Source organism: Notothenia rossii (assembly GCF_949606895.1).
Source record: "Notothenia rossii genome assembly, chromosome: 10".
Taxonomy (NCBI): Eukaryota; Metazoa; Chordata; class Actinopteri; order Perciformes; family Nototheniidae; genus Notothenia; species Notothenia rossii.
This window is the reverse complement of record NC_136908.1, coordinates 37,394,052-37,538,230: the sequence shown is the minus strand read 5'-3', so window position 1 is coordinate 37,538,230 and position 144,179 is coordinate 37,394,052. Positions and strand designations below refer to the sequence as shown.

The 144,179-nt window shown below is 42.5% G+C and overlaps 4 protein-coding genes and 5 long non-coding RNA genes across 19 annotated transcripts; 5 read left to right on the top strand and 4 right to left on the bottom strand.

Annotated features, from left to right (window-relative positions):
• Nucleotides 1-70,548: 70,548 nt before the first annotated feature.
• LOC307021474 lies at nucleotides 70,549-71,594 on the top strand. The gene is made up of 3 exons (XR_013803162.1): nucleotides 70,549-70,621; nucleotides 70,921-71,307; nucleotides 71,534-71,594. It is a non-coding gene; the product is annotated as an uncharacterized lncRNA (long non-coding RNA).
• Nucleotides 71,595-71,793: 199 nt separating this feature from the next.
• On the top strand, nucleotides 71,794-74,191 carry LOC307021472. The gene is made up of 2 exons (XR_013803160.1): nucleotides 71,794-72,152; nucleotides 72,486-74,191. It is a non-coding gene; the product is annotated as an uncharacterized lncRNA (long non-coding RNA).
• Nucleotides 73,577-78,390, bottom strand: LOC307021471 (uncharacterized protein). Of its 2 annotated transcripts, XM_079653617.1 has the most exons (6): nucleotides 77,982-78,390; nucleotides 76,898-76,943; nucleotides 76,625-76,716; nucleotides 75,623-75,733; nucleotides 75,087-75,363; nucleotides 73,577-74,246 (listed from the first exon to the last, which is right to left on the bottom strand). In XM_079653617.1, the coding sequence occupies exons 2-6, from the start codon at nucleotides 76,934-76,936 to the stop codon at nucleotides 74,037-74,039; spliced, it is 729 nt and encodes a 242-aa protein (XP_079509743.1). In that variant the 5' UTR covers nucleotides 76,937-76,943; nucleotides 77,982-78,390; the 3' UTR covers nucleotides 73,577-74,036. The 2 variants fall into 2 exon arrangements, with proteins under 2 accessions (XP_079509743.1, XP_079509742.1); XM_079653616.1 differs by lacking the exon at nucleotides 77,982-78,390 and having other exon boundaries at nucleotides 76,898-77,591.
• A 155-nt stretch (nucleotides 78,391-78,545) lies between these two features.
• Nucleotides 78,546-79,733, top strand: LOC307021473. Its single transcript, XR_013803161.1, has 4 exons — nucleotides 78,546-78,585; nucleotides 78,818-79,044; nucleotides 79,169-79,347; nucleotides 79,512-79,733. It is a non-coding gene; the product is annotated as an uncharacterized lncRNA (long non-coding RNA).
• LOC307021470 (uncharacterized protein) lies at nucleotides 78,958-100,068 on the bottom strand. 7 transcript variants are annotated; one of them, XM_079653610.1, is made up of 7 exons: nucleotides 100,023-100,068; nucleotides 98,754-99,291; nucleotides 97,851-98,021; nucleotides 94,572-95,311; nucleotides 93,896-93,960; nucleotides 93,563-93,606; nucleotides 78,958-79,054 (listed from the first exon to the last, which is right to left on the bottom strand). In XM_079653610.1, the coding sequence occupies exons 2-4, from the start codon at nucleotides 98,802-98,804 to the stop codon at nucleotides 94,592-94,594; spliced, it is 942 nt and encodes a 313-aa protein (XP_079509736.1). In that variant the 5' UTR covers nucleotides 98,805-99,291; nucleotides 100,023-100,068; the 3' UTR covers nucleotides 78,958-79,054; nucleotides 93,563-93,606; nucleotides 93,896-93,960; nucleotides 94,572-94,591. The 7 variants fall into 7 exon arrangements, with proteins under 7 accessions (XP_079509736.1, XP_079509737.1, XP_079509738.1 ...); XM_079653611.1 differs by lacking the exon at nucleotides 78,958-79,054 and adding an exon at nucleotides 86,706-87,079; XM_079653612.1 differs by lacking the exon at nucleotides 78,958-79,054 and adding an exon at nucleotides 86,706-87,026.
• Nucleotides 80,631-83,127, top strand: LOC307022607 (uncharacterized protein). 3 transcript variants are annotated; one of them, XM_079655451.1, is made up of 7 exons: nucleotides 80,631-80,961; nucleotides 81,187-81,278; nucleotides 81,518-81,635; nucleotides 81,777-81,878; nucleotides 81,974-82,144; nucleotides 82,318-82,494; nucleotides 82,859-83,127. In XM_079655451.1, exons 1-7 carry the CDS (start codon nucleotides 80,949-80,951, stop codon nucleotides 83,068-83,070), a joined length of 885 nt encoding a protein of 294 aa, XP_079511577.1. In that variant the 5' UTR covers nucleotides 80,631-80,948; the 3' UTR covers nucleotides 83,071-83,127. The 3 variants fall into 3 exon arrangements, with proteins under 3 accessions (XP_079511577.1, XP_079511579.1, XP_079511578.1); XM_079655453.1 differs by lacking the exon at nucleotides 81,777-81,878 and having other exon boundaries at nucleotides 80,635-80,961; nucleotides 82,859-83,126; XM_079655452.1 differs by lacking the exons at nucleotides 80,631-80,961; nucleotides 81,187-81,278 and adding an exon at nucleotides 81,379-81,437.
• A 1,620-nt stretch (nucleotides 100,069-101,688) lies between the features above and the next one.
• Nucleotides 101,689-109,255, top strand: LOC307022241 (uncharacterized protein). 2 transcript variants are annotated; one of them, XM_079654931.1, is made up of 18 exons: nucleotides 101,689-101,945; nucleotides 102,869-102,980; nucleotides 103,110-103,242; nucleotides 103,344-103,418; nucleotides 103,587-103,982; nucleotides 104,170-104,274; nucleotides 104,383-104,615; nucleotides 104,695-104,873; nucleotides 105,463-105,556; nucleotides 105,638-105,873; nucleotides 106,091-106,205; nucleotides 106,607-106,724; nucleotides 106,805-106,896; nucleotides 107,338-107,455; nucleotides 107,553-107,654; nucleotides 107,753-107,926; nucleotides 108,392-108,568; nucleotides 108,796-109,255. In XM_079654931.1, exons 2-18 carry the CDS (start codon nucleotides 102,912-102,914, stop codon nucleotides 109,152-109,154), a joined length of 2,775 nt encoding a protein of 924 aa, XP_079511057.1. In that variant the 5' UTR covers nucleotides 101,689-101,945; nucleotides 102,869-102,911; the 3' UTR covers nucleotides 109,155-109,255. The 2 variants fall into 2 exon arrangements, with proteins under 2 accessions (XP_079511057.1, XP_079511058.1); XM_079654932.1 differs by having other exon boundaries at nucleotides 108,770-108,908.
• A 5,022-nt stretch (nucleotides 109,256-114,277) lies between these two features.
• On the bottom strand, nucleotides 114,278-116,291 carry LOC307023201. The gene is made up of 4 exons (XR_013803631.1): nucleotides 116,149-116,291; nucleotides 115,820-115,887; nucleotides 115,275-115,318; nucleotides 114,278-114,387 (listed from the first exon to the last, which is right to left on the bottom strand). It is a non-coding gene; the product is annotated as an uncharacterized lncRNA (long non-coding RNA).
• A 186-nt stretch (nucleotides 116,292-116,477) lies between these two features.
• LOC307023109 lies at nucleotides 116,478-121,170 on the bottom strand. The gene is made up of 4 exons (XR_013803601.1): nucleotides 120,838-121,170; nucleotides 119,121-119,316; nucleotides 117,597-117,757; nucleotides 116,478-116,769 (listed from the first exon to the last, which is right to left on the bottom strand). It is a non-coding gene; the product is annotated as an uncharacterized lncRNA (long non-coding RNA).
• Nucleotides 121,171-144,179: the final 23,009 nt, after the last annotated feature.

Genomic DNA, 144,179 nt, shown 5'->3' with positions numbered 1-144,179 from the left:
AAGCTAAAGACATACCACTTCCACACAGAATGGGAGGGAGAATCTTTTTTTGTGATGTCACATTCAAAGGTTATTTGCCTTATTTGTAAAGCAAGCGTCGCTCTGCCAAAGAAAGGTAACGTGGAGAGGCATTATCGGAGTGTTCACAAGGCATATGACAGCGACTTCCCTCCGAGTAGCGAGTTGAGAAAGAGAAAGGTCATGTATTATTGCTACACAAACATTATCTCTTAGTCTTAGTGTCGCCAACTCGTTTCTAACATGCAAAAAGACAAACAAATGCGTCTATGGTCGGTGTATTTTCTATCTTTCCAATCCAGAAGAGATCTCTCTCTCCCCCGTCTGTTTGCAAGGGGGCGGGGCAGTTTACACACACGCAGCTGCTACATGCAGCAACACACGGAGGAGATGGTGGAGAGAAGCGCTCCAAGGTGTGGTTACATGTTACCCGTCTTGAGGTGGACAATGCTCGTCACCAAAAGTGTTTAGCATGTAAGGGCGGTAACACGAGCAATTTGTCTAAACATTTAGCAAAAGTGCACCACATTCAGACGGAGGAATGCACCGGGTTCGACTGTCTTTCGAGTAGCTCTGTGGCCCCATCCACGAGTAACGTTTCCACGTCAGGTGTTATGTATGCTAGCAGCAACACACGGAATTAACTACATTATACAAACATGGGTTAATGATTAGAGGTAACTGAGTTATTTATTTTGTTAAAGTTTCAGCTATTCTGTTTCCAGTTCTGTCATCACATTATTTAATAAGATTTGTTAAAACATTGTTGTTTCTTTTGATGTGAAATATTATTTATTTAATTCAAATAAAAAGCAATGTTAATTTTGTTCACAATTTGTTAAGTTAATTTAATAATATATGTATTTTTGAATCTAGTATTCATCTTTATTGTCTTCATTGTTAGTTTCCACATGCCTAAAACAACCTCAAACTAAATCTAAAAGTTGATGGCTAAATAAGAGCGTTTGAGAAATTGTGCAAGGCACACAGTAGTAGTCCGAATAGTCGATTAATCGTTTCATTAATCTATAGATTAATCGATAATCCAATTAGTCGTTTGTTGCAGCCCTATTGTAGTTATCCCATGTAAAAATAAAACGTGTTATTCAGCAACCCTTGCAATTTGGGTTTTTATTTTTGGTTGGTAGACCTCGGTTAGCTGGTCATTTCAAAAGTAGCTCACCAGCCAAAAAAGTGTGGGCACCCCTGGTCTAGTGGTTTCAGATCAGGACCTGGTCTAATGTGGTATAGATTTTATAAAAGCTGCAAAATCTCCCTTGTTTGTATTTTCACAAATAGAATAAAGGTTTCACAAATCTGAAACAGTGTTATAAAGAATCTTTAGACCCTCTGGGATAATCCAGTCCAGATTTGATGAGTCTAGGTCTAGTGGTTTTATATCAGGACCTGGTCTAATGTGGTCTAGATTTTAAAAAAGCTGCAAAATCTCCCTTGTTTGTATTTTTACAAATAGAATAAAGGTTTCACAAATCTGAAACGGTGTTATAAAGAATCTTTAGACTCTCTGGGATAATCCAGTCCAGATTTGATGAGTCTAAGTCTAGTGGTTTTAGATCAGGGCCTGGTCTAATGTGGTCAGGATGCGAAAAAAGCACTGAAATCTCCCTTTTTTGTATTTTCACAAATAGAATAAAAGTTTCACAAATCTGAAACGGTGTTGTAAAGAATCTTTAGACTCTCTTGGATAATCCAGTCCAGATTTGATGAGTCTAGGTCTAGTGGTTTTAGATCAGGACCTGGTCTAATGTGGTCAGGATGCGAAAAAAGCACTGAAATCTCCCTTGTTTGTATTTTCACAAATAGAATAAAGGTTTCACAAATCTGAAACAGTGTTATACAGAATGTTTAGACCCTCTGGGATAATCCAGTCCAGATATGATGAGTCTAGGTCTAGTGGTTTCAGATCAGGACCTGGTCTAATGTGGTCTAGATAAAAAAAAAAACATCAAAATCTTCCTTTTTGTATTTTCACAAATAGAATAAAGGTTTCACAAATCTGAAACGGTGTTATAAAGAATCTTTAGACCCTCTGGGATAATCCAGTCCAGATTTGATGAGTCTAGGTCTAGTGGTTTCAGATCAGGACCTGGTCTAATGTGGTCTAGATTTTTAAGAAAGCTACAAAATCTCCCTTGTTTGTATTTTCACAAATAGAATAAAGTTTTCACAAATAAAAAACATCAAAATCTTCTTTTTTGTATTTTCACAAATAGAATAAAGGTTTCACAAATCTGAAACGGTGTTATAAAGAATCTTTAGACCCTCTGGGATAATCCAGTCCAGATTTGATGAGTCTAGGTCTAGCGGTTTCAGATCAGGACCTGGTCTAATGTGGTCTAGATTTTTAAGAAAGCTGCAAAATCTCCCTTGTTTGTATTTTCACAAATAGAATAAAGGTTTCACAAATCTGAAACGATGTTATAAAGAATCTTTAGACCCTCTGGGATAATCCAGTCCAGATTTGATGAGTCTAGGTCTAGTGGTTTTATATCAGGACCTGGTCTAATTTGGTCTAGATTTTAAAAAAGCTGCAAAATCTCCCTTGTTTGTATTTTCACAAATAGAATAAAGGTTTCACAAATCTGAAACGGTGTTATAAAGAATCTTTAGACTCTCTGGGATAATCCAGTCCAGATATGATGAGTCTAAGTCTAGTGGTTTTAGATCAGGACCTGGTCTAATGTGGTCAGGATGCGAAAAAAGCACTGAAATCTCCCTTGTTTGTATTTTCACAAATAAAATAAAGGTTTCACAAATCTGAAACGGTATTATAAATAATCTTTAGACCCTCTGGGATAATTCAGTCCAGATTTGATGAGTCTAGGACTCTAGGTCTAGTGGTTTTAGATCAGGACCTGGTCTAATGTGTTCTACATGTGAAAAAAGCACAGAAATCTCCCTTTTTTGTATTTTCACAAATAGAATAAAGGTTTCACAAATCTCAAACTGTGTTATAAATAATATTTAGACTCTCTGGGATAATCCAGTCCAAATAAATCGGCTTTGCAGCGATTTAAGAGGTTCAAACACGGAGGATTGTTCGCTCAATGTGTGCATTTTATTATAAAGTTGTGTATATTTACAGACTGTTGCAAAAACTAAGAAGCAATAAACATCAGGTTTAAAACTAAAAGAGCTTTGAAACACAATGAAAGATGTTTGGAGTTTTATTTGAGTTATTAATGTAAACTTTTTGTCTAAGAGGTGCTGATTTGAAACCGTTGTTACATACAGTTACGGCATTTCCTGTTTCTGCCGGAGAGAGGGGAGGCCGTCCCAAAGCTTGCTGCTGTATTTACTCCCTCCATCTGACAGGAGGGAGCCTCGTTGAGCTGCGAGTGTGGCTACAGACGGAGTTCACTCCGTCACGGAGGGGTTTTAGACACATCTCGTGATCGACTGGGTGGGCATCCCTGTCCTAGTGGGACAGTAGGGTATAATGAGCTCTTTAAGATAAAGATGGCACCTGCTCAATAAGGGCTTTGTAGGCAAGAAGAATATTTTAAATTCTATCTTGTGTTCTACAGGGAGCCAAAACAGGAGTAATGTGGTCCCTTTTCCGTGCTCTGGTCAATACATTTTGAATCAGCTGAAGCAACTTAACTATAGGTTACTTACGTAACCCCAGTTCTCAGAGTAACATGAAGTGAGATGTCTCACTATGGGATGCGCCTCAACGCATATGCACCAGAAGCATCAATCTCATTACGCCAATCCTGATTGGCTGGTGATCTTGACGCCAACGTCAGGGAATCCACCAACCCTATAAGTAGCTTGCGCCACGACGCAGGCGTCATTCAAAATAAGCACCTCTTCTCGCTTCGCCTCACCAAGAAGGGCCGTCAGGTGAGACATCTCACTTCATGTTACTCTGAGAACTGGGGTTACGTAAGTAACCTATAGTTCTCATTCATAACACTCCGTTCGATGTCTCACTATGGGATATTGAGACTCCCGCATTGCCAGACATGCTTATCTCGAAAATCACCAACACAAAAACAGAACTTAACAGGTAGAACCCTGTCCCAATACGGGGCCCAGCACTGCGCGGGCCACACTTGGAGCAGAAACATCTAGCCTGTAAAAGCGGACAAAAGTGAGCGGCGAGGACCAGCTCGCTGCTGCACAAATGTCTTGAATGGAAACACCCTTGAACAAAGCCCAGGATGTAGCCAATCCACGAGTAGAATGAGCGCGCAGGCCCGTTGGTGCCTGCAAACCCTGACTCGTATAAGCCAGAGCAATCGTCTCCACAATCCAGTGGGAGAGCCGTTGCCTGGTAACGGGCTTGCCCTTATGAGGGTTAGCCCAAGATACAAAGAGTTGGTCATTGCACCGAAACTCTTTCGACCTGTCCATATAAGTGCGCAAAGCACGAACCGGGCAAAGCAAATTCGGCCGCTGTTCCCCAGAGGAACCTAGCGGTGAAGGAAATGCCTCAAGGTCAATGGGAGTGCATGAGCCAACCACCTTAGGCACAAAGGCCGGGTTGGGCTTCAGCAATACTCTCGTTTGCCCCGGGGCAAACTGAGTACACGAAGGATGCACAGAGAGCGCGTGAATATCACTGACTCGTTTGGCAGATGCCAGAGCCAGTAACAACACTGTCTTCAGTGACAAGTGCTTCATGTCAGCGTCTTCCAGGGGTTCAAATGGAGCTCGAGCGAGCCCATCTAAAACCACCGTCAAGTCCCACAGGGGCACCAATGACCTGGAAACGGGGAGGAGCCGGCGAGCCCCTTTCATAAAACGGCAGACCAAGGGATGTTGACTAGCCGTCTTTCCCCCAAAGCCCACATGGCATGCGGCAATAGCAGCCAGGTACACTTTGATCGTGGAGAAAGCTCTGTGTTTATCAATCAGATCCTGTAGAAATGATAGAATCACACCGACAGGGCATTGAAAAGAGATGTGTTTCTTTTGAAGACACCACTCCTCAAACACCCTCCACTTACAGTCATAGAGAGACCTGGTGGAGGAAGCCCTTGCACTCTGAATAGTGTTTATCACTTTCTGAGGGAGCCCCACTGTACTCAGGTTATACCACTCACGGGCCAGGCCCATAGCGCCAGGTGCTCTGGGTGTGGGTGAAAAATCATTCCCCCCGCCTGAGATAGTATGTCCCTGTGTAGCGGGAGCTGCCACGGCTGTCCGCACAGCAGCTGATATATCTCCGCCAGCCAGTACATTGCAGGCCAGTGTGGAGCTATCAGGATCAGTGTGTGGCGTTGTTCTCTCACTCTGGCCAGAGTTGGAGGAATTAGAGCCAGGGGTGGGAACGCGTATAGAAGGACCGGGGGCCAAACGTGCGCGAGCGCGTCCACGCCTAACGGTGCATTTAGATCGCGCATTGAAAAGAACAGCTGACATTGAGCATTTTCTTTTGATGCGAACAGATCTACCGCGGCCCGGCCGTAACGCACCCACAGCTGACTCACAATCGTTGGATGTAGAGTCCAGTCTGCGTACAGTGGTGCACCTCTGGACAGCAGATCTGCCCCGAGGTTCATCACTCCCGGTACGTGTGTCGCTCTCAGAGAGAGGAGACGTCCGCAGCTCCATAAGATCAGTTTGCGTGCCAGCCTGTGTAACTGTAGAGAACGCAAACCCCCTTGGCGGTTTATATACGATATCGTGGTCGTGTTGTCTGTCCTCACGAGGACATGATGTCCCCTGAGAGAAGGCAGAAAGCGTCTTAGGGTGAGAAACACCGCTAAGAGCTCCAGATAATTTATGTGTGACCGTTGGAGGTCTCTGCTCCAGAGACCCCTCACAGGTCGACCTTCGTATATGCCCCCCCAGCCCGTCAGACATGCGTCCGTGGTGACCACCTTCCGCGATAAGACAGCACCCATAGGCACGCCTCGCACCAGGAAAGTCGGGTGCAGCCAGTGGCGTAGCGCCGTTACGCAGTGCACAGTGACCATCACTCTCCGCGCGCCATGACGCGTGGGGTTTAGTCTGAGGGCAGCTACCCAGCGCTGAAATTCCCTCATGTGTAAGCGGCCCAGACGTACTACTAGGATGGCTGACGCCATGAGCCCCAGTAACCGCAGACACGATCTGAAGAGAACATATTTGCGTGGCTGGAAACGAGCGAGGCAAGCCCTGAAGGCTCTCACTCTCTCCGCTGACAGGCGGGCTGTGAAGGGCACCGAGCTCAGGCGTAAGCCCAGGAAGAGCACCGACTGGGCTGGGGACAACATGCTCTTTTCTGTGTTTATTACAAAACCCAGGTCGAGCAGGTGTTTCATGAGGATATTCGTCTGCATAATAGCCTCCTGCTCCGACTGTGCCAGAAGGAGCCAGTCGTCTAAATAGGTTGCCAGGCGAATCCCCTGTTGTCTTAACGGGGCTATCGCTGCCTCCGTACATCGCACAAACACCCGTGGGCTGAGAGACAGACCGAAGGGAAGCACTCTGTACTCGTAACAGACACCCTGAAAAGCGAACCTCAGATATTTCCTGTGTGGATAATATACTGGGATGTGAAAATACGCGTCTTTCAGGTCGATTGATGTGAACCAATCGTCCTGACGCACGAGACGCAGTAGGGATGTGTGAGTGAGCATCCGGAATTTGTATTTTCTGAGATACCCGTTCAGAGCCCTTAAATCTAGGATGGGGCGAATTCCATTCCCTCCCCGTTTGGGAACGAGGAAATATTTGGAATAGAAGCCGCTCTGACTCCGTTTGGAGGGTACGATGGATATGGCTTTCTTTTCTAGTAGCGAGAGAATCTCCTGCTCTAGAATGTGAGCCGACGCTCCCCGGGCATGTGATTGCACAATGCCCGAGAAGCGAGGGGGGGTGACAGCGAATTGGAGTCTGTAGCCCCGTGATATCGTTTTGAAAACCCAAGCAGAGCATGTGAGCATTTTCCACCTTTCGCTCCTCAGAGCGAGCGGGGATGTCACCATATCTCTGTTGTCTGCACCCTGTGACCGCATTGGTTGTGTTATGGCGCCCTCTAGTGTCTGAACACGGTGGCGCTCTAGGGTGACAACCTCGGTTGACACTGCGCATGCGCGCGGTGATGGTGCGTTCACAGGCCCGGCCACCGTCCGCATTCCGAGAGAGGCGTTCATAGCCACTCTCAGAAGCGGGGCAGTCGCCTGACTGTTTATTGACATTATTATTTGTCTTTTTAATATTTTCGACTGTGCCCTTGGCTTTAAGCCTGGAAGCAACAGTGGCAAACATTTTATTTTTAGACCCTTGTGTGTGTTTGTGTGACTTGAACGACTGGCAGGAACTGTTGCCAGTGCTGTGAAGTCTGCTTCCCTCATGGCGCGAACTGGAGGATGACGTGCAGTCATCACCCGAGGCGGCGGGAAGGCGGGAGCGTGGTTGTCTCCCGGAAACACATGGGTGCTGGATACGTGTGGAACACGATCCAGGGCTGAAAGAGAACAGGAAACCTCCAGCCCTTTCCCCGAGGGGGGGAGGGAAGGCTGTCAGGCTGCCCTCTTCTTCTTCCTCGCCTGGTGACTGAAAGTCTGGGTCGGCGGTGCCTGTGTGGCTGCTGCCGGGACCGGGGACTTTCTTGGCCAATTCGTCCGCGCCTCGCGTCTCGGTGGGAGACCGGGGGCGGGCTGTGGCTTCTGCCATCTCGGGACCTTGAACAGGGCCGAGTGCGGGGTAGCCTGGGGGAAGGTCCGTCGCAGGACCGTTGGGGGCGGCGACTGGGCTTTCCGAGGGAGGCAAAGCTGGAGAGCTTCATCCTCCTTCTTCTTGGCCTCACACCGCTGTTGCATGGAGGCAAGAGCTGAGCCGAATATGCCCTCAGGGACGATTGGCATGTCCAACACGTCCTCCTTTTCCCGGTCGGGGAGGTTTGTCAGGTTCAGCCATCTGGCTCTCTCCTGCACCACCATCATCCCTAGCGATTTTCCTGTGGCCTGTACTGCACAGCGCTGCACGCGGAGGCAAATATCCGTGATCGCCATGATCTCCTCCCACACGGCCGGTTCAGGCTTCACCGTCATGTCCGCGCACAGCTGCAAAGCAGCCGCTTTGTAGGCCCGTTCAGTCATTGCGGACTGGAACCGGTCCGCCTTTGTCGGCAGTGTGGGGTTCCTGCTCGGGGCTGCCGACACCCGCGGTTGGAGGTGGGCTGCCACAAGCGGCTCCATAGGAGGCATGCGGAGTAACCCGAGCTTCTCCATGCCCTCACAGTCCAGAGAGGAGGCTCCCTGGATTGGGGCCTTGCTGCTGAAGGGGCGGTCTCTCCAGGAGACCGACACCTCGTCCAGCAGCTCCGGAAATACGGGGAGAAGTTGCCTGGTCAGCCTTGCGGCTTGGGGCAAGTTCTTTCCCTCGTATCTAGACCTGGAGGGCTCTCTGGCCGCTTCAGGCCAGGGGATGTCCAGCTTAGATGCAGCGCGTTGACACACGGCCTGCAGGTCCATGCTGAGGCGGGGGAGCGGTGGCTCGTCCTCGCCCGGGGAGGCAGACATGGCCCCAGGCTTGGCAGCCTGGGCAGACGAGACGAAGATGTCATCTTCGCCTTCGTCTGAGTCGGAAAGAAGAAACTCCGGGGCGTATTCTTCTTCCTCCTCCTCATAGTCCAGCTCCAGGACATCCTCCGCGGGTGAGGCCATGGTGAGGTCCAGTTGGGAGCCCCAGCTTGACACAGCACGGGGCCCCCTTCCCGCGGCTGTCGCCGCCACCGAGTCCCAGCTTGACACAGCGCGGGACCCGGCACCCGTGGCGGTCGCCACCATGCCCTGCTCGCCGGCCGGCGAGTTTACAGGCATGGGGAGGTCTCGGACCGGCATGCTAGCTTGGCGCGCTAGCCGCCGGCGGCGGCTTTTGGCGGTAAAACGGGAACAATGCCCGCACGCGCCGGGGGTGTCGATAGCCTCCTGGGCATGTTGCAGCCCGAGGCAAGACGAGCAGACCTGGTGTGAGTCAGTACTCGATATCTTTAGCCCGCAGCCGCAGAGCCGAGCCTCCGACACTCCGTCTCCTCTGGTGTGAGGGAGGGAAGAGTCCATCTTAGCTAGCCTTGGTGCGGCGTAGAAAGGACAAACGAGCAACAGGCGTGTTACCGTTTGCGGGAAAAAATCCAAAAACCTTACCGTTATCCGTTGGAAAAAAACGGCAGGGTAGATTCTGATATTAACTGGAGTGTTAATAAAGTAAATTCCCGTGCGAAGCAAAAGTAGCTGGCGAGCGCCCGTCGACCGAAGGTTAGCTTCGTATATCAGTCTGTGGACCGTTAAGCTAGCTAGCTACTGATCTTTCTCGAGATGTGCTCCGAAGCGAGAAGAGGTGTTTGAATGACGCCTGCGTCGTGGCGCAAGCTACTTATAGGGTTGGTGGATTCCCTGACGTTGGCGTCAAGATCACCAGCCAATCAGGATTGGCGTAATGAGATTGATGCTTCTGGTGCATATGCGTTGAGGCGCATCCCATAGTGAGACATCGAACGGAGTGTTATGAATGAGAACTGAATTTTTGGTACACCCTGATAATAAAGAGTTACAATAAGCTAGCCTTGAAGTAACAAATGCATGGACTAGTTTGTCTGCAGCGTTTTGAGGCAAGATATGTCTGGTATGTGATTTTGTAAATACATTTAGCACACAACTACAATCATAACATCATTGGAAAATGAAATGATTTGATGATTTTCATGACTGTGATACTTAGTTTTCTTTGATAAATGCGGAGTTTAAGCGCATAACAACCCTGCCCCTCCAATCAAGATTTCTCTCTCGGCTGGATGTGCTATCTGACAAACTTCTGAAGATTTTTGAGAAGAGAGGAGGACAGATAGGCCAGCGTCTGAACTGTATTATGTCAAGTAAGAATTTATTTTAAGGAAATTATACATCGAGTGAATAGTGTACACATTTCATTGAGCAAAACAGATTCTTTATTTTCTTATTCACCTTCACTTAGTTTAGTTTATCTATTTTTTTTGAGCGAGTAAAACCAAATAAAATACAAATTAAACAAAAGATGATACGGACATGATACAGTACTATACAAATGAATGCAATAACAAAACGAAATATTTAATAATAATTGAATAAACTGTAGTAGCCTATCATTGTCTGATATCAATAAACAATAAAGCTTTTGCTAATTACACGTCCGAAAAGGGGTCGGAAGAAGTTTACACTTATTTAATCCGACCCCTTCTCCCTTTATTTTTATTAATTTTTTTAACATCTTAATATATGTTAACATACAATATCAATGTATACTTAAACCTTGAATAATTTATATAATCATTCATATAATATATACAGGCAAGTTAGGAGAATAGTCTCTTTATATTTATATATATATATATATATATATATATATATATATATATATATATATATATATATATATATATATATACATATGTACATACACAAATTCATACAAACACAAATTCATAAATAGAATACAAAACAAGACTATAAACAGTTATGGTTTAGCAGTTTCATCCCTGTACCTTGTGAGAATTGTTTCTTTATACCTCTTTTTGAATAGTTTTATGTTTGAACATCCCTTTAGCTCCTCACTCAAATTGTTCCAGATCTTCACCCCACAAACAGCAACACAAAAACTTATCTTTGTTGTGCGCACCCTAACATTTGTGAATATAAATGAACCACGTAAATAATAATTCCCTTGTCTTTCATTGATCAATATCTGAATATTTCCAGGTAATTGAACGTTTTTTGCCTTAAACATGAGTTGTGCAATTTGGAATTCAACAAGATCTGACAGTTTTAATAATTTTAGCTCTAAGAATAATGGGTTTGTAGGATCCCTATAGCCGACATTTTTAATAAGTCGTATTGCTCTTTTTTGTAGAATAAATAGGGATTGTGTTGTAGTTTTATAATTACTGCCCCAAACCTCTGCACAGTAACTTAAATAAGGTAACACCAATGAACAGTAAAGAATGTAGAGGGAATGTTGATCAAGAATCTGTTTAGCCTTGTTTAATATTGCAATACTTCTTGAGACTTTGGAATGAATATGTTTTATGTGTGGTTTCCAGCTCAGTTTCTCATCAATTGTGATTCCAAGGAATGTATGTTCTTTAACTCTCTCAATGAAAATCCCATCTATCTTAATGGATGCTAGTGTATTGCTATTTCCAAATATGATTAATGTTGTTTTATTCAAGTTTAATGATAACTTATTAATGGTTAGCCACAACTTTAGTTTGCATATTTCAGCTGTGATCTCTTCCAATAGTAGCTGTACATTGTCCCCAGAACAAAATATATTAGTGTCATCAGCAAACAAAACCAACTTGATTACTGTCGATACATTGCATATTTCATTAATATACATAATAAATAGTTTCGGCCCCAATACTGACCCCTGGGGGACACCGCATGTAATGTCCAAATATGAAGAACAACACTCTCCCAGCTTCACAAACTGTTGCCTGTTGGTTAAATAACTCCTTACCCATTCCAAAACTACACCCCTGATTCCATAACGTTCCAGTTTTTTTATTAATATGTCATGATTAATTGTGTCAAATGCTTTTTTTAGGTCAATGAATATTCCAATGGCATGTTTGTTTTGGTCAATTGAGCTAGTAATTTCTTCAAGTGAGTCTATTAAAGCCATCGATGTTGATCTATTGGCTCTGAATCCGTATTGACATTCGGTGAGAAGTTTGTGTTTTTCTATGAAATTGTCCAGTCTGTTATTGAAAAGATTTTCAAGAGTTTTTGAGAATTGTGGAAGAAGTGAGATAGGTCTGTAGTTTGTGAAGTGATGTTTGTTCCCAGCTTTGAACAAAGGTATAACTTTTGCTATTTTCATTTTGTTAGGAAATGCACCAGTTTGGAATGATAAGTTACATATGTGTGTGAATGGTTTTGAAATAACATCTATAACCTTTTTTAATATAGTCATGTCAATGTCATCACAATCGGTAGATTTTTTGTTTTTACATTTCATTACAATATCAACTACTTCCCTTTTATGAACTGCTGAGAGGAACATTGAGAAAGGATTAAGTTGTATTAAGCTTTCCAGCTTTTTTTCTGATGTTCCTCCATCAGGGATTTTGCCTGCTAATTCAGGTCCAACATTTACAAATAAATCATTGAAACTGTTGGATACAACATCCATATTTTCCTCTTCCTTATCCTTGTCAATGAAGTATGTGGGATAACTCCTTTTTCTAGACCCATTTTTTTATAATACTAGTATTCAGTATGCTCCATATTCCTTAAATGTTGTTTTTATTTTTGTCTAGTATTTTCCGATAGTATTCACTTTTGCAGGTTCTTATTATAATTGTTAATTTATTTTTATATTTTTTATATCTAATCTCTGTCTCTTTTGTTTTATTTCGCATGAAATCTCTATTCAATTAATTTTTCTTTTTAAAGGCATTTTGTACACAGGCAGGTTGATGATGTCGATTTAGGGCGGGAATGTCTTCTCAAGGGGCTGTGTGTGTACCTCAATGAGGACACAGAAGATCTGCTGGGAGAGTTTGTGGTCAGTAGAAGTCATATTTGACCTTTTGATTTTTTTTGTCGGGCTTTAAAATATGTATTTATTGTAAAACCACATATTGTATAGCCAAAAATATGTGAACATCCCTGTTTTTTGTTTAATAGCCAGACTACACTGAAAATCTAGAGGGCTTTTAATTTAAAACGGATACAGGAAATGAACCATTTGTTATCAGGTCAGACAGGAGTATATGAGATAACAAGGAGGCTTAACCTGTTTAGCCCTGAGCCTGTTTTTCAGGTCTCAGGCTCGAAAATGACATTCCCAGAACAAATGACCATATCTTCCCTTCTAAAAGGGTTAAATTAATAATCTTTTTTCTCAAAGTAATTATAAACCTTTGAGTTGGATGTAGAAAAGTCAGAATCAATATAGATGTTTTTTATTTTAAAGAAAATTCAGATTGAACAGAGTAGAAAAATGTAAATTATAGTGTCTGTCCAAATATTAATCTTTACTTATAGTGAAAACTACCCTTGGATGATGGTAAGGTAGACTAAAAGCTTTAGGAATCCAAAGTACAACATATAATAAGTACACTGTATCAAGATTGATGCAAAACAAGTGACATTTGACCTTTTTAGAGAGGTTTAGCAAAAACAAACTCCACCTCTAAGGTGATTTGGGTGGAAATGGGGGTTTTACCGTTTCTCTGGAACCCATTGGTCGATTTTGGTGATTGACAACTCTTTCTGACCGTTCGAATCGAAGGGGAATCTCCCCACTCACACACATACTCAAACAAAAAGGTGGGGGTTCGCGCATGCAGTTTTGCACTAGAGTGAAGCTGTCTCTAGCTCTGACTTCTAGAAACGGAAACGCAGGTTTATTGCTTATGGATTATCAGAAATCATTTCAAGGGAACACAGACACATTGGATTAACTTCAGCAGCGTTTTTATCGTTTTAATGCCATTGAAGACCACTTTTGACCAGACTACGACACAGGTGAGCCATGTTAGCGTTTTTAGCTACCTAGCGCCACATGTTTTGATGTCTGTTCTTGTAATTATCTCCGCGAGTTCGTATCATTGAGTGATAATGTCTGCACCCATCGATTCTGTGTCACCCCCCTAAACTGAAGTCCACGTTCGAAGTGCTCCAGCAAATGTTAATGGAGCTTGACGGCAACATGCTCTCCAAGAAAGCCCAAGTGTTTAAAAACAAACTATTTGAGTGAGCTGTTGCCATGGACCATTGTGCACTTTTACAGCATTCATACCGGACTTTCATCGATACACCTGTCTTGCACTTCCTTTGTTCATGCTTTTTGCTGTATTTATTTGCATGTTTCAGAAATGTGTGTTTTCCTGGGGTCATGTGTTTTCAGAATGTACCACTTGTCATGTGTTTCAGAATGTAGCCTACTAATTGCATCAAAGTGCGATGTCACATTTGCAGAATTGTCTTGATCTAATTGCGCTACTTCAAAATGTCAGTTCTTGTTTTTATTTGTAATACTTTCTTTAGTGCATATGTGGTGAGAAACCAGGCCATTATTATACTTTCATGTACTTTTCCAAAGCAATGCCATTGCTTTCTCGTATTAACCTGTTAAACCCCATCCCTGTTTTTCAGGTCTCAGGCTCGAAAATGACATTTCCAGAACAAATGACCATAACTGCACTTCTAAAAGGGGAAAAGGAACAATCTTTTTTCTCAAAGTAATGATAAACCTGTGAGCTGGATGTAGAAGAGTCAGAATCAATATAGATGTTTTAAATTATTTTTTAACTGTAGTGAAAACTACCCTTGGATGATGGTATGGAAGACTAAAAGCTTTGGGAATCCAAAGTATAACATATAATCAGTACCATGTATCAAGATTGATGCAAAACAAGTGAAATTTGACATTTTTAGAGAGATTTAGCCAAAGAAACCCACTTTTGGGGTCATTTGGGTTGGATCTCTGGCTCCCCTTGGTCAATTTTGATGATTGACATCTCTTTTTAACCGTCAGAGCCAATGGAATCGAGGGAAAGTTCCATATACACACACAGGTTACCAAATAAGGAGTGAGAGTGACGCGCAGAAAAACAGGAAGCTGTGCTAACCTCTGGTGGCTACCATTAGTAGTTCATTTTCTTTCTCCGATTTTTGCATAAAAATGGAATTATGGATTATCAATAATTTTTTCAAAGAGACAGACACATTGGATTAACCTATGGATTAACCTTCAGCCACGTTTTTCTCGTTTTAATGCCATTGAACACGACTTGTGATCAGAATAACAGCTAAGCTGAGCATATCTCGTGTTTTGCTACCTAAAGCTACGTCATGTGTTGTCTGTATTCGCTTCCCCTGTCACGAGTTCTGATCGCTCAGTGATGATCCTTATAGTTCTATAATCTGTGGACTCTCAGAATGTTATCTAAGATTGTTTGTGCAGATCCAATAAGTATATTGATCGGTATAGCTAGCGTTCTGTAATAACGGCATTAAGATTTCTTCGCTCAGGGCCGATTCAGAGGCTCAGCGTTAGTCTTGTGTTTTTTTTTGCAAAAAATGGTTAATATCATCAGTTAGCTGAGTTTCTTCCTGTTACATGGATATAAACATTCATAGCTGATTAAATATTAAGAAGCCCCCAGACGCTTTTTCCTGCAGATGATGCGTTTTTTCCGCCCGGGAACGGGTCGATGGGCTTCAACAAAAGTGCCCTTTCATATTGGCAGGTTACTATTTAAATCATCGATTTGCATTTCCTTTTTTCGGCTAGGCGTTGACATATTCTGTTAATTGTTTACTTTGAATGAGTTACAAAAATAAGCCTTTTTTCGCCATTTGGCCCAATAAACCTTTATCTTTGTCGGGAGAATACTTTCCTTTAAGCTTCCTTGCTGTGTTCTAACACAATAATGTATATATACATGCATCACAAACATTTTCAATTTATTCTATTTCTTTATTTTCAATAATAATAATAATTAAAACTGCGGTCGCACATGTGCGCGCAGTGATGAGCGGGCCCTCGCGTCCGTGCGCCTGTCGGGGAGGGCAGCCGGTCGTCCCGGCGTCAAGCAGACGCTCGAGAGTCCTGGGAAATGAGCCGTTTCTCATTTCTATAATTTTAGCGTCCCAGGTCCTCCGGCAGCAACCCGGAAACTGATGTCGACGCGCCGTCTCGAAGGAAAAATAATTTCTCTAAAGGGTCGTCGAGGATCGATTATCGAGGAGGCTGTCTGGAGGAGCCGTAACCGAGGATACACTGATTTAGAGGAGTCTGTCTGGAGGAGCTATAACCGAGCTGTATTCTCCGGAGTCGATTTCAGCCAACAGTGTTGTTTCCGTTGTGATTATAAGTTATTTAGGATGATCAAATGTGCATCAGACTTTCTGCCCTTTACCGTTTGTTTACTCACTAATCACATCTCCTCTGGATGTTAGGCTATCTATCTGCTTTCATTGTGATGCGATGTTTACAGTGAGAACAGCTGCTGAGGTCAGTTCATAAAGCAGAACAGTGTGTATAATATATATCGCTCAATAATATATGTACCAGGCCTACATTTCACACTTTATTTGTAGGCTTTAGGACAGGGATCACCAACTACATTTGTCCAATGGCCAAAATGTATCCAATAGACACTATCGCGGGCCAGCGATTTTTATAGCCCAGAATTTTTAAGTTGTTGACCGGGGGGGGGGGGGATTACATTTTGTAAATGTAATCAGTTACTGAATACTGAATACATGCTCTGAAAGTAATCAGAATACAGTTACGTGTCTTAAAAAAGTAACGTATTCAGATTACTTTTAGAATACTTTTGGCATACTTTTTTTTCCCATAACAGATGGGTATGTTTTGCAGCACAGGAGACACTTATTTTACTGTTTTAATGGCTTATCAAGAACTCAAACACAACATCTTGGTGTCATTCTGGACAGCTCCCTCTCATCTGCACCCCACATGAAAAACATCACCCGGACTGCATTCTTTGTACTGTCTTAAAACCTTTCCTTGGAATATGTTATGAATTGTAAGGTGTCCGTGGGTGCTTTGAAAGGCGCCCCTAAATAGAGTGAATTATCATTATTATTATTATCTGAAATGATGTAATAACTTTTTAAAACTTGTTCCAGTCACTTGCCCCATGCATTCAGCAGCAGGCCATTCACTTTGATTTGATCCCGTTATGAAATTTCATCATTTCGACAATAAATAAATGCTAAATAAACTTACATATTTTATCTAACCATCTCCGTTTCTAACTTTCAATATATTTAAAAAGATATCTCTCTCCCATCTGCGTGCGGGGGCGGGGCCTAACAGACACGCTGCAGCGCTGTGCAGTGTGCACACAGTTCTGCCGGTAATGAATATTACATTTTGTGAGGAAACTTTTCCACCAATAATTCCAATAAGTATTCCAAAATGTATTCACTTCAGGTTTATGAAAGTAACTGTAATCAGATTACTCGTTTTTCAAATGTAACGCCAGCTGAATACAGTTAGCCTACTTGGTTTTTGTATTCTGATTACGTAACGCCGTTACATGTATTCCGTTACAACCCAACCCTGCTTCTTGGCTACTGTCCCGCAGCTCCAGCCTCTCTGTTGGACTCTGTCGCAGCGGGGCTGCTGCTGTGGTGCCGATCGCACAAAGCAGACTCTTCACAACGAAGGATCACTTCTTCTTCAAGGCAGGGAAGGTTTCGCAGTACGCAGTCTACTGTCCCGCAGTTGCTGCCTCTCTGTTGGACTCCGGTACTGCACCTTACTCATGAGAAGTTGTAAAAAATGGGTGGGGGGCGAACGCACTAACCACTCCGCCAACGCCACAGTCACCCCCGTCGTGCGGGCCGGATGAGAATGTCTGGCGGGCCGGATGTGGCCCGCGGGCCGCCAGTTGGTGGTCACTGCTTTAGGAGATATCTACCAATAGACAGTAGTGTTAGGGTTAGGGTTAGGGAGTGTATAGGTGTATGTTGTAATGAATATGCCGCCAGCAAAGGGCGTTGTTGGACTAACAGTAAGTGAGTGTGTGTGTGTGTCTGTGTGTGTGTGTGTGTGTGTGTGTGTGTGTGTGTGTGTGTGTGTGTGTGTGTGTGTGTGTGTGTGTGTGTGTGTGTGTGTGTGTGTGAGTTGATGTGTCAGGCAGACAGGCAGGTCTCAGTAGCTTATCTGACTGTAAAATAGGTCAAAAATGGTACATTCTCCGTTAGCCTACGAGCTCCCCGTTTGAGCGAAGGACCATTCCTTCTCAATGTAGCATGACATTGGATATGCGCTGATGTTGTCTTGGATTGGAATTTTTCCGATCATTCCCCTATAAGGAATTTGCAGAAATGTCCTTAAAATGCATGAGAAACGCACATTTTGTAAAATGGCCCACTTTCTGGAGGGCAGGGCTAATAAAAGCAAATTTGAAATATGTCCGCAATCATAATAGCAATGTGCATACAGCGTTTCGTGAATATCGGAAAAACTATATGCGAGTAGTTTGGAGTAATTTGCGACATTTAAATCGTCAAATATTGTGTATTCGCTGTTAGCTTGCGACCTCCACGATTGAGCTCTCAAAAATGTCTTCGCAATTTAGCATCATATTGGATAGGGGCTGAACTAGTCATGGATTTTAATTTTTCCGATCTTTTCCCCAGGAGGAGTAAGCAAAAATGTGCTTAAAATGCATTAAAAAACGCAAATCTCTCAAAATGGCCAACTTTCTGGGTGGCAGGGCTAATGAAAAGCAATTTGAAATAAGTGTGCAATCATAATAGCAATGTGTATACAGCGTTTCGTGAATACCGGAAAAACTATATGCGAGTAATTTGGAATAGTTTGGAGTCATTTGCGACATGTAAATGGTCAAAACTGGTGTATTCGCTGTTAGCTTAAGACCTCCACAATCGATTTATCAACAATTATCTTCGCAATTTAGCATCATATTGGGTAGGGGAAGAACTTGTCCTGGATTGGTATTTTTCCGATCATTCCCCTAGGAGGAGTTGGCAAGAATGGGCTTAAAATGCATGAAAAACGATTTTTTTTTTTTTAAATGGCCGGCTTTTGTCGGGGGCGGGGCTAATAAAAGCCAATTTGAAATATGTCCGCAATCATAAGAGCAATGTGTATACAGTGTTTCGTGAATATTGGAATAACTATATCCAAGTAGTTTGGAGTAATTTGCGACATGTAAATCGTCAAAAGTTGTGTATTAGCTGTTAGCTTACGAACTCCACGATTGATTTATCAAAAATGTAATCCACAATTCTTCATGACATTGGCCAAGGGCTAAACCTTTCCTGCATTGGAATTTTTTCGATCATTCCCCTAGGAGGAGTTCGCAAGAATGTTCTTAAAATGGCTGAAAAACGCAGATTTTTCAAAATGGCCAACTTTCTGGGGGGCGGGGCTAATGGAAGGAAATTTGAAATATGTGTGCAATCATAATAGCAATATGTATACAGCGTTTTGTGAATATCGGAATAACTATATCCGAGTAGTTTGGAGTAATTTGCAACATGTAAATCGTCAAAGATTGTGTATTCGCTGTTAGCTTACGACCTCCACGATTGAGCTATCAAAAATGTTCTTCTCAATTTAGCATCATATTGAATAGGGACTGAACGTGTCCTGGACTGGAATTTTTCCGATCATTCCCTTAGGAGGAGTTTGCAAGAATGTGCTTAAAATGCATAAAAAATGTACATCTTTCAAAATGGCCGACTTCCTGGGGGGCTGGGCAAATGGAATCTGTTATTATTATTATTCTCCAAAATGTCAGGTTATTTGGAGTTACGGTGCGACTTTGTACATTTATTCCGAAATGGGTTTTCATAGGTGGCGCTAGCGAGCATGTTGGACAATGCAAACTCATTGACTCCAGAATATTGTAGTTTTCACCAGTCCTGGCATCCGTGCAAAATTATACAACTTTGTCAGCGTCCTCAAGGCCTCAAAAACAGGAAACGCCAGCAGAAAAATTATAATTCCACCAATAACGATAGGTTCCTCGCACTTCGTGCTAGAACGCTGTTGGGTCCTAGCGCGCCGTGCTCGGGCCCTAATTAAAACTGCGGTCGCATGTGTGCGCGCAGTGATGAGCGGGCCCTCGCGTCCGTGCGCCTGTCGGGGAGGGTCGCTGGTCGTCGTCCCCAGTCCTCCGAAATGAGCCGTTTGTTATCCCTCTAAATTGTTTACCTGACTTTGCGTTCATTCGCTTCTGAACAGGAATTCTTAGGCATGTGCGCCAGTTGTGTTGGTACCGTTTTTCCTGCATCAACCAGGTAGCGATATGTTGTTTGTTGATCCTAGAGGACTTAAACACATCATGTCAACAATTAGGGATTATTGGACTGTGCAGTTATATCTTTATGGATCTTTAATTAACTGTCTACACCACAACAATAGATCAAACCCCCATTAGGAGTCAAACCCTGTCTCAAATGAGAGTCCATACCAGTGGTTTTTTGCTTTTTGTTGTTGCCTAAACTTTAACTAAAAGCAAAACCTGCAATACATTTGTTTGGTGGTCAATGCCATTAAATGAAGTTATACTTTTGGAAAAATTTGGGAAATTAAATATATGCCTGAAAATATAATCTTTCAATATTTATATGACTGTATTGCAGGACAGACAGACAACAGATATACACTTCAACAGCATGCAAATAAAGTAAAAACCTCCTGTTGTCATGGCAGTGGGTTTGGTCCTCAGCATGACATAAGGGTCCATCAGCTCTTTGGTATGACATAAAGGGGGTTAGGTAACTTATGGGAATAAAACATGAATTAATAAAACTTGTATTTACACACGTGACAAAGAAATGTTAAATTGATGTGTGAGTTAATAAATGCTTTCAATTAAACAGAATGTTTGTGCTTTTGATAAATGTAATGCAACTGCAGATTAATCTAATTGAAGATGTGGTTATGTTGGCTCATTGTATGCATATGTATTAGTGTGTGAAAATGTAAAATACACGAAACAGAAGCAGTGTGTGGAAGATGAGTGAGTTCCACTCTGGGAAGTTGATGGTTTGGTATCTGACGCGATCAAACCTTTATTTAATCATGTTTGTCCCTTGAGATCATTGATGTCTTTTTGAAGGGAGACCTGCAAAATATTTGTATTGCTCCAATAGCTGGAGTTTCACCATGGCTTTCAACTGTTGTATTCGAACAGGACGCGCTGGAGAGGGGGCGGGGCTTATCTCCATGTAAATACCAACACACTCTCACTCCATAATCGTCCAGGAGCGACGTTTGGTCAGGGTCCCGTGGTGTGCAGTTGTGACGCTCCTAGGCTCCTTCAGCTTCATAAAGGGACTCAAATAGATTTCAACTGATTGCAATGTATTCCCATCTGCGGCGGAATTTGACGCTCATGGAAGCACGGCATTCGTTTGTGTCGGCTGCCCTTAAAGGCAATGTGAGCGTCCATTCCCATTGGATAACGGAGAATTGTACACCCGGAAGTAAGTGTTCCCCTTACTGTCGATTGATTTTACACTGATATCTGCACTACTCATCGACTAAAAATCACCAGATTATCCTTGTTAATTACACAACATTGATTGGTTTAAATTGTGTGCAATGATTTGTATTTTTCCCCTTCGATTCGGAGAGAAACAAATATTTTTTCGGAGTAAAGGATGGCAGAAGACACTACACTACCAAGAATCCCCAGCTATCGTTTAGGACTACACCATGTGCTCTGTTTGACAAACCCCATGATTAGTTCTCAAGCTCTGTTATTGGTTGACCTCCAACTGCATTCCATATGAAAAAAAACGTTTCCTAAAAAATAAAATCATACTTTATTCAGCAGTGCTTGCTTTTACTCTTTGAAAGTCATCACATGAATGCATTGTAATAAATGGTTCGGCTGCATTAAATATATTACATATCTGTCGTAGTTCTTTATTTTTATTTATCTACAGAGATTGGGCTCAGAATAGACCGGAACCTATTATTTTACGGTTCAGTTTGCATTTCACAATAAAGTTAGTAGTAATATTTTGTTTTGATATTATTGTTTTTTATTAACTACTAGACCGCTGGGTCATGTTAAGACCATCTTTTCTGTGTTGCTGTGGGTTTTTTCCATCGCTTTTGTGTTACAAATATCAAAACAATAACTAAATATATCCGTCATAAACTAAACCAGAAACAGCCGTATATTTTATTTTGTTAACACTGTAAACTTGACAGCTTTTTAACCCAAACCACCTACTGGTTAAAGCACGTTATTACACGTTTAGAGTAATGCAATGCAGGTAGATTGTGTTGCTTTTGAATGACTGTTTAAAATGCCTTTTTCTTAAAGACCCTGTGAAGTGTGCACCTGTGCATGATCTGTTATGCTAATACGTATAGTAATGACCAAAATTGTCCATTGGAACCCATATCAAAAGAGGTTGGAATAGCAACGAATTTGACGGGTTTTGAATTTGCCGGGGAAATCTGCAGTCGACCTTCGCCTTCGTGGGCGTGGCTTGCGATCTACTGCGTGACTTCACGAGATGGACGCCGCCGCACTGTTTACATTCACCACCGTTCATTTTTTCTCTTTTTCAAAGTCGAATTTCTCAACGTTTTTGAGCTAGTATTTTCCTGGAAAGTGTGTCGGAGTCGACTGGAAGTGATTGCCAATCGAGAAAACCTGACAATGGAGGCGACAGTGAAGAAAGAGGGATGAAAAACACAGGGGAAACGATGCATTGTCGCTGGCTGTAGTAATGTCAAGTCTGCCGAAGTGGCGATGTTTCTGTTCCCAAAAGATGAAGGTGAGCCTGGCTGGTGTCATTGTTTCGTAGATTATTTGATTGATCATGATAAATAAAGGCCACTGGTCGATTCGAGAGAGAGAGAGAGAAAGAGAGACTGAGAGAGTTACAGGGTTGTCGTTAGCATCTGGTGCTAGCTCGGAGCTAACGGAGATTAGCTGTTTCAACAATATAGTTGGGTCTAGAACCTCAATTCCGTGACCATTCTTCTGCTAAGATGTTTTGACACTTGATTTGACATCATTGGACCTTTTATAAAAAATATAGACCCAAGGTCCCTCCCAAAAATCCCGGCAATTTTTGCTAGAGGGCCAAATCCAAGATGGCTGCTCGCGCCATCTTAAAAAATTAACTTTTGAACCAGAGCGCCTAGAGTCATGTGTAAATGCACTTTTTGGGGTAAGTCGACCACAAGGATTCCATTTCTGACATCAGTTTGGCGCTATGACATCGTTCGGACCCACAAATCCAAGATGGCCGCCACCCGGTCGAGAAATTACACACGTTTTGAGTACTGATCGACTTATAAGCAAATAATCTGCATATTAATATTTTAACATGAAATAAGAATGTATGACAAGATATACAACTACTTAACCTTCAAATAAAATACTTTTATTAGCTGTAACTTGACTAGTTAGCAAATGAGAACACTTCAAACAACATGTAATAACGCAAAAATGCTGCCTCGAGAAATGGCAAGTTTTGAACAATAACACAAATGAAACACAATTCTGCTTTTTTTTTTATTTATCAATATGACACTGAGAGTCCGTATCAGTCTGAATCAGAGCACCCTGCCTCGCTACATTCTGAATCCTCCGATTCCGATGAATCGCCTCTCTGGACAGCAGCAACTCGATTTTCGTCATCATCATCGCTCTCATCTTCCTCATCTTCCTGTCCCTCTTCAGTTGGCCTTGGTGCAGGTAGATGCATCGGGAGTGCGGGTCGCGTGTGACGTACAGGGCGACAGCAACCACCAACCAGCTCCCAACCATGTCCGATTGGTGAGGGATGGTGCTTTAGCGATGGATGGCGCACCAGATACGCCAGGTAGTTGGCACGGAGGCAATGTTGACGCAAGCTGTCGGCATCCGGAGGGAGACGGATGAAGGATTTCTTTTTGATGGTCCTCCATTTAGCAGCACGGGCCTCAGCCATGGTTTTGCTCTTGTTGTCACCGTAGATGATGCTACGTGTGAAGGCAAAGAGCTGCTCCAGCACCTCCTCTGTCAGGGCAAGGTTATCTCCACATCGCGAGAGCTGTTGTCGGGCAACAGGGCTCTTCGCCACCTGGTCATACACAGACTTCTTACCTTTGCCGTAAAAGCCTGAGTTTGCATCACAGCCTGTCATACAATGCAGCTGCACAATACAGTCGGCCATCATGTCAGTTGTCATGTCACAGCAGCGTACCGTTTCCTGCTTCCTCTTGATACAGAGCATACCTGGCAGCTGCTGTGAGATAAGTGCTGCCGCAACATATACATCAGTATCAGTGGCATCGATGACAACTGGACCACTGTAGCCTGACTCGCGCAAAACTACATAGGTGGAGAACAGGACAGTGTCAGCCTCAGACTGGTCAAAGCTGTAGTTCTGCATCGGTTGTTGGGTTGATAAGTTGGTACAGTGGGAGCCGACAGAGTAGACAATCTCCACATCAACACTCTGTGCAAGATCGGTCAGGTAGCTGCATATCATTTTCTGCAGCCGCCCCTTGTTGCTGGAGCTACACAGCAGCGTCTTGAACATTCTGGCAGTGGGGAATGCGTCACCCAATTTCATGTAGGTGTTGGGCACATGTGTGTTTCCCTGTACCCTCAGGTCTCGCTCGTCATCCTTCGTCGAGTATGCTGTGTCGTACGGGTCGTTCACACATATGATACGGTGAGCATTATGATGGCGTGCAAGGATAATAGATGATAGCTTGTGGACATAGTCCGACCACTTGTATGGGTTGCCATCTTGCGGCCGCCGATCCTCTGCTGATGGAGTTGCCATCCTCCAGATCATGCCCATGTCCACAAGAGCGATGTATGATTCCTGCAGATCTACAGATTCCAGAGAGAGCTTCTGCACGAGCATGCTCTTCTGTGTCTTTCTGAAGGTGCCGTTGGAGTTAAATAATGGCACACACTCCTCGACAATACGATGTTCGAGCAACTCGGGGAGGTTCACAAGTTGACTGCCCTCAACCAGGTTTATCAATGCCTTGAGGGCGCTTCGCTCCATTTCTGCAGCTTTCGCCTTGAGTTCATCTGATGGCTTCTCCTTGCTTAACGCCTTCGCAAACGTCAATCGTTTGCACAGAGGGACGGGTGCATGAAGAGAGGTATTCTTATTGAATACCCGTTCTTCCAAAAAGTGGGTCAATTTCTTCTCCCCTGCGGCATAGGCTGAGTTGAAGTCTGCAACGAGCTCATCAGAGGCGGGCATGGCCGACTGCAAGGTACGGAGGGTGGTTGAGGCCGTATCGAACGGGAAGGTGTCAAACTCATGCATGCATTCAACCAGGTCTTGCACACACTGCTCATCTTCTCGCATCCGTTTGGGGCCGCATTCCGTGTGCTTCCTCTTTGTCTTTTTTCGGTTCGCAAGGGCATTGTGAGCTGCCCGGATCTGGGCCACATTGTTCACATTTCTGGAGTGCACCAGCAGCTGCTTCTCATTCTGTAGGATAGAGAGCCAACCAGACTTCATTTTGCTACCCTTGTTCATGGTGCATTCGATCCACATGTCCCAGGCCATGTTGGAATAGGGGTTGCCTGTGATGGACTGGGTGAAGTCAGTACGAAGGAACGCAACCTGATCTGCAGGGAGAGCTGTCAACATCGCCCAAAAGTCTGGCAGCCACTTCCCATATCTATTGTTGTCGTAAGCTACCATCCATGGCAGCATCGCACGCAGAGAGCTCACATACTCATCCCAGTTGCATATATGGACCGCATGTACATTCTGCATGAGCGCGTCTGTCATGGACAGGAAATCCCTCCAGTAGTTTGCCATGTCACTGGCCTCAACGTGGTTGAACATGTTGGTGACAAGGCTCTTGAGGTCAGCATCATTCTCTAGTGCCACATGAGCATCAGCGCGGGATTCCTCGGATTGACTCGTATCTCTCAGAATGTCAAGGTTCTCCCTCGTCTCATCAGCCAGGTCGGGCCCGAGGTTCTCCTTCATCAGCTGACACATAAGGGCCTCGTACATGAGTCGCAAGCAGCGTAGCCCCCTCTTATAATGTTTGCCTTTCAGTGCACGATCGACGGAGCCATCGGCAATAACTCCAGCCGCGACAAGTACTTCACCTAGTTCACTACCTTTGTACCGCTTGTAGATGGCACTCATCATCACACACTGTGTATGGAAGGGACCAAGAAAAGGTACAATGGCACTGAATTTGCTTGGGTTTTCGGCCTTGAGCAGGGTGATGAGGACATACACGGGATGATCTCCAACTAAGAAGGCAAAGGGCATGTGCTTAGTTGCGATGATGGTAACCAGCTTGTCCATGACGTCCTTCACAACTGACTTGTCGGGCGGTTGATTGTAAGATGTATGAAAATAAGCCTTGCTTTTGTCCTGCCACATATTCAATCCAGCGTGAAACCCATTGTACGAAGGGATATTCTGTTCGGCTGCAACAGGGCGGTCACCATTCACATCAGCACGTGCAAGGGCATGAATAATGCTTCGCTGGCGCTGAGGCTCAGTACTCGGTGAGACAGTAGTAGGCTTAGGACGGATCGGAGGCTCGCCACGCTTGACGGTCCTATATGGCATAACCGTTTGCATCTCAGAGGCCTTCTCAGTCAGCACGTCCGAGACAGTCTTGGCATGTTTGATCCGCGGTTGCTCATCCTGGGTGTTTGCCTCATGCTTATGTACAAGACGTTCTTCGCGTTGCAGAAACATCCAATTAAAGCGGTGTGAAGTACCTCCTCCTGTCAATGTATCGTTCCGAAAATCGTCATTGTCGATGATACTGATGCTTGGTTCCCCTTCAGCGATCTCTGCCGGACAGACCGAGCACCGCTCAAGGTCATGCATTGTCCAAACATCACGTAGCAGAAGCACGTTCGGGTAACTGATCCCCATGCCCAGCTTGTAGTACGAATCAACAAGCTCCTTGCTACGAGTCAATCCGTGAAGGGTGATGGTGGCATTGATGGCGGTAGTGGTGGGTCGCTTTATAATGTACTGTGTGATGAGAGAGGTGAGAGAAAGTGTGCTTGGAGACAGATCTACCCCATGCTTCCCCTGCAAAGCCGATAGCAACTGCAAAACGAGAGGCGGGAGTTCCTCCTCCTCCTCTAGCTCCTCGACTCGTGGAGGCCATGGGACGAGTTTGATGGACTTGACATCATCTCTGAGCCGCGCAGCCACATTTTGCACCAGTTGCTCACTGCTGACACCAATAGAGGAGATCGCTGCTTCGACATATGAACCGCTCCCAGACGTGTCATAGACTAGGTCGCTCTGGTTTCTCTGAGGGCGAGAGTGGAAGCCGATCTTGTCCTTAAACTCCCGGGTCAGGATATCTTTGATGTAGGATGACTTGACTCCAGATGTTGGGAATCCATACCGAGAAACGATAGAGCTGTAATCTCTGAGGAGGCTCTGCAGTGACCTTAGTTCATGTTCATCAAAGATAACTGTTCTGATGTTATCAAAGAAAATTGTCTGAGCTTCACGGAGAGTGACATTGTGCATGTGGGGAAGTTTGTCATCTTCACTCATTCTCTGGTAGTTACGAACATATTTAAACCAGCATTTGTGATGATATCTGATCTCAAGTGCATACGGCTGATCAGCTGCATAATTGATCAGACAGTTGATTCTGTCGCGCATTAGTTCATCTTCCAGAGCCACCGTATGGCTCTTGAATGCTGCCCATGCATGATCGTACGAAATCAGGATCAACTTTGATTCTGGATGTTTTGCCGACTCCGTCTTACAACACCACACACATTTATTTTTATCGTGTATCAGCCCTAGACTAGATCGCAGCCGCTTGAAAGATGGAGTTGCAGCTGTGGAACTAATGTCAGACGTAGACGAAGACTGAGCTTGGCATTCATCGACAACTTGTTTTTTCTGTCTGTTGTTGGCCTGTTCCAGTTTTGTGGCATTGCATAAGGTCAACCTACATGTATCATGGACACAGTGTCCGACGGGACCTGTATCCCAGTCGATGGATGTATGGACGTCTCCGAACTTGTCAAGAACGCTCCATAACTCTGTATTGTTCTTTAGAGTGTCCCATTTTTCAATTGAGGTAATGGCATCGGTGGCTTTGCTGCAAACCCTTCCACACTGCAGGATACACGGAATGTTGGACATTGTCACAAGCTATGATCCATATCGTGCGGCATACTCATGAATCCCTATAAGAAACACAAGTAGGCCTACGTATTAGATATTGATATGGGGGCAGATAAGAAATTAAGAATAATTTCCATTTGTTAAATGTAGCTATTATTTAGTTAGTAAGCATTTGGACAGCCTGACAGGTCTGATTCAACTAATCAAGAGCTATGACTATCTTATTAGAACAGTTGAATCAGGTGTGTTAGTTCTGGGTTGGAACGAAAACATTCAACAGGACTGGAGTTGAGAACCACTGAGCTAGTTAGCTAACGTTAGCGCACATTATGACAGGGTTGAATTTGGCAAATTTTTGACTCGGATAGTCAATCTGCTTTCTGAGGTAAACTTAACGTGTAGCTCGCTACACCAAAACTAACATTGTTATTATTACTAATATTTCTATTTCATGACACAACAAAAATAGCCTTATGACAGTTTCTACTGAATGGTAATAACAAACGCTGGCTAGCTAACGTTGGCTTGGCTAACTAGCAAGATTACATGATCCATTCGCTAATGTTGACAATACAATCAAAATGGCATAGCCTACCTTTCAACTTGGCACGTTTCTCTTCTTCTTCTTTTCTTCTGTTTTTATACTGCGCCCCGATGGCTTTTGCCTCTTCACAGTTCTCTAACGTTAGTCTTTCTTTCCTCAACGCTCAATTTTAAAAACACTTGACAGATACCCATCAATGCACAGCGCTCTAGCATGTTCTGACTGTGAACACTTAAAGCTGAGGCTCTTAGACCGACCGACCATTTTAGATTTTTGGCTCATTTTCCCTTATGTTAGATTATTATTTTTTTTTTTTAAATAATGGTTGCAGATATAGAGCCAAAACTGCGCCAAGCAAACTTTTTTTTATTTATTTTTTTATTTGTGGCGCCGCCTATATCGCCTGTAGGAAGCTCCGCCCCCATATATAGTACATATATATACTTCAGTTTATAACAGTGAGTGCTTGTTCTACTGCCGTGACCGGTACCTCGTGATCCTGCATGTTCCCGTTCAAAACGTGTATATTTTCTCGACCGGATGGTGGCCATCTTGGATTTGTGGGTCCGAACGATGTCATCGCACCAAACTGATGTCAGAAATTGAATCCTTGTGGCCGACTTACCCCAAAAAGTGCATTTACACATGACTCTAGGCGCTCTGGTTCAAAAGTTAATTTTTTAAGATGGCGCGAGCAGCCATCTTGGATTTGGCCCTCTAGCAAAAATTGCCGGGATTTTTGGGAGGGACCTTGGGTCTATATTTTTTATAAAAGGTCCAATGATGTCAAATCAAGTGTCAAAACATCTTAGCAGAAGAATGGTCACGGAATTGAGGTTCTAGACCCAACTAATAAGGAGAGGGAGAGTGCTCTCCTGTGGGACTGAGAGAGATAATGTCAGCTCAGGGAGGTAAACTGTAGCCTAAGTTATCTCAGTGGGTTTGGTCATCTATGTAAACAAATATTTCCATCTATGTAATATTAGTTGTATAAAATAGGTTAAGAAATCCTTCCAATGTTTTTTGATTATTGAAATATATGTTTCATATGAGTGTTGAGAGCTGTATCCATAAATCTCTTAATGTTAGACCTCAAAGTGCACCAAATTGATCACTTTCCTCATCTATCCTGTCCGAAAAGCTGTCCAAATCAATCATTTCTCTCACACTAGCATCACTTTCCAAAGTCTCCGCCATGTTTACAATCGCAACTGGGTACATCTTGTGATATCACAGCCACTATCGTCTGCAACTTCCGTTAGGCTCAGACGGCAAAAAAAAAAAATCATTAATTCATTAATTATGAATTATTAAAAAATATTTTAGCCATGAACAGGCACAATGATATGTAAGGAATGAAACTGCCATTTCATTTTGGTGCAAAAACATGCACTTCACTGGGTCTTTAAGGTCTTTTATTATTATTAACTACTTTTTACTTGTTGCTAGGGAAGCTGCTATCGATATGATTTCTGTTATGTTGTGTAACTGTTTAATGGTGTTATCTTTATTGCTATCCCCTTCTCCGTCAATGTATATTGTTGGTCCACAACGCAAACGTATTAGTTTAACAAAATCTGCATCTAAAATTGTGGCATAGATAGCCTACGTTATTTTCCCCTGTGCAATTCTCCATTTACTCAACAATAACACATAATTATCCTTGTGTTTATTTATTTGTTTGATTAATAAACACAAGTTGGAGTCCGTCAGGACCGAGGGTCAGAGCAGCTCATTTGCTTTAGAGAATATTACACCCGGAAGTAAGTATTCTCTCCGCTTCGCTTGACAAACCCTGTGATAGTCCTCAAGCTCTGTGATTGGAGAGTGTGCTCTGAAGTATTATTTGAATTATTTGAAGGATTAAAGTAACGTGTTATGGCAGGAAAGTTCAATCTGGTATATTCATTTTTATGTCACCTTATATAGAATGTGTGTTAAACTTGTGATTTCTGCATTGAGTGACTTCTGCCTAGCAGATACCAAGAAGAGGCCCCTAGGGTCTCTCTGTTAATTATCAATAGTCCTTGCAATTAACAGGGGAATTCCCAGATACATTTTCAGATATAAGGCAGTTAAAGTCTTGTAGAATTAATGATTTATCTCCTACAGACCCCAAAAGAGGCCTTGAGAATTGAGTCAAACAGTTACCGAGGCCATAGTCCTTTGTTCTCATTTTTAAATGTATTCATTCCAGAGGGCTGACTTTGGGGTGAAGGGAAGTTCAGGGAAGCCATTAAGCCACAAGAACAATTAACTTATGTTGGTTGACTGATTCTGTGACTGTCATGAGACGATGGCGTTTGGATATTTACAAATATGGCTTTCATAGAGAAAAACAGGTGACTGTTGTGTGATAAGATACATGATAGGATGTGTGTGTGTGTGTTGAAGATGTTTAGGGGGAATGAGTATGTGTCCTGTCAAAGAGTCCTCTGTCATGACTCCAAATCATTGATCGGGGGATCTGCCTGAGGGCAGAGGGACAAACACACACACACATACACTGTGAAGCAACAGATGGAATCAACAACTGCAGACTCACTACCTGGGGTCCCGCCCAGAAGTGAAACCGACCAATTGAACACTGCCAACTCACTGGCTAGCTCGCTCAGAAGTGAACTCGCCAATAACAAATAGCTAGGGAAGAGCAAGCGATAAAACTCCTCCCCACCTGTGTATAAATGTTGTGATCATTTTGAAGATCGGCGCTCTTGTTTTTGACTTGCCGTTCCTGAGACGTGTCTCACACGGTGGTAGAACCTGAGCCCGGAGTACTCTGCAGAGTGCTTCGTGATTAGGTGATTTGGTGATGTATTGTATGTTTCTACCATTAAAGCAGATTGTTGTTTAACCCTTATCCTGGCTGCTTTGACTTTTCCTTCTTTTAAAACAAACTCATAGAGCAACGGCGCGAAGCAGAGATTCTGCCTCAACAAATGGTGACCCCGACGTGATGACGTCATGAGGTGAGGACGTGCCGACGTGGTGACGTCATGAGTAGGGTTTTTTTAGAGGAAAACACTAGCAGCCAGCTGACGGAGTAGTCCGGAGAAGATGCCTAGAATAATCTCTGACAACGGAAACGGTGAGCAGGCAACTGTGATTATCAAACATCCGTAATTGGCTATATAACCTACATTTTAGAGTTGTCAGAGATATTCCGGTGTCATAGTTGTTACGGTGGAATATGCAATACATATTTTAGGTAGGTAGGAAAGTTACATATAAAAGTGAAGCAGCAAAGTATTTCAGCGTAGGGTATTGAGTCTCTAACGGCTGGAAGGGTATAGAGTCCCTAGCTTAAGTGAAGGTATTGAGTCCTCACAAGCTATACTTCTTGGGGGAGGTGCGTTATAAGCCAGTGTAGTGTTGGTTGCGGGTATACATGTAGAGTCCCGCACGGCAGCTAGCTGAAGTTGCTAGTATTGAGTCTGCATCTAAGACTAAATTAAATAACAGATCCGACGCTCATGGGGCGGGAGGTGCGTTATAAGTCTGTTGGGTTTAAACTCCCATTCTGTTGAAAGAAATATTGCATCTTAAAAGCTGGACAGACAGTAAGGAGGATCTATTTCTTGTGAATAAATAGAATATATTATTGAACATGAAACAGCCTTAGTCAGATGAATATATACGGAGTCATAATAGAGGGAGAATTTGAACGAGAGGAGCGTGAGTTAAGAGCTTACGAGAACAGTGGGTTCAAGCAGAAAAATTGAATAAAATGATAGCAGAAGTGTTAATTGTTGAAAGAAGCCCCCCTTCTTCTAAAAAGGCTGAGAGCTACAGCGGGGGAGAGAGAGGGGGGTGTCAGTATTTGTCTGTGAGAGTCCCCCCCCTCTTTTTTCCTCTCGAGAGCAACAGCAGCCCGGAGTGTGTCTGCTTGCTTTTTTCTCTAATGCCTGAAGTTGGAGTGAAATACATTGAAAATTAACAGATCAATGTGTGATTTGAAGTGGTAGATATATTGAAATAAATAAGAAACAATGATTTGCTGCTATTTAAACATAGTCTTTGAGAACTGATTGATACCGTTGCATTGCATTGTGAATTTATTGGTATTTGTCTTAACGATAATGTACCCACATGCATGTGGTTTCTTTGTCCCAGTTAATTTTAAAGTCAGCCGCCTCATGGCTAAATCTATTTGACCCCATGAGGTCAAGAGTCATTCTGTTAGACCACCATCTTGTGAAAGACAAATCATTGTTCTTTTGTCACATTTTGAATTAGAAAAGAGTTCATTTTGCTAGATCAATTTATCTATAAATGTTGTAGTGGGAGTTTTGTGTTTGCTAACATTTTTAGGAACGACAGCACCAGGAGATGAGTAAACTCAAGAATCCGTGGAGTGTTAATACATTGAGAAAAACACATTTTTATACTCTAACTGTTTGCACATCATAGACAAGGAATTTAGACAATATGAATAAATGTTCACCAAAAGTAATAAGTATAATGGAAAGTAGACATGGGCCTACACTTGAGACAAATCCCATTGCTGTGATCTGATTAGTGTGCTCTGCAGGTTTACTATTGTTCTAAGTAACAGTGGGATTTAAAATATTGGAGAAAGTATGGAGATGTTCTTTCGTAGTGTGTGAAATATCTGATGCTTGAAACAGGTATTTCAATTTATAGAAGAAAATGGTTTCCTGAAAGAGTCAGGTTGGGTAGATATGTAACAATGGATGAAACAATTCTTAGAGGGAGTTTTTGTAATATAATTACTAGACATTAATGGTGTTGTTTAGATGGCATTTAACAACTGAGACGGAGAATATGATTAGAAAATAATTTATTTAACCTCAGTGTGCTAGATTTCTTATAGATAATGCGTCCCGGGACCTGGACTCTCCCTCTGAGTTAGAAAGGCTACGACCCCGTCCCTCCAAGCAGACAAAAGACCTAACCCAACAGGAGACTCCTCCTTCTCCATCAAACAGACAGAGAACCAGAGCTGAACCGTCTCTACCTGAGACATCCAGAACCAAACAGCTTGCTGACATACATAAATACTCTCATCAGTCCCTCAGACAGGACATGAAGTTCCAAGCTGAGCCACGAGATTTGGCACAGGAGCAGAGTGGGGGACATGAGAGCAGAATCCTCCCTCCATAAAGCAGCAGAGAGACTGTTAAGGAGGAGATTAAATACAAAGCAGTGCAAAGAACAGTGGCATGATGTGGGCTGCAGATGTGACTGGGCCAAAGGCTGCCTAAAAGAGTTACAGCGGATGGATTCAAGAGCTGATGGACTGAAGAGAAGACAGAATCAGAGGAGTTGGCATGGTCGATTGGAAGTGAGGAGGTCGGGGTCACGGCTTGAGACAACCAGGGGAGGAGAAAAGGAGAACGGGAATGAGTGAGTTTACACATAAACACACGTATTCACAAAACGCACATAGAAGACACCACATTTAAAGAATTTGAATTGACTTGCGAAATAAGTAATGATAAACAAGTTATATATCCCACGAATTAGTCAATTGGTAAATTCAAAATAGCAGTAAAGGGGAAACTGTTAAAGTACAATGGGAAAATCATCCTAAAACACACTGAGGCAGAAAGGGGGAGACATGACAGAGTAGAACCATGTTCTTCACTCTTTCCGTCATCTTAACAAATCATTCTTCAAGTGATTTGTATTCATGTGTGAATAAAGTAGTGATCTCATTTGTTACAATATTGATCACCATTAAAAGGAAAAAAAAATAGTTTTAGGAACCACTCTATAAGACAAATCTTTATTTGTATGGATAATGTTGAAGGGAGAGCTAGTGGCAAGCCAAATATAATTCCAATCTATAAAGTATTGATTTCACCATTGTAACATATATTACTATACGATAACTTTTTAGGGGGAAGTAACTGTTGTTTGTAGTCCAGAATGTAGTGTTTACAATTCCTAAAAGTTAAACTACAAACCAGATGAAATTACTTCTTTTGAATCCCTGATGAAGTAAGGAGTAATTGTTGTGTGTTCGGACAACCAGGGTTCCACACACTGCTAAAGAGTATTACATTGTTTTTTAAGTAGACCAGAATTGAAGATAAATTAGTATAATGAGCTATGAGGTGCAGAGCTACACAGATCCTAGTAATGGTTTGACTCAAGATAATAGTTATGTACACAAGTTTCTGAAATAGATCTAATATACATTTTAATACTAATTAGGTGTAAATAACTTGCAGTAGTAGTAGTACTATAAGGAAGTGAGTTTTGTACCAAGTTGCAGGAAATGTGGGAAGCAGCCGTCCCGATGACAAGGCAGGACCCTCGGCAGAAGAGTAGTCTGCGGGACCTCCAACGGCTCAGGACATGGGGTTGGCCGGACCCCCGGCAGAAGAGTAGTCTGCGGGACCTCCAACGGGACCAGACATGGAGTTGGCAGGACCCCCGGTAGAAGAGTAGTCTGCGGGACCTCCAACGTGACAAGACATGGAGTTGGCAGGACCCCCGGCAGAAGAGTAGTCTGCGGGACCTCCAACGTGACAAGACATGGGGTTGGCAGGACCCCCGGCAGAAGCGTAGTCTGCGGGACCTCCAACGTGACAAGACATGGAGTTGGAGTCGGACGGACAGCCATCAGGACACGGGGAGCAGGCGTCGGACGGACAGCCAACCGGAGACGAGGTGCTGGAGTCGGCCGGTACACCGACAGGACTCGGGGAGCTGGCGTCGGACAGACAGCCAACCGGAGACGAGGTGCTGGAGTCGGCCGGTACGCCGACAGGACTCGGGGAGCTGGCGTCGGACGGATAGCCAACCGGAGACGAGGTGCTGGAGTCGGCCGGTACGCCGACAGGACTCGAGGAGCTGGCGTCGGCCGATGAGTCAGCAGGTGACGAGGAGCCGGAGTCGGGACCATGGTTACTGGAGCCGGCACTGAAGCCGGAACCTAGGCTGTAAGGTCCGGTTCTGGAGCCGGAAACATGGCTGTAAGGTTCGGTTCTGGAGCCGGAAACATGGCTGTAAGGTTCGGTTCTGGAGCCGGAAACATGGCTGTAAGGTCCGGTTCTGGAGCCGGAACCCTGGCTGCTGGGCGCGGAGCAGAAGCCTGGACCCTGGCTGTGTAAGCCAGGTAATGGAGTATGGAAGGAAAGCTGCATGGGCCGGCACTGGAGCACGGAACAACGGCTGCTGGGTCTGGCGCTGGAGCCGGAACCATGGCTGTTGGGCGCGGAACCCTGGCCTTGGGTCTCTTAGGAGTTTTTTGGAGGCTTCGTGGACCCCCAAACTCCAGACCAGACCCCAAGAAAGGGTCAGAAAATGAGGACTGGCTCTCAGGGCTACGTGAAAAAATCCTAAGCCACTCGGGCAACAAGCTCCAGAGCCAGGGCTTGCGAGCAACCTCCTGACGTGCCTCCTTCAACTCAGCCTCTCTACCCCGTCTAGATGAGGCGCCTTTCCACGTATAAAAAATATACTCCAGAGAATATCCAAGACGTTCCGCCTGTAGCTTCAAAAGATCTGCTGGGTCCATTTTAAGGTCGGTTCGTACTGTCACGGTTTGTGAAACAAGCAGGACCCAAATGCAGATATAAACTGAAACTTCCTTTATTTCAAGGTTATGATCTATATAGACAATGACAAAAACAGAACACTCACCGCAGAACTAGTCAGGGAACAAGACGAACCGACCAAGACAGACAGACAACCCAGAACTTAAATACACACCAGACTCAATCACACAATAAGACACAGGTGAGGAGGGAGGAGAAAACACAGGTGCCCAGGTGAACATAATCAGACAATTAGACACACCAGGGAAACTAATGACAAGAGGAAAACACAGGGAAAAGGACCAGACAATAACCCAAAGGAAAACATGACATGGAAAACAGCAAAAACACCCAAACCTACAAAACTATAAACGTGACATAACATGAGAATCGTGAAAGTGAGTGTGAATGTATGTCTGCATGTGATCAGTGCAGCTGCATGATTCTAAAACAATAACTAACCAAGCATGTTTTTAGACTAACACATTATTTTGGAGCTCCATGGGAAACACAGGTTTCCTACAATTCCACACATTTGGAAAAACGCACATGTGACCCGTTTCTAATTCCCACAGGAGTTGGCGGTTTGCAAATGCAAAACTCAAACTAAAATCTGAAGATTCTGTTTCTTTTAGGACTGCCAGCTGGAAATAAACACTTATTTTCACTGGAGTGTTTACTGTGAAAAATAATGCATGTACTTTTGTGAATGATGTTTGGTATTTTCTTATTATTAACCACTGGTTACCTGAAGGTTTTCTTCCCATACAGGATTTTGTTACACATGTGTACATGTGTAAAAAGGGGGAGTGTGGGATTTTTTCATTTAGGGACTGGAAGAAACCTGCCGCCCCAACTCGGAGGTTCAATCTGACCATTGATTGACAGTTTTAGAATTGACCTGCTCCATATCTGGGGATAAAATACTGTTTGATGAATGTTGACATGTTTGTAATATTGATTGAGTTATAACAGGTAACACAGATGCAGAATCAGTGGCCAATGGGCTACTGTGAGAGGTATAATTCCAGAATGGGAATACCAAAGAAGGTGAACTGTGATAATGAAACAATTTTGTAATATTTCAACAGGTATTAGAGTAACTGAGGTTTGAAATGTAGAAAGAACATATTACAGTTAAGTTAAAACATAGTAATGTAATGAGACAGAATTGAATTTAGACAACATCTTGTAACTATCCTGGTAAAGAAGTAAAAGCCATAAACTGTTTAGATCATTATGGGGATGTGCATTTAATTTAAATTCATAATAGAAAGACATTTGATGACAGTATGTTGGATTTCTGTATTCATTTTTTAGCTTGATAATATCTAAGCACTGACAAGTAGAAGCAGTATCACCAGGAAATTATTCAATTTGTCAGTATCATGATTTTGGTTGTTTTTTAATCCATAACATTAGTGTGTTCCATTACCAGAAACATTAGCAGTTCATATTATATTTAGATTTTAAATAGGATCTCAAGGATTTCATTTAAAAATAACACATATGCTTGTCAGAAATTCAGAGCTATTGAAATATGTTATTTAGTTCACTTGAAGATGTTGGGGTTTATTTTGTTGACACAAGCCAAGTGTTAGGATTCTGAAGCTGCACTGGCAGATAGGAGGTCTGCAACTAATTTAGAAAACCTGTTCACAGACAGCTGTTGTTTTAAGACACCCCACCAACAGGCTCCAAGCGGCCTACCAGTGGTGGGTCAAACACCTGAGTGCCCAGGAGCCCTGAGCGTAGACTTGAGGGGTGGGTATCAGATTTCTCCACACAGGTTCCTTACGCCAAAAGGGGGACCCGAGGAGCAGGAGGCCGACACAGCGGAGTTCGTCTGGCTGAAGGTCGTCAGGCCTACGTGGCTCAACCCCAGGTTCACCGGCCTCTACAGAGTGACCCAGAGGTCATCTCATGCCGTCCGCCGGGGAGCAAAGGGGGACATCTGGTACTACTGGAGCCAGTGTGCGGTGAGGAAATCACCTGGAAGGACCCAGACACATCAGGACGGACTTGGCTATCGTCAACGAGGACATCCCTACAGCCGACAACTCGGAAGTTGTCATCAGCGGACTGGAGGAGTAGGACCTCGCGGACATCCCTACAGCAGGCGGCCCAGAAGTCGCCGTCAGCAGTCTGGGGGACATCACGAGAAAGCAGAGGAGTCTACTTCTCTCTGATCAGATTCATCAGTTCCACCTTGGAGGGAAAGGCCGCATCTCCCCCTCCCTATCAGCTACCCTTGTTGGCGTGTTCCTTTGAGGGGGAGGGGGGTCCGGATGGTTCAACACACAAGGACACTGCTGTCTGGCACTCAGGTTCTCACTCTGATAGTTCCTTCACTGACATTGAAAGTTGTGTTCTGTTCCCAAAGGTTTAAGGTTGGGGGACAGACACAGTAGCAAAGAATGACAGTAGTTATGTTTCAAATGTTTCAAAATTTGGTCTCGTGGGACGAGACCAAAAGGGGGAATTGAAGTATTATTGGAGTTATTTGAAGGATTAAAGTAACGTGTTATGGCAGGAAAGTTCAATTTGGTATATTCATTTTAATGTCACCTTATATAGAATGTGTGTTAAACTTGTGAATTCTGCATTGAGTGACTTCTGCCTAGCAGATACCAAGAAGAGGCCCCTAGGGTCTCTCTGTTAATTATCAATAGTCCTTGCAATTAACAGGGGAATTCCCAGATACATTTTCCGATATAAGGCAGTTAAATTATTGTAGAATGAATGATTGATCTCCTACCAGTGGCGCTTCTACGGGGTGGCACGGGGTGGCAGCTGCCACCTCAGAAAAATGCCTTGCCACCCCAGCTGCCACCCCATTTGGCAGCTTTGTTTTGAAAGATAAGTTGTGGCTCATCGGACATTTATGAGAGAAAATCTCTAATGTCCGAGTGCAAGTGAATGCAGCACAAGACGCGAGCCTTGTAACCCCTCCCACCTGGCGTGAGCTTGGACATATGATTGGCGGCGATTTCATTTGAACGGGAAGACAGCACAAAACGAGAAGCATTTCGGATACAAGTAGACAGAAGGAATGAGGTATTTGCGGTCAGGGTATGGCTGGGTTAGGCTACAGCCATACCAATAAATGGCTTAGCCCCACCATGAAAAATGATGTTAAAGTAAACAAAATAAAGTCTGCCAACTCGTGCGGAGTAAATTGCACAGACAGCAGTTAGTAAGATTGATTTCAGTAGCCACTTGTCTGGAAATACCGAAGACTAGAAACGGTTTTGAAAACTTTTGTCGCGTAGTAATCGTCTTCTAAATAGAACATCTTTGATAATGTCTTCTGACCAATCAGAATCACGATAACGGCGTGGTGTTGTTGCAGGAAGTCCCGACGGAGAATACTTTTGCTGTAGTACATCTCGATATACATCGTTACAACTATAAGACCCCACGGTTTGATGATTGATAGGTGTGTGGGCTGTCTTTCATTTTGACACACAGAACAATAGGGGCTATCCACCCTTATCCACAATGTAAAGTCATTCACACAGCCTCTTCCCTCTCCTCTCTGTGAGGAGCAGCAGGTTCAGCTTTCAGAACAAAGTAAAAAAAAACTAAAATGACATTCATTTTTTTAAATACGTCGTGTAGTAATATATATTTTTTTATTTTTCTTCTTAGGAGAGCACCAGAATGTGTATTTGATGTTAGTATTTCAAAAAATCTCCTGGGGGACAATCCCCCCAGACCCCCCTGCAGGGGTTGGGTTTTCAACTCTTTCACCTGTGGGGAAATTGCAGGATTGGCTCCAGGTCGCCCTTTTTATTTACTACAAGACAAATGTGCCTTTTTATTTCATACAGTTCAATTTGGATTGAGACAGGGAAATAATATAAACCTCACGCGTGGCGTTTCAATGTCAAGGGGAGCCTGTATGTAATTACATTGCAAATACTGACTTGAGCCCCACAACTGTATGGGTTAGCCCTACCACAGATTACCCAACACAAATACTCTGGCGCTGCAACTGTTTGCGGTCTACTATGACAAAGAAGAGCCTGACAAGTTTGGCTGTACTCAGCATTGAATCAAAACGCACCATAGCTTTAAATCTTATTAAGTTTGTGTGGCGTTTTGCTGATCAAGATGGTAATCGCCACATTCAGCTGTTATAGACATGCCAACTTGATGCTCTGCTCACGGATGAGTCGATGAGAATAATAAACTGTTAAGATGATGACCTTACATAAATATATGTTTCTTCTTTGTGGGGGTCTGCCCCCAAAAAACAGTTTCAAGTCCTGAGAAAGTCAAATAAGACGGTATGTAAAACTTCACTGCCCAGCCAAAAAAAAGTAACCACTTTGATTTAACTAGGCCAGTAGGTACGGGCATTCCACTGGATAATAACTGCAGCGATGTATGTTTTAGCTGAATATACAGTTTTTTTTAACCCTAACTGATGCAGTTAGTCATTTCTTTAATGTTTGTTCTTTCTGATGTAACGTCAAGGTTGTAACTGTTTGCAATGAAGTTGTGGGGCGCTGAACTGTTCCTTTGATTATTTTGAATTATGATAGTAATTACTGGTCTTTCAAATTTGAAGGAGGGTGAGCAAGCATCTTGAGGAACGTTCATCATTAACTCCTCCAAAAAATATAGTTTATTTAATAATAACACTGAATATGTGAATCATAACAGTGATTGACAGCTGATAGGAATAATATGATTGTTAATATTATCATATTCATACAGACACACATCGATGAGACAGTTAATTAATGTATTTATTGCAGCAGTCTGCATATTTGGTACCCCTGCTGGTCTAAGAGTTAAACCAACTCATTCAGTTAAAGTTCATTAAATTACGTGTGCCACCTTATATATTTATATTTAAGGCTTTACTGATGTGCCACAATAATCTCACCTATTGTTATTGAGTTAAAATATCAATATTTTGGCTTTCCAAGTTAACATTGATTGATATGACTGCGATTTAATCAGAATATACTTCTGCCAGGGGATGCCACCCCTCAAATTCTCCTGCCACCCTCTTGCCACCCCATGAATATTTTTCTAGATCCGCCCCTGTCTCCTACAGACCCCAAAAGAGGCCTTGAGAATTGAGTCAAACAGTTATCGAGGCCATAGTCCTTTATTCTCATTTTTAAAAGTATTCATTCCAGAGAGCTGACTTTGGGGTGAAGGGAAGTTCAGGGAAGCCATTAAGCCACAATAATAATTAACTTATGTTGGTTGACTGATTCGGTGACTGTCATGGGACGATGGCGTTTGGATATTTACAAATATGGCTTTCATAGAGAAAAACAGGTGACTGTTGTGTGATAAGATACATGATAGGATGTGTGTGTGTGTGTTGAAGATGTTTAGGGGGAATGAGTATATGTCCTGTCAAAGAGTCCTCTGTCATGACTCCAAATCATTGATTGGGGGATCTGCCTGAGGGCAGAGGGACAAACACACACACACACACACACACACACACACACACACACACACACACACACGCACACACCCCCACACACACACACACACACACACACACACACACACACACACACACACACACACACACACACACACACACACACACACACACACACACACACACACACACACACTTCTGCTTTTGAAAGTTCAAGGCATATGTTCATGTATAACAGAGGCTAAGATTTACTGTAACACATTATGTGCTTGACCAATATTATGTGATGCGTTTCATCTAAGTGTTTGGAAAGACATTAAAAACACCATACTTTGTAGTAAAGTTTTTTTTTATAAAATATTCATATAATAAGTCATTGTTGTAGCTTTTCAGCCCACGTGTTAACTTCTTGAGTCACTCGTGTTTCTCGTCACTGTCAAATTCATCAGCTGTGGGGTTTTTACGCAAAGACCTTTACAATTCTAATATGTGCACCTACCACCATTGGGCTGTCGGAGTTAAGAGTTTTTTTGTTGTTGAATTGCTGTCGCAATTCAGATGGTTGTTTGCAAAATGCAATGTTATAAGTGTACACTACTGCACTTTGTCTAAAATGAACATTTTAAATAAAGTGAGGGGGATACAAATTACTGAGTTGTAGTCATTTGAATTACTTATATTGATAGAGCAATTTGGATTAAAGTATATTGAGTGCAAATAACACAATCCTACAACATAAATGGAACTGATTTGTGTTAAGTAATTACAACCTAACTGTGTTAGGTAAATCAGTGCACACTTTAAGTAAATACAACATAATTGGGTTAAGTAAAAACAACAATTTAAGTAAATTCAACATAACTGTGTTAAGCAAATACAACATAACTGTATGATGTAGAATTTAATTAAGATGCTTAGGTAAGATTTACTTAAATGCAAGAAGTAAATATTAGTTTACTAGTCTGAATCCTATTTACTTAGCCTTGTTTCGTGCAACCGGTTGACATAACTGGATTAAGTAAATCTAACATTTCATTTCTTTGAGTGTATATGCTTGGAATAAAACCAGACCAGTGGCTCAAAGTTGATGATAAATCAGCAGCCTACCCAGCGGATATAAATGCAGGCGTAACTCATCTCTACTGTTATAGTAACGTGGTCAGTCATCAGAGGGTAGGTGATGCTTTTGCTCCTCTCCTGAGAACCGTAGATATAAAAGGAACATTCGGCGACACCATCACCCAGTATTTTAGTCCTGCGTATTACTTGCCGATAACAAAAACGCATATCGAAAATATACAGATAGAGATAAAAAACGATCAGAACGAACCAAAAAAGTTTACCTACTGTAAGAGTGTAGTGAAACTTCATTTCCGACCTTCAAAAGCCGGGCAATCTTTTGCAAAACGATGATTCATCATGATCAACAACGTTTTGTGAGTTACTATGAAAATCAAGCTGGGGGGTCGTTGCCTGGTTTATATGGAACACCCGTTATGTACGGTAGAGGCATTGGTTCTATATTCTCAAGATTATTTCGTTTTGTAGCACCTCTGGTGAGAAAGGGGTTTGCCATAGCTAAACCTCATCTGAAATCGGCGGCCAAAAATATTGCATCAGATGTTATCAGTAAGGCGGTCCATAAATGTGGCCGCCAATCAGATCACGGATCTCAAGAAGGAGCAGGAGGTCTGATGGTTTTAGCAAGAAGGGCCAGGAAGAGACCTCCAGGAAAACGGGTTCCGGCAGGCGTTAAAAAGGGGAAGCATACAACCAAGAGAAAATCATTACGGAAAAAACACCCCCGAAGAAGGAACGCATTTGGGAGAGATATATTTTAGAGTGTTAAATATGGCTCTTTTACATCACAAATCTGCTGAATGCAGCATGGCAGAACTGGATTTATATTTGGCTCCCATGACGCAGCTTTCTATTGATGAAAATCACTACACAGAGGTCCTTCTGTTGTCTGCCAATACAGAGGACGGACCCCTTGAATTTTTCATTCCCGGGGACGGGGATAAATACCTTGATATGAATGACACCTTGATGCATCTCAGGATCAAAATATCAACGCTGATGGGACTAATCTGGCAGCTGATTTCCCCGTGGCACTCGTTAATTATCCTCTGAATACAATTTTTAGTCAATGCGACGTTATTCTAGGGGACAGGCTGATTTCTCAGTCTAGCTCGACTCATCCATACAGAGCGATGATTTAAACTCTATTGAATTACTCTAATTCTACTTTAAAAACTCAGTTCTGTGCCGGCTTATTTTATAAAGACACCGCAGGAGCTATGGACTCGATAGTGATCGCCAATGGCCCTAACAAAGGCCTAGTAAAGAGAGCTATATTCACAGCTGAATCTCGAGAGCTTCATTTGATGGGGGCCCTACACACCGATATATTTTTCAGTGAGAGGCTTCTCCTGAACTCTGTAGATTTGAGAATCAAACTCACCAGATCTAGCGATGACTTTACTCTCATGTGTGCAGATGACTCTACATACCGTCAAAAAATACTGGGGGCTTCACTTTTTTTTCAAGAAAAGCCACCATCGGTCATGCTGCGGCTCTGATGAGAGGCAACGCCCTCTACCCTTTATCTCACGTGAATATCAAAACATACAGCATCCCGGTGAATTCCAGAATATGCAACCAAGAAAATCTCTTTCTGGGTAATATGCCTAAATACATATTATTGGGTATGGTAAATCACGAAGCCTTCGACGGAAGGAGAACCCTTTCACCTTTTTAATTTCCTTCATAATGATATGGAATATCTGGCTTTGTGTCAGGACGGTACGGTAGACAAGTACCGGCCAAAGCATTCCAACCTCAATTTAACCGGGGGTCTTCAGTCAGAGAGTTTTACAACATGTTCACTGTTACGGGGAGAAACATGAAAGACTTACCTCCGAGTATTGACCGAGAGGATTTCGAACAAGGATACTCATTATTCGTATTTAATCTCACTGCAGCGGAAGATGTCCCCTATTACAAGCGGCAGTTTTGTGGTGGCTGTCCATTTCCAGCCGCCTCCTTGGGGATGTTTTCCCTTTGCCTGTTGTGTGGGCGTGGTGGCTGTCACTCTGGCTCCCGGCTCACCTGCTGCAATCAGCTGTTCACCCTCACACCTGATTCTCATCAGCCATCTACAACGGCATATCAGCAGAGGCTCCACAACCTGTCGGCGCCAGATCGTTGTTAAACCACAGTGGTAAACCTCCAGGCTACTCAACATTATCAGCTACCTTATTTCTGGATGTTCTGACGCTAACGTGTTTTCTTCCTGTGCTCCAGGATCATTCTCTGACCGCCGTGTTGTCGTCACCAGCCTCCACTTCCTCGCCACTCCTGCCGGATTATCCTTCCCGCACCTTTTGTTCACTAATAAACCCTTTTTGAACACTCTGCCGTGTCCTGCGTTTGGGTCCTCTCAGATATCGTAACAGAACGATCTGGCCAGCATGGACCCAGCGGACACAGGCCACCAGTCCAAGACTGCGGACGAACTCAGCCAAGCCCTGGCCAGTCAAGGCGCTCTCGTGGGGCATCACGCTGTGGTTCTCCGTGAGGTAGTGGAGACTCTCCGGAACCTCTCCGCTAACGTGCAAAGGATCGGCACGCAAGTAGAACTGCTCACCACACAGTATTCTCCTCCGCAGCCCGCTGCACAGCCGGCAGCCCCTCCTCCCGCTCCTGCCGCACCTCTCTATCAGCTACGAGAGGCCGTCATTCCCACACCGGAGCGATACGCTGGAGATTTGGGGATTTGTAGAGCCTTTTTGTTCCAGTGTACGTTAGTTTTTGAGCAGCAGCCCAGTACTTATCATACAGATGGGGCTAGGGTAGCATACGTAATGAGTCTGTTGAAGGGGAGTGCTTTAGATTGGGCTACAGCTGTTAGGGAGAGCCAGCCACACATTTGCTTATCATTTGATACTTTCATTTCCGAAATGAAAAAAGTTTTTGATCACCCGGTACGAGGGAGGGACGCTTCCAGGCGCCTTCTTTCTCTCCGGCAGGGCTCCCGTAGTGTAGCCAAATTTTCAGTTGAGTTTAGAACAGTTGCTGCAGACTCAGGCTGGAATAAAGAGTCATTGCAGGATATTTTTCTTCAGGGGCTGAACGAAGCAATTAAAGACGAGCTAGCTGCTAGGGATGATCCAGTTAGCTTGGATAATTTAATTGCCACAGCTATCAAGATTGATAATCGCCTCAGAGAGAGACGTAGGGTTAGGGAATGTTCCGGTATTTGGACAACATTAACATGGGATCACTCCGGTCAATGTACGTACTTCGTCTCACTGGAATATTAATGGCCAGATTGAATACAAAATCGACCCAAATTCTCCGGTCAATGACAGGAGAGTTTTGAAAGTGACAAAACACTGTTCCACACATTTAAAAACACTTAATCAATGTTTACCCAGGATCCATGCACCTTTCCTGGCTTGTAAAATGTGGTGATGCGCCCTGGAGGTAGCGGGTAGGCTCTGTGCGTGGTGCTGAACCCCAGCCTGTCTATGTGGAATACAAAAACAAACAAAGACAAACACCTTTAAGGTCACCAGGGTCGTGAGGTTCTGGTTCTGGCGGTGTGCATGGAGGGGTTTAGTCCGAGTGAGGAGTGCTCGAGCGTGGGAGGATGTGTAAGGCAGAGGAGGGGAACAAAAGGTGTGTGCAGGAGCAGGGAGAAAAGAGAAAATAAAAAGACTCAAAGTGTTCCACCTTCCAGCAGCAGCAGCAGCAGCAGCAGCGGGCCCGCGGTGCTGAACACCTGCCTGTCTATGTGGAGTACAAAAACAAACAAAGACAAACACCTTTAAGGTCACCAGGGTCGTGAGGTTCTGGTTCTGGCGGTGTGCATGGAGGGGTTTGACCTGGCTCCCCGACACAATGCACATAGTCTGGAGCAGCGGAGCAGCGGCTGGGCCGTGTTCCCCCTTCTGTCCATTTGCCTATCAGTTTGTTAACGAAGTGGACAGAGGCTGTTTTTCGCCCCTAAAAGTGACTTTTAATGGTGTTTTTTGTATTTAAATGATGGGTCTTATCATTGTGGAGGGTCCCCAAGACAATGCACATAGTCTGGAGCTCGCTGGGGTCCCGGAAATGCTTTAATCACGATTTGGTCCATTTCCCCATCACTTTGTTAACGAAGTGGACAGAGGCTGTTTTTTGCCCCTAAAAGTGACTTTTAATGGTGTTTTTTGTATTTAAATGATGTGTTTTATCTTTCTCCAGGGTCCCCGACGCAATGCACATAGTCTGGAGCTCGCTGGGGTCCCGCAAAATGCTTTAATCACGATTTTGTCCTTTTCCCCATCACTTTGTTAACGAAGTGGACAGAGGCTGTTTTTTGCCCCTAAAAGTGACTTTTAATGGTGTTTTTGGCATTTAAATGATGTGTTTTATCATTATCCAGGGTCCCCGACACAATGCACATAGTCTGGAGCTCGCTGGGGTCCCGCAAATGCTTTAATCACGATTTTGTCCATTTCCCCATCAGTTTGTTAACGAAGTGGACAGAGGCTGTTTTTTGCCCCTAAAAGTGACTTTTAATGGTGTTTTTTGTATTTAAATGATGTGTTTTATCTTTCTCCAGGGTCCCCGACACAATGAAACTAGTCTGGAGCTCGCTGGGGTCCCGCAAAATGCTTTAATCACGATTTTGTCCTTTTCCCCATCACTTTGTTAACGAAGTGGACAGAGGCTGTTTTTTGCCCCTAAAAGTGACTTTTAATGGTGTTTTTTGTATTTAAATGATGTGTTTTATCTTTCTCCAGGGTCCCCGACGCAATGCACATAGTCTGGAGCTCGCTGGTGTCCCGCAAAATGCTTTAATCACGATTTTGTCCTTTTCCCCATCACTTTGTTAACGAAGTGGACAGAGGCTGTTTTTTGCCCCTAAAAGTGACTTTTAATGGTGTTTTTTGTATTTAAATGATGTGTTTTATCTTTCTCCAGGGTCCCCGACACAATGAAACTAGTCTGGAGCTCGCTGGGGTCCCGCAAAATGCTTTAATCACGATTTTGTCCTTTTCCCCATCACTTTGTTAACGAAGTGGACAGAGGCTGTTTTTTGCCCCTAAAAGTGACTTTTAATGGTGTTTTTTGTATTTAAATGATGTGTTTTATCTTTCTCCAGGGTCCCCGACGCAATGCACATAGTCTGGAGCTCGCTGGGGTCCCGCAAAATGCTTTAATCACGATTTTGTCCTTTTCCCCATCACTTTGTTAACGAAGTGGACAGAGGCTGTTTTTTGCCCCTAAAAGTGACTTTTAATGGTGTTTTTGGCATTTAAATGATGTGTTTTATCATTATCCAGGGTCCCCGACACAATGCACATAGTCTGGAGCTCGCTGGGGTCCCGCAAATGCTTTAATCAGGCGTTTTAACACTTTTCCCCACGAAAATGATTTTTAATTATTTTTTGGGGGCTATATAAATGAAATTCCGGTTAATGCCGAGCACAATTGTACCTTTTACTATTTTAATGTATTTGCATGATATATCTTTGGGCGATAAAAGCGACATATTTGGATGACTTTGTCAGTTTATGGAGCTTATCCCACAAATCCCGGATGATCCGGGCCAAATTTGGGAGCTCATAGGCAGCCTGCCATAGGCCCCCACCCGTGGAATGAAAAAAAAATGAAAGAAAACGGTCAATTATATGTTAAAATAATCAAAAAATGAACTTTTAAAATTACATGGGAGAGGGGATCTGAAAAATTGGAGAAGGGGAAAAGTGTTCGGCGCTTCGGGACGAAGCGCCGAACACTTTTCCCCTACCCCGTTGCAAGGTACAACGGAGAGGGGAATCCAGACTTCCCCTCCTCCGTTGTAAAAAACCGTTCATGTTTTACAAGCTACCTTCTGCAAGAAATCGGAAACCCGGTTTTTGAGAGGACTCAGAAAAAAAACGGCTGTGTAACTTCATGGAGGAATTCATCCGCTGTATGTGCACTTTGGCTCGGATACATTTTGTTGCCTGGAGACCCCCCAGCATGGTTCTTACCAAACTTAAAGTTTTTGAACTGGGCTCTGGAGGAAGGTAAGGGGAGTTGACAGGGGACTCAATCCGCCTCATGAGGCACTATTTTCGGATACATTTCAACACTTTTAGCCCTTTTTGATGGTTCTCCAAAAAATAACTCTGACTTTTTCAGAGTGTGGAGGAAGGTGAGGGGAGTTGACAGGGGACTTTATCCGCCTTATGGGGCACTATTCTCGGATACATTTCAACACTTTTAGCCCTTTTTGATGGTTCTCCAAAAAATAACTCTGACTTTTTCAGAGTGTGGAGGAAGGTGAGGGGAGTTGACAGGGGACTTTATCCGCCTTATGGGGCACTATTCTCGGATACATTTCAACACTTTTAGCCCTTTTTGATGGTTCTCCAAAAAATAACTCTGACTTTTTCAGAGTGTGGAGGAAGGTAAGGGGAGTTGACAGGGGACTCAATCCGCCTTATGGGGCACTATTCTCGGATACATTTCAACACTTTTAGCCCTTTTTGATGGTTCTCCAAAAAATAACTCTGACTTTTTCAGAGTGTGGAGGAAGGTGAGGGGAGTTGACAGGGGACTTTATCCGCCTTATGGGGCACTATTCTCGGATACATTTCAACACTTTTAGCCCTTTTTGATGGTTCTCCAAAAAATAACTCTGACTTTTTCAGAGTGTGGAGGAAGGTGAGGGGAGTTGACAGGGGACTTTACCCGCCTTATGGGGCACTATTCCCGGATACATTTCAACACTTTTAGCCCTTTTTGATGGTTCTCCAAAAAATAACTCTGACTTTTTCAGAGTGTGGAGGAAGGTGAGGGGAGTTGACAGGGGACTTTACCCGCCTTATGGGGCACTATTCCCGGATACATTTCAACACTTTTAGCCCTTTTTGATGGTTCTCCAAAAAATAACTCTGACTTTTTCAGAGTGTGGAGGAAGGTGAGGGGAGTTGACAGGGGACTTTACCCGCCTTATGGGGCACTATTCCCGGATACATTTCAACACTTTTAGCCCTTTTTGATGGTTCTCCAAAAAATAACTCTGACTTTTTCAGAGTGTGGAGGAAGGTGAGGGGAGTTGACAGGGGACTTTACCCGCCTTATGGGGCACTATTCCCGGATACATTTTTTCATTTTCACCCATTTTTGATGGTTCTCCAAAAAATAACTCTGACTTTTTCAGAGTGTGGAGGAAGGTGAGGGGAGTTGACAGGGGACTTTACCCGCCTTATGGGGCACTATTCCCGGATACATTTTTTCATTTTCACCCATTTTTGATGGTTCTCCAAAAAATAACTCTGACTTTTTCAGAGTGTGGAGGAAGGTGAGGGGAGTTGACAGGGGACTTTACCCGCCTTATGGGGCACTATTCTCGGATACATTTTTTCATTTTCACCCATTTTTGATGGTTCTCCAAAAAGACAAGTTAGTCTTTTTTCTTCCCCCTTCCTCTTCTGATTTCTCACTGATCGAATGGCAAACGCGACCCGCCATCGGAGGGCCTCCGCCGGCCCGGCCTCGTGCCGGTGCTCTGGCGGTCGGTTCCTCCGAACTGCGGGTTCGACTCTGATGGCCGGGAGGGACGAGGGAAACGTCGGGGGGGTCTGCTGGAGGCTCCGGGCACAGGACCCTACTTCATCAAACTACCTATTTGATCCTGCGTAACAACCACATATATGCTTGTCTGCAAAGACATTGATCGAATGGCAAACGCGACCCGCCATCGGAGGGCCTCCGCCGGCCCGGCCTCGTGCCGGTGCTCTGGCGGTCGGTTCCTCCGAACTGCGGGTTCGACTCTGATGGCCGGGAGGGACGAGGGAAACGTCGGGGGGGTCTGCTGGAGGCTCCGGGCACAGGACCCTACTTCATCAAACTACCTATTTGATCCTGCGTAACAACCACATATATGCTTGTCTGCAAAGACATTGATCGAATGGCAAACGTGACCCGCCATCGGAGGGCCTCCGCCGGCCCGGCCTCGTGCCGGTGCTCTGGCGGTCGGTTCCTCCGAACTGCGGGTTCGACTCTGATGGCCGGGAGGGACGAGGGAAACGTCGGGGGGGTCTGCTGGAGGCTCCTGCTGGAGTCTTGCGTTCACTGGGACCTGGCTCGAAAAACTCGAAACCCTGACTCCAGTGCGGTGTTGCGGCCATGCGCCTCCGGGTACCAGACTCCCCTGCCTCCTCCGTGTTGCGTGGGCTGCGTGGGGGTAACCCTGCGTGTCCGTTACCCTGCGTGTCTCTTACCTCCCAGGCCGACCGATATGAAGCGTTTCCAAGACGAACCGTCTGACTCAGGGGTCCCACCACAGGTTCCGTAGCGGGGTGGAAGTTCCACCTCCCCTCTTTGCCGCGGAATGCAAAACAAACACCTGTTTCTCTCATCCTCCACTGTGGCATAGCGGCCTTAGTCGGCTGTGGCATTCAGCAATTGGCCTTGCTCCGGGCACAGGACCCTACTTCATCAAACTACCTATTTGATCCTGCGTAACAACCACATATATGCTTGTCTGCAAAGACATTGATCGAATGGCAAACGCGACCCGCCATCGGAGGGCCTCCGCCGGCCCGGCCTCGTGCCGGTGCTCTGGCGGTCGGTTCCTCCGAACTGCGGGTTCGACTCTGATGGCCGGGAGGGACGAGGGAAACCTCGGGGGGTCTGCTGGAGGCTCCTGCTGGAGTCTTGCGTTCACTGGGACCTGGCTCGAAAAACTCGAAACCCTGACTCCAGTGCGGTGTTGCGGCCATGCGCCTCCGGGTACCAGACTCCCCTGCCTCCTCCGTGTTGCGTGGGCTGCGTGGGGGTAACCCTGCGTGTCCGTTACCCTGCGTGTCCGTTACCCTGCGTGTCTCTTACCTCCCAGGCCGACCGATATGAAGCGTTTCCAAGACGAACCGTCTGACTCAGGGGTCCCACCACAGGTTCCGTAGCGGGGTGGAAGTTCCACCTCCCCTCTTTGCCGCGGAATGCGAAACAAACACCTGTTTCTCTCATCCTCCACTGTGGCATAGCGGCCTTAGTCGGCTGCGGCATTCAGCAATTGGCCTTGCTCCGGGCACAGGACCCTACTTCATCAAACTACCTATTTGATCCTGCGTAACAACCACATATATACTTGTCTGCAAAGACATTGATCGAATGGCAAACGTGACCCGCCATCGGAAGGCCTCCGCCGGCCCGGCTTCGTGCCGGTGCTCTGGCGGTCGGTTCTTCCAAACTGCGGGTTTGACTCTGCTCCTGGGAGCACATATGCTTGTCTGCAAAGAGGGACATGCCTGGTCCCGCCCAGGTGTTCTTCTACGGCTAGTGTCCAGCCAGCTGCGGTATCATCAACTTTGACCCGCCATCGGAGGGCCTCCTCCCCGGGTCCAGCTTCCGGTGCTTGGCGGTCGGTTCTTCCAAACTGTGGGTTTGACTCTGCTCCTGGGAGCACATATGCTTGTCTGCAAAGAGGGACATGCCTGGTCCCGCCCAGGTGTTCTTCTACGGCTAGTGTCCAGCCAGCTGCGGTATCATCAACTTTGACCCGCCATCGGAGGGCCTCCTCCCCGGGTCCAGCTTCCGGTGCTAGGCGGTCGGTTCCTCCAAACTGTGTGATTGACTCTGCTCCTGGGAGCACATATGCTTGTCTGCAAAGAGGGACATGCCTGGTCCCGCCCAGGTGTTCTTCTACGGCTAGTGTCCAGCCAGCTGCGGTATCATCAACTTTGACCCGCCATCGGAGGGCCTCCTCCCCGGGTCCAGCTTCCGGTGCTTGGCGGTCGGTTCATCCAAACTACGGGTAATCCTGGAGCGGACATAAACAAAGAATGATATTTTACAGGACATGATGGATATGTGTTTTTTCCAGGCTTTTTGGAAATAAACCAAATGTGATTTTGCAGTGCATGATATAGCTCATTTTACCCATGTGATGTTGTGCAGTACATTACTGAGCTCATTTAACGATATTGGTCTACCAGGTGAAGTGGGATGCTGCCATTTCCCAACTGGTCTCCGGAGGAATATAAGGAGAGTTGACAGGGGACTCTGCCCAGTGCTCATGAACCAAATGAGGGGTGTGTTAGAGGGGAAAGGCTCTGGCTGTTTCTGCAGCCTCTGCATCTACCTTCTCTCCCCACCCCGATACCAGCGCGTGCCTGCTGTAAAAGGCAGGTGCACGGGCTCTCACTTCCACTAACTCTGAGCCTGGCTCCCGAGCAGCACGTTCTCCCCGGCAGTCCGCCAGCAGATGAAAAACACCCACCTCTCCGCCTCTTCCGAGGGACGAGGGAACCGCGCGGGGGGGTCTGCTGGAGGTTCCTGCCGGGTGCTCCGTACTGCGTTTCACCGGGACCTGGCTCGAAACACTCGGAACTCTGACTCCAGTGCGGTGTGGCGGTCTCGCCCTGGCCGTCCACCGTGCGCCTCCGGGTACCTGACTCCCCTGCCTCCTCCGGGGGCAGGTGCGAGGGGTTCAATGCCTCCTCCCCCCGCTGCGGCGAAAGCCGGAGCGGGACGGAGCGCCCGGAGGTACTGTTACCCCCACGTTTTGTACCCAAAACTGTCTTGTGAGTTCGTGGCAGAACCATGAAACAAAAAACAATCAATGTATCGGACCCATCGCCAGTCGCGTTGGTGCGGAGGTGGGACCATTTTAACCAGGTGGTAACCCAAGTCCTCCCCTTGGTCCGTGTTCCCTGCATTGAAGCATCGGACCCATGGTTGCAATCAGCAGTTGGCTAACGCATATAAACGGAGAAACAGAAAACCATTTAAATATAATTCATTGTGTGTGTTTTTGGAAGGATGTTGACCGAATGCCCGGTGTGCAGCCTCCGCTATCTGGCTTTGAATAAGCACCTTAAGCACAAACATGCAGTGCGGAACCTGGATGAAAGAGGCATCATTCTTAAAATGGCCAGTGGTAGAATAAATGTTCGGACCAAACCCTGTCCCATCACAGGGTGTTCGTATGCTGGGAGGAAACTACACCGTCATGTAACTCGTGACCACCCTGAGTTCTCCCGAGATGAGGCACATCAGGTCATGGCAAGGCTGAAGCATAGTGTGGCCCTGCAGTTGCTCCATGACCTCCGAGAGACTAATCCCATCATTGGAATGGCTACATCATTGGATATAGACAATGAGGAGGAATACCCGGTGCACCCTCCACCCTTCTCCCCACATACCGAGTGTGACGAAGAGGACTGCATGCAGGTGAGGCTGGACAATGTGGCATTGAGGGCTCAGAAGGATGCCCTCATTGATGAGGTGAAGACCCTGCGCTCCAGGCTAAAACAGGGTCTAAAACCCAGGAAGCAGAATGCCACTGCTGCTCTGCTTGAGGAAGACGAAGAATGTATACGATTTAAGGGCGTAGCAATCCCAAGTACCCCCGACATGAACTCAGTAGCCTCCGGCAGCAATACCCCTCTCAAGACCCCGGTGAAGACTGTCATGCGGTCCATAGAAGCCTCTGCGAGTGAGACCCCCCTCAAGTCTGTGATGCGGTCCCCAGAAGCCTCCGGAAGCAAGACCCCGGTGAAGACTGTCATGCGGTCCGACAAAGCCTCCGGTAGTGAGACCCCGGTGAACACTGTCATGCGGTCCCCAGAAGCCTCCGGAAGCAAGACCCCGGTGAAGACTGTCATGCGGTCCAACAAAGCCTCCGGTAGAGAGACCCCTCTCAAGTCTGTGATGCGGTCCCCAGAAGCCTCCGGAAGCAAGACCCCAGTGAAGACTGTCATGTGGTCCCCAGAAGCCTCCGGTAGTGAGACCCCAGTGAAGACTGTCATGCGGTCCATAGAAGCCTCTGCGAGTGAGATCCCTCTCAAGTCTGTGATGCGGTCCCCAGAAGCCTCCGGAAGCAAGACCCCGATGCAGACTGTCATGCGGTCCGTAGAAGCCTCCTGTAGTGAGACCCCTGTATGCCAGAAGACCCGTGCGTCTGTCTCCAATAAGCTGAAAGCTAATCTGGCTAAGGACTGGCCCTCTTCCCAAAATCAATGGTGCACTGGGAAGGGACTGCGGAATACCATGCGTGAAATCACGTTGCCTAAAAGCATGGAGACGTACATTCAGACATACAGAGGTCATTGTGAGGGTCTTGCACCGACAGTAAAACGGAAAGAGAATTGTATGTCCAATGTCAGCCGGATAAAGAACTTCATAGTATTCATGGCCCATGGTTTTGACCGGCTGTCAGACTGGCTGTTTCTAAAAGACACAAAGAGGGTCCGTGGCTGGAGCAAGTATATTTCAGAGTCGGGCCGGACAGTCACAACATCGCTGTTGTTCCTGAAGACTGTGAACCATTTCCTGAGGTACTTGTCTGCATCAAAGCTCCGGGGGTGCAGGCTCACCCAGTCTGATATGACCAACATCATCAGAGAGGTGAAAGCCAACATTAACGATTTGAAAAAGTCTGTCACTCTCCACCAGTTTAAGGTGAAGAGGGACAAGCTGGATCGTCTGCCGAGCCAGGCGGAGCTTCTCGCCGCCATGGCGGCCGCTGAGAAGCGCATCCCTGATCTCCTTGACCTGATGGCTAGCAATCCGACCACAATGACCCAGTACCTGCTATATGGCTATCTAACCCTCCATTGGAGCCTCCTGTATGGCCACCGTCCGGGTGTGTATGCAAACATGACCAACACGGAGGTCTTTGAGGCGGACAGAAGGGGCACTGCTGAGGGCTACATCATCCACGTGCAGGATCACAAGACTGCCAAGACATTTGGTGAAGCACAGCTGGTGCTTACAATAAAGGAGTTTAGCTGGGTCATGCGGTGGATGGGGATAAAAGAGGGCTTGTCGGGTCCTCAGAATGAATTCTTCCTTTTCACATCGGGGAAGCAGGCTTCCAAGAACCTGAACGCTCACTTGAAGAGGGCTTGGGCTGATGCTGGGCTAGAAACAGCCGTCACCTTCACCATCTTGCGCACTGCCCTGGCTGACAATATCAAGCATCACCAAGATCCAGAAAGCAGGTCGATTCTGGCTAGGTTTATGTGCCACGACGTAAGCACTGCAGACCGGTTCTACGCGAATACGCCTGGAATAAAGGAGGCATTGAAGATCCGCTCCATGTTCAGGGCGGCGGCAGCAGCTGCAGCAGCATCATCATCAGAAGGAGGTCTACCACCGTCAGCTACCTCCGAAGAGGATTCAGGGGCGGAGAGCAGCGATACCTCTTCTTCAGGACCGATTGGTACTCCTGATGAGGGGAAAGGGGCCGTGGACTCAACCTTTTTTCCCCGGTGCACTGTACAAGTTAGACGGCTAATATGGCCCCCAGGCCCCTGTTAATCATGTTGTTATTATGTTTATTTTGTATACTGTTTTTGTAAAAGTGGTGTGATAATTAAATAAAAAATAAAAAAAAAACATTAGTATAACCTTGAAGGTTCCCAGGGGCAAATACAGTGCCTGTCATTTTGCAGGATATAATTTAACATGTAACCTCTCCTGGAAATGGACATACTCTGTGCATTTCCAGGAGAGGTTCCATGTTAAATTATATCCTGCAATATCCTCCAAAGAAGGGGTGGTAGTGTCATGAATAAGGCCGAATATGTATGCCGATGTGCGGACGGTAAAGCACCGCAAAATCCACCCCTTTAGGGTAACCAGGGGCATGAAGTTCTGTAGGGTGTGAACATCTGGGTTTAGTCCGAGTGAGGAGTGCTCGAGCGTGGGAGGATGTGTAAGGCAGAGGAGGGGAACAAAAGGTGTGTGCAGGAGCAGGGAGAAAAGAGAAAATAAAAAGCCTCAAAGTGTTCCACCTTCCAGCAGCAGCAGCAGCAGCGGGCAGGCTCTGTCCGTGGTGCTGAACACCTGCCTGTCTATGTGGAATACAAAAACAAACAAAGACAAACACCTTTAAGGTCACCAGGGGCGTGAGGTTCTGGTTCTGGCGGTGTGTATGGAGGGGTTTAGTCCGAGTGAGGAGTGCTCGAGCATGGGAGGATGTGTAAGGCAGAGGAGGGGAACAAAAAAAAACGAATACAAATAAGTTAAAGTGTGAACCTCCAGCAGGGCAGGTGCTGCTGCTGCTGCTGCTGCTGCTGCTGCTGCTGTGAAGGAGGACGAATATTGATGCTTGTGTTCGGACGGTAAAGCACCGCAAAATCCACCCCCCCTTAAAGGTGACCAGGGGCATGAGATTCTGCAGGGTGTGAACATCTGGGTTTAGTCCGTGGGGGAGTGCTTAAGTCCGGGGGCCCGGGGTCTCACGGTGCACGAGGTTATGGAAGTGCCACTGTTGCCGGAGGTCCTTAGTCCGTCCTTTGGGGCTCTGTCAGGGGCTACAGAGAGGTGGTTTTCCCGGTCCCTCTCCTGGAGGTATGAAATAACCTGAGCTCCATGTGAGGGAGCCGTGCTGGAGCTGCTTAGTCCGTCCTTTGGTGGTCTTTGAGGGGCTAATGAGAGGTGTTTTCCCCGGTCTATTTGATGGAAGTCTGACACGAGCAGAGTGTGCATGCTTTGAAACTAATCCACCCACACTTAGCATGCTATTTTAGGGTATAAATCGTACCTTGTCACCATGCACTGTGCTCCCTGGGACGACGCGCCCTCCTGTGGGGACACATGAGAACTGCACTCAAATCACTTTGTGCTTTTTAAACAGTTTAACATATTTTTTTCCACATTTAAAAAACGCTTTCTGCCCTGGAAATCATTTCTAATCATTATTACCGTTATGGAGGGGCTGCAGGAACACTTTCCCCGCCTTGCAAACATTTATTCCTGGTTCAAATAATCAATTTGTTCCGCCTGCTTTGCGTCAGCACCTCTGCGGCTGTCGGATTAACACAGATGAATGCACTTTTAACACTCACGCAGCCAGAATTCCTGCTCTTTTCCTGGGTTACAAAGTGAGGTGACGCAGCCTGTCCTCTGAGTCTCCCCGCCTCTCATAGACTTATTTCTGGGTAAAAAAAGCCATGTGCTCCGCCCCCTGGATCTCTGCATGTGTGTGTGTGCCTGTGAGTCTGTGGCTACTGTCCACATGCCCGCATTAGGAGGCACTATTTTCGGATACATTTTCTCATTTTCACCACTTTTCATGTTTTTATTATGTATATTGTTATATTATTATTATTATTATTATTATTGTATATATGTATACTGTGTATACTGTTTTTGTAAAAATCATGTGATTATTAAATAAATAATAAAACATGAATATAACCTTGAAGTTTCCCAGGGGCAAATACAGTGCCAGGTGTCAGACTATTTAAACAATGTTTACCCAGGATTCCGACACCTTCCCTGGCTTGTAAAATGCGGTGATGCGCCCTGGAGGTATCAGAGTATTTTAAACAACTTTTCCCCGCCTTTCAAACACTTTTTCCTGGCTTATAGCCTGTCATTTTGCAGGATATAATTTAACATGGAACCTCTCCCAGGGGCAAATACAGTGCCAGGTGTCAGACTATTTAAACAATGTTTACCCAGGATTCCGACACCTTCCCTGGCTTGTAAAATGCGGTGATGCGCCCTGGAGGTATCAGAGTATTTTAAACAACTTTTCCCCGCCTTTCAAACACTTTTTCCTGGCTTATAGCCTGTCATTTTGCAGGATATAATTTAACATGGAACCTCTCCCAGGGGCAAATACAGTGCCAGGTGTCAGACTATTTAAACAATGTTTACCCAGGATTCCGACACCTTCCCTGGCTTGTAAAATGCGGTGATGCGCCCTGGAGGTATCAGAGTATTTTAAACAACTTTTCCCCGCCTTTCAAACACTTTTTCCTGGCTTATAGCCTGTCATTTTGCAGGATATAATTTAACATGGAACCTCTCCCAGGGGCAAATACAGTGCCAGGTGTCAGACTATTTAAACAATGTTTACCCAGGATTCCGACACCTTCCCTGGCTTGTAAAATGCGGTGATGCGCCCTGGAGGTATCAGAGTATTTTAAACAACTTTTCCCCGCCTTTCAAACACTTTTTCCTGGCTTATAGCCTGTCATTTTGCAGGATATAATTTAACATGGAACCTCTCCCAGGGGCAAATACAGTGCCAGGTGTCAGACTATTTAAACAATGTTTACCCAGGATTCCGACACCTTCCCTGGCTTGTAAAATGCGGTGATGCGCCCTGGAGGTATCAGAGTATTTTAAACAACTTTTCCCCGCCTTTCAAACACTTTTTCCTGGCTTATAGCCTGTCATTTTGCAGGATATAATTTAACATGGAACCTCTCCCAGGGGCAAATACAGTGCCAGGTGTCAGACTATTTAAACAATGTTTACCCAGGATTCCGACACCTTCCCTGGCTTGTAAAATGCGGTGATGCGCCCTGGAGGTATCAGAGTATTTTAAACAACTTTTCCCCGCCTTTCAAACACTTTTTCCTGGCTTATAGCCTGTCATTTTGCAGGATATAATTTAACATGGAACCTCTCCCAGGGGCAAATACAGTGCCAGGTGTCAGACTATTTAAACAATGTTTACCCAGGATTCCGACACCTTCCCTGGCTTGTAAAATGCGGTGATGCGCCCTGGAGGTATCAGAGTATTTTAAACAACTTTTCCCCGCCTTTCAAACACTTTTTCCTGGCTTATAGCCTGTCATTTTGCAGGATATAATTTAACATGGAACCTCTCCCAGGGGCAAATACAGTGCCAGGTGTCAGACTATTTAAACAATGTTTACCCAGGATTCCGACACCTTCCCTGGCTTGTAAAATGCGGTGATGCGCCCTGGAGGTATCAGAGTATTTTAAACAACTTTTCCCCGCCTTTCAAACACTTTTTCCTGGCTTATAGCCTGTCATTTTGCAGGATATAATTTAACATGGAACCTCTCCCAGGGGCAAATACAGTGCCAGGTGTCAGACTATTTAAACAATGTTTACCCAGGATTCCGACACCTTCCCTGGCTTGTAAAATGCGGTGATGCGCCCTGGAGGTATCAGAGTATTTTAAACAACTTTTCCCCGCCTTTCAAACACTTTTTCCTGGCTTATAGCCTGTCATTTTGCAGGATATAATTTAACATGGAACCTCTCCCAGGGGCAAATACAGTGCCAGGTGTCAGACTATTTAAACAATGTTTACCCAGGATTCCGACACCTTCCCTGGCTTGTAAAATGCGGTGATGCGCCCTGGAGGTATCAGAGTATTTTAAACAACTTTTCCCCGCCTTTCAAACACTTTTTCCTGGCTTATAGCCTGTCATTTTGCAGGATATAATTTAACATGGAACCTCTCCTGGAAATGGACATACTCTGCGCATTTCCAGGAGAGGTTCCATGTTAAATTATATCCTGCAAAATGACAGGCAACAACTCTCTTCCAGACGTTTAAAAACACTTTTCCGACTATTTTAAACAACTTTTCCCCGCCTTTCAAACACTTTTTCCTGGCTTATAGCCTGTCATTTTGCAGGATATAATTTAACATGGAACCTCTCCTGGAAATGGACATACTCTGCGCATTTCCAGGAGAGGTTCCATGTTAAATTATATCCTGCAAAATGACAGGCAACAACTCTCTTCCAGACGTTTAAAAACACTTTTCCGACTATTTTAAACAACTTTTCCCCGCCTGTCAAACACTTTTTCCTGGCTTATAGCCTGTCATTTTGCAGGATATAATTTAACATGGAACCTCTCCTGGAAATGGACATACTCTGCGCATTTCCAGGAGAGGTTCCATGTTAAATTATATCCTGCAAAATGACAGGCAACAACTCTCTTCCAGACGTTTAAAAACACTTTTCCGACTATTTTAAACAACTTTTCCCCGCCTTTCAAACACTTTTTCCTGGCTTATAGCCTGTCATTTTGCAGGATATAATTTAACATGGAACCTCTCCTGGAAATGGACATATTCTGTGCATTTCCAGGAGAGGTTACATGTTAAATGATATCCTGCAAAATGACAGGCTACAACTCTCTTCCAGACGTTTAAAAACACTTTCCCCGACCATTTAAACATTATTTATGGATTGTAAAGTGCGGTGATGAGCCCTGACAGTATCAGACTATTTAAAGGGTTACCAGGAGCATGAGAATATCCTCCACAGAAGGGGTGGTGGTGCCGTGAATAAGGCCGAATATGGATACCGATGTGCCGACGGTAAAGCACCGCAAAATCCACCCCCTTTAGGTTAACCAGGGGCATGGAGTTCTGTAGGGTGTGAACATCTGGGTTTAGTCCGTGGGGGAGTGCTTAAGTCCGGGAGTCCGGGGACTCACGGTGTGCAAGGTTATGGAGGTGCCCATGTCAGGGACACATGCTGGAGGTCTGTGGTCCGTCCTTTGGGGGTCTTGGAGGGGCCACAGAGAGGAGATTTCCCCGGTCTCTGTCCTGGATGAGTGAAATAAACAGAGTCTCCATGTCAGGGACACATGCTGGAGGTCTCTCTCCCGAGAGTGGACGTCCATTGCCTGTAAATTGGTCTAACATTAGGTCTGTCACTTTGGCTAACCGCACCACTGTCTGTCGTCTCCCGCAAGTGGACATCCATTGTCACTTTGGCTAACCGCACCACTGTCTGTCGTCTCCCGCAAGTGGACATCCATTGCCCCTAAGTAGGGATAGGAATAGCCGTCACCCTAATCCCAGCTACTCCTCACCTGATCCCCAAATTGGGACTGCCACTGCCCCAATCTCCAGATCCTTCCCGATTCCTTACACGGCCTCACCCCCAGAAGACGAGCCCATGCAAGTGGGAAGGGCCCGCCTCTCACCATCTGAGCGTGCTAGAAGGATCCAGGCTGGGGAATGTGTTTATTGCAGCCAAACCAGCCATCTCGTTTCCTCCTGTCCTAATCTGCCAAAAGGTCAGGCTCGTCAGTAGGTGTGGGGATTCTGGCGAGCCCTTCCTCCTCTCTCAACCCCCGACCCAGAACGCAGCTAGAAGCCGTGCTTTGCTGCAACCAACAGTTCCTACCTCTGCTCGCTTTAGTGGACTCGGGGGCGGACGAGAATTTTTTGGACATTAATATTGCAGTTCAGGCAGGAATTCCCTCCGAAGTGTTAGATTCACCTCTTAATGCTAATTCTCTTAATGGTAAATTCCTGGCCCAAGTCACTCACCGCACCTTGCCAGTAAACCTCATTCTGTCTGGAAACCATCGTGAGGTTATTCAGTTTCACCTAATTTCCTCACCTCATGCCCCCATAGTGTTGGGCCATCCCTGGTTAAGAACACACAACCCCCAGATTAATTGGGTAACTGGCAAAATCCTTAGTTGGAGTTGTTTTTGTCTATCCTCATGCCTGCAGTCTGCCCTACCGCCTGCAGAGACCGCCACTCCACCACCCAAGATCGAGCCGCCTGACATGTCATCTGTCCCCACTGAATATCATGACCTGGGAGAAGTGTTCAGTAAACAGCGAGCTCTTTCTCTTCCCCCTCATCGACCCTACGACTGTCCCATTGACCTTCTTCCCGGGGCCCCTCTGCCTTCCTCGCGTCTGTTCAACCTGTCTCGCCCTGAGAGGAAATCCATGGAGAGTTACATCCATGACTCCCTGGCTGCCGGTGTCATCCGCCCATCCTCCTCCCCGGTCGGAGCTGGTTTTTTCTTCGTGTCCAAGAAGGACCGCTCACTGCGGCCCTGCATTGATTACAGGGGTCTTAATACCATCACTGTAAAAAACAGATATCCATTACCCCTCATCAACTCTGCCTTTGAACCCCTCCAGGAAGCCACAATTTTTTCCAAACTGGATCTCCGCAATGCCTACCACCTCGTCAGAATCCGAGAAGGGGACGAGTGGAAGACGGCCTTTAACACACCACTCGGTCACTTCGAGTATCTGGTAATGCCTTTTGGACTGATGAATGCCCCAGCAGTTTTCCAGTCGATGGTTAACGATGTGCTCCGTGACCTCCTCAACCGATCAGTTTTCGTCTACTTGGATGACATCCTTATATTCTCTCGTAACCAGGAGGAACACAATATCCATGTCAGGCAGGTGCTGCAGAGACTCCTGGAAAACAGACTCTTTGTGAAGGCGGAGAAATGCGCATTCCATGTCAACACAGTCTCATTCCTGGGCTACATCGTTGAGGGAGGAAAGATTAGGGCCGACCCTGAGAAGATCCAAGCAGTGGCAGGGTGGCCAAAACCAACCTCAGTGAAACAGCTTCAACAGTTTCTTGGTTTCGCCAATTTCTATTGGCGCTTCATCAGAGACTACAGCAGAGTCACGGGCCCTTTAACCAGACTCACTTCCCCTACAACTGGCTTTTCCTGGACCCCAGAGTGCGATGCAGCCTTCTCGGAGCTAAAGAGACTCTTCACCACTGCCCCTGTGCTCATCCACCCTGATTCCTCTCGCCAGTTCGTTTTGGAGGTTGATGCCTCCAACACCGGGGTAGGCGCAGTTCTTTCCCAGCGCTCGGAAAGAGACCAAAAATTACACCCTTGTGCATTTTTCTCCCGCCGCCTCACTCCAGCTGAGAAAAACTATGACGTGGGTAACAGAGAGCTGCTGGCTGTCAAACTTGCCCTAGAGGAGTGGAGACACTGGCTGGAGGGAGCTGAGCTCCCTTTTATTGTATGGACAGACCACAAAAACTTGGCTTACATCCAAACTGCCAAGCGCCTTAACTCCCGTCAGGCTCGATGGGCTCTGTATTTCGGTCGCTTCTCATTCACCCTTACCTACCGCCCAGGGTCACGGAACCTCAAGCCGGACGCTCTCTCTCGCCAGTTTGCTTCCAAAGAACCAGCTGCCGGTCCAGACACCATCCTGCCTGCCTCCTGCGTGGTAGCGGCTGTTACTTGGGAGATTGAGTCACTTGTTAAGGAGGCTCAGCGGGCGCAGCCTAACCCAGGTAACTGCCCAGCTAATAATCTCTTTGTGCCTATCTCTGTCCGCTCCAAGGTCCTGCAGTCGGCACACGCCTCCCGTCTCTCGTGTCATCCTGGTGTCCATCGCACACTGTTTATCCTCAGACAGCGGTTCTGGTGGCCTTCCATGGCTCAAGACACCAGGGTCTTTGTTGCTGCCTGTACAGTATGTGCCCGCGCCAAGTCCTCCCACCAACCTCCCTCTGGTCTGCTTCGCCCGCTGCCAGTACCTAGTCGCCCTTGGTCGCATGTGGCCTTGGATTTTGTTACTGGACTTCCACTCTCACAAGGTAATACCATCATCCTAACTATTGTGGACAGATTTTCCAAGATGGTACACTTTGTTGCTCTCCCCAAGCTTCCCACAGCCCGAGAGACTGCAGATCTTCTGGTCAACCACGTTGTTCGACTACATGGAATCCCCACCGACATCGTTTCTGACCGGGGTCCCCAGTTCATTTCCCACGTTTGGAAAGTCTTCTGTCGGGCTCTGGGAGCATCGGTGAGCCTGTCGTCGGGTTATCATCCTCAAACAAACGGGCAAACGGAACGGGCCAACCAGGACCTGGGAGCGGCTCTCCGCTGTGTGGCTTTCAGGAACCCCTCTTCATGGTGCCCACATCTGCCATGGATCGAATATGCCCACAACTCCCTGTCAAATGCAGCCACAGGTATTTCACCTTTTCATTGTGCCATGGGTTTTCAACCACCCCTGTTTCCAGCACAGGAAGAGGAAGTTGCTGTTCCTTCCATTCAGACCCACCTTCGACGCTGTCGTAAGGTGTGGAAGGACACCCGAGCCGCCCTGCTCCGTTCCGCTGCCCGCAACCGCCTCATCGCAGACCGTCACAGGACCCCGGCCCCCAACTACTTACCAGGTCAGAGTGTTTGGCTTTCCTCCAAAGACCTCCCACTCAAGACAGAGTCTAAAAAACTCACGCCACGTTATGTCGGCCCCTTCATCATCGACTCTGTTGTTAACCCATCTGCAGTCAAGCTCAAGCTTCCCCCACACATGAAGGTTCACCCTACTTTTCATGTTTCTCTGCTAAAACCTGTTGCCAGCAGCCCCTTGTCTCCTCCAGTGACTCTTCCCCCACCCCCCCGCATCATCGATGGTCACCCAACCTACACCGTCAGGCGATTGTTGGACGTTCGTCGCCGTGGAAGGGGATTCCAATATCTCGTGGATTGGGAGGGCTATGGCCTGGAGGAGAGGTCTTGGGTTCCCCGGCGAAACATCGACGACGCGTCCCTGGTACGGGACTTCCACCGGGATAACCCTGGTAGACCTGGTAGACCAGGTAGGCCGCCTGGAGGCGTCCCTTAAGGGGGGGGTACTGTGGTGGCTGTCCATTTCCAGCCGCCTCCTTGGGGATGTTTTCCCTTTGCCTGTTGTGTGGGCGTGGTGGCTGTCACTCTGGCTCCCGGCTCACCTGCTGCAATCAGCTGTTCACCCTCACACCTGATTCTCATCAGCCATCTACAACGGCATATCAGCAGAGGCTCCACAACCTGTCGGCGCCAGATCGTTGTTAAACCACAGTGGTAAACCTCCAGGCTACTCAGCATTATCAGCTACCTTATTTCTGGATGTTCTGACGCTAACGTGTTTTCTTCCTGTGCTCCAGGATCATTCTCTGACCGCCGTGTTGTCGTCACCAGCCTCCACTTCCTCGCCACTCCTGCCGGATTATCCTTCCCGCACCTTTTGTTCACTAATAAACCCTTTTTGAACACTCTGCCGTGTCCTGCGTTTGGGTCCTCTCAGATATCGTAACAAGTTTAAGACTGGAAATGAGATTCAGAGTACCGCTACCACAGACTACAACTTTAATCGTATATATTCTTGTTTTGATTCGATTCTGGAGATTAATTCAAAACGTCAAGTGTTGGTAGATTATTACTAAGAAGAATAATCATCAATTGGATAGTCTACGTCATATGGTGGGGGACTCTTTTGGTGGTGTATGGGCGTCAGATCAGCTACCCCAAGTAAAACAAGTATTTAGATACCCTGTATACATGATTGTAAACACCCACCCCTCCCACATGCCCGGAGAACACTGGTTAGCAGTGACTTTAGAGGAGGACGGTGTGGGAACTTTTTTTGATTCTTTTGGATTTCCTGCCGATTTTAGTCATTACCCGAAAAGCATCCTGCAATTTCTAGAAAAACAATGTAAAACAATTTTACACCACAACCAGCAGCTTCAGAATGTCCTGTCTACAGCCTGTGGTCAGCATTGTGTTTTCTACCAATGTAAAAGAGCGTCTGTGTTGTCTTGCGAAAATGTGTTATCTCTGTATCAAGATGATGTGATAAAAAATGATGCTGCTGTAACGAATTTTGTGAAAATATACCAACGATGTAAGAGACGTCATAAAGACACACATTTTAACCACAGTGTTTGTTCTCTACAAATGTTTAAAGATTGTTACAAAATGTAAAAAAAAAGTACAAGACAAAATTAATTCAGGTGACTCTGTCTTTATTAGGAAAACAAAATATAATACAAATGGTTCAGGGGTTAAAATGTAACCAACTGGGACTTAATTTTCTATCTTTCCTTATTATTTTCTTCTTAAGCGGGGCACTCGGAGGTTCTTCCTCCTCTGTGGGGTCTGGTGTTCCTGACACCTCACGAGCGTGTAGGTTTTGAAAAGCTGATAAAGGAATGTTGAGCTCATTCAGACTATTTAAAAAACGCGGCCAGCCTTTAGGCTCCTCGACATTTGTTTTATACGAGTAGGATAGATGTTTAAATACATCTAATATGTGTGAACCTTTTACAGCTGTACCCTTTTCTACAAATTCCCCCGGTGGTGTCCATCCATCTGTACTCGTGATTAATTTATTCATAATGTACTCTGCATTTTTACGGTAACGCTTAGGGAGGTGTTGAAGTACCTCGTTCTTTATTTTATCAATGGACATGCCATCCTTTTCTTCTCCTTTTACCAAAACTGTGTCTTCAGGTAGAGTTAAAGTAATATGTCGTTCCTCCTTACCGTCTTGTTTAAGTAAGGTGAGATATCTCTGCAGCAAGCCGTTGTATTTTCTTATTTTTTCATAAGGGGGTAATCCTACTTTGTTTAGCACAGCTCTCATTTTTTCATCAAGAACATTTTCGGCAGTGCGTCTCATTGTTTCCTTACTATGGGGGTTGGTTACACCCGTCTGATTGAGCTGATTAAACTGGTGAGGTGATAACAAAAACATATGTTTACTCATGGTCGAATAAGCTCTCCTAAAAGTTGTCCTAAAATGGGGATCACAGCACCTAGCAGAGGCAGAAGAAAGCCTCCAGATTGTTTTCTTAAGGCCTTGAATTTAGTTTTTAAGTTGGTATTTTTATTGGCCAAGAGTTGGAAAATGTTCTTTTGTTTCTTGAGTATCCGTGGAGCAGTTCTTGAGAATATCCTTACGCTTCGAGGGCTTGGCGTTACATAAGGCCTTCAGCAAGAGCATGTTTCTTTTTAAACGAGCAGACATACTGTTTCAAGTTTTCGGTTTTGGTATGTAAACAACTAACCACTGATTAGGTAGTGCTCCCGATCTAAGTCTGTAGATGTCTGGACAGCTGGGGGTCATGTCTACGATTAAATAACCGTGAGGATCCTTGGTGGCATATTCAAAACTTTGTAGGAAAAACGATTTATTGCCAGGGTATATTTGTTGAGCAAGTCTGTTCATCTGTAATCTGTCTCAGGTTTTTTTAAACAAGACCATGTAATTAGTATTCAAACTAATGGTACGAATATTTTTCCCCTGATGAAAAACATTTTGTGTAAGCATCATAACACTCATATTCCTGTGATGGCGGTATTGGGTGAAAAGTCTGAGGCCTGAAATATAACATCGTCCAATATAAGCAAATATGATCAGGAGGAAATAGAGATTCGTCTTCAAATGATTCAGGCAGACCTTTGACGAATTTCATATTTGTATTATTTTCCTGCAGTTCTGCATACATTGGCTGTAAAGAAGTGTAAATCCACACAATATTTTGAGGTTGTACATCTATTACATGAATACAATTTTGCAAGACATTCTTGACAAAAAAGGTTTTTCTACACCCACTGGGGCCAACTACTAAACAAGAAAAAAGGAACACGTAGCTTACCCGCTGCAGTTCGGTAAGGCAGGACTGGAAAGTAAAGACCCCTGGGAGAGTCTACTGTGGCTCTTATTAATCCAAAATAACTCTGAGGATCTTTGAAATCTCGGAATATGATCTGGGGGTGTCTAAGTGGATATAGGCCTGTACCAACCTGATCTCACCAGAATGCGTGACTCCTCCACGACTCCTTAACACCGCATTGCGTGGTGGAGTCACGGAATCTTTTATATTTGCGTGTCGGCACCACGCAAACAACCCCAATGTAAAGTGAATGAGGCTCCTTTGTCGTGGTGCACACACACATTTCTAAACGTCCTGCAGTGAGCTTTCTATTCTATAAAACGTTTTAAAAATCGACTTTATAGCTTGTGGTAGCTCACGGGAGGCTTCTTTTATTTTATTTGTATTCATAATAATTTTTATTTTTCGTCAGAATGTATTATGGTGCATTATTTATCAATGTTTGTTCTCAAAAAACGGTGCATTTTTATTAAATTAGTTATTTTTTAAGGAAGGCCAGGGCTTCAGCTGTGTCAAATAGATTGTTCCCTTTAGTTTACGTTATTTAAAAGACAATTACATTCATATTTGATCATTAATAGTAATAATAATCTTTTTTTTTTATAACAACGATAAACCAGAAGAAGATGCCATCGTCACCACGCCAACGTTATGTCGCGCTTGACGGCAGTGACGTAGCCACGTGACGTTGCCCACGATCACGTCACTTTCATTCATTTCATCTCACAACGGACTACAGTAAGTATCTAAAATCAAGGGGAGTTTATTTCTTTAAAACACGAAATGATATTGCTTTTATTTATTCCACTGGAGCACAGTCTCTATAGCGTTTCATTCCTTGATATTATGTTGAGTTTTGTAGTGTGTTTAGATTTTACAATAGGCTACGCCCAAGCTAGCGGCCAAGTTCAGCTAGCCTCCGGCTTTCCGGTCAAAGTTTGTAGCTAGATAGCATTTATAGTTTATACAGCTAAATGACATTAGCTGTCCCCGGCACAGTTGGATAGTGGAGGTGCCTGCTCGAAAAATATGTTTAAATGCTTGTATTTGCCCATGTGTTGTAAAGACAGCTTTCAACACAGAGTTGTAATAGTGGAATCGGCGATGGAGTGGAACAAAAATGTGGACCTGGAGTTTTTCCAGAGGATTTGACTGGCCAGTGGGGACATTGGGATTGTTAAATGACATTAGCTGTCCCCGGCGCGTCTATCGTTATTCCAACCCAGTTTAGATTTAACCACGCCCACTTCCGCATTACGCAAGAACGTAGCTTTAGCGTCATAGACTTCATCTTCGGCAGTTATAGCCATAGCGGTCGCGGTAAAGCAGGAATACTTGTTTTTTGTCTTACTGGTGTTTTATCATCTCAGCTGGTGTAAGTATTAGCATTATTTAATGATACTATTTTATATATATATATAGGCCTACACACATTTATTCATTTATAAACATATATATGTATAAACACACACTTATATATACTCACACATGTATTTATTCATTTATACACACAGATGTTTATTGGTGTTTTATCATCTCAGCTGGTGTAAGTATTAGCATTATTTAATTATACTATTTTGTATATATATAGGCCTATACACATTTATTCATTTATAAACATATATATATATTAATGTTAAAATAGACATTTATAACATATTATAAATGTCTATAAAATATTAAATAAACGTTAACATGTTACATGACAAACAAAAAAACGAAACATTATATATAGGCTATATATACAGATGTTTGCTAATGTATCCCTCTTATATCCATCAGGAATTAATATTAAATGATGAATTAACATTACCTCAGCACTGCATAAGTGCGGTCGTCAGTCAAATTGACAAAGATATTGTATATTATGCATACAGTCTATGATATTATGCAGCGTTTATAAGGATGGTATTTTGCTTGTCAGATTCATTGTCAGATTCAGATTTTGCGGGTGTGCCGTGTCTACGTAGAGCTACGTCGATCCTTGCGTAATGCGGAAGTGGGCGTGGTTAAATCTAAACTGGGTTGGAATAACGATAGACGCGTCCCCGGCACAGTTGGATAGTGGAGGTGCCTGCGAGAAATATATGTTTAAATGCTTGAATTTGCCCATGTGTTGTAAAGGCAGCTTTCAACACAGAGTTGTAATAGTGGAATCGGCGATGGAGTGGAACAAAAATGTGGACCTGGAGTTTTTCCAGAGGATTTGACTGGCCAGTGGGGACATTGGGATTGTTACATTGTAGAATTAAAATATATAGTCGAAGATATAAGATATATAAATTATACAAAATTATTATAGAGTAATGCACAGATTAATTATTTTTGCACTCTCTTCATTTTGTGTATTTTTTGTATATTGTGTCTGTATTGTTTGTATGCCATGTCCCTCATAATATAACAATATGCACAGTATAACTTATACTAAATTATTATTGCATAATAGAGTAATGCACAGATGTTACTGTTATTCTAAATAATCCTAATCATGTTTTTATTTTTCCTGTTTTACAGCTTCTTTACAACTCTATATCACCAACACACACATATCCACACACACACACACACACACACATATAAAACCAACAGCACTTTTAAGAGCCACTCTCTCTCTCACTGTCTCTCTTTCTATCGCTCTCTCACTTTCTCTTTCAATCACTCTCTCAACTTCTCTTTTTCAATCACTCTCTCTCACTTTCTCTTTTAATCAATCACTCTCTCTTTGTATGCCATGTCCCTCAACCGTGAAGTGAGGATCTTTGAGGATCCCAATGAGGCCAGGATGCACGTGGCAGCATTGATTAGCGAGGCTCTTGTCCATGAGGCCAGGGTGAGGCTTTTCATGATAAGCAAATACCCAAGTCTGTAATATTGCTTTTTATTGATGTAATGTAAAGGGTCCGTTAGACCTTTTTATGCAACCGTTAAATAATTGCTCAAATATAAGTGCTGCTGTCTTATGTTGTATTACAACTTTGTTGTTGATCTCAACCTCTGAAAAAAAATAGGCTACTGAAACCCCTGCCATCCCTCCGAAAAAGAAAAGAAAAAGCAGGAAGAGACCTCTTTCTAATCCAGTGGTCACACGCAGATGTGAGAGACAACGGGAAACTCAACGCTCCGCCTCAGGTTTGTTCTTTACTATATCATGATTTTTAAATCTAAGAATAAAGATAATTCATAACAAAGTTATTTTGGTGTACACAGTATGAAATGATGTAATGTAAAGATACCTCTTGACAAATCTGTTGCAATGTTTAAAACATTTTCAAATTAAATCAAGATATTGTAAGAGCCTGTGACTGATAATCCTTGCTGGTGTAGTATTTTTGAACATGTGTACCTCGATTTGGATAAAAGTATGCCAAATGTAAATTATCATTGTGATGCTGTGGTAATATGTTCTTAGTTTCATTACCTGCAGTCCTTACAGAGCATTTTCATATTATAATTAATTGGTGTAATTTTAGATTGATTGAAGGGTTAAGCAAACATGACTGTCTCTGCAGCTTCACAAGCCAGAAGAGACGATCCTGTGCCTGAGGAAGGCCTTCAGCTAGAACATCAAGAGTTTGGTAGTCTTGGTGAGTATATTGATTATAACAGCAGTGGACTGGCACTAAAGTTTTTCCCAATTTTTCAATTTTTATACTCATCCAGTTAATCATAATAAAGTATTGAGTGTTGACTGTTTCATGACAAGTGAATGTATATTTGGTATAAGTATCACTTGCTAATATTGCTTTGGATGCATATAATGATTCATAGCATGTTGCTATTATTAGTCCGCATATATTTTTCCAACTCAAAAGTGTTTCAGTATACTACCTTAATATCCATCATACCAGTTTTAGGGTGTCTTAACAGCTGTTTTATTTTTTAGAAACACATCTCCAAGAGTTAAGAGACACCCTAACTGCAGTCCAGGTTCTGGAGGCAACAGACGGAACGGTTTCTGCTTGTGCACAAAGGCAGCTTCTCGCAGATGTGAGAATGAAAACTGCTAGGCCAATGGTTTTTAATGCAAAACTCTCAGCTGAGAGAATAGCCATTCAGAAGTGCCACAGATGCTGTGCAGAAGAAGCGGCTATTAGGTGCCTGGACTGTGTTCCACTGGACATTGAGTTCCTCTGTGCAACCTGTGACATGGAGGCCCACAAGAGGAATATCTTCCATGACAGAGAGGCTGTGTTCAATGGATTTCTGGAGCCCATTCCCCGTACAACTGCTGTGGTGGATGAAAATGGCCAGCCTCAGTTTTGTGAACAAAGTATGTAAAGATTAACATTACATTACAATGTCCCATTATAGTGTAGTTCCCAAAATTAAGTGTGAATGGGAAGTGTATATAGCTGAATGAAAAAAGTATGATTGGTTTTGACTAGGGCTGCAAGATATGTGGAAATTATGCAAAATGTTATTGAATATCTTGATAATCTGGAGAATTCAGGAAAAACTGTAAATACACCCTTCCTAACTTATTTTCTATATTGCAGTATGTCAACTGCCTGTTCCTACTCCAAGGTCAATCTGTGAATGCTCTGATGACGTCATAGTATGGAATCAAATTAGGGTCAATAATATTCACAAATTATTTCACAGTCTGCAGTTGTATATCACCTGTTGTGCGCATGTGAAAAGATTTTGTGCATGTGTAAAAAAGTTTTGTGCACACAGATATAATTTGCTCGTGTAAAAACATGTTGCAGCTGTAGAAATATTTTGTGCGTGTGTGAAAATTTTTTGCAGATATAATTTGCACGTGTAAAAAAGTTTTGCAGGTGTAGAAATATTTTGTGCAAGGATATTTACAACAGTGAGGTTTCACAAAGTCTGAGATACGGACACACACATTTCCTATCTGTGTGTGCGAACCTGAAGTTACAAGCTACAAGCTGCTATTTACGAGTACGAATTTTGACCCTGTTTTTACGCCTGAGTATGCTAGCCAATCAGCACGTTGCCCACTGACTAGCCAATCGGGACGTAGCCCACTGACCATCCAATCATAGGACACAAGGTTCTAACGCGTTCGTTTTGCTGACCTGCGCCACTTGGAGCGTGCTTGCGGGAGTCAACATGGAGGAGCCCGAGGCGAACTCTTGTGGGACACAGGTGGGTTAATTACATGCTACCACGGAACATGCCACTACAGTTTTAATTAACTGACGTTACATCGTAATTAACTAAATATATCAAGACAGCTGTGCGTGCATCCCGGAGTTACTTAAATTGTATATTTAACGCTAGCTAGTTGATGTGGTGTTTGCTAATACTACTTTGTGCCACCCTCCTTTTTTGGGCTCAGTACTACTATCCCAACAAAGTATTTCCATTTACCTATATATAAAACAACATGGTAAAGCAGTAAAATACAGCTCATCTTTAAAAACGCAAATGTCATTTATTTGATGTATTTCCACAACCTCTTGTTGTCTTTGAATGCAGCCTCTCCATCCCAACTCGAACAGCTGACAAAATTCTGGGTAGGGTGGGAAATCCCTACAGACACCTTGAAGGTCCGAGTTGTGAAGGGGGCGTACCTGAAGTCTTCCACATGTTTTGGCACATTGCATGTACCTGGGCACTTCCAAAACTATGAGGACTTTTCCAAGCATGTGGAGAGCTGCATTGCAACCTATGTTACAGGCTTTGGTCTAGTTTAGATACTGCTCATCAGTATGATTCTGTTGCAAAAAAAACATTGTTTCAGTGTTATGGAGCTTCTGCTTTTGTTCATTGGTGTAAAAAGGGATTTTGTCTTTGGTATTCTTTCACCTGAAAAGAGATCTCCATTTTAAGAATATCGACTCACAGAAACGAAACCTTTTGAGATTATTACTACTTCATTTGTTCCAGTGGTCAGCTCAAAATTGAACTTGAACATGACATTTTGTGACAGATACTATAACCTTTGCCTGGTACTCTTTTTGTACTGCATTTTGTTGGAAGGGCTGTTTGGATTGTGCCATATGTAGTTCTGGCACCTGGTTCAGGTAGTTGTAACCAATGGCATCATTCATTCTGTTAATAGTCAATATTTAGAAAATGGTCTATTACAGTACTTGTTATTGCTGATGTATTTACTTGAATCCTACAGCTCTTGTATCCAAAGATTCTAAGAAATAAACCATTGACCAGTGACTTTGGATGTTTGCTTCATTTCAATTTACCCACATTTTACATTTTTCACAACAATCAAAATTTGAATTATTATATTATATACCTTAAAATGTTCTGCGGCTAAAAAAGTAATTTCCATTCATAAACCACAGAACTGATCATTTGCTGTGTAAACATTTCCCCGGGGACTATTTTGAATGCAGGTTGAAGTCTCTGAAAAGGATTTTTTCAAGTCGTAGCGGAATGAACAGAAGTCAATGTCAGGATGAAAGGTAGGGACATTATTGTGAGTTCTAAAATAGAACATTATACTACTACTGTAGTATCTTTCATGTAACAAGGAACTGCATTAGCTAGTGGAAAGCCATGTTATTCTAAGAGTAACATTTCAGGTTACTACAAATAAAGTAGGCCTCTAAAATTGAAATACATTTATTTTCCCTTTTCAAAATGAGAATATAACAGTCATGCCCTATATATATATATATATATATATATATATATATATTCCATCATCCTCTACCCAACCACCCCCACAAAAGTACCACGTATCTCCAGATGTGTTGGTGTTGAATGTTTGTGATCAACTGAAGGATGAAGTGTTACTTAAATTCTTCTTCAGCTAAATAAACTCTTTAAAAAGCCTCTTGGATCAGATTGAAAAGTAGTCGTCACAAAGCTGAAAACAGGCTGTTTTTCTGACTTTGTAGAGATACGTGGTTTTCACAGGACAGAGACAAAGATACAAACACATGATGATCTTATAGAATATGATGCATTGATGGAGATTAAACTAGCCAACAGGATATAAAGGATTTATATGCAACTAATTACTGAATACTTCTTCCACTGCTGAAAGTTAGTATGCATTGTGCCTTATGCTTCCTGACTTGATTCAAGGACACCCTCTATGTAGTGAACTACAGCACTATAGATGTCTGCCCCAAAACACAATGAAGGAGCAGTAGGATTAAAAAGTTGATTCAGTCCTTCCAGTTCTTCGATGCCCAGGGGAGATGCCAGTTCAGGAACTTGTACTCCAATTTGATCCATGTCTGCAATTTCCACATCTGGAAAATGGATCCCCTGAAATAAAAAAGTAATCGGGTTTGTTAAAATAATTACATGGGATGACACCCTAAAACAGTGGTCAGGAACCTTTTCTAGAAATCCTTTGGCTCCCAACAAATACAAATTCTAAATGACTAATACAGTCCATTATTTATTATTAAATTATTTCCACCCCACTGATTAAATTGTTGTTTTGTCTTGACATGAACACTAAACTAGATTTCAATCACTTGACATGCATTACTGAACTGTAATTTATTAAGCCATTTATTTAGTTTAAATGTTATCCTTGTACAGACTAAATAGACTAGTGCACTGCATATTCATTGCAGTTTTCAGGTGTTAATTTACCAGTGAACGAAGTCAGCATCTTTTTTTCCTGCAATATTCTTTTTGAGGCCTACAAATTCAAAGAAAAATAAAATGAAAACAACTACAACAGTAGTTGTTTTCATTAGTTTTACATTTTTCGGATTGTGGCCTATGTCTTTGTATATCAACAAAACTATTCTATGCAACTGAAACTCAATGTTACATTGTGTTGCATAGCCCATTGTTGGCTTTGACACAAATTGTAATTCTGCTGTAGCCTGATTATGCATATGGTTATTGCTGTGTACTATTGGAAGATGCCTGGTAAAGTGAAACACAGTGGTCCTGGAAGGCTAAATTCCAGTTCCCGTGTGTTGCATTTTCATTATAATATTAAGAACAGTGTAAGGATTTTGTCAAATAAACATCTAACCAAATACTAACATTTTTATGACTTCTAAAAGAAAGCAAGGTGTGCTAACATTGGCTTCCTCCACAATGGTGAATAAAACACAGAACTACAAAACAGTTTTTCCCCTTTACCTCGAAGTTGTCAGGAGGGCTGACAGGGCTCTGACTCTTCCCGATTTCCCACAGCTGGTTAGGAGTGAGGTTACGTTCTGTTCGGAGTGAATGGTTATTCCAGCCATCTGTGAATGTGTCAAGATCTTCCTGAATTCTGGGCAGAAAGACATACTGAGCACAGAAAAAGTGTGTGCAATTTGCTGGGCCGAGCAGGCCATCCTCCTCTAGGCTGTGGAGCAGATCGTAATAAATACTTGACACGACATTCCACACGTCACGCCACAGGCGCTCTATCCTGAAAGACAGTTGACAAAAATAAATGAATAAATGCAGTCCGTAAACAATTATCACACCTTTACGTTGCAAAAAATGCAAATAGTAACTCAATGGATTTTTCCCCATCCCTAATAACACTAATATGTACATTAATCTCAGCAACAACTTTTAGAACCATAATTAATGGCAGCACGTCACTATTAAGCGATACACTAGCAAAATATATTTTGACCAAAGAAAGCTTTATGACAGAAGCTACAACCATACACTGATATTACCTTTGATTATGAACACTTTTCCCTGAGATGATGCTTCCCCTGCCGCACCCACGAACGTCAAACATATGTCTGGCAATGTCCACATTTTCCACACCTTGGTCTCCTCTGACCCTTGACATGTACAACCATACAGATACCATGTTAAGTAATTTGACAATGTGAAATTTGAATCTCTGTACTCTTAGAGCTGGCTGTATCTCCAGTTTTCTAAGTACAGCTATAGCCATTTAACAAGCTTCACTATTGGCTACTGGCTAATCCCCCAGGGAACCAGCAGTTTTAAAGATTTTGTTACCACAGAAACAAGAGGTTTTAGTATGAGACTGAAACATTCTTTATGGGCACATCACTGGAAAGACCTACACATAATATTGGGAATATGTCATGAGGTCATGTAAAGTAATATAAACAAGGAATGAATAATCCAATCTCATTCTAAGGCCATACCCATAAGTGTCATCACTGGTAAAGTGTTGTTTCAGAAATGACATATAGGGGGTACTAGGGCTTCCTGGGCCTTTGCTTAATAGGCACTATATCCCCAACTATCAATTTACAACTTTTCTTCTAAAACTTAGTGAAAAATCTGTTGATCATGTAGGCCTATAGACCTTTTTGAAAAGCAGCCATTTTGACATAAAATAGTAGGGTAAACACAGGTGTTACCAGTGATACTAATTAATGTTCTGTTCCATTCAGATCAAACAGTCAGGGTGCTGCTATTGTGCATGTTGGCTCACTGGAAAGGCTCTACTGCACTAAATAGAATGGAACCTTAATCAACTTAATTAATTTAACCTGTATTTACCTGCTAGTTCATGTCAATACGGCTGCTGTGACAAAAGTCTACCTTATTTTTATAAAATGGCCTAGACTGATACAAATCAGTGTTCTTTTAACTGTATCAAGTGCACCTGACATTTTTCTTCATATTCAGTATTTCCAATAATCCAATGTTTACATGTAAAAAAAACACACACAAAACAAGAAATAGCCTGTTACCTGGATGGAAATCCGTGTTTGTCCACAGCCTCAAGGAAGAACTGCAGAGCTGTTGAAGCCTTGTTGTTATTGGCTACTTGTAGGTACATGATCTATGAGAGCATTTATAGAAAGGAAAAAGTAAGCACCACAGAAACACAGTACTCAAATAACCTATTAATGAATTAAATACTGACCCCATACTGTATGTGCGTGATAATTAACTTTAAAAAATGGCATTTAATATCAATTCACTTTTGGTTAATTGTAAAATAAACTCCAGGAAGCACTAACCTTTCTTGAAAATCCATCAATTCCACCAAATATTACCATACCATATCTGCAAAATAAAAAGGTATTAATTGCTTGATGTATCCACACCACATCTTGTCCCACCAAGTCCTTTGATGATTGAAATAATCTTCGTGTCCATCGCCAGACCCCTTTTTGTGGTGTTGTGCTGAATAACATGATGTGGTCGGCGCCTACATAAGATGACCCGCACAATGTATAGTGAAATGTTTATCTTTGGCTACAATACTGCTTGTGTTTACATTATATAAAACATAGCTGAGGAAGAGCATTTATTGTTATAAATATGTTATTTGTGTCCTAAATATTGCTGATTGGTCTTTTAAATGAATGAAGTAAGGCTAATTTTGGCCTGAACTCGAGCAGTGAGGCATGTGTTTCAGGTTAAAGCTTTTGAAGTTCTGCCCTTTTCATGCAAAAAAGTATAATGCATGGACTGTAGAGTATATGAAAAACATATAGAATTATATTTAAACAAATAAAATAATTAATACATAAATCAATCATATACTGTAGAGTATATGATTGATTGATTTTTAAGAAAACATGAATCGCTCATCGTCTATTGCAGCGGGTTGTAAGGAGCATTTGTGTTGAGTAGGCCATACAGTTATTTATTATTGATTATGAAGATCGTATGGTTAGCCCACTTTACCGTTCCTTTTCTGTTCACTTGCTTTATTTTCCAGCTGACGTGAACACAATTCGGATTGGAAACTGAACCTTTTCGACCTTTGGCTAACTAACGTTACGTTACCTTCCTCTCCATATTAAATGCCCGGGGCATTATGTCAGGAAGCACCCGACAAAAGTGTTGCATTAATTTCTTTAACATTAACGTTACTCATTCAAACGGCATAACAACAACAAACGTTAATTTAGCCAACAGACTGTAGCTAGCTAAGACAATAGCAAAGACCACATCAACTAGCTAGCGTTAAATGTAAAATATAAGTAACTCAGGGATGCACGCACAGCTGTCTTGATATATTTAGTTAATTACGATGTAACGTTAGTTAATTAAAACTGTAGTGGCATGTTCCGTGGTAGCATGTAATTAACCCACCTGTGTCTCACAAGAGTTCGCCTCGGGCTCCTCCATGTTGACTCCCGCAAGCACGCTCCAAGTGGCGCAGGTCAGCAAAACGAACGCGTTAGAACCTTGTGTCCTATGATTGGATGGTCAGTGGGCTACGTCCCGATTGGCTAGTCAGTGGGCAACGTGCTGATTGGCTAGCATACTCAGGCGTAAAAACAGGGTCAAAATTCGTACTCGTAAATAGCAGCTTGTAGCTTGTAACTTCAGGTTCGCACACACAGATAGGAAATTTGTGTGTCCGTATCTCAGACTTTGTGAAACCTCACTGTTGTAAATATCCTTGCACAAAATATTTCTACACCTGCAAAACTTTTTTACACGTGCAAATTATATCTGCAAAAACTTTTCACACACGCACAAAATATTTCTACAGCTGCAAAATGTTTTTACACGAGCAAATTATATCTGTGTGCACAAAACTTTTTTACACATGCACAAAATCTTTTCACATGCGCACAACAGGTGATATACAACTGCAGACTGTGAAATAATTTGTGAATATTATTGACCCTAATTTGATTCCATATCATAGTTACTCCTTGGAAGCATATTTCTGTGGTCACCATCAACGGTATGTTGTTCTGAAAGCCCTTCTTTTTGTAAAAGTAGTATTGTACGGCAGAGTGTTACCACTTTGTGCAACGCAAAGATTTTTATCACCTGGTCATTTTCAGACAACACCCAAATGCCATGTCAAATAGCTAATATATCATATATGCACATCTATGTATAAAATACAATATGTTAAGGCAAACTCAGAGTTTGATTTCCGAAATACCTTTACTTTGTCCATTTGTTCACAGGACGATACAATGTCTGCTTGCCTCGGAAATCCTGTCCATCCTGCTCTGCAGAATGGACTCCTGAGGTTAAAGACCTGCTTTTGTATCGGTACTGGCCAGCTAGCACCAGCTGCCAGACGCTTTACAAATATGATGTGTTCACCTCATTCGAGCACATGACAGCACCAGCCATGTCCAGGCAGGCATTTCTGAAAATGTTGGAGCACAGATCTGTTCAAGCTGGACGGGTAAATCTGCCTGAATCACACGGAAACATACAAAAAACAATATCATATTACTTTACCATATCATTAATTGTTGGCATTGCTTTCAAAACAATTACTAATCCACTTTTTTAAAATCAATACACAGACAGGTAGTATCTGTGCTGATACATTTCAGCGAAGCTTCTTCGAGTTTTGCCTCTGTCAGTACAAACAAGAGGATATGTGCCAGGTCCATCACTTTGTTTGTCCAGCATGTTCTCCAGACATGTTGGCTGTCTGCTGTGATGGAAACCGCAAGCATTACCGCTTTTCCAAGTCAAAAGGGTAGGTATAGGTATTAATGAAAATGATAAAGAACACACCGCTAATACAAATAGTAGCCCTTGGGGTTGTGTTTGAGTCGCCATAACAGACATTAAAACAAATCATAGTAATGTAGTGCTTTGTGATTTTTATTATCGACTTGTATGTTAACTTATCATGGACAGGACTGAGGAGTCGCCAATCTATGAGGGCTTGTTCCTGGCCAAGGACGAGGAAGTCACAACATTTGTTGACCTTGTCAGAGGCAACATGAAAAGTGTACGTTTTTTTTGTTATTATGATAGTTGCAGTTACACCTGTGGTGTTCTTTTTTATATATGTCAAAACTTGTGTGTAATAAACTGACTTTATAGGGAAATTACAGTGCTGTCTGTGGTACTGCCAAATTCACCGCTGGCAGAGAGATGTCAAAAAAGTCTGGTGCCCAGATAGACGAGGAGGGCATTCAAGTGGCAGTTTGCATGTATTTGTAAGTGTGTCTGTGTGTGTATATGTGTTTGGTTCTTGAGTCTGGTCTCATTATTTCAGTTTTAATAGCAATCAAAGTCTAAGTCTTTGTAAGAATTTGAAGCATTAAACACTTTTGATGGTGAAGCGGAATTTATCCCTCATTTGTAGCATCCAAGTGCTATTTTTTGTTATAGCCACCTAGATGACAGAGATGAGTGCTTAAGCCAGGGCTTGCTGTGTCAGTTTATTATTAACAACTAGATTTTCTTCTGATTAATCAGACATGGGTTTCTCTTACGAGGACTGAACCACTTCCGTGGAGAAATATACGCTTACTCAATGTTTCTCCAAAAAGAGATGTCGAAGAAGGCAAATGTTGACTTCTTCTGTATGGATGTAACATGCAGGTAATCCTCACTGTCATATTGCACATCCACAACAATGTTTAAAATGGCCTATGCCTCAGCAGTCATTTTAGATGATATTGATATTGTCACAAAATGCTGCTCCTGCTTCTTATGTACTGGCCAGACCTTAACAAAATAGCCGGGGGATTACCAGAGCTTCCGCCGTTGACCGAAATGAGGCCATTTCTTAGCATGATGCACGCTAAAGCCCATACAGCAAAATGCGAGGTACATAACACCTTCAATGCAAAGGATTTTTAAATGTTGTGCATGGCATGCCTTATTGGATATCAAACACTTCTAAAGAAATGCTACATAACACTACTTGCGCTGTGATGCAGGTGAGATGGGGTGGCAGAAGTCAGGACGGAGCAGGAAACACAGTGGGAGAGGAAGTAGACTAGAGCATTGGAGCATGGGATTATTGTAACTGTGTGGATACAAGAAGTCTTAATAGAAAGCAGTGCAAATATGTATGTGTCATCTCAGTGACAAGCCTGTTGATTAGTTGAGAGCATATATTTTATGTCTGAGTTAAAATGAAAGATAGGCAGTTCATATGTTCAGCAACACTACATGCATGCATATTGTAGGAAGTCAGTCCACAAGTTTTCTCTTCAACCATCCAGTTCAAGATCTATGATGTGTAGGTGATATTGTTATGTAATGGTGACCGAACATTAATTGTAACTTTCATTATAGGTGAACAGCTTTCTCTCCAGGGCAGCTCTGGTCACAAAATACATGACAAAAGCAGGTTGGTATTAACACTACACACTGTGATAAGGCAGCCCTGATAAGTATTTTACAGAGAGTTCCCTCCTTAAAAACGTTATTGGGGTATTACTGTACTGTAATTACCAGTTCAACAACCTTTCAACGATTTGGTTTAGTCATGTCTATCAGGTTTCTCACTCAGTATTGCCTTTTTGATGTGAATACTTACTTTTTTGTTTGTGGATATATTTTTTGTCTTTTTTAGGAAGAGTGAACATGCTCACTCAACAGGCCATGGGTTGCAACAGAAGGAAGAGGGACAACCTTCATCAAGTTTTAGCCCACAGATATGTCAAAGTAAGGGCAAATTACAATTGTCTTCTCATCTGACATTACATATTTATGAAGGATGTCTGCAATGTAACCTCATGGCTATATACATTATGTTCTCCCTTATCCAAACTTCCTCTTGCAAGTCAGATGGTGTCATGGAATGTTTCAACTGTTCTTCTGAAGGTCTTGTACTGAAAACTGGTGTTCTTTGCATTATGGTGTTGCATGGTGCTTTTCGCTGACATTTTCTTTTTTTTGTAAAGATCACAGAGAGGGCAAAGGTGGAAGCTGCCAGCTTCAGCGACTTCAAAAAGGAGCACAACCTTGATCAGGAGACCATACAGCAGTGGGTGTATGATGTCAGGCAATGGGCAGTCACAGGTAAGACATACCACAGGTTTTCCATATATACATCTGTTAATTACTGTAAATTTAGACACACAATATAAGTTGGCCATATGTTGAAACTGAGACTGTCACTGATTGTATCTCTTCTCCAATTGTTTTTTTGCAACTATTTAGAGAGAGTCTACGCCCCAAGGTGTACTGAAGGACTGAGGGTGGATATTGAGAACATCACCGTCACTCTTTTGCGCAGGAAGCAAGATCTGTATCGTCAGCATGGTTTGTTGTCAAACGTAGTTATTGAAATTACCTTTCAAAAACAACAAAAACATTCTGGCACCATGACACAGTTTTGTTTCCGTTTCACTTTGCAGACAGCAACCAGGCAAGGCAAAGGAAGAGGAAGAGAATGAGAGAGCTGAAGAAGAAGCTTCGCGAAAAAGTTGTGCAATACAACACAGGAGTGCAGGAAGAACAGATCGACGAGGAGTTGGCTTGCAGTCTGACAGAGGGCTACATCTTACCATGGGAGAGGCATGCAAATGGTAGAATAATTGCTAGTTTGGCTTTTTGTTTTTTTAGTCTATACCAAAATATGAAAGAACCAATGCTATCGCTACAAAGATTTGTGTCTCAGAAATGAAAATCATTCTGTAATAATATAATATATGAATAAATATTCCTTGTCCACCACTCCATTCCTTTCCTCAACCTAAAGGCAACACCTTCAGGTTGAAGAGGTCTGTCTTTGACCAGGTAATGCTGGTCAGACGTTTGGAGGAGGAGCAGAGCATCCTGGTGAAAGAGATGTCGCAGCACATCATGTTCCTTCTGAAGGAAGTGCAAGAAGTGGAAGCACTCAGAGGACAGACTTTGGAGGGCATCAAAACCAGCAGTATGTCTGAGATCTTAACATTTGAATATATTCATCCATTCTTCAACACATTGTATGTCTTACATAAGTAGAACACATCTGTTACTGTGTCAGGCCGAAGTGAAATAGTAAATGACTGAAACTATTCATTATCAAGATCATAATCGATTATTTTCTGTCTATTGACTATTTGTTAAGCACTATATAAACATTAATCAACATGTCCCATTTGGCACCCAATATATAATAACATCCTTCAGTTTAAGACGGATTTACCTATTTTGTAGTGTTTTTACATATGCAGTATTGTACAATGCAAAGAGATTTGCAATTGTCATGGTTTGTTTACATTCAGCCCTTTTGCTGTGTGATTATTCCTCTACAGATTTCGGTGACCTGACAGAGGATGCTGCACATGGGCTCAAGAGTGTCCTCAGTCGGAGGTGGCACTACCTCAAAAGCCAACACAAACAGGCTCTACATGCGTACAGCGGTGTAGCCGCTATGGAATGCCATGATCTTCAATTACAGCAGGACATTGAGGAGTCGGATGACAATGACTACACTAGCCCTGAGTCTGAGGAAGAAGACCTGTAAAGGTTTCTGCCAAGCAACACAGAGGCACTGGAGAGCTCTTCCACAAGCGACGTGTCACGTCCACATGCACGCCATAATAATGACAAAACACATTTAAAACACACTTAAAGCCATACAAAATAAAGACAGAATGCAGCAACTCGTCTGGTCTTCAACCTTCCAAAACATTCCCACACCACGCCGCTCCTCCGCTCCCTTAACTAGCTTCCAGTAACTGCCAGAATCCACTTCAAGACAATGGTACTTGCGTACCATGCTGTGAATGGATCTGGCCCTTCCTACATCCAGGACATGGTTAAACCGTACACCCCAGCACGTGCACTCCGCTCTGCATCGGCCAAACAGCACGCTGCACCCGCACTGTGAGGGGGACCCAAGTTCCCATCAGCAAAAACATGTGGGTTTGCTATCCTGGCTCCAAAATGGTGGAATGAGCTCCCCATTGAAATCAGGATAGCAGAAAGCCTACACATCTTCCGGCACAGACTGAAAACTCATCTCTTTAGACTCCACTTTGAGCGATAGAATTATTAACAAAGAATTACTAACAAAGAATTACTAACAAAGAACTACTAACAAAGTACTAACAAAGCACTTATATACTAACAAAGGACTGGCTTATCTAAAGCCAGTTGAGTAGCACTTTAAATGTCTTGGCTCTATGAAACCTAATGTACTTATATGATTCTGTTTTCTTCAAGTTTGTATCTTCCTGGTCGAATGCACTTATTGTAAGTCGCTTTGGATAAAAGCGTCAGCTAAATGCAATGTAATGTAATGTAACATTATAAAACACTATATATGAGAACAATATGAAACGATGCACTTGTTTCGCCCGACTGAGTTCATAGCAATGTGAAAATGTGTTTATATGTTGTACTTCCGTTTATTTAAAGCGCTTTGACTTGCTGATGTGTATGAAAATAAATTGCCTTTCCTTTATATTTAACTGCCTCTTATTACTCAAACAAATGCTATACAATGGTTGTTTTCTTGTCACTGCATTTTGTCATTCGTTGATTGTGAACTACTAATGTGAATACATTGTAAATAGAGTTCATACAATAACATAATCCTTTATTAGTAACATGTGCATTATGCAGGGTAAATACCAACACATTCTCACTCCCAACTCGTACTTCTAATTTTGTATTATTTTATAAACCACACAGTCTTATTTACTCAACAATAAGACACAATTATCCTTGTGTTTATTTATTTGTTTGATTGTATAATGTCGGACATTTGGAGTCCGTCAGGACCGAGGGTCGGAGCAACTCATAGAAGTTGCTTTAGAGAATTTTACACCCGGAAGTAAGTATTCTCTTCGCTATGTTTGACCACCCCCGTGATTAGTCCTCAAGCTGTGATTGGATGTTGGAATGCGCCGAGGGTTACGCCCGTTACGCCGAGTGTCAAACAGCACTTTGAAATGGGATGGAACCACGGCAGACTATCCAAAACTGGACTCGGACGGGTCCACCCCCCCCTCCCCCACCCTGTCCCCAGAACTACACATGCTGGCTATTGTGTGTTTTGCAACATGTTCTATGGCACGTCTCTACTTGGAATTGTAGTTTTATAAGACGTTTTCGTATTTCCCATAATTAGAAGTTGCCAGTATTAAACTGTGTACATCCCTGGAGGTTTAGGGGATAGGAAACACTCAAATTTAAAACATATAATTAATACATGGGTGAAAATTGCTTGTGTCCATAATGGGCATCATTAATATATACCCACATGACAGCTAAGGTCAGAAGAGTTTTATTTAACAGCTGGTCTTATGTATGTGACCCCTCCTGTTGTTAATTGATAAGCCTGAAACATGCACTGTCAAGGTTCAGAGGCACATTTAGCAAATATGGCAGTAGCCATCGATCATCTTAAGATAAGATATACTTTATTGATCCCAAGTTGGACATTTTTTCGTTACAGCAGCATGTGTAACAGTTGTAAATATGCGGTGGTGTTTATTTGTAAATAATTTAGTATAATCACACAAATTCTGTGTTTTATATTTAATATTTCTCTGTTCCTCATTTATTGAATGTTCAACAAGGTCAGAGATGAAAAAGGTCGGAGATGAAAAACTTGGGTCGCAGGTTCCTACTATCATAGCTTTGTCTGCCACAAAAAAAGTAAAAAAAGTAACCACTTTGATTTAACTAGGCCAGTAGGTAAGGGCTTTCCACTGGATAATAACTGCAGCGATGTATATGTTTTAGCTGAATACACTTTTAACCCTAATTGATGCAGTTAGTCACTTCTTTAATGTTTGTTCTTTCTGATGTAAAGTCAAGGTTGTAACTGTTTGCAATGAAGTTGTGGGGCGCTGAACTGTTCCTTTGATTCTTTTGATATATGATAGTAGTATATCAGATAGCTTTTTTTCTTATTCAAAAGAGGCCTTTAGACAATTAGTTTGTCTGTCTGTGTCTCCTATTAATATCTAAGCCTGACAAAGTATTGATATATTGCTTTCCTGCAATGTTAACTACTGTAGGCTATGTTTAAGCACTTATTTTAACTGATATTATACATATGTATTATACTGTCAGGTATTGAACATTCAATAAATAAAGAACAGATAATTATTAAATATAAAACACAGAATTTGTTTGATTATACTAAATGATTTACAAATAAACACCACTGCATATTTACAACTGTTACACATGCTGCTGTAACGAAAACATTTCCAACTTGGGATCAATAAAGTATATCTTATCTTATGATGATCGATGGCTACTGCCATATTTGCTAAATGTGCCTCTGATTGGAACAAACCAACACATTCTCACTTATTAGTTTGTCTGTCCGTCTCTCCTATTAATATCTAATAATTAAAATATTAAAATTCAATAACGTGCTTCAACCACTAGGCTTGCTTTCTATCAGCCGTGCACCGTTATGGTGTAAATATCGCCTATCTACCAATTTGATCAAATATAAAAGTCAGCCGAATTAGTGTTGATACTGAAAGGAGACGTATTGTGTGAAAAGAAATCTAAGATGTTGTTTAATTGCTGACATATTTATGATACACGTCACGTTTTCAGTTTTGGGGGCAGTTCTTCCTGTTTGTCCAGAAGCCTTCTCATCAGGACTCTATAAATACAGAACTACGGCAGATGTGTAATATTTAATGCAGCCAAACTGTGTATTATTATGCCGTTATATCATGACCTCCAAAGAGAAAAGCAAGCAAACTCGGAATAAAGTATTCTTTTATTTTTAAAAAACTTTTCCGGATTTCACAGGAAACAGGGAGTCCGGCTAACTAAAATGCCCGTGCGGAAACAGCCGGACTCCCATAGATCCGATTACACACATTCCCTCAAAACTCACCTTTTCACTCTTGCCTTCAATTCCTTATCAACTAACCCCTTGCCTTTATTCCACCTAGCTTTGCACTTTCTACTTTTGTTGTTATTTTGTTTTACTTGCTTATAAGCGCTTTGAGCACCGGGAAAAGCGCTTTAAAATGTAATCTATTATTAAATTAAAATAGACTACAAACAGTGTATTCTCAAAGGATTGAAGCATTGGCTACTTATTTCTTGATGTTTTGTGCATTAAGCATTCTGTTATTAATGTTTTCAATAATGTACTATGATCTCAAGGACCCCTTGTGGGCTGCTTCTGTGTATTTCAATCAGGAGAGACTTCATTTTGTTTAAAGAACATTTATTGACACATGCCATACGATAAATGTTAAGTCTTTGGCGATTAGACCCCGATCCTGAAATGGTATATCTAAAGGGGGAAATGCAGCCGTGAGCATACTGTATAGGGAACCCCTCGGGGTCTAGACACTTGTGATGATGCAGATCTGGATTTGATGAGGAGATGGGATGAAAAGGAGGTGTGATGAGGTCTTTGGATTAGCTCTCCTGGCACTGGATGTGATGAAAGGAGGTGGATGGGGAGGAGGAGGGCGGCAGCATGAACACCTGAAATAACAGCTGACTGCCATTTTAAAGTTTGGTTGTAGCACGGTGATTGGCTGCTGGAGAATGAGGTGAAATGTAATATGTTAAAGAGAACGACTGTGATGAGCTGATTATATGCAGCTGCGGAGTGAATGTATATATATATATATATACGTATACCCAGTCTTCCTGAAAGAACTTGCGCTGAGCTTCATTTTACATCAATATGCAATTCACCTGTGAAATTAATTGCCAGTGGCCATAAAACAATGCATACAGGGATCCTTCAAGTCAAAAACAATGTAAGTCTGTTGCAGTTGTTGAACTGTTGCACTTTAATTACATACAAACACCAAATCTTTTTTATTTGCATTGCATTTGGATTTGCATGGGGTGGGAATCAGGCTGCTTGCCAGGATGGAGGCAAGGACATACCACTGAGAAAAAAATTAAATAAAGGGAGGGTGAAGAAGAATTAGTGAGCAGTAATACACATTCAATCGATTTTCATTGGGCTACTGTAACATTTTTATACTGTTTTATAAACGTTTGAAGACAATTGCAGTGTTGTATGAAGTATTTGGTATTCCAGTGTATGGATGCAGCGATTAAAGGTAGGGTATGTAAATTTGAGAAACCGGCTCGAGTGCGCTAGGATTTGAAAACACACAGCAGGAAAAAATCTGCCACTTCCTTACAGAGCCCCTCCTCCAACACACACGAACACGCACATGACCAATGAGGGCACGAGATAAGTTTGTGCACAGATGGAAGGCTGACAGGCAGGTAGGCCCAGTGGCGCAAAAAGTGGGTATGCACTATATGCGACGCATAGGGGCGCCACACCAGTGGGGGCGCCCAACAAGCGATGGTAAAAAAAAAAGATTAAATTAAATAAAAATAAAATGGTATTTTCTTTATGTTTCTAAATAGTTTCTGCATTTCCTTAAGGTTTTAAAACATTTTAGAGGAGTAATATGCTAGAGAAGGGCGCCCTATCTCATAAGATTCCATCATATAATTTTGACATAGAGGAGGGAGCACGAGCAGGGACGCCGTGAACACTGAGGAGCAGGCGCTCGTTGTGAGTTAACGTCAAAAAGAAATCATGGATAAACCAAAAAAGTGTTCGGGGGCAGAAAATAGAAAAAGAAAGAGGGAAAGGAGACGGCGTGTCAAGGGATGCGACAACAGCTAAATAAGTGGATGTTGAAAGGCAACAGGTAGGAATAGGATGATTTAAAGTGTGACGTCTGTCTGTGCTTGGAAATATTGACTGGCTAGCGTATGCTAACACTGGGGGGCATGTAGCAGCCAAAGGTGGGTGGGTTTATGGCTAGCTTAGAATATGCAAACCAATGTTGCTGCGCCAGCGCTGACATGGAAAGTATGAGGTAGCATGTACAATAAATGACAAGAATCTGGAAAACATAACTAATGCAATAACTCTGGTTTATCATGGAATCATGCACACATTTGCTACCAAATAAGAGGCTTGCAAATGTCAGTTCATGTTAACAGACTGTTCTCAGATTGGCTAGTGTTTGCTAACACTAGCAGCTGAAGTGTGGTTTACGGCTAGCTTTAATGCAAACCGATGTTTCTGATAGCTACATTTAGATTTTGGTTAAACCCCATGCATGTCACGTCCAAATTGTATTAAGGTAAAATAACAACTGGTAAATATAAGGTAGCATGCACAATAAATGTCAAGAAGCTGGAAAACATAGCTAACCATGGAATCATTTAAATATGTTGTGCTGCCATTAGCTGTCTATGTTAGCTGTGCTGTCAGACATACAGGCTATACATCTGTTTGGTGACACAGAAGCTGTTATTACAGGGTCACATCTCTTTACAGGTCTGTGCTAAGTAGCTCTCCGTATTTGTTCTTTTAAAATTCAAAATGTGAATGTACTTTCAACAGCAGCACAACCTTACACGGCATAATAGTGTTTTTTATTTGTTCTTTTAAAATCAAAAATGTGAATGTACTTTCAACAGCAGCACAACCTTACACGGCATAATAGTGATTTTTTTTTTATTATTAAGTTGCCTTATCACTGGGCTGATATAATAATTTAATTTAGACAGCTGCTTTAACAGTGAATTAATTTTATTCAGGTGTGAGGATGGTGGCTCAGGAAAGACAGGGGAAGGCAACAGGTAGGTCTAACATTAGGTGTAAGTGTAGGGGTCTTGATACCAACAGATTCATTTCTTAATATTATTTTAATATTATTAATAAGGAAAAACTAATATGGAAAATCTATTTCATAATGTTTGTTTGACAATATATCTTAGTGGAAAAGAACACAGGCAAGGAGTGAATGAGACAGACATGAGGTCGGCGATGGCATCAAGTAGAGATGAGACCAGTGATGATGTCAGGTAGTAGGAGTTCTATTAGTTTGACCACACAAAACTCAATGTCCAGTATGGTTTGAAGTTCTGTTGACCAACCTATTCACTGTGTCCTTTTTGGGGATAATAGTGCAGACAGAGGTGGAATTTGAGGAGATTGTCGAACCGAGAGGTGACGATGAGGTGGAAGAGAATGTCGAACCGAGAGGTGAAGATGAGGTGGAAGAGAATGTGGAACAGAGAGGTGAAGATGAGGTGGAAGAGAATGTCGAACCGAGAGGTGAAGATGAGGTGGAAGAGAATGTGGAACAGAGAGGTGAAGATGAGGTGGAAGAGAATGTGGAACCGAGAGGTGAAGATGAGGTGGAAGAGAATGTCGAACCGAGAGGTGAAGATGAGGTGGAAGAGAATGTGGAACAGAGAGGTGAAGATGAGGTGGAAGAGAATGTCGAACCGAGAGGTGAAGATGAGGTGGAAGAGAATGTGGAACAGAGAGGTGAAGATGAGGTGGAAGAGAATGTCGAACAGAGAGGTGAAGATGAGGTTGTGGAACAGAGAGGTGAAGAGGAGAGGGCTGAGTCAAGGCCTTACTCAGAAGATCCATCAGACTGGCCACCACCACATCAGATTGGGGACTCATTTAGGCAGTGTGTTGTTTAAAATGGCCCACACAAATGTCCTGATGGGCCATATCCAAGATCAGAGAAGTCTAGAAGGTGTTTTTCGAAAGCGTATTGTTTTCGCACAATGTCAAATGGAGAGAAAGTTGCACGAGATTGGTTACTGTATTCTAAAAGTACGAATAAGGTGTATTGTTTTGCGTGTAAACTTTTCGGTGGAGCTAGCGTTGTTGACACACGCTTTGTGGTGGGATATAATAACTGGCAGAGTCTTTCAAAAACGCTGCAGCACCATGAAACCAGTGGTTTACACATCAACGCGTATCTTTTGTGGAAAGAATTAACATCTCGCTTACGCCTTGGTAAGACAATTGACAGTACCTTGCAAAAAGCCATAGAAGCTGAAAAGGCACACTGGAGAAGCGTGTTAACGAGAGTGATCGATTGCATACTCTTTCTCGCAGAAAGGAACTTGCCACTGAGGGGGAAGAATGCTACATTAGGAGATCCTAAAAATGGAAATTTTCTGGGTGTCCTTGAGGTCATAGCACGATATGATGTCACACTAGCAGAGCATCTTAGAAAGGTAGCGGCTAAAAAAACCACAGGATATCTTTCCTGGTGCACTCAGAATGAATTTTTAGATTCAATTGCAGACTGTGTACTTGGTAAAATTTGTGCCCAGGTCAAAGCCTCCAAGTACTTTGCTGTGGAGTTGGATTGCACTCCTGACATTTCAAAGCAGGAGCAGGCCTCAGTCATAATCCGGTATGTTCATACGGACGACAAAAAGAAAGCCACCATCAATGAGTCTTTTGTTGGCTTCATAGTTGTGAAGGACACAACTGGTAAAGGTCTCACAGAAACACTGACTGGGGTGCTGGATAGCCTGGGGTTGGAGTTGAAGAATTGTAGGGGACAGAGTTATGACAATGGCTCGAATATGAGAGGTATACACAAAGGTGTTCAAGCCTTGGTGCAGCAGAAGTGTCCAGAGGCACTATTTATCCCCTGCTGTAGCCACAGTCTCAACCTTCTCCTATGTGATGCTGCATCATCAAACAGAGTGTGTCTTACCTTTTTTGGCACTATCCAGAGACTGTACACCATTTTTTCAGCTTCGGTGAAGAGGTGGGATATCCTCAAAGAGTTTGTGGACATTACTCTAAAGCCTCTCAGTGAAACCAGGTGGGAGGCGAAAATAGACTCTGTCAATGCTGTGCGTTTCCAGTTAGGGGGGAATCTTGACGCTTTGGAAAAGCTTGAGGAAGTGGAAAAAGACGGCAAAACAGTCTCAGAGGCAAAGTCGCTCTCTGGCGAGATTGTTACCATGGAGTTTCTGATGTGCCTCTTGATTTGGTATGATCTATTGTCAGAGATCACGTTTGTTAGCAAGGCAATGCAAGCAGTGAACATTTCGATGGACACTGCCATAAGGATGATCGATTCTCTGAAAGAATTCTTCTGTAAGTATAGAGAGGAGGGGTTTCAGAAATCCCTTGACATTGCACGCAGACTAGCCATTGAGATGGATGCTTCCCCTGACTTTAAGGAAAGACGTTGCAGAAAGCAAAAGAGATTTCATGGAGATGATTCAAGCACTGGCCATTTTGAACAGGAACCTGAGACCCATTTTAGGTGCATGGTTTTTAATGTTATTGTTGACACTGTAATTCAGGAGTTGTCTGACAGATTTTGCAATCTTCAGCTTGTGTCCGAAAAGTTTAAGTTCATTTACAAAATGGAACAGATGACAAAAGCTGAGTTGGAGGAATCAGTGACAAGATATGCACTGGCTACCGATGATGTTTCAAGGGATATCATTCAGGAAATTTACCCAGCAAGCCGTCTACTTAGGGGGCATGAAAAGGCTCTGGATAAACTAAATGTCCTCCTAAAGGAGAACCTTGATTTGGTTTTCCCAAATCTGACAGTAGCCCTGAGAGTTTTCCTGACAATGCCTATGACAGTTGCTTCTGCCGAGAGATCATTCAGCAAGCTAAAGCTGATTAAAACATACCTTCGTTCCAACATGAGCAATGATCGCTTAACCCAATTAGCAGTCATTTCAATTGAAAACAGTGTGGCACGAACTGTTTCATTCGATGCAATACTAGATAAATGGGCAAGTGCAAAGGCACGCCATGTTACGATTTAGTAGCAACTAAAGAGTGCTCTACTACAATCTCAGGTAGCAACATTGTTACATAAGCTACATCATTTTTTAATTTTTTTTATTTATTAGCTTATTTGTCAGGGGCCGTGTACAAGACAGTTCAGGTACCAGAGTTAGCTATAAAGTGATTTACATCTGTGGTTGTTGTTAACAGAGTGTGTTCTAATGGATCTTTGTAAGCTTACTTTTGCATTTTAATGTTTTAATGTTTTATGTTGCATTGATTATAATGATTGTAAATGTGTAAATTTGTTTATTATTTAATGATGGTAGACCTACAGTGGCTGATATGCTTTAAAATAAACCCTTATTATTTAAAGGCCATGTCCAGCAGACTTATTTATTTATTATTACTATATATATATATATATATATAATATATATATAAAAAAAAAATGTTTGGGGGGGGGGGCGCCAAAATTGTTGCTGCATACCCCCCTGACACAGGGCAGCTGCGCCCCTGGGTAGGCCATCCAGTTATTTTAGCCGGGCTGTCTCAGATGATTGGTCATGCTTTTTACAGTACTAGGGCTTCCACAGATGATATTTTTGTATGGATTTTTTGTCAAAGCACTTAAGATATTCATTGCTATCGGGATGTTAAGAGCATTCCATGGAATATAACAAAAAGTGTATCTCAAGCCGGTTTCTCAAACTTACATACCCCACCTTTAACCAATGTCACTTTTAACAGTTCAGCTACACTGAGTGTTTTTGTTCTCACTCTCTAAACAACTACATTATAGTACGTTAAGGTTCCTTACAGCAACTGTTGCTCATTGACTAATATTGAAAACTGGTTAATCGGGTTAATAAAGGTAAATAGGCACAGCAGCTGAAAATGCCAAAATGTTGTGGAAAAATCCTATAAAACCTCTAATTATAAGTACACATTCATCCATCCTTAGTGTAATAATTGTAAAACCCTGACAAATGTGATGTTTCCTCAGACTATTATCATAACATCAACATGTAAAATCATTGCATCCCTAGAGCCTTACAGCAGAACATTTCAAGTGAATAATAACTACTCCAACAGGCACATTGTATTCCAAGATAAGGGATCAAATAGCATTTGATAGATAACAAACAGTCTATAGATCCCCTTGGGGAAATGATATCATGATGCGTTTGTTACGTTACAATTTGATCTGCCCAATAATAGGGTACTGATATATTACCCTTTGTTGTAGTTTACGGTTTCACCACTTGATTGTCACTGTTGTTAATTTGCACTATCTGTAGATTCATGAACTTGTGTATAGCTGGTGCTACAGGCAGCAGAACTTTTTGCATTTTTCTTTAACAAATGCCACCTAAGATAATGGCGTGCCAACAATTACCACAAATGTTAACAGCACACATAGATGTAATTGTACAAAAGCCAATTAACATACCAAATGGTGCAGGGCTCCCAGTCATAAAGGTGCTCCGTCCCCCTCTGTGGCAGGCAGACAAAGACATTGTACATCTGTATGTTATTTGAACGTTGTACTTTCACAAGTACTTATAATATATGTATTGTTCAAATAGTTTGCATATATTTAAAAAAATAGTCATGAAAAAAGACATCTGACAGACTAGAGGGATTTACAGGATGTTTACACAAATAGCTTAATATTGTGAATTGGACAACAGCATTCCTTCAAGGTAAGATAAAGTAATTGCTATACAAATTCAGAAAAGTTATCCAACAGCAAACACTGTCATCCAGGTAATCATTATCCTACCTTTCGGTTCCTTGTCCTTAGTATTTCGCGGACAGGGAACACATGGAGTTGGTTGTGAGAGCAATCTGTAATTGTATGGAATACATTATTTGCACAAATGTGCAGAACAGGTAAAGTACGTTTTGTATAGGGCTCAACTCAGAATGCACAAACATTTCCACTGTGTGACATAAGCACATTTAATGTTTCCTACTGAGAAATCACAGAAGTTTCAGAGTCTAAACATGGTTTTATTCAAAATCCTAGCTTCTCTGCCATTCCTTCGGGATGTTGCTGTGTCTGCTAATGGACTGATTACATCTTACATTGCTTGCTACTGAGTGGATATGTTTTAGTCTTATATTCATTACACTGGGACTTGGGCTCTGTAGCACTATATTACATTAAGCAAGGATGTGCAAGCTTTCCATTCAATTATAAAGTATAGAAAGGTTTTAATGAATGTGACTTCAGCTTATCAGACAACATACATACAGGTTACTCTGTTGTGTCTTTGTTTTAACTCCAAAATGTGCATGTGTGCTAAACATTAATATCGCATCCATGCATAACATTTGAAGGCAAATATGAGTCCGGCCTTTAATAAATCAATGTTTGGAACGTCTACAAAAATCGCAACATTAACTTACTGATGCTTATGTGGCATCTAAATGAGTAGAATACAAGCTAAACATACCTTTCACTTTGATGGTTCTTTTACGTTGCTGCCGCTTTGGTGGGATTTGGTGTGATGGTTCCTGGTGTGATGGTGGGTGGGTGATGGGAGCCTGGTGTGGTGGTGGGTGGGTGATGAGAGCCTGGTGTGGTGGTGGGTGAGTGATGAGAGCCTGGTGTGGTGGTGGGTGGGTGGGAGATTGGAGCCTGGTGTGATGGTGGGTGGGTGATGGGAGCCTTGTGTGGTGGTGGGTGGGTGATGGGAGCCTGGTGTGATGGTGGGTGGGTGATGGGAGCCTTGTGTGGTGGTGGGTGGGTGATGGAAGCCTGGTGTGATGGTGGGTGGGTAATTGGCGCCTGGTGTGATGGTGGGTGGGTGATGGGAGCCTGGTGTGATGGTGGGTGGGTAATTGGCGCCTGGTGTGATGGTGGGTGGGTGATGGGAGCCTGGTGTGGTGGTGGGTGGGTGATGGGAGCCTGGTGTGATGGTGGGTGGATGATGGGAGCCTGGTGTGGTGGTGGGTGGGTGATGGGAGCCTGGTGTGATGGTGGGTGGGTGATGGGAGCCTGGTGTGGTTGTGGGTGGGTGATGGGAGCCTGGTGTGATGGTGGGTCTGCTGTTTCCCCTGGTTGCTGATCACATGGCACAAAATGTAAGATATAGCTATCGGTTGGGTTGGGTGGGTCTTGGGGTGGTGTTGGTGTGTCAGGGGTCTCTTCTTGATCTGGGTTGAGTGTTGTCCCTGAGTTTGCAGTACAAATCTGTTTAAAAGCCAACATATTTATTTATTTATTATGTATAATACCAAAATGTTGCATTGGTTAGTTATCTGTTCATATATATTTATACACATCCACATCTGTTTATACAACCATTTCATTCATGCCTCCCCATTAATGTTAAGATTCACCGATTCGCATCGGTGCACCGGCATAAACGTTCAAGATGCGAGTGCACCGGTTGAAACATCGGCTACAGTTTGGGTTGAACTCGCGATGCATCGATTGTAGCATCTTTGCATCGGTAAAAAAACGATTCATTCATATAATATCCCTCATCCTGTCAGCACTCAGCAGGGACGATCTTTGATTTTTGCTTCGCACTATGGAGGCCGAGAGTCTCAGTTATCAACACACATGGAAGTCGAAGAGAAAGAGAAACACAGCGTACCGAAAAATACCTACAAATCAAACGTTTGGCAACACTTCGGATTTTTCAAGAAAGACGGTCAACTTGAAAAATCGCTCGCAAATTGTAAACGATGCCGTGCCGCTTTAGTAGTACGAGGAATTTAGCGACGCACATGAAGAGGCGACATGGCTGTGGCTGAAAAGAGAAACCTGAAAGTTAGACATGAGTTAAATCACTCAGTGAGGTGTTCTGTCAGAGAGTGGTGTTTAGTTTACAGCAGCCTGCGACGGCCAATAATAGTTTAAATGTCTTCCTTACTGTAAGCAGTTATGATAAAGCTGTTTGTGAAAGGTTATTTGTATTCTTTATTGTTCATACAGAAACCACTGCTTTCTGCTCACTGGTGAGTTGGCCTATGAGTGTTAAGCAAATCAGGCTGGCAGCTGTATGGGCATTGCACTATGGTAGTTGTTATCTGCATATTGTTAATCAAGGGCAATGCATTAATGGATGATTTGCTTAATATAAGGAATAAAACAAAAATCCTCTGTCGTACCATATTGAACTATCATTATTTTGCATCGTGTTGAATCGCATCGTATCGCCCCGTATCGAATAATGTTGAATCAAATCGTATCGAACTGTATCGCAACAGGGGTGAATCGTATCGTATCGCATCGCTTGGTGTTTCAAATGTATCGTTAATGTATCGTATCGTTGGCAACGTATCGAGATGCGCATCGCATCGGCCTCAGTGATGGAGATGCACATCCCTACTCCCCATATTAGTATTTCATTTTACTTTCTGTTTCATATTATTGTATTTTAGATGTATATATTTGACTTATTCCTGCATGTTAGTTGTGTACCTACGTTGTTGGACTAGTTTCTTCTTGCACTATTTTATTTCTTCTTGTACTGTTTGTATGCTGCATTGTTGGAGGAGCCTGGGAATTAAGATTGTCATTGGCAACAACTACGCTGTAGCTGTGCATATGACAATAACACCTTTGAATATTGAATGTTTGAAAACAGGAACATGGAATACACACACATACATTTTAAAATATTAAATTAGGCCAATGTGCAAAACATGGAAAAAAAGGCAACCCTAATCTACCTAAACTGTAAAAAAAGTCAAATTGATTGAGTATGTTTATAAATATTTATAAATGTTTACAGCAATCAAACTGATCGCTTCAATATTTGCAAAAGTCAATGGTATCCCCCACACTGGGTTATCATTGGAAAATGGAAGTTTGATAAGTGAACAAAATGTATTTATTTAAGTTTTGGCCTGCAATATAATTAGGGCTCATATGTGAGATTGTGCGAGAGCTGTCACTGGCTTTATTTCTAGACTTTGCTATCCATATGTTTAGGAGGGAAAGATGTGTTGGGTGAGGTCAATTGAGAAGACGTTTGTGGGGGCCGGAGTGTCTTCAGTGCGCTCTTTGTGCACCACAGAACGCATTGGAGACACAGTCTGGTACTTGCATCTGTTCTGCTATTGTTTACTGCTATTTCATGTTATCTTGGATTTTTTTCATCAGCTGTGGTGCGCTCCACAACTGACCACGAGTGTCAGTACTATCCTGTTTCAACCATCTCCTCTGCGCTCCGATGGTGGGGAATGTGATGGCGAGACAGTGCTGATGAAATACTAAGTGGAATTTGATTTGAGATTTGAGTTGGCTTACTTCTTTTACAATTGAAAGATGCTTATAGAATTAGTTATGGCTCACAAACATATGCACAAATAACACTGATGGTTTGAATGTAGTATCTTTAAGAAAGGTGTGATATTAACTGAAATTAAATATTTGAGAGGTTATATGTATAATGATGCTTATAACATGTATTTATACAATCTGGCTTCAATTCACCACCTCACCATCTGCATAGACAATTTCCCCTGTCACCATAATCTTCTGTCAATTAAAAAAAATATATAGATTACAACTTTTGCATGGGAAGTGGCATACACCTCTTTCAAGCCCTGTTTTTTGCATACATAACAGTTATAAATGAGACCCCAGCTCTTTAAAATGACTCTCTTTGTTGCTTTGAAATAAACAGGACAAATCAACACCACACATTGTATAACAGATAGTCAATATATGCATGAGTGACTCGTGCAGATGGTTATTAAATAAATGCAATCTCAACTGCAACCATCAGATTGTAGATGACCTCCCCATTTTCGAGGCATGTCTTGGCATATGTGGTCAGCTGGGCATGCATGGGCATCAACACCTTTGTTTTAGATGCCACCCTCTTGGTAGGGAGATACGCCAACAGCAGCAGGGGCTTCAAGCCAAGGGCATGCAACTTCTCCAGCTGGGAAAGTAATTGTTGAGAGGTAGAGAGATCAATTAGATAAATACACAAAACTGTTGTTTACATTTTAATTTATCTGCAAGCTTGCCCTGAAGTAGCATTAAAATAAATCATCTACACTAATATCTTGGCATCATAATAAAAACAATGATTTGTTCATAATGTTTTGTTGAATACATTTGGGATTTTTAACTTAAGAGACATTTCCTAATCTTCCTACACATAATAGTTAATTCTGTTTGAAAATCATTAATCATGAATTATATTCTCATTAAAGGTAGGGTATGTAAGTTTGAGAAACCGGCTCGAGATACACTTTTTGTTATATTCCATGGAATGCTCTTAACATCCCGATAGCTATGAATATCTGAAGTGTTTTGACAAAAAATCCATAACAAAAATTCATCTGTGGAAGCCGTAGTACTGTAAAGAGCACAACTAATTATTTTAGCCGGCACGGCTGTATAACTGGACGGACTACGTGCCTGTCAGCCTTCCATCTGTGCACAAACTTATCTCGTGCCCTCATTGGTCATGTGCGCGTTCGTGTGTGTTGGAGGAGGAGCTCTGTAAGGAAGTGGCAGATTTTTTACGGCTGTGTATTTTCAAATCCTAGCGCACTCGAGCTGGTTTCTCAAACTTACTGTGGATGTGAATTTATAATCCTCTGACAAAGTAATAAAACTACTTTTCACACTTTTGGAGAATGAGATAATTCTGTAAACTACATACCAGAATGGCGGCGTCATCAACAACGTGGGACTTGATTCGTTTTTTTGTCATTGATGACAATCACTGCTGCTGCTGGCTTTGGATTTTTTCTATTTTCTTGTTCAGTCTCAAATGTTTGGGCTCTGTATGGTTACATACTGGGCAGATGTTATTACCACAGTAAATACTTTGCCTACAGCTTGGGCAGGTCTTTTTGGGGACCCTCCAGCCATATGTAGGAGTGAGAGAGAGTGATTGAGAAAGAGAAGGTGAGAGAGTGATTAAAAGAGAAAGTGAGAGAGTGATATAAATAGAGACAGTGAGAGAGAGAGAGAGAGAGTGGCTCTTAAAAGTGCTGTTGGTTGTATATGTGGTGTGTGTGTGTGTGTGTGTGTGTGTGTGTGTGTGTGTGTGTGTGTGTGTGTGTGTGTGTGTGTGTGTGTGTGTGTGTGTGTGTGTGTGTGTGTGTGTGTGTGTGTGTGTGTGTGTGTGTGTGTGTGTGTGTGTGTGTGTGTGTGTGTGTGTGTGTGTGTGTTGGTGATATAGAGTTGTAAAGAAGCTGTAAAACAGGAAAAATAAAAACATGATTAGGATTAGGATTATTTAGAATAATAGTAACATCTGTGCATTACTCTATTATGCAATAATAATGTAGTATAATTTATACTGTGCATATTGTTATATTATGAGGCACATGGCATACAAACAATACAGCACAATATACAAACAATACACAAAATGAAGAGAGTGCAATAATAATTAATCTGTGCATTACTCTAGGCCTATAATAATTTTGTATAATTTATATATCTTATATCTTCTACTATATATTTTAATTCTACAATGTAACAATCCCAATATCCCCACTGGCCAGTCAAATCCTCTGGAAAAACTCCAGGTCCACATTTTTGTTCCACTCCATCGCCGATTCCACTATTACAACTCTGTGTTGAAAGCTGTCTTTACAACACATGGGCAAATACAAGCATTTAAACATATATTTTTCGAGCAGGCACCTCCACTATCCAACTGTGCCGGGGACAGCTAATGTCATTTCGCTGTATAAACTATAAATGCTATCTAGCTACAAACTTTGACCGGAAAGCCGGAGGCTAGCTGAACTTGGCCGCTAGCTTGCGCGTAGCCTATTGTAAAAGCTAAACACACTACAAAACTCAACATAATATCCAGGAATGAAACGCTATAGAGACTGTGCTACAGTGGAATAAATAAAAGCAATATCATTTTGTGTTTTAAAGAAATAAACTCCCCTTGATTTTAGATACTTACTGTAGTCCGTTGTGAGATGAAATGAATGAAAGTGACGTGATCGTGGGCAACGTCACGTGGCTATGTCACTGCCGTCAAGCGCGACATAACGTTTCCGTGGTAACGACGGCATCTTCTTCTGGTTTATCGTTGTTATAAAAAAAAATATTATTATTACTATTAATGATCAAATATGAATGTAATTGTCTTTTAAATAACGTAAACTAAAGGGAACAATCTATTTGACACAGCTGAAGCTCTGGCCTTCCTTAAAAAATAACTAATTTAATAAAAATGCACCGTTTTTTGAGAACAAACATTAGTAAATAATGCACCATAATACATTCTGACGAAAAATAAAAATTATTATGAATACAAATAGAATAAAAGAAGCCTCCCGTGAGCTACCACAAGCTATAAAGTCGATTTTTAAAACGTTTTATAGAATAAAAAGCTCACTGCAGGACGTTTAGAAATGCGTGTGTGCACAACGACAAAGGAGCCTCATTCACTTTACATTGGGGTTGTTTGCGTTATGCCGACACGCAAATATAAAAGATTCCGTGACTCCACCACGCAATGCAGTGTTAAGGAGTCGTGGAGGAGTCACGCATTCTGGTGAGATCAGGTTGTTATGTATGCACCCCGGACCGGCACCAGTTCCTCCAGCACTGTAGGGAACGTTCCTCCAGCAAGGTAGGGAACTGTGGCGCATCGGGTGATGCACGCGCCTCGCGCTGCCTCGGCCTTACCTGCACGTAGAAGACGGTCACAAACAACGAGAGTGCTTTTAGACCATCTCGTTTTTAATAGAGACGGCGGTGGTGTGAGTTAAAGCTATAGACAAAAAAGCTGTGACTTTCTCCCTCTCAGCTGCACTCCTCCAGCCACCCAGACACGGGGGGGCATTTAAACACACACCCGCAGCTGCCGCTGGAGCCGTGTTCACAGAGGCGATGGGGAGGAATGTCTCTGGCTGCTATTTTTAACTGCTAATGTTGGCCGCTGAAACCCCCAGAATTCGGCAATTTGTCCAATACAAATATTTACATTGCTTTCATACAGAAGTTCCACTTTACTGATGCCTTTCTTTAAGGTTTCTCTAAACATGAGCTGGGCATGCTTGAATGGCACTTTCGTCCCGAGCAGCATACACAGAGAAAATCAGCCAGGACTGAATCCCAGACACTGATCCCCTGGGTTTTTATACCCAAATGTTCATTAACCAAAAACGAAACACAACCGCTCAGTTTCACAGATAATTTTAGGATACCGTCAATCACAGTATCGGCCGGAGAATTTCACATCACAAGTCACAGCAGCCAGAGGTTCTGACAGCACGGGTGGGTTGCCACATCAATTCTGCCCAGCTTCTCTCTCGATAGACCTTTTAACTAATTTACAGAGAGTTCTGGGAACACTGGAGATAGCCCCAACATCTGGAGACACTCAATCACTTGTCTGACTCTTAGGCTCTGTGACCGAGAGTTGACCGGTCATAAAACTAATATCAACATTATAGCTGAGGCCTCCCATTCCTTAAGACAGATAACAGAGTCAGGGTTGGTCATACACGTCAACAGGCAGAAAGGTTAAATATCTTAACAATATTCATATACGCACTCACACCTGAAACGCTCTCACACACATGAAACGCACTGACACACACACCTGAACAGCCTGTCCTCCTACAAAAAACGACCAAATAGGTCGATTGTTTAAGCAGTGTTGATCACGATATTACGACCCATAGCCACGTAGCTTTCCCATTATTCATTTCTAGCAGCAGTTTATTACAACCTTTTGTCACGTTTTGTCACGATCGTAATCCCGTGAACTTTAACCTTGCGCATCAATAAAAGTGCGACGAGCCAAGAAGATGAAGATGAAGAAGAAGATGAAGAAGAAGAAGGATTGTTAAAGAGCGTCAGAGCTTTACAAGTGGTAAATCTGATTTCTGTATTTCATTTGATTTGTTTACGCTTTTAATTAATCCTGTCGTTTTTCTACTAAGCATGTTTAACCACGATATTTCAGTTTTACGTTTTAGGGCTGGCCCGTGGCATAGGCAGTATAGGCGAATGCATGTTGTTAGCAATAGCATGGCTGTAAAGGTTAGCGCTTAGCGCTTAGCTTATATGCGCTAACGGATATGTATTGCAATATAAGAAGGTTCGTCTGCAACAAGTTGTAGGGAGAGTTTTCTCCTTCGCACAAAAGGAGCTAAAATCTTGCCTAAAAACAAAACCCTTGGTAGCACGTGACATAACACATAACAATGGCAAAAGTATGTATATTCAGCTAACCAGACCAGGACATGATATGAACGTAAACAATGCGAAAGGAAATGGCACTTTAATAATAATAATAATAATAGTTGACATTTACATGGCGCTTTTTATAATGCACACACTTTTTCTTTCTTCGAAATGTCACCTAACATGTTGCATTAATGATAGTTAGGGTAAGTTCAACACTTGAATATCATCAGGTCATAGTTGTTTTACTACTTTAAACATTCGCTAATTCAACTTAAGTTTTGTGAAAGCATCACATCTAGTTAAAAAGAGAAATATATTTCCCTGTAATTACTGATTTACCTGGGACTTGATTGATTTTGGTGCCTGTAGTTTTATTTTGGCGAATGCTTATTTATGAAGCAACAATTAAATTACATGGTAGCACATCTAATCTGAGTTCATCTGTTTGGTTTTTTTCAGGTCATCTATCAATTCAATTATATGAAGTAGCCTATTATCATAAAAAAATCAACGGTTCTTTTCAGAGCCATATTCCTCTTCCTACTCTCTTTCACCCCTCTCGTTTTCTTGTCTTTTGTTTTGTTTTTCTCCCTCCCTGTATGTCAGTTCATCCTTTGTTTGTTGTTGCCCTTTTTATCCTCACTTAAAAATGGCATCCAAGCAACTGAATGAATGGCTAGAGATAGGGAATGCCCTCGCAGATGAGTTGGCAAATAAGGCAAGTACAACATTATCCAAAAATGTATTATAACATTTACTCAAATGATAACAGACACACACATTACAAAGATGTGTGTGCAACAATTAAGGGAAATATATAATCTCTTTTATATATTTATATATTAAGATACCAAAGAAACCAAAGAAACCGAAGATACAGAAGATACCAAAGAAAATAACGCAAGGATCAAATGTTTCCTGGAGGAAGAGGGACCTGGATGGGAACATTATAGCCCAACATTGGAATAAGAATCGATCTGGTCTGTAAAATATAATCTAGTTCTAGTGTTTCATTAAGTTTTAATGTCGTTGGTCGGTCCTCAATAATGTTTCCCATAAATTCGTACTTTGTTTTATGCAGTTAAACCTTCCAGCTCTCAGAAGTCCCCAGAGGTCGAGGAGACACATGAGATTCCTCTACAGGTCCCAAGTCTTGGTATGCACAATGAATTCTTAAATTATCCTTCAACTTGAAATGTAGGTAATTGTTTGTAGTATGTAATAGCTTTGTTCATGATACATTGTAAAGTGAAAAGCCATGTATGGAATATCTTTTTTAAATTAAACTAAATTCCATGATTTGTTTTATATTTTGTTATTTTAGATCAACATCTTCAGACACTGAGAAACCTGTTGGGTTCTCTCACTGTCCCTGCATCATCAGAAGAAACACCCACTGCATCAACATGGACCCAAAGACAGTTGAAACGTGAACAAACATTCAGAGCTGCAATGCCAGAGCTCCTTCATTTGAAATTGGCTGCAGAGATTGTCACTACACGTTCCTGTCTCCAATGCAAAACTGCTGATGCTGTGGTCCGGTGCTTGGACTGTGTTCCACCAGGAACTCCCTTTCTTTGTCCGGCATGTGACCCTATTATCCATGGTAAACATGTCTTCCATGACAGGGAAGCCATGTTTGATGGGTTTTACAGACCTATTCCTCCCACATCCTTAGTGGTTGTGGATGAAAGTGGCCAATATGGACTCTGTGAACAAGGTGGGTTCAAATAAGGTATTACATATTCCCTTACCATGGTTTCCTAATGTGCACTACATATACAGCGGCATCATTTTCACCATGTCGGAAGTTTGCTTTAACAGTTAAAATGTCTCAATTTGTATTGACTACATTTCCTAACATGTCCTAACATGCATATGAATCTCTGAAATTGTCTTTGCTGCAGTGTGTCTGCTTCCAATTCCTCCGCCATCCCAAATCTGCTTCTGTGGTCCAAGCCAAGATTTCACCATCATCCCAGGAAAGCAGACCGTGTTGGTGACTATCAATGGTTTGTTGCCACCAGAAGACGATCAAGCAGAAATACAGGATTACTATTATACTTTTGTCCTACATTGCATAGATAGCTGTCAAATTGCACATTTATATTTTTTCTCAGGTCCATACAACGTTCGTCTGCCTTCTGTGTGCTGCCCAATTTGTTCCGCCAAATGGTCCCCGAGCATAGGTGACTTGCTGGGATACAAATACTGGCCAGCAACCGACAGCTGCAAAATTATTTTTAACTTTGATGTGTTCACATCATTCGAGCAAATGAAATTGGCCAGCCCAGCATTATCCCAGCAAGTATTTATAAAAATGCTTGAACATCGATCGTTTTCCACAGGAAGGGTAAGAATAAAATGTGGTTTTCAAGATTTTTGAATACCAAACTTTTAATTAACCAAATGAATACCATTCTTTTTTCCAGACAGGCAGAATCTGTAGCGATATCTTCCACAGAGTCTTTCGGGAGTTTGCCTTCTGTAATTACAGACAAGAAGATCTATGCCTGGTGGAGCCCTTTAAATGCCCAGCATGCACACCTGACATGCTGGCTATTGCTGTAGATGGCAATAGAAAGCATTATCGCTTCAAGAAGTCCAGAGGGTCAGTGAAATCATATTCTCATTTCAGTTGTTGTTTTATTGACTAAGCTGAATGTCTTTGCTGAAATGTCTAACTTTCCCCAACTCTGCAATTTCTTTTTCCAAAGTTTGTAGACCATCAGAAAACAATAGTTGGTTTGAAATTACACATAATTATATAAATCCAATTCATAAAAATTATTATATATGACGCCTGTAAAGTTAACTCAACTTTAAAATGTTAAATGGTTGACGTTAGTTGGATATGTTGGAGCTAAGAACCAGTTTTGGATATAATCGCTTCATGAAAAATGTATTAAATTGCCCAGGAACCTTTTTCTATGCCTTCCTCTGCCCTATTCCATGCCCATCAATATAAAGGATGTACTTTTATTTTTACCTTTTTACAAGAAGTCAGTAAACTTTTCACTAATGTTAAATAATGGTGGCAAAAGACTTTACACAGAATTACAGATCAAATTCACAAAGACCTTTTCCACATTTATGAAAATGTTATGGCAAAAGCAAATTGGCCACATTAAATAGAGGACACAATCAAACTTATGTATGTATGATAATGTTGCTTACAATGTCTTTCTCGAATTTCGCAGGACAGATGAACCGTCTCTATTTGATGGACTGTTCATTGCCCAGGACAGTAAAGTGTCTGCCTTTGTCGACAAAATCAGGAGCCAGATGACGATTGTAAGAATCTATTCAATCCCCTAACCCTTTATTTATTTTTCTTAGCACAGGGTTAAATGTAACAGATTGTGTCTATTTCAGAAAAGTGGTCGTGATGTTTGTGGACCGGCAACATTCACAGCTTGCAGAGAAACCTCACACAAGTCCAGGGCCAAGGTGGATGAGGAAGGACTGCAAATAGCTGTGTGCAGACATGGCATCTTACTACAAGGCCTAAATCACTACCGTGGTGAAATATATGCCTACCCAATGTTCCTGCAGAAGGAGCTGGCTGAAGTTGCGAATGCAACATTCTTTTGTATGGATGTTGCCTGCAGGTAGTTATAACTATTGCAAAATTGGAAGTGTTTGTGGGAAACGTGTTATCTATTTAATTCTTGCACATCAAGTAGATGTAAAGCAAAAAAAACATTCATTTGGATAAATGCTGATGTTGGTTACAAGGATTGTACTGGTAATTTTAAGGACCTGGTTTATCTTTTTACTATTATGCCATCATGCAACTGGAAAAGCTAATTGATTTTGTCATTACAGGTACTGGCCTTATTTGGAGAAGATGGCAGCAAAGTTGCCTGAGCTCCAACCACTTACAGAGATGAAACCTTTTCTCTCTGTAATGCACGCCAAGGCCCACACAGGCAAATGCGAGGTACAGTATGCAAGTTAAACATTTGTGTCACTAGATTCAAATGTTTTAGAAATTGTAGTGCACATAAGAATATCATGTAGTATATTCTATTCAAGCCTGTGGAATAATTGTAATAGTTACAAATGTTGACAAAATTGTTACAAAACAGACTGTCACAAGGATAGGCTTCCAAAACCCATTATGTTTATTTTAGTAAATATATCCGCACTGTAGAAATAATGAATGAATAGAGCTTCAAATAACTGCAGTTGTGACATTGTAGTTCAAAGCATAATTCAATATCAGAACATTTTAACTTTCTGAAATTGCTCCTGACACTGATGATAACTAAAGATGTACAGTACAAGAAATTATAATATTGAACTAAATAGCTAGATCTCATTGTTTATGATTCTGAGCAGGTGAAGTGGGGTGGCAGAAGCCAGGAAGGTGCTGGAAATACTGTCGGCGAGGAAGTGGAACAGGTTAACAGCTTCCTCTCAAGGGCAGCTCTGACAACAAAATACATGACCAAATCAGGTTGGTAGAGGAAAACAAATAGTTTGAAGTAGTGCCACATTGTAAAGCTCATATGAATTTTCATGTTTTTGTGTTTACAGCTAGAGCAGATATGATAACCGTGCTGGCTATGCAATGGAACCACAGGAAGGTGGAGAATCTCCACAAGACACTCTCAAAGAGATTTGTCAAAGTAAGACGTCCATGCTGCATTTCAAAATGTATATTAAGACTATCCGAGTTTGTTGTTGTAGTAATTTAACACCATCCTTAGCTACATGTTGTTGAATTGAATGTATTCTGCAATCATTTCATTATGATGGTGCTGCCATGGCACACTGTTCTGCCAAGAGAGTCTCTGTTCTGTTTGTTTTTAATAAAGCACTATAGGTTGATTCATCTGAATTTCTGGATAATAATAATAATAATAATAATAATAATAATAATGTTAATCCTGCTTGATCTTGAAAAAAAAGGGAAACTAAGGTGATACTTGCCAACCTTGAAGAGAAGGTGTTTAGCATTTCATGTTGTTGTCTGGTCAGTTAATGTGCATAAAGGAATTCAGTAAAAAACAACCTTCTCAACCAACTGGAACGCATATTCACTTTTTCCTTTTAAACATTCTAACCAGACTACACAGAGAGCACAAACTGAAGTGGACAATCTTGAGAGTCTCAAGCAAGAGCTGAACATCTCCCTGGAGGACACGGAGCAGTGGGTGTTGGAGGTCAAGCAATGGGCAGCCACTGGTATGTTATATGATCACTGTGGTATAGATTTGGTTCCATATTTCCAAACATTTGGCTTCATGTTTTATGATTACACCTTGTTGTTTCTGTTTTCAAGAGAAACATGGAGCCCAGAGTAGCCAAGAGGAGCTCCAGAGAGAAATAGATGAAATTATTTATTCCCTCCGAAGAAAGAAACACGACCTCTATCGACAAAATGGTATTTATTATTACGTTATCTAGAAACAATATTTGTTTCTTGTTGTTGTTGTTTGTATTATTAATATTAGTTTATTTGTATTTTGTTTTACTTTACAGACAGCAACCAAACAAGGCAACGCAAACGGAGAAGACTGACAGAGCTCAAGAAGAAACTCAGAGAGAGGATACTGCAGTACAACACCATTGATGCCTGTTCAGAGAAAATTGACACAGAAGCAGCATGCGGTCTGTCTGAGGATGTCATTCTGCCCTGGGAGGCGCAAGGAGATGGTAAGAAACAACTTGTTTTTGTTTGCCCTAGATATTCCATAAATTCAGTTGAAGTACTAGAATACAATCACCAATGTAACACAGAGCTATCAACATAGGTGTCACAAATCATCATGATCACAACAAATCATTTTAAAATAATTATATTGAAAGGTCTGTATGATGTTGCCCTATCAAGTCTTAATAGTCTAGTCTCACTGGGACAGGCATATCTATGGAAACAGTAAAACCCTTCCTGACCACCCTGAACTGCATACTAATGTTGAATCTCAAGACATACTGAATGTAATTCTGCCAACATAGACAGAATTGAAAAAATTCAGCAAGCGGCGAGGTTGAATTTTTTTTTACCAGATTTTAAGGTTTTGGTCAATTTAATTAAAAAAGATTGAATACAAACTGATATTATTTGTTTTATTAGCCTTACCATTGTGGTTGTTATATTTTGTGTTTTTTCCATTATAGTGGTGAACCTGCGCACAAAGAGGCGACTTTTTGACCAGGTTATGCTGGTCAGGCGTATGGAAGAGGAGAAAGTCATCATTGTGAAGGAGATGACCCAGCATTGTCAAAATCTGAGGCAGGCACTGGACAAACTGGACCGCCTCCTTCATCAGACAAAAGACGACATCAGAAACCAAAGTATGTTCCACAAATACCGATTTATAACATTTGCCACTGCCCCCCTCCCAGTGTCAAATGTCTATCACTGAATAGCATCTGTAATGATTGCATTTTTTCTGAATCACAAATCTTTTTAGCTAATATACAGCCTCGGAGTTAAACATTCAAATTGCTTATATGGAACCAACATCAATGCTAACTAAAAGTTGCCTTACATAGACTGTCATTTTGTCTTTTTATTTTAGTTTCTCCAAGCGATATAACAGAAGAGGGATACAGGGGACTGCACTGCTGTATTTTACACCATCAATATCTTCTGGAGCAGAAACTGAGCAGAGTCACCAGCACCTACAGCTGTATTGGCTCGGACTCGTCTTTTCTCATGATGGAGGAAGACATTGAAGACGGTAATGAGGACGACGAACAGGACGGTGATGAGGACGGTGGTGAGGACGACGAACAGGACGGTGATGAGGACGGTGGTGAGGACAACGAACAAGACGGTGATGAGGACGGTGATGAGGACAACGAACAAGACGGTGATGAGGACGGTGATGAGGACAACGAACAAGACGGTGATGAGGACGGTGATGAGGAAAACTAACAGGACGGTGATAAGGACAACAAACAGGACAACGAACAGGACTTAACAAGTCTATTGTGTTGTATGCATGTCAACGTATTAAAACGAGTATTACGATTGAATGGCTTGTTTATTACCTTTTTTTTTATATGATCCTGCTTTGCATTTACTATGTCTGGTATTCAAGTAAATGCCATTAGCAGTTATCAGTCACCTTCAGATCCGAGTTACCTCGAGGGCCAGAGGTTCCCCACCCCTGGTATAAGGTTTTGGTGATCACCCTTATTATCATCATGTCATTTAATCATGATCTGTTTAATTAGCCAATGCTTACATCCAAAGAATGTGTCTAGACTTTACTCCTACAGACACACACTAACAATACAAATTGAGCTAAGTAATACACTCACGAGCCACTTAATTAGGTACACCTTGCTAGGATGGGTTTGACCCCCATCTGCTTTCAGAACTGCGTTAAGTCTTCATGGCATAGATTAAACAAGGTACTGGAAGCATTCCTCAGAGATTTCACTCAATATTGACCTGATCGCATCACACAGTTGCTGCAGATTTGTCGGCTGCACATCCATGACGCAAATCTCTCGTTCACCATATCCCAATGGTGCACTGTATGATTTGGATCTGATGACTGTGGACTGTGACATTTGAGTAAAATTCATTGTCATGTTCAAGAAACCAGTTGGAGAATATTTGAGCTTTGTGACACGGTGAGTTATCCTGCTGGAAGTAGCCATCAGAAGATTGGTACACTGTTGTCATAAAGGCATGGACATGGTCAGCACAACCCGGTATCACGGCAAGACGTGAACATGTGACGATTTACCATGATGGGAGACGTGAAGCTGTCACGATTTCGTCCCTTCAAACGTGACAATTACACAGTATTGTTAACGTGGCCCAACCAGTGGAGATATACCCGGAAATGCCAAGCAAATGCTACCCCGACGGTCGGTTGTTATTATTATCAATATTAATATAATAATGATTTCATTTGTAATAGTCACACTCAATTTCGCCAATTTTCTGTTGCCCCAGCTGGTCGGCACCTCTTTTAGCAGATACAAAGGCTATATTCATTTATTAAATCGATGTGTGTGGATGTGGAATTAACGGACGTGACGTTGCACGATTGCGTTACCAGGCAACAGCTTCGGTTCATGTTAATTTATAAACTCTTCAACTCGAACCGTAGTTATATTTTAAAACATTTTAGAAAGCCTCATGAAATATTTTAATGTACATTTTAATTTAAATGTGAAGGAATGTGTGTATAACAAAATACATCCGTCAAAAACAATACCGGAAACAGACGTAGGCAAGATCCTCGGTTATGGCTAGAAAGGATCCTTCTATTGTAAATATGACGTCACGTTCTCGTTGTAACTCTCGTTGTAATCGGAGCGGCTCGGAAACACATCTACAGCAGTAACATGATGCAACATACACATTAATGCAGCAGCAATATTAATAGAGAAACATCAGACATAATAGTAAAACACTGCAAGGGAACATTTTATTGCACCAGGAGCTATCTTGGGACTTTTACTGCGACAACGTTGACTTGCCTGTGAATAAAAAATAAACCATAGTGTTGGTGATCTACAGTGTTGTCATTCTTCTTTGAACACCAGCAAGACCGCTTTTCAACGATCACACTCCCTGTCATTGACATAATTAATAGATAGTTTAGCTTCTCACCATCATTTGCTGTGGCCAACTGATGTTAACGATCCTAACTGAAAGGCTGCCTGCCAAACGTAAACATTCAGCCACGTGACATTCAGCCGAACTCTCGCGAGAGTTTTACACAAGACGGATCCTTTCTAGCCATAATCAAGATCCTCAGCTCGGTGATTCATGGTTTAGCCGCAATGCACGTTGGGAAATGGTGTTTATGCGATGTGAAATCCGAAAACATTTAAAAAAAATAAAATAATACTTTATTCCGAGTTTGCTTGCTTTTCTCTTTGGAGCTAATCACATAACGGCATTATAATACATGGTTCGGCTGCATTACATATTACATATCTGCCGTAGTTATCTATTTATAGAGCCCTGATGAGAAGACTTCTATACAAACAGGAAGAACTGCCGCCAAAACTGAAAACGTGACGTGGATCACAAATATATCAGCCATTTAACAACATCTTAGATTTATTTTCACACAATATGTCTCCTTGCAATATCAACAGTAATTCGGCTGACTTTTATATTGGATCCAATTGGTAGATAGGCAGTATTTACACCATAACGGTGCACAGCTGATAAACGGGCACCTAGTGGTTAAAGCATGTTATTGAATTTTATTATTATTATTAACTAACAGAATAAGAGACCTGACAGGTGATGGTCAGACGTTGACCTGGCTGCACAGTCACAGAAGCTGGCTGTGTCAACTGTTCACACTTCACACCTGTACAAATACAAAAAAAAGTTATATGACAGATTATCCTGTTAAACAGCAGTATAATAAGTGTTGACTCACTTCCAGCTGCCAGCAGCAGCAGCAGCAGCAGCAGAGAGAACATGATGATGATGACTCTCATTTCATTTAATTTCAAACCTTTATTTATACAGGTGTATCCCATTGAGATCATTGATTTCTTTTTCAAGGGAGACCTGCTCAAGTAGGTTCCACACGAAACATAAAAACATAAACAGAACAACAAAAGGACATCATACAGCACCATTTACATAACTATCCACATAAACAGGTACCAATAGCTTCCGATTGAGTAGCATCCAACCGAGCTTTAAAAACATTTAGTGGCACCAGATTGCTCAGTTTCCATTTAATTTGCAGACTATTCCAAGACAGAGGAGCTGCACATCTAAAAGCTGTCTTCCCTAAGACAGTCCTAGCAGTTGGCACATTTAATAAAACCACAGCATTCGATCTCAGGCAGTAGCCACTTACAATTTTCCGTGAGATCAGGGAGCAGATATAAGATGGAAGTTTCCCTAACATGGCTTTGTATATAAAAATGTACCAGTGACTGAGCCTCCGTACAGTTAGTGAAAGCAAACCAGCCCTTGCATACAGGGTACAGTGATGGGTTAATGCTTTACAGTTTGTCACAAATCTCAGTGCACTGTGATACGCAGCATCTAACTTGACCAGGCAATTGGCAGGTGCATTCATATAGATCAAATCACCATAGTCCAGCACAGGTCAAAAGGTCACAGTGACTAGCCTTTTCCTGGCCTCAAGCAGAGAAACAGGACTTGTTCCTGTAGAAGAAACCTAGGCTAACCCTCAGCTTTTTAAGCAGGTTATTGACATGAAGTTTAGAAATGTGAGACAATCATCAAGCCAGATACCAAGGACTCTGAGAAGACGTGAGCTCCTGATCCCCTTTAATCTCCACTGACAGTCTCTTGTGAAGGCCTTATAACTGTATCACAATGGATATTACTGAGTTTGCATAGAACCAAACGTGTTCACGTGTGAATGTGAACATTAATAGAATATCACCTCCCATCTTCAGAGCAATCTGACTATTATAACATTAGCGTTAAGAAAGCTTAATTAAATATCTGCCACAACATAAGTAACCGGATCAAAGTAACAGTACAGTCCGCGGCATCACATCATAATGTATCATATATCTCCTTATCTGAGTCAGCTGAGCCGTATCTGGCCGTGCAACACTTACAGTGTCACATACTGTATGCAGAAGTATTATTTTAAGCAACACATTACGAAACACTCGAGTCAAATGTAATTAAAGTCAGATCGTGTATTAGACGTGGCATATCATAAACCTGTTAATGTACGCATTCAAACACTTTTTCTTTTACCAGCTGTGTTCACCTTGCAGGTGCAGCTATGTGGCTTTTATCCTGGATAAAGTGTTTGAGTCATGGATGTTTAAAGTCTTCATATTTGTCTAATTATATAGTTGACTTTTCATTCAGGAAGTATACGCGCTGCGCTGTCAGTACGCTTCTCCATGTTTGTGATTGGTCGAATGCTCCAAATACTACCCCTTTTATGTGAACGCGCTCCTAACTAGATAGGCACGGCTGGCTTGAGCGATCCACTTGATAACCCGTGTCGTAGTGCCGTTTAGCGAGAGGGCGTATGTTTTGGATTAGGCCAACCGGCTAACTCAAACATATCCAGGTTAGGTTGAACCAGTTTCGTGGTATACCCCCCAGGTCTTGTCCTGACTGAGCACAGGCACCTGTAGCCTTGGCTACTGTGCTCTCAGTGTTTTGTCTCCCTGTTCCTGCCTATTGGCGTCAGCTGATAGAGGTGTTGGTTTTATCTTGTTATGCACAATGTTGATTCTTCTCTCAGAACTAGCTAAATATGGGTCTGGGGTAGAGATCTTCAGAATTGGTTTGGCATCTTTTGTGTCAATTCGTGGCACACAACATGTCTTGTGAATAAACCATCAGTTTGCCATCAAAGTTCCTGCTCTCCTCGTGTCTCTCTGACTCCTGTTTCCATTGCTTCAGAAGTTTCCATCGCATATGAAAGATTTTCACATGTTTGTAAATTATTTTGGTTTCAGTGTGTGTGTTTCACATGGGTGAACAGTATATTTATATGTTATGGAATGAAATACAATGTCAGATTAGGGGAAAGTTAGGGGAGTGCATGTTAATGTGTCTGGAGGTGGCGTGTTCCAAAAGTGTTTGGGTTTGTCTGCCGTGTGTGGGCTGCGTTCCATTTCAAATTGCCGCCTGTACAATGTATGCACCAGTCTGTGATATGCCGATGTGCAGGCCCGCCCCTCCATACACGCCGATCACACAGACTGCGTCTGCCTCTCGCCCTCATCTTGTGGAGGGAGCCTCATCTGATGCGCAAATGCGGCGCAATTGAGCGCGCCACAGTTTCTGCTGCGAGGCTCCACTAGCTGTAATCGGCTTGGTGTGTCCAGGGTTTACACACCACCCCCCCGTCGACGCTCGCGAGGGCCTCATCACATCACAGCCCTGCCGATGTGATATAATGTATAGGACCTTTTTCCTCATGGGTGTCATTCACAACAGACCAATCATGACAGTTTTAGAGAATGAGTTTGTATGGATACACTTAAAACATATTTGTATTTGTCTTGGCTTCAGCTCACTGATAACATAAGAACACAAATAGGCACAACACTTACATAGATGTTTTTTTATATGTATTTTATTACTCCAAAATAGAAAAAAAAAAGTCAGCCATATTTAACTGGAAAAGTTTTCCTTTGGCTCCCAGGAATTTTTCCACTTCGCCCCACTGTAAAACAGAAACAGTCAATCAATCAATCAATCAATCAATGTTTATTTATATAGCCCAATATCACAAATGTTACATTTGTCTCAGTGGACTTCACAGTTTGTACAGAATATCAGTATGACAATACTGACACAGCAAAAAGTATTACTTTTTGGAATATGTAGTTCTACAGTATGTTGACAATGCTATTTCAAATGAGAAGATATACTAAGTCACTCAAAGATATCATGATGAAAGTGCAGTATAATGTATATATTTATATATAACACGTACATCATATATAATACAAGGTACATTTTTTATTTCAAAGTCAATGTTTCATTTGACCAATTCTTTGAATTTGCTGTCTTATCAATGCCCAAACATACAGCACTAAACTTAGACAACTGCCTGCAAGACTGCACACAGAAATAATACTACTTATTACTACTAACTATACTTATAGTATAATTGTTAAGAACAAATGTAACAAGTCAGTAATTACAAAAGAGATCAAATACCATCCAGCCTCACATATCAATCATTTAACCTTTAGTGATATTGATCAATGATAAACTCTATTGTATATTTTAATTTCTATTTCAATGTAGGCTACTTCCCTGCTTATGTGTTACAATCAGACAGCGTTTCTAGGGCGCGATGTCTGAATGACGAAGGGCAGAGAACTTGGATGTCTTACTTTATGGCGCAAACGTCTGATAGAGCCATTGATGACATGGCTCCCCACCCCCATGTGATCAACTAAATTCAATTTACTGCTGAGGAACCCAAAATGTTTAAGTTAGTGATCTCAGGGTTGATGAAGTTGGTTGGTAAGACTACTTTGTGGCCCCTGTTCTGCCAGACCCATCAGCTACACTGAAGGAAACTTCAGATTAGATACATACCATCCAGAGCAAGACTGCCACTGCACCAACACCTCGGTATGGCCCTGAGTAAAGAAACACAGATTTTAGGTAAACTTCATTTTTTTCAAATGTCATACATGTAAATACAAAAAGTCCAGTGAAATCAAATGATAATTTGAAATAATAGTAGGTACGATTAACTCAAACATATGAAGGACTGTAACATAGTCAATAGCATTTTCCCCATCAGTTTAATATTTTGGAATACTATTATTATTTAAATAAATATTTGTACTGCCAAGAATAGGAATTCACCTACAAAGGATTACAAGAAAAAATGTAATATATAAATAAATGGCTGGACATGATGCATTAATGCGACATGAAGCATTACACAAGTACCTCAACCTTAAATTAATAATAAATTATTGTTACTGTAATTTCAATATTTACATTAGCAGTCATGCTTAAGACTGAAACACTCCTTTTAAACAAAGTATACGAAAATCCAATAAGATAAGACTTGGTTCCACGGAAACATTATTGTCATTGTTTATTTATTTAAAAATATTTTCTAAACAAACCTCCCTGATTCGTTCCCTCAGTAGTTTTTTGTAGGGGAAAGTGTCTGACCCTTGATGAATGGGACATTCTGCAAGGAATTAAAAGATGGTAATAAGTTGAAGTTCAGCAATAACCTCCTAAACATTGCCTAACATCACATTGTGCTCAATTAAACTGTTCAAAATGGCACTGAGACTTTTGATACTGCAAAGTCTTAAACAAAACAAAAGGTGGTGTATTCTAATTGTACCGATGATTGTTTTCTCTCTCTTTAACTAATTCAATGTGCAAAATCAAACACAGTTTCAGTCGATGTAAATAAGATAATTACTAATTAACCCGCACATACCATTAATTGCCACTTTATTCCTCGTTGGTCTTCTTTTCTGTGAGGAAGACACTGAGGAGAGAGCAGGAGTCAGCCCGGAGGAGAGAGCAGGAGTCAGCCCGGAGGAGAGAGCAGGAGTCAGGCCGGAGGAGAGAGCAGGAGTCAGCCCGGAGGAGAGAGCAGGAGTCAGGCCGGAGGAGAGAGCAGGAGTCAGCCCGGAGGAGAGAGCAGGAGTCAGGCCGGAGGAGAGAGCAGGAGTCAGCCCGGAGGAGAGAGCAGGAGTCAGGCCGGAGGAGAGAGCAGGAGTCAGCCCGGAGGAGAGAGCAGGAGTCAGGCCGGAGGAGAGAGCAGGAGTCAGCCCGGAGGAGAGAGCAGGAGTCAGCCCGGAGGAGAGAGCAGGAGTCAGGCCGGAGGAGAGAGCAGGAGTCAGCCCGGAGGAGAGAGCAGGAGTCAGCCCGGAGGAGAGAGCAGGAGTCAGCCCGGAGGAGAGAGCAGGAGTCAGGCCGGAGGACACAGGAGTGAGGAAGAGAGTGAACTCAGTGTCAGTCTCGGTGGTAAGAGGTACAGACAAGTCTGATCCTGGGTCTGCGGCCATTTCTGCCTGTGTGGTACAAGGGCCCTCAGGTTCAACTGCCAAAGTCACTATTGAGAAGAAAAAAAAGTAGACGCATGGTGAGTAAATGACCAAGTATAATCCGCCATATACATTTATAATCTGAGTAATTACAGCTAAAAATGAAACAGCGGAACATCAGTGATTCTGTGTTACAATGGCGTTTGTTAGCAACCAGGAAATGACACCAGTAAGGACAAACAGATGAGAATGCTGCGTGGGGTCTGGGTGCCGTGTTGGCGGGACGTTGGGGGGCTCGCTGCTCCGCCCTTTGAGGCTCGAGGAGCAGACAGTGTGAGCTGGATTACTGGTGTTGTTTCCTGGTTGCTGTGTGGGGTCTGCGAGACAGCGAGGAACTCAGCCTGAGCGCACACACACACACACACACACTCACAGCCAGGCTGTGAGTGTGTGTGCGTGTGTGCGTGAGGAGATCCGCGGAGCCTCGGCTGAGAAAAGATAAGGCTGAGTGAGTGTGTGTGTGTGAGCCGGTACGTCACTATGCCCGTTACGTCACTATACTCAGGAAGAAAAAAATTGAAAAAGAGCAGCATAGACAGGTATTTTCTGTGTTAGAGTTTTACTCGCTACAGGGTGTACTTTGAGGGTTTGTGACTCTGCAGACCGTTTACATGCAGGAAAAGCTTCATAACACACAAGGGGACGGGTAATAACCAGAAAAGCATGACATGGGCCCTTTAACTGACAAAACAAGACATAACGACATATTTGTACTACTTGGTAAACAGTGATTCACATTTTTTTACATTTAAAACCAGATAACTGAGCAACTAATTTACAAAACATGTTAACAGATAAATTGCTGAAATATAGCATGCAGATTTGTATACTTTACCATTAATTAGGCTTTCGTAAATCCTCTTTATGGTAACAAGTGCATTGTTACCATCTTCTGTCTCGATTTGCCATGGACAGATGCAATCGGCAAAAACCATTTGTGCCTCTCTTGGCAAGAAGGAGGATGGGACGCCGATCTAACATTTTCCATTTGTGAAGCTGGAACACAATGGACACAAAAAAACAAGAAATATTATGTACACAACAGTTCTAAACATTTTCATACACCTAAAGCCATTATAACTCCATTTATTTTGCATAAGTGAAAAATGCACTGATGTGATACGTGTGCACATTGAGGAAGGCACCCCACAATTAACCAGGTGTGATTTTAGACCCCTTTTAGGGGAGCCCCTAAAAAAGAACTGTAAAAAAAAAAGAAGTTTATCGAGCTCGGGTTCACTTTGAGTTTTTTTTACATGGGCATAGTTATTTTTATATGGGTTAGGGATGCCAGCGATTATTCTATTTTTCGAATATTCGTTACAGTCTCCATAATCGAAAATTATTTTTAAAATTCGATTTTATTTATATATATTTTTATTATTATTTATGTATTTCTTTTTTTTCCTGGCTTAGTTTCAATTCGGCGGCGAATAATCAATTAATATTCGCCAGGGCTGTCCGATTTTGATCATGGTCAGTTTCTGGCATGCCTAATATTTGTCCATTTAATTCTCACATTCAGATATCTGAATAAGCTACATTTAGCTTTGAAACATGTCAGCAAGCTATAACCTATATCATTTCAGGTTCAAAGTTCCGCATTAACAGCACTTCAGATGTAAAGCTGGTGTTACAGGGGAATTTTTAAATGACTGTTCGAACACGGCTCAAAGTCAGAGACTCTGGTAAGCTTAATGAAAGTGCTTTTAAGGGCCTCTTTATTAATACGAACTCTTTCCAGGTCTTGATTGTCTTTCAAGCACTATATTAATATGGGCTGGTTTTGATTCTGTGACATTCTTGGTTTTACCATTTATTCAAAAATGTATATGATATTTCATTTATTTTACTTTTGGAAACCATAGTCACATAATTATGTGTTTTCCATACCATGAAGTTCCAAAATAAAATATAAAACACCAAAATGCAGGTTTTTTTGTAAGATATAATTAGAAAAACATGTACATTGAAGCTCTGATTCTAGGAATTACCACTGGCCTGAACTATGTTACTTCTGGTTAAGAAATAATGTTTTACTAAAACTGGGTGCTTGCAAGTACAAACACTATCCAACATCAGTTCGAAAAAATGTGTTATGCCTTTACAGCTTTAAATACAACGGTGACAACAATTTTGCTTAACACATTACATGAAGTGCAGTAATCGTGCACTAGTCTGTACTTCTCACATAAACTTACTTAAGAAATTAGGATTATTTTTAAAAAGTAAATGAGGGCGACTGTTGGAAAGTATAAATCAATTCAGTAATTTAACAATTTGTATAAAAAGATTAAGATCAGGGATTATTTACACACTTTTTTATGATAACTGACATCTGCAAGAGAAAAAAGCTTACCAGTAAATGTGTCGAGTCATACACTTTGTTGACACTGTGGTTTTTCTGTTGCGTGGCCTTCCACTCCTGTGCAACCTTTTCTTTTTGCTTGGAGAGTTTCTCTTTGTAGGGTTGGATGGCACCACATTGTTTGCATTTTTTTACTTGCTACTCCTATGCTTTGCCTGCATGTCTGGCACACTTTTTGAGTAGGCATCTGTAACAGAAACACAGATAATGTCAGGGAATACCAAAAATAAGAATACTATACTACAAATGTTTACAGGATTCATGTATTTTATTATATCGTGAAAAATCTTGTTAAAACAATGAACTCATGTTTTTTTATCTTTTAGATAGGATGAACAAAAATCACAAGAGTAAGGAAAACAATGTTATACAGAGTCAGTCACATGTTTAAATTGACTGTTATGGACAACCCTAATCTGTAAATATCTGGTTGATCCAAAAGTTGATGCTCCATCATCACAGAAAATAATACTAAAATCATCATTAGCAGGGGTGTATTGCTAATTCTATAAGTTCTGCACGTGTGCACGCGCAGTTGTGGCTTGTTTTGAAGCTTATGTAACTACTGTCAATTAACACTCCAGCCAGAATCAACAAAGAATGGTCTTTTATTAAGTCTGCATTATTGAATAAATGTGTGATTCTTACAGTAAATGCTGCACACAGCTGCGTGATAGTTAAGTGATCAGTGAAGGACCTTTATAAACTAACTCCCTCCTGCTGAGGTACAAAGGTTACTATATAAAAAGTGTGCACATGTATTTAGTATCCTATCCATGTGAATATGTTTTAAGTGGGGGTGGACCTCATGTCCTCTAGGGGGGTCCGGAGGCCCCCGTGAAGTTAAATGCATCAATCTTGTGCACTTGAGGGCAAAATTAACTAAATCTATGGATACATCTGTCAACACCCATATGAAACTTAACTGTATACATTTCAATAATAAAAAAAATGATAAGAATAATACTTTTTTTAAATGTATCTTTGTGCATATTTAACTATTTACTGTTTTGTTTTTTTATGCATTTGTTGTATGTCCAATAGTATGAATTGTAATGATTTCATCGATGTTTTAGATTCATTCGATTTTTTTTAGGGTGCTGTGTGACGTTGAACCTGCGACCTGCAACCTGTGACCTATGAACCTGTATTTGTATACTACCAAAGGAGCTATTGAACCTAAGAACTTGAATTTCCGACTCCTATTGTGGAACATTACAATAATATAAAAGTGTGCCTTGGAAATATGTATTTCCATATATGGTGACCAAACTGTTTCAGACCCACTGAGATAACTTAGACTAAAGTTAACTGTGTAAACATTACATTAGGTACATTAGCCTCTTAGCCTATCCGTTATCATAGCTAGCTAGCACCAGATGCTAACAACCATCCCCGTTTTAGGTGCCGGAGCGGTGTTCCGGCAGTATTACACCCCTGGTCACTCTTCACTTAATAGATAAATAGTATTTAATATAGTTATAAAGAATGTGACGTTTGATAACATTTGGATCAACCGCATGAACCGATGGATCACATAACTTCCATGCTCACGTTAACGTTAGCTGATTCTACTTTTGGCTAATTTAGCTTTGCTATCATTATTCCTAGGTAAACATAGTAATCTTAGTCACTGTACTAGACGACAAAATAAAACAACATAATACATATCCCAAAATGAATATACTTTTGATATCTGACTACTCACGTTTATTAGCTTGTCTGGGAAATAAATGGATGTTGTCTGATGCAGTGACGAGTCCAAAACCCCGGTGAGTTAGCATTTGACCACTTCCGGTTCCCTCGCGTCAGAACCAATGAGATTTCTCCATAGGATTTGGGAAAATAGCTCGAAATAAGGTCTGTGGTCGACACAAATTTAAGAGGCGGATCACGTTTTGTTCTACGACAGAAAGCCGTGATTTTTGAAGAGTGTACGTGTCTGAAAAACGATGGTTGTTAACAGAAGTTGTCGAGGACGTTGTACGTCATTACGCCGCCTCCCGTTGATTTAAAACGCGCCCGTGGGTCGTAAAGGTATACAGGCTGACGTACCCGTTGATTGAAAACGCTGCTCTGGGTCGTATTAATGGGTCGGAAAACGAGGAAAACAATCAACCTATTTGGTCGTATTAGTTGGAGGACTTGTTGCACCTGAAAGTTATTCAACTTTGGAGTTCATATTTGCGTTTCATATGTGTATATCAGAGATTTTTACATATGGTTATAAATTATGTTGGTTTCAGTTGTGTGTGTGTGTGTGTGTGAGAGTGTTTCACATGTGTATGTGAATATTTCTGAATAATGTCCCTAGCGGCCCCTCATACAGTACTTATAGTCCTATTGAAAATTGTTTGCTGAGGGAAAGTTAAGGGACATTTCATTTACAGATGTAGCACTGAGTTTCGGACTCCAGCTTACAGCTTCCTGCCTACAACCTGCCAAAGACCAGTATAGAGGAATGTTAAGCCCTCCCACTATTTTCCAACAGGGCGTTGCCAGATTTTCTATTTCAGGTTTTAACCAGGAGATGGCGCTTCATTCACAAATACAGAAAGACAAGTTTCATGGACTTTCAGTTTTGTTTTGAAGAGCATTTGAACACATCAATATTTTAGATCAACTAAAGTATATCTAATCTTGTAATTCATTAATATATAGTCTTTATATATTAAATAATCATATTATAATGTAAATGTTTACATTACACTTCTTTATTTGTTATGCTCATACTTTAACCTTTACAATCGTTTGCTTTAATATGCAGTATATCTTTTGTATATTTTTGTGTTTGCTTCCTCCTGCTCCCTTTCGGACACATACTGTATGATTTATTATTATTATTAATATGAAGATATTATTAAGATAAGATAAGATGAGATGTTACTTTATTGATTGAACATTTTAGTTTAGAATGTGCTGTCCCACGGTAATTCAGAAGGCTCACAGGTCACATTCCGACCATTATTTAAAATAATAGGTGCTTTCACACCGTCTACAGTTTGATTTGTATAGAGGGAGCTCTGTCAGTTTTCGAATTACCCATTTGCTTTCGGGGAGCCCTATTTTTCATAGCACACCCTGCTACTAAATATGTCACACGCACGGTCTGTTGACTGGCGCAGCAGCGCGGATACAATCAATTGCTATAAAAACACTCTTCTACTAATACAGACGGTGTAACTATGCCGGCGGATGTGGCCGTTGTTGAAGCCTCTTCAGGCTCCGCATCGGAAGGCCTCTCCTTCGGTGTGGAGCTGTCAAACTCGACCCTAACGCCGCTTACAGCCGGCCAACTAAAAGTTGTTTTCCGTTCACGTTGTCATTTTTAGACTCCTTCGCTTCTTTGCTTGTGAATCCAAAAGCTGTGACGCTTGGCTGTTTTCGTTTTGCCATATTTTTTATTATCAAAAATATCAATATGAACATTTCAAATACCGCGCCGGCATCACCGCCATAACCGCCATAACCATAGCAACGTAAGTAAGAATGCAGCGCCGCCACGTACAGATGGCAACACCCAGACATATTCACAAATATAAAACAAACATTCAGAAACTGTAATGAACAATAACTATTATTTATTTCAAGAACTGTTATTTACAGAAACTCAACATTTCTAATCTGTGTGACACAAATATGCACGATTGTTTTGGGCTCCCCCTATTTATCTCAAAGTCAGCCTTCAGGGAAGCTCCCTCCCTCTTCGGGGGAGCCAAGCTAGCTCCCCCCCATTTCGAACAGTGTCTGTGGCTGAATGGCCAACGATTAGGTGCGGCACATTTATCATTAGGTGATCAGAGCTAACTGCCTGCCGTCAGATTTCATTTAAAAAACAGATGTGATTTTAAGACTATTTCTGCGCTCATAAAGAATGATAAGAATAAGAATAATGCGTATTGAACTGGTTTCATTAATTTGTGAGTTTATTTAACACTAGAACCGCCAATCGGGTCAATTTGTGTGATGTGTGTTGTGTGTGTGCATGTAACTCTTTTTTTCAATAAAATATTAAAGTCTCCCAGTCCGTGACTTTTCCCGAAAGTGTGTTATGTAGCACCCTATGTTGTTAAAAATTGCATTCTAATAACGGGATTTGACGGGTTTAGGTCAGTAGCGTGGCGTGGGGAAAAAATTAGGGGAAGCCAATAATACGTCCTTTCTTTTGGGGTTGGGGGGGTGTGGTGGTCAATGTAATAACGTAACCAGATGAGTGATTACAGCGCTCGGTATCATTTTACACACATTTGTATCATACAGATGCAGGACTTACACACGCCTGTTATCTGACCGACAGGTCCGCACGCACTCTCCAGCCGAAACTCTAATAAGCATTCATTCACAAACTAAATCAGGAGACCTTTAACGTTTTACGTCCGGTTCGCTCCTTTGTTCCTCGCTGTAAACGGCTCCAGTTTGGGCATTGGCCTGTCATCAGATTGTATTTGTTGTTGCTGCTGCAGCGGAAGTTTAGTCCAATTATTTTCGATGAAATACTCCAAATCTCCACCCTCCATAATTGCACTTGCTTCAGTTGCTTGCTACTTTCTAACGGCGGTGTAAGTGGTGCAGTGGCGCTATCTATCTTCTATTGATTAGATTTATCATTCGAAAATTATAAAAGTAGGGTAGACATGTGGATATTATCCGACTGAACAAAACGTGCATTTACCTAACAGGTTCGTTTTCCACTGACCTTTTTTCGAGCTATTTTCCAAAATCCTGTGGAGAAATCCCATTGCTTTTTTGTCGAGGGAAACCGAGCGCAGCTTACTTCCGCTTTTTGGGACGCGTCACTGCACCACTAAATTGATGCGATTTGATTGGATTGTGAGTCAAGGGAAGCCAGCCGCCTCTGGCTTCCCTTGGCATGGCCCTGACCAATCACAGGTTGGCAGGGACATGACGTGAGCCTCATCTGATTGGTCAATCCCTCCATTTTTTTTCACCAAGGGAAGCAAATTTCGGCTGGCCTCCTCTCGCAACAGAGAGTGCAATCTACTGTTTCACCATAACATCTAGAGGGGCGCTGTTTCAATATTTTGTAAAATACTCAATGAGAATGGGGGAGAGACGGGCCGGCAGCAACACACAACAATGAATTTCCGAAACTAAACGAAGTGTTTTTATTTATTTATTAAAATTATAACTACAATCCGAAAAAACAGGGGAAGCCTGGCTTCCCTTGGCCTCCAGGAGAAAACGCCACTGGTTTAGGTAGGCCTATACAAAAACCTCTGGCGGTTCTAGTGTTAAGGTAATTAGGTACAGTAGAAGCCCTTTTTTATCAGTAACGAATTTAGCAGTTGAACATAAAAGTCAACTAACTGAGGGTCACTTGCAATGACAGTGTTGTGTCTAACTGTAAGCTTGTCACTCAGAGTAACCTACAGTTAATTTAGCTGCTGGAGAAGAAAGATCAGGGGGGGAGGGGGGGAGAGAGCTGTGGTTGATAGGCCATTAGTTGTGTAAATACACAGCCGCGAGTTGCCGTTTCATTCAGACTATTTAAAAAACGGTAACAACGGATTATTTTTCTTAGCGGATGCATGTCAATTTAAATCAATACATACAACTATTTTTTAAATCAATAAAAACATTTTCTAAATCCTTAAAAGCATTGCAATTAATATTGGGAGTCATGTCGTTACTTTGTTGAGAATGTGGCCATGTAATAAGCGGGATAATTTGCAGCGACTTGTTCCTTATGGGGAAAATAACACCCGTCATGCAGATCAAGATCCCTCTGCTACGCGTTGGGATCCTGATCTGCCGAAGGGGCTCCATTAAAATATAAATATCTTTAGTGAATTACTGAGTTTAGGCACGTTAATAACGTTTTAAGGAAGTTGAATACAGTATATTCATATGTGTAATTGATTTCATGTCAATTCGGCAAACTTAAACATAAATGATCGTGGTGAAGATGATGATTAAATTAGGATAAAAAATCGAGAGCTGGGCTGCATTTCCTCCCGTTCGTTTATTCCAACTAAACAACATTATTTTGTTAAATAACAACATGGTGATGTTTTATAAATGATTAAATGTCTCTTATTTAGCACAGAGTATGATATCCGTGACATATGGATCTTAACAAAGTTCCGCTATACATCCAGCCTACTGTATCTGACTTTATTTCACATGAGCTCCAGTGTGGAACCCCACTGCACCCCCTGGTGGGTCAATCATCCATTGCAGCTGGCTTCATTATAATTACATTTATCTATCACAGGGGCAGTCTCAAGTCAAGCTGGAGGTTTTCCCTTGAGCGAGGGCAGATCACGTACCAATCACGGCCCTCGCGTTTCAAACTGTCTGAAATGAAGCGCTACATCTGTAGACGGATTGATCCAATCACCTGCCAAGTATTTTTTAAAGTGCCTGCCCTTTTCCAAATGGCTTCCAATGGAGCTTTCCTATATGGTTTGGTGAAACAAACCATCTGAGTCAGGTTGGTAATGCTCCATCACATGTTTTACATCGATTACAGGGTGAATCTTAAACTGAAGCTTGACTTTAAAGCAACCCAACGGAAGTTTCATGTAAGTTGAGTTATTTCACTCATAAATTGGGCTGCAGGGTTCTAGAGACGGGAGCACGTTGATACGACCTTCCTAGCCGGAGATATGGCCGCATTTTACAATAAACTTCAATTGGGTCGGTTAAAAACAAATATATCGAATCGCAATCGCAATATCTGTCAGAAAAATCGCAATTAGATTATTTACCCAAATCGTGCAGCCCTAAGGCACACCCAGGTCTTACATCGTTGAGACACCCAGGGGCACCGTCCGAAGAAACTGATACCACCTCTCTTCAACCCCTGAGGGCCCTCGATTATCTGATAACACCACACCTGTAAACACCACTACTGAGGCATCATGTACTCCTGCCACGTCAGAAGTCCAGCATGACTTGAGTCAGCAAAGCAGAGTGTGTGAGAGACGTTTTCCTGCCAGAGTTAGGGCACCTCCTGCACACCTAAAAGACTTTGTGCGTTTATAGCCTGGAAACTGAGTGGTCAATAGTGATGTTTCGGTCGCGAACGAGCCGTTTTTTTTTAATGGCTCTTTGGTACGAACGAGCGGAACCGAGTCGTACTTGGTGAGAGCGGTTATTTTTATCGTTCAATCGTTGGTCACTGCCTGCCAAAATCCACTCGCCTTTTAAGAAGCTTGATTTTGTTCCCCAAACATATTCTGTGAAGACCCCCCCCCCCCCCCCCCCCCCCCTACTCTGATTGGTAGGTTTCAGCACGAGGAGTGAGATGGGGTGGGTCTTAAGGGAATACGCGCGAGAGAGAAGTCATAACAAGTGGTACAGGACAGGTGGACAACGTGTTTTTCGGATGGAAAATTAGCCAAACGCAGCAGCATTTGGATGCACTTCAACCAAAACCCAGGCAGTGATAAAGCGCATCATTTGTAAAGGCAAAATATCCTTTAAAGCAGGGTCAACAAATAATCTCCATCGCCACTTAAAAACACAGTATCTAATTTTAAGAGTTGCGTGAATTTCATTCAAGGCAACTTTATTTACTTAACACATACAGAGGGTAAATTCAAAGTAGTACATTCACTGACACGAATGACATGGATATGGCGCCACCTTGTGTCATGTTTACAATGCAGATTATTGACATTAGGTCTGGCATAACAGTCAATCATTATCCTGGTGATTATTTCGCAGATAAACCTAGTAACCCCGCCCCCTCTAAAAAAAGGCTCTTTTGATTGGCTCTTTTGAACGGCTCTTTGAAAGGAACGGAGCCATAAGATCCGGCTCCCTTCATAGAGCCATAATCCCCACACTCAGCTGGAGGGTTTAGGTAGTCCACCCCATCCCTCCATAGTTAAAAACTAAATAATAAATAAAAAGAAGTACAGCAGTTGAATGTTTTAATAAGAATTCTGCAGTTAGACAGAACTATATGTTGCAGTGTTTTCAGAAACAAATGTTGATAAAGTGTTTCATATTTTTGCACTATATTAAGACCTAGAAAAAGCCTTAAGTGTCTTTAATAATATCCATCTTGATAAACTTGAGATGTAATGCTGTTATACAGTACATGTATTGTATTAGAATGAATACAAGTTAAGAAATTAAGAAATCAGCTTCAGAGGCTTGTGTTGTCCTTACACATCCTCTCCACAGGTAGGGTCTCCTATTTAGAAAGGGGGATGCAGTATCAGGCATAATAGGTGGGTAGGATGTAACTTTAACTGTTGTGCATCGGTGATTAATAAACGAGAGCAAGTCAAGCTACACGTTGGTCCAATCCTTTCCTATACAAGAGCCTCTATATAAGTTATAGTGAACACTTATAACAATAGAACACTGTTCACTACTAAAGTGCCGATTGACATTATTTTTGTGCAAAGGGAAGTTGTTTCATAAAGTGCAAACCCACATTTGCAATATTACAAGGCCCCAAAGCCGTCAGTCCATAGTAGAAAAGTTACCTTCATTACAGACACCTTCATTCAAATGTAGCCACTGATGTCTCTGACACAAACAGGTCGAATGATAATTTGTTGGCAGGGCTCAGTGGATAGTGTGCTGGACTTTGACACGGTCGTTTCCTCAGCAAACTTCACGATGGTGTTGGAGCTTTGTGTGGCCATGCAGTCGTGTGTGTATAGGGAGTCGAGGAGAGGGCTGAGCATGCAGCGTTTAGGGGCACCTCTGTTGAGGATCAGGGTGGAGGATGTGTCACAATATTATGAAGGACCCAAATGCAGCACTCGAGAAACCCAGGAGTATTGGTAATGTACTTTATTGGTAATAATACCAGAACAGAGGGATACCAGCAGAACAGTATCAGCCGGATGATGTGCAGGCAAACGAACCAGAGGACAGCAGGCAGAAGGTGAGTCAGGGCCGGGCAGAGGGTCAGACAACAGGCAAGGCAGGATAGTCCAAGGACAGGCAGGATCGGGGAACAGGCAGAGCAGGCAGGTCAGGGACAGGCAGGGTCGGAACCGGGTAGGCAATCTGGTATCAAACGCGTGAAAGACTAGCATGAAAACAAAGTACGATCTGGCAACGGGTGTATGTCTGGTGAGGGTTTAAATACTGGCAGTGAAACTAATGGGTGCAGTAGAGAAAGAGAGTGAGCAAAAACGTAGGTGTGGTTAACAGGTGAGACAGGTGAATGGAAAACTACTGTTGAATGATGGAGCAGACTGTGACAGGATGTGATGTTTCCCACCCGCACTGCCTGGGGTCTGCCCGTCAGGAAGTTCAGGATCCAATCACCGAGGGCGCTGTTGAGCCGAAGGTTTCTGAGCTTGATGACCATGCAGCTGGGAGGGCACAATGGTGTTGAAAGCAGTGTGGATGGTGAGGGCTATGGCGTCGTCTGTGTTGCTCTGTAGGCAAACTGCAGGGGGTCCTGAGATTCAGGGAGGGAGGAGGTGACGCATGTTTGACTAACCGCTGAAAGCACTTCCTGATGATGGAGGTGAGTGCTACTGGGCGGAAGTCGTTGAGGCTGGTGATTTTTGACATTTTGGGGACAGGAACGATGGTGGAGCATTGAAACATGTGGGGACTACAGACTGCAGCAGGGACCTGTTGAAGATATCTGTGAACACCTTTGTCAGCTGAACTACACACACCCTGAGAACACGGCCAAGGATGCCATCAGGTCCAGGAGCCTTGTGTGGGTTAACCCTTTTAAAAGGATTTGCACACATCTGCCCTGACTAAAACAAAAGGGCAGGGCTCCTGATCCTTCTGTACCTCCACAGCCTGGTTGCTCTCGAATCGAGCAAAAAAACTGTACAGCTTATCTGGGAGAGATGCGCACGCAGACAGTCCTGCGGCACCCCGCTGCTCCTTTGTAATCTGTCATTCTTCTTAGTCCCGCTCACATGTTCCGGGTGTTACAGCCTTTGAAATTAGACTCCACTTTGTCTCTATATTGTCTCTTTGCACTGCTAATTGCTCTCCGGAGTTCATACCTCAATTTCTTGTACTCGTCTTAATCTCCTCCTCTGTGCGCGATAGTGCACGCTTTTTGCTGTTTATCCAGGGATTCGGGAATGTTCGTACAGTAACCTTCGGTACTACGTCATCGAAGCATTTCCCAATGTAGCAAATGGCCGTGTCCGTGTGTGTGTTGATATTGTTGTCCTCAAACACACACCATTCCGTAGATTCAAAGCAGTCCAGCAGAGCTGAGTCTGACTCTTCACTCCAGCGCTGTATACTCCATGTCACTGGTCTGTCCCGTTTCAGTAACTGAAACGGGACAGACCAGTGACACGGAGCAGTGAGATGTGGTCTGATTTGCCGAAGGGAGGGCGAGGGAGATCCTTATGTCCATGTCGGAAAGGGGATTAAACATGGTCCAGTAAGTTTCCGCCGCGCGTCTGGCCGCTGATGTGTTGAAAGTATCTCGGCAGAACTTTCTTCATATTGGCAGTGTTAAAATCCCCGGACACAATGAAAGCCGCCTCTGGCCGTGAAGTCTCCATCCTGTCAATAACTCCAAACAGCTGATCGAGTGCTGTGTTGTTGTCAGCGTGTGGCGGATTATACACTGCTGTAATCACAACGCATGTAAATTATCTTGGACGATGAAAAGCCCGGCATGTGATCATAAGTTGCTCTAAATGAGGGGAACAGTCCGAAGAAATAATGCCCACATCTGTGCACCAATTATTGTTTATCATGACACGCACACCACCTCCCTTGCTTCTTTCTGAATGGACAATCCTGGCGAAATATAGTGACGCCGTCTGGCCCACACGATGACCTCACATGATCGTTTAGAGCACTTATATAGTATAGTATAGATATAGTATTACGTTATTTCTCTCTGTTATGTAAGTAGAGTATAAAGTAAATAATGATATGATTAGCAAAGCACAACTTATTCAGCTTTTTACAGTCAGCCTACCTGAGCAGGCCAAAGATACTGTGGACATAAAGTTAATCTCTTGGTGAGTAAAGTTTATGACAAGGCAAAAATCATTTAAAATGTTATGCCTGCCTTTTTAATGCCAGAGTCATATTTTCTAAGACGGGTGGAGAGTGGATGTAGGCTTTGGCCCTCTGTAATACAAAAATCCTGCCTGTCACCTCTAACTGAGTTAAAGTGTTTATTTTGATGTACTCGTTATTGATATCAGGACATCAGAAGATTACTATCTTCCATCACAGACAGAAACCTTAGCCAATAATGATAATACATTTCTGTATAGCACTTGGCATATTTGAAGCCAATACACTTCCAACATTTTGGCTCATTGAAATCTGATTGCACATTGTAAGTCTCTAAAAACAGAGGTTGGAGAAGTACTTAGATATTGTACTTAAGTAAAAGAAGAATTACCAGAGTCCAGGAATAATCTGTTACAAGTTAAAGTCCAGCAATCAAAATGTTACTCAACTAAAAGTACAATAGTCTCACCATCAAACAGGGGGCCAGGGGGTAGCTTGGAGGTGCTATAGCAACTCCAACAATTGGCCTAGCAACGGCTTAGCAACCCCATTGTTTTGTTATGAAAATGTATCATATTTATACACATTCTCGAGAGATCTATCAGGGGTCGTTGTAAGTTAAAGCGCAAACTGTTACTTGTCTAATTCTCAGTAGATCGAAAATGGAAAGATTTCTCACAAGTCAGCGTAAATGACCGCGATCTCCAACGGAGCCGGTCCAGCCGGACAACCCTGCTATCCACAAGGATCCCGATGTTCACGCTAATAAAAACCGGGAGGATTTGGACCACGAAGAACAGGTGCCCTCGCCAACTGACCTGCTGCACCCGCAGCAGAAGGACCAGCTAGCTGCTACCACGTTACACGTTGCGTTACAATGCCTGTCAAACCATTGCACAACGAGGGCATAGGGAGAGTGAAGCATCAAACAGGGGAAACTTCATCAAACTTTTAGACCTGATTGGCAAGTTTGACAAAACTGTGGCAAAAAAATATATCCGATATTCCGAGAAATGCAAAGTACACACACCACGATGAGACGATACAAGATGAGCTATTTGAGCTGATGTCAAATATGGTCAGGGATCAAATCAGTGGGGAAGTACAGGAAGCTGGAGTGTTGGAGTGATAGTGGATGAGAGCAAAGAAGTGAGCAAAAAGGAGCAGGTGTCTGTGGCAGTGCGGTATATACATAACGATGGCATCAGTGGCGGCCGGCCCATACGGGCGCTAGGGGCGCTGACCCACCTCTTCCCACATTACAAATTAAAATAAAAAAAATTTAAATAAAAAAATATATATATTTTTTTAAATATATATTTTTTTAAATATATTTTTTTAATTTTAATTTTTAATGAACAAGGTAAATATTATATAATTGGTATCATTAAAATGTAGAATCTACAATAAAATCTCGTTTAAAATGGTGTTACGATATCTAAAGTTACTGATAAGTCACATGTTTCCTGCCTGTATCATTACCCTCTCTCGTCTGGGCGCTAAAAGAGGAGCCCTCAACCAGTGCAGCAGCAGCCACTAGCAGCTGACTGTTGCTATCTGTAAGCTATGGCTCTGAAACATAATTTCAGCCAATCAGCGTCGTCAAATCTGATGATCACCGGGCGCCAATGTCAGCGCTCGGTGCAGGGTTATGGCTAGAAAGGATCCGTCTTGTGTAAAACTCTCGCGAGAGTTTGCGAGTCACGTGGCTGAATGTTTACGTTTGACAGGCATCCTTTCAGTTACGATCGTTAACATCCGTGGGCCACAGCAAATGATGGTGGGAAGCTAAACTATCTATTAATTACCTCAATTACAGGGAGTGTGATTGTAACTGTGTGTGTGACTAGCTGGATGCAAAGAGGTAAACACTGTCTTTTGTTTCCCATGCTTGCTCTTCAAACAGCCGGGGACAGACACTATGTGCCCATGCTAAATAAACACCCACACACACACCCACACACACACACACACACCCACCCCACACACACACACACACACACACACACACACACACACACACACACACACACACACACACACACACACACACACACACACACACACACACACACATATTATTGTAGTTGAGTTTTGACAGCATCCTTCAAACTAGATGTTTTGCCTTAATGGTCTGTTTTCTAATATTTCTGTGTTTCTGAACCACGTCTGTGTCTGCATATAATGTTCGTATTTAGTCTCCTCAGGGATCCCGCGGGGTCTTAAAATGTCTTACATTTGATAATCTGAATGTAAGGTCTTAAAAAGGTCTTAAATATGACCAAAAAAATAAGAAAGGTTTTAAATATGATTTAGAAGGTCTTAAAAATGATCGGATTTGAAAGGTACTTCTGTGTTGCGATAGCATCTAAATGTGTTTTGGGGGAAATGTACGGGCTGCAAAGTAACCAGTACGGCAATAGCCTTTCAGTTCCCCCCAACAATTTGTATTGAATTAAATCAACATGGAACCAGTAATCACTAACTTTGTTTCCCAATAAGGGGCCCCTTATTGGAGAACACCCAGCTAGTAACCTAGCAACCAAGCTTCAGCTTGCAGCAGTCAGAAACTCATGTATCTTCGAATCTACTTACAAATTAATATGGCGAAGTGTCAGTTCAACCGTATTTGGTTGGAAAACATCTAATTTAGTGCTTGGTTGAAACCAGTGGAGGGGAACTTGTTTGAAGCCCGCTGCACCATAATAAGAAATAAGCGTTTGTTTTGCTAGTGCAGCGTTTGCATTGGCCAATGCTACGACGGTGCCGCTGTCATGTCGGGGTGCACTGACGGTGTGCAGGAGAGATTTCGGAAGGAGGTGCCACAGGCCCTTTATATACATTGCCATGCCCACCGGCTAAATTTAGTCTTAGTTGACTGTGTCAAGAATGTAAGACCAGCAGGGGATTTTTTTGAAGTTGTGCAGATACTGTATAATTTATTTTCTGGCTCTGTTGTGCACAACATTTTCAATAAAAAACAAAAGGAACTTGAACCAACAGAAAAGCCGGTTTAACTAAAAAAGCTGACACTAGATGGGCTTGTCAGTATTCAGCACTATGGGCCATTCAGAAAACACTGCCAGCAATCTATGCCACACTCGATGAGGTCATCACGCAGTCAAACGCTCGCAGGAAGACCGAAGCTAGAGCAGTGAAAGCACTGATAGATGGTCAGTTTGCTGTGCAACTCACTCTATTTGAGGATATGTTTCGGGCCACCAAATTCTTGTCCGACCATTTACAGTCCCCAGATCTGTAACTGGCATCTGCTACGGATGTAGTTGAGTCGGTAATTACATCCCTCTCCGAATAGCGAAATGAAAAATCATGGAATTCAATTTTGCACAAGCCCTCTCCACCAAGACTGGCAGTTGAGACAAGAGCGATGCAGCCTCAGGCTGGAGGCAGGAGTTTGTAATTGATGCTCCAACAGAAAAACTTCCACCACTCACCTCCTCTGATGACATCCGAAAGCACTGCTACTACCCTGTCATTGATAGACTCGTCAATGAAATGAAAAGGCGGTTTTCGTCTGAATCTTGTGGTGTTCTACAGGGCACGTCTGCCTTAAATCCAACACATAAGTCATTCCTTGAGATGGAACACTTATCACCCATGGCCCAGTATTATGGGGTAAAAACTGACAACCTGTCTGCAGAACTGCACAAATTTCGACGGCTCCTTGACCGAAAAAAGCAGCAGCAGGGACAAACTGTGAAAACCACGCACAAATTTCTCTCCCTTCTCCGGCCATACAAGGACGCATTTATTGATTTGCACAGACTTTTGTGTATATCGGTCACAGTACCTGTCACGTCTGCAACCTGCGAACGCAGCTTTTCTTGTTTACGGCATGTCAAAAACTACATGAGGAGCAACAGCGGGGACTTAAGGAATAGTAATTTGGCTTTGCTGCCCATCAATGCAGAACGTGCAAGAGCCCTTGATGTGCAGGAGATCATAGACGCCTTTGCTTTGAACCACAACAACAGATGCATTGTCCTGCTCTGACAGATGTGACCCATTGGTGAGTGGCTCTGCCCACCCCCCGTTATTTGGTCTGTGAATTCATGCAGTTGTGGTTGCTTTATTGATGTTTTGTAATAACAATTAAGTACCTATGTCTGTGTTTATATTTTAGTTTTCACGATGCTTGCAAGACAAATAAAGAAACTGCATCTGTGACCCATACAAATTGTGTGATCACAATGTTATGTTTATATTTAATATCATTTTAGAAACCTGTTTAACAATGGACAGCAGGGGGCAGTAGATGGCAGGGTAACACTGCCGTAAAGAGGTTTGTTGTGATTTGCGCTTGCCGTAAACGGACGGATGTGGAGACGGTGCTGCCGTTGGCTTGCCATTCTGGCAAGACCCGCCAAACGAGCAGCTAAGGATTTTGTTGTTCATCATTTCTCCTGTTTTGCAGGTCAGTTTTGTATATATATTGTCACAAGTGTTATAAATATCCACGGTAGTGTTGTGTCACGATGTCCTAGTTTTTGAAGTGGTGTTTGGACGTTGTTTATAGTCTTCAAATCTGCGTAGGAGACTGTCTCGTGGTTGCTGTGTGCGTGTGTGTGTGTAATGGCGGTCACTATTTTAATGTAGCATAAACTCTTTGATCAAAGTGAATGCAAGTACATGTAATTGTTTACAGCTCCTGTACATTTTTTACTTACATATTTTCTGGGTTTATATCCTAAGTATTTTGTGTGTGTATTTTGTATTATCTGTATGTGTTCTATGGTCAGAGTTAATACATAAATGCTTGTGGGATGTTAATGCTAGCACAGATTAGATTCTGATGCTTTACCTGGGAAGGTATTTAAAAGGGTTTGATTACAACATCAATATCTGAAGAGAGAAATTCTTATTTTAAGTCATGGTGTTTATTTCAAATATATTGAAGACATGAATATATATATATATATATATATATGGACAAGTGTTTATATTGAAGACAGAAAAGGGCATTAACAATTGTGTGTGTGTTGTGTCAAATGGTTAAGGACATTAACAATTGTGTGTGTGCCAAATGAATAATAAATTCTGGCAAGACCCGCCAAACGAGCAGCTAAGGATTTTGTTGTTCATCATTTCTCCTGTTTTGCAGGAATACTATCTGTCATCGCGCCCTGCATAGCGGGGCCTGTTACACATCCGTCGAGACTCTACTGAGATTATTGCCGAGGGCAGCTACAGTGAAAACTCGACGCTACATCTGAGCCATTCACCACGTTTTGAATAGATTACCTGATGTCCTGCATGTCAACGTACGGAGGCAAATGCTGCAGTAGGAGACTTTGGCTAACTAAAGGGTTAAGCCAATAATGAATATAAGTAGCCTACATGGTCAAAGTTAATGTGGTAAATAGATGTAAAGCTGTCTGCTAAGCTAATTCATTGTATACACAATTAATGAGCTCAAGAACAGCCATGTCATCCATCCATCCATCCATCTTCTCCCGCTTATCCGTGGTCGGGTCGCTGAGGTAACAGTTCCAGCAGAGAGCCCCAAACTTTATTTTCCCTGGCCACATCAACCAGCTCTGACTGGGGGAGCCCAAGGCGCTCCCAGGCCAGCGAAGAGATATAATCCCTCCATCTGGTTCTAGGTCTACCCCTTGGTCTCTTCCCAGCTGGACGTGCCTGGAACACCTCCCTAGGGAGGCGCCCAGGTGGCATCCTAACTAGGTGCCCGAACCACCTCAACTGGCTCCTTTCGACGCGAAGGAGGAGCGGTTCAACTCCGAGTCCCTCCCGGATGACCGAACTTCTCACCTTATCCCTAAGGGAGACACCAGCCACCCTGCGGAGAAAACCCATCTCGGCCGCCATGTCATATTATGTAAAAATACAGTCGTAAAGTTGAGAGCTATATAGTTAAAGAGGGCAATTAACCGTCTATGTCATTCATGAGAACTTATTCCTGAAAGTGTAATAATGTTTAAAGGGTAAAATTGTCTGACTGTAGAGCATTAGCAGTACTATTGTTTGTGACATTTTGTATCACTCATGTTTACTCATCTTAGCGTGTCCACAAAGTGTAAATGTCTGATGTGAGTGTTATATAGTTTAAAGTTAAAGTCACCATTTACCCAAATTGAGTCGAGACATAAAACACTCTAAGGCTATAGTTAAAGTACAAACAGAGACACAAAGACAGACAACCCCCCAGAGACAAAAGTCAGGTCCAGCTCTCGTGAACGAAGTTTAACACAAAAAGCCCTAGATTTGCAAGAAAATGAAGCTAAGAAAAATGAAAAGGCATTCAACAAAGTCTATGACTCTTGGAAACAGACAGCAAGGGAGGTTAGAGTGAGACTGAAAGCGTTCTGCTCAGCTGAAGACCTTAATCGAGGACATAGAATCAAAACATGTCATAGTTCAACAACATTATGAGCCCATTCGACGCAACCATACCACTACTCCAGATATTGGCAAGAAAATGGATGCATGTGTCACTCTTACAGCTGAGATTCGTGAATTACTCAGTAAACGGCAAGAGAATATAGATGAGGTTTTCAATGACCAACTTGAGAAGGAGAGAGTGAGGGCGGCGCTAAATGAGTATGGCTCTGTCTTTGGAAACACGAACACAGAAACCGCAATCTCAGAGTCATCACGAGAACCAAGCAACACCTCCAGCTCCTATAGTAAACGTGCAGATGCAGAAGCAGACCTTGCAGCCAGACAAGAACAGGCAAAAGCTACACAAAGTTTACATGCCCAACAAGCAAGACTCGATAAACTGGAGAGTGAATGGAAACTCAAGGAAACACAAATGCTGGCAGAAAACAAACAGAAGGAAGCTAAAATGAAGTTAAAGCTAGAAGAGGAAAAAACAAGGTTACAACAGCTACATGTAGATAATAAAGTAAAAGTAGCAGCAGCTCGAGTGAGAGCATACAGACATTTCAATGGGTTTGAAAGTTGTGAAGAAGAGGTCGACCACACATCTCAACATGGTGGCCGAAATACCAACCACAAACCCCCACTAAATCCACAAGCAAAGCCATTCTGGCTTCATCCTGCACCGCCTGAAGCTCTAACGTCTCAGGAAGAAGTCAGCCTAACCCAGGCAATTGCAAGCTCTTTTACTCTGAACCGCTTACCTGTCCCAGAACCAACAACGTTTACAGGCAATCCTTTTGAAGTTCATAGACTGGAAGATGTCCTTCATGGCCCTCATCGGCAATAAGCCCCTCCCAGTCGGCGAAAAGATACTCTATCTAAAGAGTTACCCCGCAGGGGAGGCGCGCAAGGCTGTAGAAGGATTTTTCTATAGAAACTCAGAAGATGCATATCACGGTGCCTGGACGGTCTTACAAGACAGATATGGAAACCCCTTCATTGTCCAAAAGGCTTTCAGAGACAAGCCCATGAAGTGGCCCAAGATAGATGTAAACGACCCCATAGCGCTCAGAGAGTTTGCAGATTACCTTCAAGGTTGTGTTGAAGCTATCCCCCATGTAAAGGGCCTGGCCATCCTAAATGATTGCGAGGAAAATCACAAGCTTCTCCAAAAACTGCCTGAGTGGATGGTGCACAGGTGGAGTCAGATTGTTGTTGAAGAATTAGACAAATCTGGAGACTATCCAAGTTTTGCATATTTTACAGAGTTTACACAAAGGGATGCTAGAATAGCCTGTAATCCCATCGTATCCCCTCTCCTGATGAAAACCACCAAGACCACCGAGGAGAGGTTTCCCAGGAGAACCAAAGCACTCAACACCAGTACTGAAATGGACGAGCCCACATCGGAGACATTTGTAACTTCAAACTCAAAACCATGGACACTTTGTTTAGTTTGTATGGATGAAACACATGGTATTGCAAGGTGCCCAACCTTTGCAGCAAAGACTACAGACGAGAAGAAAACTTTGATCCACGAAAATCACCTTTGCTTTGGGTGCTTAGGAAAGGGGCACATCTCCAAAGACTGCAAAAGGAGACATACCTGCAGCACATGCAGTCGACGTCAACCAACCTGCTTGCACATAGAAATAGACAAAAGACCTGCGGAACCATCAGGCAAATATCCTGCTGCCACATAAGAACATACTAGTAATGGGCGGTATCATTTTTTTGATACCGTCATACCTTGCTGACATCCTACCGTGGTATACGGTATATGACGGTATCAGTCCCAATTTAAGGGGTAATTTCTCCCAAAAAAAAATGTTTTACTCACTATATCAACCAAAAATATTTTCCACCAGCCGCCACTGACGGTATGACTTGGGTCGACTTGAGTGAGGTGGCGTTCGGAGGCAAATAGATGTTTCGAACTGTATATTATATGTTCGGTGTAAAATGCAGCCCGAGCCGGTAGACGCGCGCAAAGTGCCGCGACGTGCGCGCAAGTGCAAAACAAGGGCTGCATACATGACACATTGTGCAAATGGCACATTTTGAGATCGGATACAGGACGCGTTTGTAGATGTCCGACGTTGTTTCCATAGTGAGCTAAGTTAACAATATATCATCATACATAAACATTTTCCGGGAGTAAATACTTGACTTATTGAATAAAGTTTGCTATATTCACGAACTAGTTTGGCAATATTATTCCGTGCATGTGTTAAAAACCTTATTTCCATTTGATTAATTGGATTACTCGCGTGAATGTTTAGCACGTAAATGCTTTCGTTTTTAAAACCGTCCGACCTCGACTACAAAACCAACAACCAGTTGCATAGGATTAAAAAATGTCAACACTCACTCACCCCGTCTTAAACATTCCCAAAGAAGTGCCTCTGTCTCTCGTTGTGCTGGATGAAGTCACTGGCGACGAGTAAACCCAAAATAGTCCCAAACAGGCGCAGAGGCAGTTTTCTTTTTTACTAGTTGTCCGAGTTCGGGGCCGGCAAATGCTGCCGCTATCTTGCTCAGCTCAGCTCTGTGCTGAGCTCTGAGAGCGGGAAAGACGGACTGCCCTCCCCTGCCCTCTGCTGGCGCGTGCTGTGCATTACAACCAATGTCGTCCCTGTCAAAACTCCGTGTCAGTGTAATAGAATGAAACGCATCTGTGATTTGGCGTCACGGTATTGAAAATCATACCGACGGTATTTCGAAATACCCTGGTATACCGTAATACCGTCATACCGCCCAAGCCTAGTAAGGAAATCCACAAAGTTATGTCTCATGCACTGACACAGCATACTTCTGCCACCTCTAGCATTGTTCCACTTCTGGTGTCGTCAACAACGGATCCTGATAGAGAAATTCTCACTTATGCTCGACTGGACACACAAAGTGATTCAACTTTCATTTTGGAAGATTTAGTTACTGAACTAGATGTGGACGCTCAACCAGTGCAGCTGAAACTCAGTACAATGACAGCGGCTAACACAGTCACTGCAAGTAAGACTGCCTGCGGTCTTCAAGTTCGGGGACTCAACTCTGAAGCCTACGTCAAACTACAGCAGACCACCACACGATATTTCATACCAGTTGAAAGGTCTCATATCCCCACTAAAAGAACAGCACTCCAATGGCCCCATCTCAAACCCTTAGCAAACAAGCTACCACCACTCCAAGACTGCGAGGTGGGACTACTAATTGGCTATGACTGCCCATTAGCATTGGCTCCCTTGGAAGTCATCACAGGAGGTGAAAATGAACCTTTCGCACAAAGAACCTTGCTCGGATGGAGCATCATCGGCTCAGCTAATCCCCTCTTGGATAGACTGGGACATCAAAGCTTTGTACATCGAGTCACAGTGAAAGAGATGCCAACACCATCAGCCACCGATGTGCTGAAAGTCCTGGAATCAGAATTCAACGAAAAGCGCTATGAAGACAAGTATGTGTCCCAAGATGATGTTTGCTTCATACAACTCCTTCGTGACAACATTAGGCAGAAGGAAGACGGACATTACGAGATGCCTCTCCCTTTCAAGGACATTATTCCACCATCACTACCAAACAATAAGAAGCTGGCGAATATCCGGCTACAACACCTTAAGAAAAGGTTAAAAGCCAACAAACACTATTACGATCATTATATTGCTTTCATGAAGGAAAGAATCAGCAAGGGTGATGCAGAGCTAGCGTCCACATCTTCCGAAGGAGAGACAGTTTGGTACATTCCTCATCATGAGGTATATCACCCCAAGAAGCCAGGCAAACTAAGAGTTGTTTTTGACTGTTCAGCAAAGTTTCGCTGTATCTCTCTAAACGATACTCTACTAACAGGTCCCGACCTAATCAACTCACTGGTGGGAGTCCTTTGCCGCTTTAGAAGGGAAGCAGTGGCAGTGATCTGTGACATCGAAATGATTTTTCATTGATTCCTTGTCTCACCTGAAGGCCGCAACTACCTGAGGTTCCTCTGGTGGGAGGACGGACAGCTGGAAACAGAACCGCGAGAGTCTTCACAAGTTCAACTCAAATCAAAAGGGAGCCCTGTCCTGCATAGCCCCCTCAGAAACAGCAGTAACCACTGACCCTCTCAATCTTAACCCCGACGCAACAACAGAAGGACACATTCTTGGCATTCAGTGGTCAATCGAAAACGACACTTTCAGTTTCAACATCGAAACAAAGGACCAACCACCAACCGCCGTGGCCTTCTGTCAGTTGTTGCCTCTCTTTACGACCCACTCGGTTTTGTTGCTCCCTTCGCCCTGACTGGAAAGTGAAAGTTGGAAAGCGGAAATCAACAAAGAGACAAGACTACGCCTCCAAACCCTCGATTATAGAACGTCCCATCCAGAAGCTAGTGTTACTCATTGAAAGTGAATAATTGGCTAAAATACACTTACTCAGACATACTAGTAAAACGTTGCTAAGGTGACAAGGCTCATTTATCATAACTTTAAGTGTGTTCTGTTTTGACGGTCTAGAAATCCTGTATGATTCACTCAGTTTGTTTACCTTGTTAAGTTTGTTCATCATGACAGGATTTGGTGGGAGTGTAAATGACCGCTATGATTATTTAGTATGCATGGTTAGGGGCTGGCGTAGGTATGGGCGTGACGCTGCGAACCCCGGAATCATCACAACACATGTTTAAACTGTTGCCGTAATCGGTGTAGCAAAGTATCAAGCGACAAGGTCTAGTCGGCGCTACAGACCTCTCAAATGCACATGTGAGTTATAGAATACTATTGCCACGAACATTCTGTGATATTACGGGGTTTATATTGGTTTTAATTGAAACTGTGTGTGTTGTTCTTTGGCTCAACTGTTCATAGTGCCAATAGATATAAGAGACATAAGGACTGCCACGCTTGACATCGGACGTTTTTGCACCCTCGGTGAGCGGAGCGAGGTGTGTTAAAGAGACCTTGCTACAGGTGGTTATTTGGTCTGTGAATTCATACAGTTGTGGTTGCTTTATTGATCTTTTGTAATAACAATTAAGTACCTATGTCTGTGTTTATATTTTAGTTTTCACGATGCCTGAAAGACAAATAAGGAAACTGCATCCGTCGAGACTCTGCTGAGATTATTGCAGAGGGCAGCTACAATATTTCTACTCTTTATAATCGAAAATATATGATTAATTACCTAAATTATGCGCACCTGGATGCGCCGGTACCTCCACCGACTTCAGAGGGACATGCAAATTAGAGATGGGTGAGTCCTGATTCATCCGGATCATCAACCCGGATCCTAGTAATGAGCTGGTCGCGACGAGTCTCCCCTCTCGATTAACCCGAGTCCTTTGATTCCTACATTAAATTAAAAATACATACAATACAATATAAAATACATACAATTAAAACTATAAATTGCGTCACTCGCTACTCTCCTTATAACATCTAAAATCACATTACAACGTACCCGAGTCCATCTGCCTAGCCTTTAGCAAGTAGTAGGATAGCTCCCAGAAGTTATCGTTTGGCTCAGGGGAGTGGACGCGGATCAGTGAAACTTCCTGCAGACTCGTGCGGACTCAGAGCTGTAACCGTAGCAGATCCACAGATCCAGGCAGACTCATCATACACGAGTCAACAACAGACTCAATCCTGACTCACTGAATCAAGCTTCCTTCACTTCCTGCAGACTCGTGGGGACTTAGATCCGTAACCGTATAGCATAGCCACGGGAACTGGGAACTCATTTTATTTAAGGGGTGCGTACAAAAGTGGGGAGAGATTTCAACAACAGTAACATGACGTTTTTCAAATGTACACCATTCACAGCCCCACCTCCAGCACCCCTACTTCCCGCGGCTATTGTGCACGAGTCAACAGCAGATTCAGAGATTCACAAATCCTGACCCACAGTGCAAAACATAGGTACTCTGAGCCGTAGCCGTATAGCAGCAGATCCAGAGATCCAGCAGACTCGTCGTCATGCACGAGTCAACAGCAGACTCAGATTCGCCAAATCTCAAAATAACCCTTTTTTTGTGATCAACATTTTTTATTAAAGCAAAAGACACTGTGTAGCGGAGGTAAATGTAACGTTAGTTTAATATGCTCGTGAAATCCAACAACTTTTCGGTTTCTATGCTCTTGGTGATGCTGACTCATACTGACTCGTATGATCCAGATCTCTTCAATGACTGATTCAGGAGACTCCGAATTCAGATTCAGAAGACTCTTTTACTTCTGTAAAAGGATTCGAATTTGCCATCTCTAATGCAAATGCTTGCCATTTTTACAAGATTATCCTTGGCTAAGGCCAAACTTTTTGAGAGAAGGTGAGGTAAGCCTCACCTTCTTTCAGACAGTTTATTATCATACGGACAGTGGTGTAGTGGGGGTTGGACGCGGAGGTACGCCGTACCCCCCACTTATTTGGAGCATGATCTTTTTTTAATAGTCTAATAAATATAAAATCATTGCCAGTGTTATCAGTTGCAAGTGTGTATTTGTTGTAATAATGACAACAAATACACACATTTTATTTGGCATTTACATGGCCTACATTTCACAGTAATTATAATAACAAATTAAAACGATTTCCTTCTATGAAAATGATGATTCATCATCATGCTCGTGACCCCGCCAGCTCGCCGCCCGCCGATTTTGCGGCAGCTCTTTCCCTCAAGAAAGCTAACGAAAAAGCTCTATAATGGCAGGCTAACATGTTTTACTTGACTTCTTTTCTAAAAATAATGTAATTCACAAGAAGAAAGAGGCTAGCAGCACCGAAGCTACAAGTGAAGCTGCTACTAGTAGCCTACTACATCATCAGAAGAGCCGCCTAAAGATTTCGGATTTATCAGTCTTCCAAACCCAAGGTGTGTGTGTGTGTGTGTGTGTGTGTGTGTGTGTGTGTGTGTGTGTGTGTGTGTGTGTGTGTGTGTGTGTGTGTGTGTGTGTGTGTGTGTGTGTGTGTGTGTGTGTGTGTGTGTGTGTGTGTGTGTGTGTGCGTGTGTGTGTGTGTGTGTGTGTGTGTGAAAAGCAGCGCTTTCTGCTTATTTGCAATGTAGTCCATATTCAATGTTGTTTGCATAAGTAGGCTATATTTTTCGTTTTGTTTATTTAATAAGTTAATTTCAGGACAACTTTGGGAATTTTGTTTGTTTGTTATGAGTTTTAAATAGATTTGGAGAGAGAGAGAGATCTGCTTAGTTGCAATACTGTAGCTTATGCAATTTAGGCCTATAAATTGTTTATGTAATTTATGTGCCAGTGTGTCCATGGTTTTGAGTCTGTGTGTGTTGAGCGCAGCGCCATCTGCTTTTTGCAGTACCGTAACTAGGACTAAGCATACCGGTAGTTTCTGTGGACCTGTCTGCCCGTTTTGTGATTTCACTGCGCGCGTGCACACTTGTGTGGCATTGTTTGGGATGACCTAATTAAAATAGCGTCCCCCCAGTAAAAAAATCCCCACTACACCACTGCATACAGACAACTGTAAATAGGATAGCAGCGAGAGGAGATTGAATTATTCCACTCAGGAAAAGTTATTTCAGTCCTTTTTCATTTTCTGTTAAAGGCTCAGCAATGGAACTGAATCCCATCTACAACCAGAGACCAATCTAAATTCAGTTTATCTAAATCCCAATTCAAAACATGGTTAGTGAGGAATTAGCTCTGTCAACAGTGATCTTCTTCTGCAACTTACAACCCACTGTCTGTCTACACTGCCTTTGTTTTATCATGTTCTTTTACTTTTTTTGTT

Coding starts and splice junctions, on each gene's coding strand:
- LOC307021471 (XM_079653616.1), bottom strand. CDS start 77,074: ATGTTATTCAGCACAACACCACAAAAAGGGGTCTGGCGATGGACACGA. Junction 76,717..76,897: donor TTGATGGATTTTCAAGAAAG/GTTAGTGCTTCC, acceptor ATGCTCTCATAG/ATCATGTACCTACAAGTAGC. Junction 75,364..75,622: donor AAAAGTGTTCATAATCAAAG/GTAATATCAGTG, acceptor ACTGTCTTTCAG/GATAGAGCGCCTGTGGCGTG.
- LOC307021470 (XM_079653610.1), bottom strand. CDS start 98,804: ATGACAAAAAAACGAATCAAGTCCCACGTTGTTGATGACGCCGCCATT. Junction 98,022..98,753: donor TTGATGACGCCGCCATTCTG/GTATGTAGTTTA, acceptor TTACTTTCCCAG/CTGGAGAAGTTGCATGCCCT. Junction 95,312..97,850: donor TCTACAATCTGATGGTTGCA/GTTGAGATTGCA, acceptor GCTTTTAAACAG/ATTTGTACTGCAAACTCAGG.
- LOC307022241 (XM_079654931.1), top strand. CDS start 102,912: ATGGCATCCAAGCAACTGAATGAATGGCTAGAGATAGGGAATGCCCTC. Junction 104,275..104,382: donor CGTGTTGGTGACTATCAATG/GTTTGTTGCCAC, acceptor ATTTTTTCTCAG/GTCCATACAACGTTCGTCTG. Junction 107,456..107,552: donor CAAGCAATGGGCAGCCACTG/GTATGTTATATG, acceptor TCTGTTTTCAAG/AGAAACATGGAGCCCAGAGT.
- LOC307022607 (XM_079655451.1), top strand. Junction 81,636..81,776: donor CAGGCAATGGGCAGTCACAG/GTAAGACATACC, acceptor GCAACTATTTAG/AGAGAGTCTACGCCCCAAGG. Junction 81,879..81,973: donor AGATCTGTATCGTCAGCATG/GTTTGTTGTCAA, acceptor TTCACTTTGCAG/ACAGCAACCAGGCAAGGCAA.